Raw genomic sequence first — 129,488 nt, forward strand, 5'->3', positions numbered from 1 at the left:
TTGAAGCCTGTGCTGGTGGGTTGTACCATCTGTCCCCAGACCCTCCCCTCCCGGCCTTGCCAGGGCCTCCCTGTGGGCCTGGGCTCCACCACGAGGCCTGCGGACAGAACGGGGGGGGGGGGAAGAGCCAGCGAGCGGGCTCTGAGCTGAGGCAGCCAAGTCCCCCCCGCCCCACACACACACACCCGGAAGGCGAGGAGGTGCCCCAGGGAGCCACGGCTCCTCAGCCGGGGTCTAGAATGAACTAGAGCTGAAAGCCGAACCTGCTAACCCAGCCAACATCAGCCAGACATTTTTTGCACAAGTACGCAGCAAAGTCTGACCACACCTGCTCTCCCCGCTGAGGGAAGCAGTGCACATGGGAACCGTAGAGCGGCCTCCCCACTAAAGACAGGTTCCACGTGAGGAATGCAGCATTTCCAGGTAAGACGTCAGCACGAGCCCTCCACGCCAGCTTTTCCAACAGGACCCTATCGGCTGCAGGAACGAGAAGGGTGCGGGTAGGGATGTGGGCAGGAGAAGGGGACAGCCATGGTCAGGACAAACTTTTCCAGGGCCGAACATGGCTGTCTAAAGACCTTCGCATGAACTGATCCACTCAACAAATGCCTGCTGAGCGTCTGAGCCGGCACCGGGGTTTGGCAGTGAATGAAGAGAGTGCAGAGCCTGAGCCCCTGCCGGTGGAGCTGACCCTCTTCCGGGGGAAGGAGAGCTGACAAATAGATACGTAGATAAAATACACAGGACATCAGCCTGTGGTAAGCTTTTCAAAGGAGCGTGAGCTGGGGAGGTGGGGAGCGCCCCTGGTGAATTTGGGGGGCAGCAAGGAGGCTAGCGTGGCTCGTCCGGGCAAGCTCGCAGATGTGCAGGGCCTCATGGGTCAGGAAGAGCTTCTGGCATTTACCCCGAGAGGGCCAGGAGCTACTGAAGGTTCTGAGCGGCTGAGGGCTACGGGTTAAATATCTGAAGAAGCGTGTCCCAGGATGAGGCTCCCCTAAGTCGGTCCCCATCATGAGTATTCTTTTCCCATTTTAAGGGTTGTTGGCCAGTGGACCGAAGGAAGCCAGTCACAAAAGGCCACACACGTTGCATGACTCATTTATGTCAAGTGTCTAGAACAGGGACAGCCATAGAAACATAAAATAGATCTGGGGTTTCCTGGGGTGGGGGTTGGGGGGGGGATAAGAAGGTCGATAGCCAAAGGGTGCAAGCTTTCTTTTCCTTCCCTTGAAAAGTGTCCCCCTTTATTTCCCCTTGTTCACTATGCTAATTTGGTCCTTTATTATTCTCCAAATATGAGGGTATTTTTAGTAGTATCGAAAAATACAGGATCTTTATACATTTAAGCCTTTTCAAACATTAGTCTGATGCTGAAAATGTCTCTTTGTTGTGTCCATGGAAGAGGTTTGTTTTGGGGGTGATGAAAATATTCTAAAATTGAGTGTGTGCGTGGGGGGCACCTGGGTGGCTCAGTTGGTTAAGCATCTGACTCTTGGTTTTGGCTCAGGTAGCAATCTCACAGTTTCATGAGTTTGAGCCCCACATTGGGCTCTGCCCTGACAGCATGGAGACTGGGATTCTCTCTCTCCCTTGCTCCCTTGCTCCTCCCCCATTCACGCTGTCTCTATCTCTCTCTAAATAAATCAATAACTTAAATTTTTTTTAAAAAATTGAGTGTGGGGATGTTTACACGTATTTGTAAATATATGAGAACCCACTGAATTACACACATTAAACTGATGATATTATGGTACATGAATTATACGCCAACAAAGCCATCTTTTTAAAAGTTGGGGCACATTTTAATGATCAAAGCTGCAGAGTTAAAAATCCATGCTCCTCAGACATACTGTGACATCCACCTCTCCCTCAAATGTGGTCCTGGCCCTGAGTCAAAGTCCCAGCCTGGCCCCCTCCCAGTGGACCCAGGACAAGACTGACCAAAAGGCACTGCTCTCAATCCTGGCAGACCCCATAGGAGCAGGCAAGGGGTCTGCAAACCCCCTCCTGAGGCTCAAGGCACAGAAGAAATGATTCCGAATGACAGAATAGATTTCATGGCTGCTTTAAACTGTATCTTCCTCTTTATTGTATCCTTTTTAATTAGGCAGGCTTGGAAAATCAGGTGTCAGGAACCTGGGGGTGCTTCTGAGCTGTTCCCCAAATTACTGTGTAACTCAGAAAAGTTTAACTAGTTTAGTTAATTGCATGTGATGCTCTGAGCTCCTTGAAGGGAAGCTGGGAAGGTGCTACTTAAATCCAAAGTCTAAATTTTGTCCTTATCTGAAAGAAGCAGCTGTGAACAGTACCTGCTGTTAGACAGCTGCTGTTAGATTTAATTGTTTCTCAGCTTGTGAGTTTTCCTGTAGTGCGATTTGGTGGCAGCGCTTGTGATGTAAGTAAACATGTAACAGGATGTCAGGGGAGGTAAGAAGACGAGGTCTCATGTATTGACTGCTTCCTCAGGGCTGAACACATCCAAAATGCCTCCTCTGTCCCCTGGCCTGGTCTGGCCCCAGTGCAGCCCAGTCCTGCCCCAGGTGTCCCTACACTCTGCTCCCCTTGGCGGCCTTAACCGCCAGAGCTCAGGGCTTCAGCACCACGGCCAGCTCCAGGCTCTCCTAGTTGGGCGGGGAGGGTCCCGCCCGGCTCAGCCCAAATTTTCTTGCTCCATTCCCAATTTTTTTCCAACTCACACAATTAGAGCCTGGCCCAACCACATTCCTGTAGGCTCCTGCATGACCACCTTTCACCAGCTGACTAGACGACATGGCCAGGAGGTGCCAGAAGAACCTATGGCCTCTAGACACACACAGTTCATCCATGGACCATTTTCTTTCCTGGAGCTGAGGGTTCACCAGAGCTGGACTCCTGACAGGGAGAGCCAGCCATGCAGCAAAATTAGAGAGCGAGAATACCTCAGACAGAATTTAACACTGTATTTGATGTTTAAAAAGAAAAGGCTTCAGGGATAGCCACTTTCAGAACAAGACTTCCAAAACTCCGTTCCTCCATAAAAGCAATGAGATCATTGGCAAACATTTATTACAATTAACCTTTTCAGAACTCTGGAAGTTCACAGAACTCTAGAATTGCTTGCAACAACCTGAGAAACTCAAGACATTCAAGAAAAACAGCTAAATCTCAGAAAGAACAATGAGCTTTGAGGGCCTTTCGGCTGCCCCACTCCCATCCACCTCCTCCTCTCTGCAGTGGTCTTGAAAACTAACAGCTTCACAATCCCAGTAACCATAAACACCAGCAGCCTAACACCCACTGGAAGGGTCAGAATGGTTTTGGGACTTGCCCAAAGCCCCATCTCCTGATAACTGTCATTATTTGGCCTGTCTGGTAGCTCCCTGGAAACCCCAGAAACAAAGACAAGCAGGGCTTATCTTTATTTGACCTGACTCAAACCTTACTTCTTGGTGAACAGCTTTTTTCTTAGGATGATTGTTAAGAACAATCAGTGGCAACTGTTTAACATCACAGCTGCCTAAAGCAGCGTTACCAAAATTGAGGTGAACAACTTGAACAAAAACTTAAAAGGAAAAGCTGAGGAATGAGATGTCCACAGGAGACCTTGAAAGGCCCTCACACTCTCCTGGGAATCTGGAAATTAGAAATCATTCATAGAAAGAAATTTGGGAAACTCACAAATATGTCAAAATTAAACAGCTCACTCCTAAATCACCAATGAGTCAAAGAAGAAATCGCAAGATAAATTAGAAGATACTTTAAGATAAATGGAAATGAAAATACAACACACCAAAATGAATAAGATGTAGTGAAGCAATGCTTGGAAGGAAATTCGTAACTGTAAATACCTAATGTTAAAAAAGAAAGATCTCAAATCAGTAACCTAAACTTCCACCATAAGAAATAAGGAAAAAAAAAAAAAAAGAGCAAAACTAAACCCAAAGCAAGCAAAAGGAAGGAGATAATATTAGAGCATAAATAAGTAAAATACAGAATAGTAAAATAACATAGAAAATTAGTGAAACCAAAAGTTAGCCCCTGAAACGATCAACAAAATAAACTTTTAGTTAGACTGATCAAGAAGAAAAAAACAGAAGACTCAGATTACTAGAATTAGAAATGAAAGAGGAGACATTCCTACTGGCCTTCTAGAAATGAAAGCATTATAAGGAAACTATGAATAATTGCATGCTAAAGAGTTAAGTAACCTACATGAAATGAACAAATTCTTAAAAAGACAAACTACTAAATCTGATTCAAGAAGAAAGAAAATCTTGGGGCGCCTGGGTGGCTCAGTCGGTTAAGCCTCCAACTTGGGCTCAGGTCATGATCTCACGGTTCACGAGTTTGAGTCCCATGTAGGGCTCTGTGCTGACAGCTCGGAGCCTGGAGCCTGCTTCGGATTCTGTGCCTCCCTCTCTCTCTGCCTCTTCCTTGCCTGTGCCCTATGTCTCTTTCACTCTCAAAAATAAATAAACATTAAAAACAAATTAAAAAAGAAGAAGAAGAAGAAAGAAGATCTTAATAGATCTATAACAAGTAAAGATATTAAATTGGTAACTTTTTATAAAACTGCCCTCAGGGATGCCTGGGTGGCTTAGTCGGTTAAACATCAGACTTCAGCTCAGGTCATGATCTCACAGTTTGCAAGTTCGAGCCCCTCATTGGGCTGTCTGCTGTCAGTGCAGAGCCCGCTTTGGATCCTCTGTCCCCTTTTCTCTCTGCTCCTATCCCCACTCTCACACATGCTCTCTCTCTCTCAAAAATAAATAAACATTTAAAAAATTAAGTTAAAAACTACCCACACACATACACAAAAACAGGCAGGGGCACCTGGTGGCTCAGTCAGTTGAGCATCTAACTGTTGATTTCAGCTCATCACGATCTCACAGTTCCTGAGTTCTGGCCCCACTCTGTCAGCACAGAGCCTGTGTGGGATTCTCTCTCTCTACTCCCCCCTCCCCATCCTGTTCACACTCTCTCTATCTTAGGATAAACAAATATATTAAAAAAAAAAAAAACTAGGTCAAGATTACTACATTAAGTTTTTTATAAATGTTTATTTATTTTTGAGACAGAGTGTGTGTGTGAGTGGGGGAGGGGCAGAGAGTGAGGGGGCAGATAATCTGAAGCAGGCTCTGTGCTGATAGCAGAGAGCCCGGCACGGGGCTCAAACTCACAACTGTGAGATGATGACCTGACCCGAAGTTGGACGCTCAACCGACTGAGCCACCCATGTGCCCCTACACTAGCACATTCTATCAGACATTTAAAGAATAAGGCTCCTCTACCCAGCACCAGGCCTGATGGTCAAGAATGGAAGGTAACCGCTGCTGGGCAAGGGAGCCTTAGTTTTTATTACGGCAGCTTGCTATTTTTGTAACCTTGTGATTGAGTTGAACACAAAGTACAGTAACTGATGATGAAATATTGACGTCCACACCCTTGGACATCCCCAAGTGGGCAGAGTTTGGCTAACTGCTTCTGTTTGAAATGACGCTGTGTTTTGGCTGTGGCCCAAAGCTTTGAAGTGCTACTTGGTGCCTCCTTTCTTCCATGGAGTTCTTACCATTCAAACACGACAGACTGGGTAGAATACTAGTTAGGTTGAGTGTGGCTTGCCTCCACTCCATCATCTTTGTATGAATCCAATGAGGTTTGTTGGGTTTTGGTTTCTTAGTGGTTTTCAGCTGATGTTCAAGACCTAGACCTGTGCCCTTAATGACAGGAAATCCTACCTGAGAAGGTGCGTTTCTTTACCAGAGCTGTGTCACACCATCCTTCGGGCCCTCTGCTGGAAACGGAGCATCAAGCCCTTTGAGTTGTATCCTCTAGTGTCATAGTGGTGGAACGGTACCGTATCATACCTCTGTGAATGTAAAATATCTTGTTCCTGCTTTATGATACCCAGTAGTGACTGTGCTTTCTCAGAGCTATTTTTAATGATGTTATTCTAGAATGTTTTCTTTCCAGATGATGATGGAGAAGCTAATAAAAAAATGGTACTGGGTACCACAGCAGTAACATAACTTTGCTGTTTTCTGGGGCTTGTTTTTTTTTTTTTTTATCTTTTTTAAATCTTTTTTATTAATGGAGTGCACTGGATGTGTCTATCAATTTGTGCAGATGACCACAGAACCTGGAAACGCTGTTATTGCTGCTGATGCATAACATACTCCTACTGGTCTTTTATGAGTGTGTGTGTGTGTGTGTGTGTGTGTGTGTGTGTGTGTACCATGATGGGCTGACATTGTACAGAAATTAACAGTCATATTGGTCTAGAAATATGAAACACAAATGTGTTTTTCTATTTGTACAGGGGTAATGTGCTATATTAAATGTGTAAGGAAGGTCTTATCTACATGGGTTTGATTACAGAAACTAATCAAGTGTTCTCTGAATGATGAAAAAAAAAAAATTTAAGGAATAGTCAATCCTTTACAAACATTTCCAAGGAATAAAAGTAAATACTTCCCAACTTATTCTATGAAGTCAGTTTTACCCTGATGCCAAGCCAGGCAAAGACATCACAATCAAAGCAAACTACAGACTAATATCCCCTATGAATATATATACAAAAGTCCTCAACAAAATACTAGCACACCAAATCCAACAGTATATAAAAAATTATAGGGGTTCCTGGGTGGCTCAGTCAATTAAGCATCCAACTCTTGATTTCGACTTGGGTCATGAGTCTCACGGTTCATGGGTCAAAGCCCCATGTTGGGCTCTGCACTGACAGTGTGGAGCCTGCTTGGGATTCATTTTCTCTCTCTCTCTCTCTCTCTCTCTCTCTCTCTCTTTCCCCGACCCCCCGCTTGCTCTCTCATTCTCAAAATAAATAATAAATAAACTTAAAAAAAAAGAATTATATACCATGACCAAGTGGAGTTTATTCCAGGAATGCATGTTCAGTTCAAAATATGAACATCAATCAGTGTAAGACACTGTATAAGTAGAAAATATGCTCTTCTCAATAAATGGAGGAAAAATATTTGACTAAATTCAACACTCATTCATGACAAAAACTTTAAAACACCAGGAGTAAAACCTCCTCAGGATGACAATGGACATCTGTGAAAACTCACAGCCAAAATCACATGTAATGATGAAAGACTGCTTTCTCCCTAAGATGAGGAATTAGGACAAGGATGCCCATGCTCACCAATTCCATTCAATACTACACCAGAGATTCTACCAGAGCAGTTAGGTAAGAAAAGAAATAAAAGGCATTGATTGGCAGATGACATGATCTTGCATATTGAAAATCCTAAGGAATCCACAAAAAAAAACTACTATAGCTAAAAAGCAAAACAAAACCCTATTATCGCTAATAAACAAGTTCAGCAGAGTTGCAAGATACAAGATCAATATACAAAAACCGATTGTACACTAGCAATGAAGAATCAAAAACCAAAATTAAGGGTACAATCCATTTGTAATAGGATAGAAAAGAATAAAATAGGAATAAATTTGACAAAAGACGTGCAAGACGTATGCACTGAAGACTATGAAATATCATTGAAAGAAATCAAAGGAGACTTAAATAAATGGAAAGATATCCACGTTTATGGACCAAAAAACTTAGCATCATTAAGATGACAGTACTCCCCAAATTGATTACATATTCAACTCAATCTCTATCAAAATCCCAATTGTCTTTTTTTGCATAAATTAACAAGCTGATACTAAAATTAAATGGAAATACAAAGGACCCAGAATAGCCAAACAATATTGAAAAAGAAAAAGAAAGTTAGGGGCCTCATATTTCTCAATTTCAAAACTTATACTAGGCTACAATAAACAAAATAGTATATTTGGGCATAAGGATAGACAGATAAACCAACAGAATAGAATTGAAAGTACAGAAATAAACACATTTACAGTCAGTTGATTTTCAAAAAGGGTCCCAAGTCCATCCAATTAGAATAGTCTTTTCAATAAATGGTGCTGAGACAACTTAATATCCACATGCAAAAGGATAAAGTTAGATCCCTACCCCATACCATATACAAAACTTTACTCAATAGGGACCAAAGACCTAACTGTAAGAGCTAAAAGTATAAAACTGTAAGAAGGATCTCTCTGCCCTCCCCTGCTTGCACTCTGTCTCTCTCTCTCTGTGTCAAAAATAAATAAACATTAAAAAAATTTTAAACTATAAGTAAACTATAAGAAGGAAACATAGGTGCAAATCTTTATAACTTGAAGTATGTAATTTTTTTTAGATAGGACATCAAAAGCACAAGCAATCAAATACAAAAATTAATTGGACTTTATTAAAAACTTGTCCTTCAAAGGACACCATCCAAAAAAGTAAAAAAAAACCCAAAACCTACAGAATGAGGAAAAAGTATTTTCAGGTCATAGATCTCATAAAGGACTTGTATCCAGAATGCACAAGTCAATAATAAAATAACAACCCCATAAAAAATGGGCAAAGAATAGAAATATACATTTCTCCAAAGAAGACACACAAATGGCCAAGAATCCCATGAAAATATGTTCAACGTCACTAGTCAAAGGGAAATGCAAATCAAAACCGCAACGAGGTATCATTTGACAAAAGCCAAGGTATCATTTGACAACGAGCCACATCCACTAGGGTGGCTGTAATAAAAAAGACAGATACTAACAAGTGCTGGCAAGGATGGAGAAAAATTGGAAGTCTCCTTCATTGCTGCTGGGAATGTAAAACGGTACAACCACTTTGGAAAACAGATCGACAATTTCACAGATCAAGCTTAGAGTTCCCATGTGACCCAGTTCCACTCGTGGGTAGATACCCAAATGACGCGGAAACAAATGCACAAAATACCGTGCATGAACTTAGCAGCATTATTCGTAACAGACATAGTAGCCAAAACAGACAATGCCCACCAGCTGACGAACAGATCAACAAAATGTTGCGTATCGTACAGCGGACCATCGCTCCCCACGAAAGGAATGAAGTCCCGACACAGCTGTCACATGCGGCACAGTGACAGAAGGGGAAACACGGCACGGAAAGGGTTGCTGAACGAGGTCAGCGGATTTGTAAACAGAAGGCCCTGCACGGGGAGAGATCTTTCTACAGAACGCAACCTACCTTCCTGAGAGCTGACCCTGGAGGCGAGGTTACCCGCATGCATTCCCACTGGTGAGGTAGGTGCGCCCCCAGGTGTCCACCAGAGCATGGGGGGTGCTGCGAGGCACCTCATCACTGCACTGCCACGTGCAGGGGTTCTCAGGAGAGTTGTTCCCTGAGCAAGGACCCTCCCACATGTGGATCGGTCCCTGGACCTCTTGGCGGCTGCTTTTGGGGTTACCGCTGTTTGTTCGTCTGCGGCATGGAGGCAGAGGTCTGTGTGGAGGAGGCAGGCACACTGCATTCTGGAGCAGGGGAGACACTCAGCCAGGCCAGTGTTGGGGGGCTGGGGGAGGTGGGCGCCACGGAGACACCAAAGGAGGCACGCAGGCCAGCGAAGTCAGAAGGAGGCGTCCTCAAGGCCTGCTCTCCCAGAGTGGCGGCATGGCCTGGAGTGGCCTCAGGGGGCCCAGCTACACTAGGGACTATCTGTGGCCCTGCTCTGCCCTGGGGCACTCACAGTGGCCCGCCTCCACGGGACATTTCCGGAAGTGTCTTCCTCCCAGAAGGGGCTAGCACGACACGCCAATGTGTGGGGGCAGAGGGCGAGGAGAAGAAGGGAACCTGGTGTTTCAGCACAAATACCGAAGGCAAAATCTAGCGCAGTTCCAAAAGTCCAAAAGATCACACCACGTTGGAAACCCTTGGCTCAGCTTCAGGCGCCCCAGGAGCCACGTCCTATGACACAGTTGTAAAAAAAAAAAAAACCTCAAAAACAAAAAGCACATGACCCCTGAGAGCCCAGAAGATTCTGTGCTTGGAAGGACTGGCGAGAGGGAGGAGGGTGGCAGAGTGGCAGCACAGAGCACAGTGTGGGACCCCAGCGGGGGAATGTCACCAATATATGTCCAGCCCGGCGCAAGGGGACATGGGGATCCGCTGAGCTAGAGAGGGGCTAGTGTCTGGGCAGGAGAGAGGGGGCTGGGCGCCCTCTCCTCAGAGAAGAGGCCGGTTCTAGGCCAGGCGCAGGCAGAGACCAGGTGGGCCTGGGGCCCCTGGTCAGGCCAGAGAGCGAGGAAACTCGCAGGGGGCGTGGGGTTGGCATGGGGGGAGGGGGGAGAGAGAGGGAGGCAAGCGTCACCTGTCACCAGGAGGTGACATGTGGATTCCTCACCCCGCAGACTGGCATTTAAAGGGAACAGTCATCCTTTCTCTCGCGCTTTTCCAGGTGATGGGGAACGGCTAAGAAATGTGGGAAAGCGGTCAGCTCGGGACCTCTGATGACGCGGGTGATTCAGACAGGGCACAGTGGCGGTTATTCGTCTTGAGAAGCAGGAGTGACACCCGGCATATCAGCAACAGCCCTGCGGTGACACGCACAGATCTGTGATCTCACACCGCGCGTCACAGTCACGGGCACAGCAGTGCGGCTGCAGTTTCCTGCTCAGAGCACATCCCACAAAGAGGTGCCAGATGTTTGTCCGAAGTCAGCCACGCTGTGACTCCTAATGTCTGGCCCCCGTGCTTTACATGGAACTTTCCACTTGCAGGCAGCGCTGGAGACGGAGGATGGCGGCGGCGGGGGGGGTCCTCTGAGGAATCAACCCCCCAAACCCAAACCGTGGGCCTTCCGCATGAGCCTGCGACCCCAAACTGTCTTCCACGGGGGCCACGGGCCCCGACCACACACCCCCACATGACCCACGAGCACAGCAGGGACGCCTGAGGCGGGCCTGGATCTTGCATTATTGTAATTAACGCACAATTACTGTGAATCTCCTTGAAGAAACACACAGATCCGACACGGCCAGTGTTAGCCACTGCCACCAGTATGCCAGAAGTTTTCAAGACACTCGTTTTTCCGACTCCGTATCCGTGGGAGGCGGATTCTGTGCCACCACGTGTGACAACAAGTAGATCACAAAGGCAGGCCGAGGATCCGGCTGTCCGCAATCAGGCCAGAAGTTAAAGACATCTGCAAAAATCATAAGCCAAGAACCTGCTTCTTGTTCAATTTTCTGTCTTCGGGAACATACAGAATTTGTTGGGGTCCTTGTTGCTGTTGTCTGTTTTTCATGAGAATGTGTTATGTATGCTAACGTGAAATCAGTTTGTCGGAAGAGGCCGGAGAGCTCGCTGGCTCTCTGTCCTGGAGGTGAGTGCGCGGCGAGAAGCTGGCAGCCGGGAAGAAGCCCTCACGGCCCCCGGCCGAGCTCGGACTCCCAGACTCCAGAGCAGAGAGAAGTAAACAGCAGTATTGATCCGCCAGCCGGCCTGCGGTGCTTGGCGACAGCAGCCCGAGCCCAGACAAGTGGCTACACAGATTCTTGTAAACGTCTCTTTGCGGTGGGGAGCCTGGGGGCTCGGTCAGGTGAGCATCCGACTCTAGACTTCCGCTCAGGTCAGGATTCCAGGGCCGTGGGATCAAGCCCTGCGTTGGGCTCCGTGCTGAGCACGGAGCTTGCCTGGGACTCTCTCTCTCCCCCTCTCTGCCCCTCTCCCCTGCTGGTGCGTGTTATCTCTAGAAAATCAAAAACAACAACAAACAAAACTACCAGATCTGTCTCCAAAGGGTTGTGCCATTTCACACGCCCCTCAGCAGTGCTAGGACTTCTGGTGGCCTCATGTCAGTGCTAAACACACCATCTTCTTCTTTTTTTTTTTTTTTTTAATATTTATTTTTCAGAGAGAGCGCAAGTTGGGGAGGGGCAGAGAGAGAGGGAGACACAGAATCCGAAGCAGGCTCCAGGCTCCGAGCTGTCAGCACAGAGCCCGACACGGGGCTCGAACTCATAAACCGCGAGACCATGACCTGAGCCGAAGTCGGACACCTGACCGCCTGAGCCACCCGGGCGCCCCCCCCACCCTACCCCCAACACACCATCTCCTTAATCTTAGCCATTCTGACGAGTGTCACAGTGGGAGCTCACCGTGGTTCCTACTTTCAGTTCTCTGGTGTCTAACAACGTGGAACACTTCTTCATGTGCTTATCGGCCATTTGCAGGTCTTCTTTTGTGAGGTGTCTGCCCAAATCATTTGCCTGTTTCTTAAATGAGCTGTTTGTCTTATCATTGAGCTGTAGGAGTTCTTTACATACACTAGACTCTAGTCCTTTGACAGATATGTGTTTTACAAATATTTTCTCCCAGTCTGTGGCTGTCCTATTTCTTTTTTTTTTTTTTTAAATGTTTATTTATTTTTGAGACAAAGAGAGACACAGCATGAGCAGGGGAGGGGCAGAGAGAGAGGGAGACACAGAATCGGAAGCAGGCTCCAGGCTCTGAGCCATCAGCCCAGAGCCCGACGCGGGGCTCGAACTCACGGACCGCGAGATCGTGACCTGAGCCGAAGTCGGCCGCTTAACCGACTGAGCCACCCAGGCGCCCCTGTGGCTGTCCTATTTCTTAATGATGTCTTTTGATGAACAGAGCCTTCTAATTTTGATGAAATCCAATACTGTGTGCTTTCTAAGTCGTCTTTGCCAACCCTCAAGTCAGAAAGACATTCCCTATGTATACTTCTAAAAGGTTTCTCGTGTCAGCTTTTACATTCAGGTCTGGGACCCAACTCAGTTTAATTCGTGAGTATAGTGTGAGGTAGGGATCAAGGTTCATTACTTTCCATGTGAATATCTAGCTTCCAAACTATTTATTGAAAAGACTTTCTTTCCCCCATTAGATAGCTTTAGTGTCTTTGTTGAAGCGAATGATAGCATGAATAGGGGACTATTTTTGGACTCTCTATTCTGCCCAACTATCGATGCATTTGACTTTCTTTGCCAATATTATACTGTGTATACTGTAGTTTAAAAAATTTTTTTAACGGTTCATTTTTGAGAGACAGAGACAGAGCATGAGTGGGGAAGGGGTAGAGAGAGAGGGGGACACAGAATCTGAAGCAGGCTCCAGGCTCTGAGCTGTCAGCACAGAGCCCGACGCGGGGCTCGAACTCACGAACTGCGAGATCGTAACCTGAGCCGGAGTCGGACGCTCAACGGACTGAGCCACCCAGGCGCCCCTATACTGTAGTTGTATAGCGATACTTGAAATCTGCCAGTGTGTCTTCCAACTGTTCTTTGTCAAGCAGCTTTGGACATTCTAGGTCCTTTGAATTCCCATACAAATTTTACAACCAGTTTGTCAATCTCTCCAACAAAAGTTTGCTGGGATTATGGCTGGGATTTTTCCTTAAATCACCAGACTGATTTGGGAAGAGTTGATTTTTTTGGTAATCCTGAGTCTTCCAAAACACTGAATATGGTATACCCCTCCAATTATTCGGGTCTTCGTTAATTTACCTCACCATGTCATTTTTTTTTTAACGTGTGTGGCTCATTCATTACTAAAATAATAAAACGTTATTGCAAAAAGCTGGAAAATGGAGAAAAGTAGATATAATAAGCAGAAAAGGAAAAAGAACTCCACAGCGTCCCCCACCACTCAGGGAGCATCACTGCTGACACCTCGGTGCACTTTCTTCCGGCCCCTTTTTCATGCATAGTTCTTGTGTTTTACGGAGCTATGCTGACGGTGTGTATAAAATTGCGTACCTTCACGTTTATGACTTGAGCATGTTGTACCAAACGTGGTGCCTGGCCCATGTGCCCTCAGTCCTCTCCAAAGGTGATTCCAACACCTGTTTCTTGCATCTCGGCCCAAGGGGGGGCTCCGGCCATGGGGCCCACGTGGGTGACACATGGAGCTTCCAGAAGCACTGGGGAGTTCGTGTCACAGGAGCGACCGTCAACCACAGAGCTCGGCTGCCTGGCTCCTTTGTGGGAGAGTTTCCCTGGGCTGCTCACAGCCTCTCTGGGTTCCCACCTGGCTCCCTGCTCACTCTTCTCCCTCTCTCCCTCCCCATCTCGCACCCCAAGGGGATCCATCACCTCCGTGCCTTGAGTTGGGTTTGGCGGGAACCCTCACTGAGACACATTCCCCCATCCCGTTAGCATAATTCTTTGGAAACACCAGTTTGATTCCCTGCATGATATTCCATCCAATATATTCACTATTGTTTTCTCAACCCCTCTCTCTTTCTGGTGAGCTTTTTACTCTCACAGAAGTGCCATGAAGACCAGAGTTCTGCATGATGCGTTTTTCGTATCTGGAGTAAATTTCCGCAGGATCATTTCCCAGAACAGGAATTTCTTTAAGGCTCTGAATTCACGCTTCCAAAATGCTCTTCTGAAAGAATTAAACCAATTTAGAGTCCTTCCAGTAGGATACATCTTATCATATGCTAAGTGGCCCATATTTTCCAAGAGGAATTAGCATGTACTCTTCGTTTCTGTAGTGGGAAAACAAAATCTGCGTGATTTTTTTTTTTCCAGTTCAGGAAAAAAATTCTTCCCATTTGGGAAGAAAACAGGCACATGACTGACTTTCGTGGGGTCCTTCCACGTGTCTCGTGTGGCGAGTAGCTGTGCTTTTCTATCAAGGCGGCTGATGCGGACACCCACTCAGGGGAGCAGCAGTGCCCACAAAGACAAGTTTCTGGGCCATGAGCCGGGTCTGTCCTATATTTGGAGCGACTCAAGAACACTTCACTGAGGGCCAGGATTTGAGAACAAATTGCTTTTTCGTTTTCAAGTGTTTTTTTCATTTGGCTGAGAAAATGTAATAAGGTGAACAAGCGTGTCTAAGTCGGAAATGTGGTTTAATGAATAACAGGTTATGAAAAACGAGCCTTTTATCTTGGTATCCAAAGAATCCCACCAGCTGGAGTCTCTCGGCATTGACCTCACCCTGGAAGAGCTCGGCCCGAGGGTGTCACTTCACCTTTTGGTGGTTCCCACGGTAGAGAGCAGCGACCCCCACACAGTACTCCCCGGAACCTGGGAATCTGTCACTTTATAGGGCAAAGGGCACTCTGGAGGCGGGATTAGGTTGAAGGTGGGGAGATGTCCTGGGCAGGCTGTGTGGACTGGGTGTGACCGCAAGGTCCTTGCGAGAGGGAGGAGGAGGAGGACGTGTGGTGTGGTGGCAGGGGCCGAGGGCAGAGGGACGGAGGTGTGCCGGTGACCTGCTGGCACGGGGAAGGGGCGAGGAAGTGACTTCCTGTGGAGCCACCAGGACACCTGCCTCGTCAAAGCCTTCAAGTCAGGACTCCCGACGTCCAGAACCGTGAGGACAAATGTGCGGTCAGTCATTACAGGAGCCACAGGAAAGTAACGGTTACTTTCCACTCTTGTCTACACATCAAGGACTCTCATAAAAGTTTCTCAACAGGAAAATCTCTTACACAAACACCACTTTCTTCAAGCGTCCACCATATTAACAGATTTTTCAATCAGTCAACCAGCTTCCCCAACCCTGCAGAGCGTGCGCACAGACCGCTGGCCCAGGACGGTCCGAGCGGACTTGGTATAGCCGCGGGAAGCCGCTCCCTGGACAAGCCTGGGGACGAAGCTGAAGCTGGGGGTGGGGGTGGGGGGTGGTGCTGGATGTTTAAAACCAGCCATAAAGTCGTCATTTTTTTAAATGCTTACTTATTTTGAGAAAGAGTGTGAGAGCAGGGGAGGGGCAGAGAGAGAGAGAGAGAGAGAAGCCCACTGACAGTGCAGAGCCCGACACAGGGCTCGCTCTCACCAACTGGAAGCTCCTGGCTTGAGCTGAAATCCGGAGGCGGCCACTCAACCGACGGAGCCAGCCAGGCGCCCCAGCCACAAATTTAAGAGAAAGGTTCGCTCCACCGCATGCTGGATCGGACAAGAACCAGACGTCTTTACAAAGTTGCCCACGAGCTCACCTGCAGGTTTCCTTGCGCAGCAGGCCCGCGCGTCATGCTGGCGGGGGCCGCGTAGATGACACTTCCTCCCGAGTGTCCATCCAGACGGGCACCCCTGCCCGCTTCCCCCGGGAGGAGGAGAAAGGATGGGACACACGGTGCCCGCGGCCCCCTCGAAGGAGCTCAACGCGGCCTCGTGCCCGCGAGGTCGTGTTTGCCACAAACTTCCACTCACTGTTCCAAATTTAATTCCTTTGAGATTTCCAGTGAGCCGACATCAAGCGCCCACTGCATACAAAGTGTGGTGATCCCTATTCCTTCCAGCTCAGGGCCATTCAGGGGAGACTGGAACTCGGACACACTGCCAATCCGGTGATTTCCTTCCCGTTCTTTTCTTTTCAAAACTATGCTTTAGGGCCGGACTCTTGGTCTCTGCTCAGGTCATGTCACACCCTGTACCTGGCTACACGCTGGTGTGGAGCCTGCTCGAGATACTCTGACTCCCTCTCCCTCTGCCCCTCCCCTGCTCTCGTTCTCTCTCAAAGTAAATACACTTTTTTAAAAAAATAAAAAATAAAAAATAAGCTTTGAATTGCGATGCAGTCCTGTCCCACGTGCCCCGCCTCGGTATCCACACTGACACCCGTGAATCTGCCTCGTGTCTTTTCACTGCTGTGCAACAGTCAACACCACTACGTGACCGCTCCTGACTTCGGCCCCCGTTACACTCAGAGCTGCCCCCCCCTCCCGTGTGTGCACCTGTCCCCGCCCCGAAGTGGGACAGGCCCGCCTGTGGAGCCAGCTGAGCCTGGGCCAGGTGCCCCCTTGCCTCCCCATCTGCTTACCGCTCTCATGATGCCTCGCTCACTCGCTCGTAAACCACGGAGGCCTCTCTCGATGGTTCTCTGTGTTTCCAGAGTTCTTCCTTTTGTACCAATTCTAGCAAAAAACTGGTTTGGGTTTTTTAGGAATGGGTCTTTTGTCCGCGTTTTTTAATATATGGGTATGAAGTCATTCGTGAAGTTCTCCTGTGAGGTTTGCCCTCTAAGTAGGTCCCTTTTTTGGTTCATATCGTTTGTTCAAAACTTGGGGGCTTTTTCCCTTGGTCATTCTTGCCGAAGGATTGTCATTTTTGTTCTTGACTGGTTTTTAAAGAGTGAGGTGTTGGGGCACCTGGGTGGCTCAGTCAGTCGGTTAGGCAGCTGGCTTCAGCTCAGGTCGCGATCTCACGGTTCGTGGGTTTGAGCCCCACATCAGGCTCTGTGCTGACAGCTCGGAGCCTGGAGCCTGCTTCAGGTTCTCTCTGTCCTCTCTGTCTCTCTCTGTCCCTTCTCCGCTTGTGCCCTGTCTGTCTCAAAAATAAATAATAAACATTAAAGAGTCAGGTGTTGGTGGCACTGGTCTGTCTTACTATATTTTCTGACTTTCTGGTGCCTGGTCAGCCCCACTGGCCTCCGTGCTGCCCCTCATTCATCAGAAGATGAACAGAGCCACGGGGAGACTCAGTCAGAAAACAATTTTAATGGATATAAATTGCCCGAATGGTTTAAATGCTACAGCGAAAATGGCTTTCTGTGTTGTTGTTGTTTTTTTTTTCAAGAATGATTTAAGTTTATTTGGGGGGGCGGGGCAGAGAGAGAGGGAAACTGAGGATCTGAAGTAGGCTCTGAGCTGTCAGCACAGAGCCCGATGTGGGGCTCGAACTCACGAACTGTGAGATCATGACCTGAGCCAAAGTCGGACACTTAACTGACTGAGCCCCCCAGGCGCCCTTGAGTTTTCACTTTTTTCACATGAAATGTGTTTTATGACCCGAAAGGGGCGGATGGCCTTCCCACTCGGCACCTGCCACAGCACCCACGAACAACAGCTCACTGACAGGGCCGTGACGGGGACAAAGGCTGGTGTCTTCATCTAAAGAAAGAAAGGGGCAGTGCTGTCTGGAAGGGCCGGCCACCCCTGGAACCACAGGACCAGGACAGCACTGTGCCAGGTGACAAGACAGGCTAGGAGGGACCATCCTGCCCAGGGACAGAGCACCTTCCAAGGTGGCCCATCGTGGGGGGGACCTCCCGGAGCCCCTCAGCCAGTGTCCAGCAGGCTCAGAAGTCTTAGGAGGCCCAAGGGGCAGATCAGAGTGTGCATTTCCTTTCTGTAAGCAGAACCCCTTCTGGTGGGCGTGATCAGGACCGTTCGGGGGGCTTGGCTGTGGGGAGTAGGCAGAGGAACATGCAGGTAAGCGTGCATTTCGGGTGTAGGGAGAGGATGCGCTCAGCCCCTGAGGGCAGGGGAATCCCCCTCGAGTCGCAAAAACACCCAGAGGGGGTGGGTCACCCAAGGCCAGTCCCGACCCAGGCCGCACACCCCGGGCCGACGACAAGGGCATTAGGTTTTGAAATCGGGTCATGACATTCTACAGAGGCAAGGCTGTCTGCTTCCTCCAGAATCCAGGAAGCCCGGCCCTGGGGCCGGCCACGCAAGGGCACTGTGGCCTAGTGAGGGTGACCAGGTGCGGGTGGGGGGTGCAGGGGAAGGGCAAGGCGTCCTGCAGGCAGGGCACTTCCTTTACCTGGCTCCCTCCTTAATCCCCCCTCCTCACAGCCCCTGGCATCCTGATGGCCAAGTGCATCGGGGAGGGCCAGGTGCGCCCACAGCCCTGGGAGCCCCTCCCTCCAACAGGGCTACCCGCTCCTCTGGCCTCTGTCCAGGGCAGCGCCAAGCCGGGGGTGAGGCTGGGAAGGGGCACGAGGCAGATGGCCGGGGAGGGCCCACTGTGAGCCACGGGCGGGCAGGCTGGTGGCCCTGCTGGCCGGTTCCATGCTCCACAAGTGAGGGACCTGAACGAGATCGCAGGGAGGATGCGGCACCCGCCTAAGGGCAACAGAACCCTGGGAGACAGAAAAGTTACCACCGGATAGCACGACCACAGAGCCCGCTGTTAGGACGGCCAGCGCCGTTTGACCAAAGAGCTGGCAGCCACAGGCCCAGAAGAAAAGGGGGCGCCCCCCCCTCACACGCCGCCGCTCTGCTATCCCTGCCCCCGACTCCTTTCCGCTTAGTGAACAAGGCTCTGCAGACCACACACCCGACCCGACCGCACCTCATGAACGGTCAGGTCTCATCCATCTAGTCTGTTCTCACGGGACCAGGGCCCCAGAGGGACCACTGGGAGGCAGAGCTCACGGAGGCCACCCCTCCCACAGACTCCCCACTCGGGCCCAGCACCCCCCTCCACCCTCCCTGCCCTCCCCGTCCTCTGGGGAGGGTTAACCAGGTGCACAGGTCTGTGCCCTCTGGGGCCCCCGCTGAATCCCCCCATCGTTGCTCAGTAATCGTCTTGGGCCACCGTATTCCATGCGTCACCTTTCCTTCCCTCTAGGCCGTCAGGCACCCCCAGAGGCAGGGCCTTGGTGCCCCCACTGCCAGCCCTGGGTCTTCCTGAGCGCAGACCTTCACACGTGGGCAGTTTCCTGAGCGCGTCCTCCCACCGTAAGGCCCTCTGCCCTGAAGGGCCTGGGACACCAGTGTTCGGATGCGTGGTCTCGTGCCATCAATTCTGTGATACAGCGGGCCGTGGGTCGCAGCAGCCGCGGACGCTAAGGACAGACGCTAAGGACGGAGCGCTCACCGTGGGTGGGGACACTATAGAATGTAGTGGGTTCTTAGTGACCCCACACTGCACCCCCCTGAGCCTGAGCCTGCAGCCCCTGCACCAGGAGGCTGACCGGGGCCCCTGGGCGGGGTCTGTGACCTCTGACTGCCACCTCCAGATGATAAAGTTCTGCCCTGACCCCTGGGCCACGTGCTCTGGAGGCCTCTGGGACCCCCTCCTTGGCCTCTGGAGCGGAGGGACAGGCAGGGGGGCTGCTGGTGCAGAGCCGGTCTCTGTGTGGCCACCGGAGGGCAGGGAGAGAGTGGACAAAGGTCCAGAGACAGCAAAGCCAAGAGTCTCTGAAAGGGCACATGAGGTCACGACCTCCCAGACCGGGCAGGGAGGCCCCTCCAGTTAGAGGCTGAGCCCCACCCCAGAGGGCAAGGCATCTGCAGGGCCAAGGCGGGGGGGGGGGGGGGTAACTGGATCCCACCCTGGCCTTCCAGGCCCCATCCCAGCTCTCCAGGACCTGGATCTCTTGCCCGGCGACCCCCCAGCCCGCCTCTGGGGTCCACATCCTACGAGGGAGGGCCACCCCCGGCCCAAGGGGCTGCTTGCTGAGGGGTGAGGAGGCCAGGAGGAGGGCCAGCAGGGAACAGGGTCAGTGCTCCCCACATCACCACCTTCCAGAACCACCTCAGAGCGCCAGTTTCCAAGGTCTGACCTGGCTGGGTCTCGGCAGAAATGTGTCAGGTGGGAGGACAGAGCAGGTCTCGTTAACAGACCCTTAGCTAGTTTACGGCGCTCAGATACTGAGGGCACTCGCCCCGCCACCGAGCCGGGAGGAGCTGGGCCCCGAGGGACGTTCCGGGGCCCCAGCGGCCAGAGCAGTGGAGCCGCAGTCCCAGCAGAGGGAACAGCGGGGAGGGCGCCCTGGAGACACCCACAGGTGCAAGGAGGGCCACCCTGCTGTGTGTGCTCAAGGAGTCACCTTCACAATAACCCCTTCAAAACAATCCCCAGAGAGAAGCTATATTTCTTGCAGGTGTCATCCTCTTTGCCTCGCGGCTGAGAAAATTGGAGCCCTCTGAACGAAGAGCTGGGAGACCCCTACTCTCTAAGCCAGGTGACCACTCGGACCCTCAGTGTCCTCATCTTTGGGGCAGGGACGACGACAGCCACCGTGGTCTCCCTGTGAAGGTGCCAGAGACAAAGCGCGCACGCCCGGAAACAGTGCCCGAACGTGACACGTTGCTGTTATTACCTCCAAACTCCAATCACCTGAGAATCTCGATCACCCAGAAGGCACATCGACTGTCAGGGACAGGGCTGCACCCAGCCCACTTTGGACTCAGGACCAACAAACGGGGAGATGGACCGCCGTTAAGAAGGTGACGGCGGCTTACGTGGGTGTTCGAACACCGCTTGCCACCCAGCTGGCTAGAAACAGGCCCAGCGGTGTGGCGCCACGGAGGGAGACACCGGCTGAGACGTGAGTCATCTGCAGCTCTTGAAGGCCAACACTTCCAGAAACAGATATTCTGGGCTCCTTTGCAAAGTGCACCACGGATGGAGAGGAAAAACCCTCCGGGCCTGAGGCTCAGGAAGGGTGGGGAGGGAGCCGTAGGGATGGTGGGGATCCTGGGTGGAGGGGTGCTGCAGGGAGAAGGGGTGCAGTCCTGAGCCAGTGCCTTCCACTCAGCCACTTGGAGCCAGTTTTGTCCCGAGTCTCAGGACAGGATTGGGAAAGGGTCCCTTATGGCGAAGGATGGCATTTTTGAGGGCTCTGCGGGGCTCAGGCGGGGATGCACCCCTTGCAGGACTCTCTGAAGGCCTCCCAGCCGATGCCAGCATGTCACCCAAGGTGAAGCAGGGGGCCAAGGTCACCTGGGGGTAGACACAGAGTCAGGAGTCCCCAGGGGGCAGTGGACCCACTGGGGCCCCTTGTGGGTGGCAGATCCGGCTGGTGTCAATGGGGAACACCCGCCCCCCCAACAGCTGCGGGAGGGAGGGGACTGGCCTGTCCCCGGTGACCTGAGTGACCTCGGACGGTTGGGCACATCTCTCTGGGCTACTTCCTCGCCTGCACAAAAGACGTCAGAAACAGGAACTTGGGAGGATTCTGAGAGACCGACAGCAACACGCTGTCTGAGACCAAGGTCCTGGGTCAGGGGCGGTCACACCTGATGCTTCGGGTTGGAGGCTGAGGCCCTGGACCTCCCTCTGGGGTCCTAACAGCTTAAACCCATACAGTTAGGACAGCAAGGGTCTGCTTTCCACAAAACAAGAGTTCATTCCCCCAAAACAACCAAAGAACAGAAGAGTCCCCATGGGGTGGGGGGAGTCCACTGACCATGTGAGCCTGCTTGGGATTCTGTCTCCCTGTCTCTCTGCCCCTCTCCCCCTTGTACTCACGGACGCTCTCTCGAAAAATAAACAGGGGTGCCTGGGTGGCTCCATCGGTTAAACGTCCGACTTCGGCTCAGGTCATGATCTCGTGGTTTGTGAAATCGAGCCCTGTGTCGGGCTCTGTGCTGACAGCTTGGAGCCTGGAGCCTGTTTCAGGTTCTGTCTCCCCCCCTCTCTCTGACCCTCCCCCGTTCATGCTCTGGATCTGTCTCAAAAATAAATAAACGTTAAAAAATAAATGAATGAACGAATGAATGAATGAATGGGACCCCAGTTGGAGGGAGCATGTATGGACTTGAAGCCGGTGGGGTTCATTCACCTGCCCAGAGAGGCAGGGCTCAGACCCCCTCCAGCAAACACCCACGCTGTGCTCCTCTGTGGACCAGTGGCCGGGGGCAAAGGGGGCGGGGAGGGGGCGATGGATCAGCCCGGCCCCTACACTCACGGAGCTTGTATTCTCATCGGGACACAGACAAAACCCAGAGTTACAAACTGGTTAGTGCCATGGACATATAAAGAGGGGCTGAGATAAGCAGACCGAGCAGGGGAGCCTCCTTCAGCAGGTGCCCGAGGAAGACCACTAACCACCTGTTCAACACCCACTCTCCCTCCCCTCCCTTTTAACACAACCCCAGTATTGGCTGTGCAGCCCTAAAAATGTTCGTCAGCTCCCTCTTGCAGCAGGAGTTTGCCAATGAAATATAAATGATGGGCTGGGACTTCTAGGAAAGTTCCTTCAAGAGGGCTGCCTCCGCTGAGAAATGAGTTATTTTCCTCTCTTCCCCCCTTCATCCTCCTTGTTCCTGACTAGAATATGGTTGTGATTGCTGGAGCTCGAGTAGCCATTTTGTGACATGATGTGACCCTGAGTTTGGGAGGCCCAAGTTTAAACAGCAGGTAAGTTCTAGAGCCACGCATTCGACTTGTTTGGTTTTTTGAGAGCGAGCACAAGCAGGAGAGAGTGGGAAAGGGAGAGAAAGAATCCCAAGCCGACTCCACACTCAGAGCAGAGCCCGACTTGGGGCTCTATCCCACAACCTTGGAATTATGACCTGAATTAAAATCAAGAGTGGGCACTCGACTGAGCCACCCAGGTGCCCCTGGACTTTTGATTCTAAAACCTATATTCTTCACCCTTTGTAACCCTTTCCTCCCCAAGATACACACACACAGAGCTGAAACAAAACAGGGAGCCTTGTGGGGTTAAGTAGGGCTTCTTGCGGCGTGGAAGGCCTCCATGAGTGCAGAGAAGGTTCCTGCCCCATGAGCTCAGCCCCACACTCAGGGAGGAGACAGGCCAGATGACAGCAATTCTTGTTCTACTGACGGTCCTAAAATCAAATTCTCATTTCTTCTCTGTGACTGCAACCAGATAAAATTACACAGCGCTAGCAACTTATAAATAGAAGAAAATAAATGGGGAGAAATGAACACATTAAGCCATGAGCCACCAGGAGAAATCAGATGAGGGGATTTGCTTTGTTGGTATTTCTTTCATTCTGCCAACACCATGGCTAAAACTCTCTGTGCTCTGCACCTGCTGTGCATGGTCCCGGTGACCCCTGGTGCCTTGCACCTGCCGTGTGTGGTCCCCAGTGACCACCCCGAGCCCTGCACCTGCTGTGTGTGGACCCTGGTGACCCCTGGTGCCCTGCACCTGCCATGTGTGGTCCCCGGTGACCCCCCGAGCCCTGCACCTGCTGTGTGTAGACCCTGGTGACCCCCCCATGCCCTGCACCTGCTGTGTGTGGACCATGGTGACCCCCCTGTGCCCTGCACCTGCCGTGTGTGGTCCCCAGTGACCCCCCGTGCCCTGCACCTGCTGTGCGTGGACCGCGGTGACCCCCCGTGCCCTGCACCTGCTGTGCGTGGACCCCGGTGACCCCCCCCCAAGCCCTGCACCTGCTGTGCGTAGACCCCGGTGACCCCCCATGCCCTGCACCTGCTGTGCGTGGACCCCGGTGACCCCCCCCAAGCCCTGCACCTGCTGTGCGTGGACCCCGGTGACCCCCCGTGCCCTGCACCTGCTGCATGTGGACCCCCATGAGCCTCTGGCTCCACACCTTTCTCACATCAGCTAATTCCAAACTGAAAATGCAGAGCATCTTACTCTGGAACTTGATCTGCACTTGGGACGGTCTGCTCCGATGCTGAGTCCATAAAGTGACACATAAACCAGGAGACGCGTGGTTGCTCTGATGGTATTTGTCGGACACCACGGGGCTGCAGGTGAGGACACAGGAGGGGGCCCAGAGAGCAGCCCCCGACGCAAGCCAGGTAGCGGGACACCAGGTCCACGGCCAAGGTCAGGAAGGGGACGTGCTCCCCTCCAGCACCACTCCCCCGTCCTGCTATCGTCTCAGAGCCACGTGCCCCCCCCCCCTTTGCAAACATGCTCAAAGTCCAGTTGAAGCCAACACAAAACACTGGCAAACCAAAGGGAGGAAAGGGTTGAACACAAAAGATTTCGTGGGTCGTCTCTGCAGCTGCTAGGATTTTGGGGTGTGCGAGAGAGGCAAGGCTATGATTTCTTCAAGGTGTACCCATTTTCCAGCGGGGGGAGGAGTGGAGAGAGGAGGGGAACAGGATCTGAACCAGGTTTCGCTCTGACAGCAGAGGGCCCAGTGCGGGGCTCGAACCCACAAACCACAAGATCACGACCTGAGCCGAAGCCAGACGCTCAACCCGCTGAGCCACCCGGGCGCCCCAAGATTTTCCTTCAGGGTCGACTTCTACTCACCTGAATTCTCTGCAGACTTGTCCAGCTGGCTTAGGTCACACACACACACACACCTGTGGTCACACTGGCTCACATACACACGCTCAGACACATGTACATGCACACTCACACCAGGGGCTGGGCTCACACTGCGGGCCCTTTACGCTCCTTGGCTTATGCCGCTCAAAGATGAGCTGGAGGCAGGAGGAGAGTCAGACCGTCTGTTGTCGGCCCACTGCTCCCCTGCTTCGTCTGCGCTGCTCTCTGGCTGCCCTGGTGACGCATTCCTTCGGGGTTTGTTTCACTTTATTTTTACTTCTTCGGCGATAAAACCATGAGCCCGTGCTGACGCCGGGACAGGTATCTGAGGGCAGGCTCTAGGCCGCTCCCTGGGGCTGGGGTGACCGCAGGCCTCCCCTGCCTGCCTGTCCAGGCTGCTCCCCATGCCCGCAGGGCTGGGGTCCCGCTGGAGGGCCCCCTCTTCTGCCTCTCCCACCCCCCCAAAGCCCACGGGCCCTGCCGTATCCAGGGCGGGCTGGCCTGGGGAACCCGGGGGAACCCTGCAGGCAGGGCACGGCTGTGCGGGAGGGCCTTTCTCACTTGAACGAAAAATTTAAGGTGGTGCCAAAAACTCAGCGGTTTAGATGAATAATAACTTTATTTCAATACTTTAGTGAATCGAATAGATGTCAAAAAAAACGATAAACAAAAATAACAAAATTTTAAATAAAGGCACTGGCCTGGCTGTCTCTTCTCACTCGCCCCACCCTGGTCCTTGTCCTGGGCACCATCACCATCAATATGGGGAAACCGCATTTCGAATGGAGTCTGGGGGCCACGGGGGTGCTCGCACATCCCACTGCTCTCTTTATCGGCGCACCTGACGACAAAGGCAGCTACTGTTTTAGCTACTGCATCACCCCAGCAGAAAGAGGGAAGGTTTGGGGGGCGCCTGGATGGCTCAGTCGGTTGAGCATGTGGCTTCGGCTCAGGTCGTGACCTCGCAGTCTGTGAGTTCGAGCCCGCGTCGGGCCCTGTGCTGACAGCTCGGAGCCTGGAGCCTGCTTCTTGTTCTGTGTCTCCCTCTCTCTCTGCCCCTCCCTGGCTCATGTTCTGCCTCTCTCTCTCTCTCTCTCTCTCTCAAAAATAAATAAACATTTAAAAAAAAATTTTTTTAAGAAGGTTTTCTCTTCCCCTAGCAGCAGCCCAGCCAGTGAGAGGCAGTCACAGCCCAGCCAATGAGGGACACTCACAGCCCAGCCAGTGAGAGATAGTCGTAGCCAAGCCAGTGAGAGACTGTCCCAACACAGCCAGTGAGAGGCCACTCTGCTTCCGGCCCCCAGTTTTCTCCAGGGGACTTTGCGTTGACAACAGCCCTCACGGCCCCACTTTCCTCTGCAGAAGAGCCTCCTTGGCCTTGTTCTCCGACCGGACTAGGGTTTTGCCATGACCTGCTCGTTCTGGGTTGTGATCCCCTACTATTCCCAAAGAAACCCATCGTTGTAAGACTGGACAGTTTTGTTTTCAAGGTGAACAGCAGCTTGATCCCCGGAGCAAGGGTGGAGGATGGGCCAGGGCCCCCCCACCTCTGCAGCGGGTGAGGCCCTCCTGTCACCCGTGTGGCAGGGCCTTTCCCTGGATACTTACGGCCATTTGCTGCGGGCATCCCCCGACACGTGCACACACGCACGCGGGTGCACCCAGCAGCAGCTTCCTGGGAGCTCCCCGCTTGCCGTCACAGCGCACGGCAGCACGGGGAGAGGCCCTCACTCGGCCACAGCGGATTTCTGAATCCAGGTCAAAGCCACGGGGGCAGGAACTGGCAGAAGCCAGAGTCCCAGATGGGGTGGAGTCGACGAGACGCCCCCAACGCCAGGCCTCTGCTCTGGACAGCGCTGATCCCACGGGGGCTCCACCTCCGTGTGTGTGTGTGTGTGTGTGAGAGAGAGAGAGAGAGAGACAGTGTCTCCTCCCCGACCTGGACTGTCACCTCCACGGGCGCAGCCCTCCACACCCTGACACTGCCCACGGCTGCAGTGTGCGAACGACATTCGGGGTGTCTCCGGGAAGCTCCCACGCCGTAGGGTGGCTGTGCCCTGGCACAGGGCTGGACGAGGGCCACATGCCAGCCACGTGGCTCCTTGGGCAGCGGGGAGGGCCGGGCGGCTGGGGTCAGAACTAGGCCCCCTGAAATGGCCCAAGGCCAGGGAGGGTTTAGAGAGCACAGGGGGCCCGTGGAACCACCTACACTGGTTTGGCCACTGCAGCCGGGAGGCTGGACGACCGCGGGACAGAAGGGCTCTGCCCCTTCCTGTCCCTTTCGGCAATCAATCCTCTGCCGGGATTGACCGTGCCAGTTGATTGCCATTCCAGGCACCGTCACTGCTCCTTGCTGCTTCCAGCTCAGTCTGCCGCACTATTTATAGCAGACTATTTAAGAGACACAGATCACTATTGTAATACCGCCGTTAAGTTCAGGAGGCTAAAGGATACAACGGGCTGAAACGTTTGCTAATGGACTTCGTGTCTCTGGCGGGTTTGCAATGAAACTGCCTCCTTTCTCTTAAGTGATGAGTGTGCTCTCAAGGCCTCTCCCAAAAATGTACCTTCCTTTAAATAAACTGCTCCGCTGCATTTCCCGAAGGGCGGGCGCGACCCTCCTCCCTGCCAACCAGTGGCCAGGGGAGGCGGGCCGTCCCTCTCCCACGGCTCTAGAAAGCTTTCCCGACCTTCCCCTCGGCTCCGACCTCCCTGACTCCGTGCCCACCCGCCGACATCCCCCCCAAGCCTGGAGATCGGCCTCCATTCGGCACCAGCAGGCCGGAACAACCCACCAACATCATGCTGCCCACAGCTGCTCTGCGCCCACACGCTTCTCGCCACTTTGCTCATATTAATGTATCGAATCCTCAAACAACCTGAGGCGGGTGCCGCTGCCCATCCCTGTGCGGCAGGAGGGGAGACGGCCCGGCTCCCCGGACCCCCCAGGCCAGCCCCCCCTACCCCCACCCCGCATGACCACGTGGCAAAGCTCCTCAGGGGCCTGGCCGCTCCGGCAGCTCCCCCGCTTGGGCCTGAGCTCTGCCTCACCCTTAAGTCACTTGTAGGATGCGCCAGGGTCAGTGGAGTCACCACAGACACAAGGACGCCAAACTCGAGTGGTCTCTCCTGGCAGGGATGAGGGGGCTCCTGAGAGGAGCTTCTGAGGACTCCCGACGGGGGAGGGCCAGGAGGCAGCAAGGTGGGAGGAAGCCAGAGTCTGAGTTGGACTGTGGGGGTCCCGACCCCCGGAGGGGCCTTTGGAGAGGTACGCAGGATGGCCCTCGGGGACACCATCTTGCATGGGCCCCGAGGAGGAGGAGACTCGGGATTTGCCCACCCGCAGGAGGCGGAGGTCGGGCTCGTGCTGGCCAGGAAGGCACAAAAGGAAAAGCCTGAGCTTAGAGGTTGCCCCTGGGGAGCGAGGTGTCCTCCGGAAGGGTGGCTAGCTCATCCTGGAGACGGGAGGGGGAGAGGGAACATGGGGGCACAGGTGGGCAGCCCGCTTCCAAAAGGCCAGTGGGGCGGGGGTGGGAGAGGAAGGCCAGACCAGACACTCATGCACCCCCCCACCCAGGCCCGAGGCCCCAGGGAGCAGGGCTGGCCCCCAGGCGGCTCAGCCCCACCCCCCTCCCGTCTTTTGTTCTTGCTACTGGTTTTGGCAAACGGGCGCCCTCCCCTCTGCCCGAGGCCTGCATTTCCACACAGAAGCCAGGACCCTGTGAGACAGGTCTGGCTTTGGGGGACTCAGCTCTGCTCGTCCTCCCACTTGCGGCCACCAGCCCTTCCCTGCCCTGCCCCCTGACCTCTATGGGTCAGCAACATTAGGAACGGGTGACGCGAGGCCAAGGGGCACTGGGTGCCTCCCCATCAGGGTTCTAGGGCTGCCTGCTGGGCAAGTTTCCGTAATCCACAGCCGAGTCATCCTAAGTGTCCACGGGGCCTGATGACTGACAAGGCCGCCTGGGGCTGGCTGTGCCTCTCTGGCCCAAGACGGAAGGGCCGGGCGTCGGTGCTGGGGAGCCTCCCTCCCGCCCTCCTCCCTCGGAGGCTGGAGAAAGTGGTCTTTGGAGCCGAGCCTGTGCCCGCAGGCCCGGGGCGGTTCGGCAACCCAGGACGCTGCCTCCGGGCTCTCGTGCAAGGAGGTGCCCCCGGCACGTGCCCCATTTTTACACGGACCTCTGCTTCTCGAACCCAAACCTTTCCAGTGCAGTGGGACGTTCAGACCCTGAGAGCAACGCGAACCTATTGAGGACACCACGCGGGGCTCGCGGTGGCTCCCCACTCCCAGCCCTGGGGACAGCCACTGGACCACAGGAGCGGACAGAAGCGACTCGGCCGTGCACGCCATCCGCCTCCTGCACCCCCCATCTCACAGCACGCGTGTCCTCGTGCAGGAGCGCCTCCCTTTGTGCCTATTTTTTGTAAGCAGGGAAGAGAACGCCCTGGAGACTCCAAGGCCCAAAGGCTCCAGACACGCTCCAGGGACGACGGCCCCCACGACGGCAGGGATGAGGGAGCCGCTGCCAGATCACGCAGCCCGGGGTGCCTCGAGGGACGAGGAGCAGCGTGGGGAGACCGCGGGAGAGGGACTTCTGGCGCCAGGGCCCACAAAGGATGGCACCCATTCCAAGTGACCAGGAGTGACAGGGTGAACCCGGGCCGGCCGGGGCTCAGGAGCCACTCAAGCCGCGTGTCGGGGACACGGCTTTGAGATGCTTTCGGCTTTCGTGATGAAGTCCCTGAGCGACGCAGGAGGCACGGTGGCAGGGGCAGGGCACTGGCACACCCTCCAGGCAGGAGTCTCCTGGCCACGGGGTCTCCGCGGTGAGTCCGTACAGCGCCTCCCACAGGTCTGGCCGGGAACAGAACAGCCCCCGCCCCCGACGAAAGACCCCCCACACGGACAGGAGAGAGTGAACTTAGTGCGCGGCACGTCAGAGCGCCAGGCGTCGCACCGCGGACGCGACCGCGAGGTGTGGACAGAATCTCACGCGAGGTCGTGAAGAAAAGCAGCAGAGAAAGCACTGAGAACGTCCCGGAAGGAGGGAGGGGTGGCGGTCGGGCAACACGGTGGGCGCACCCAATGCCCCTCGGCTGTGTACTCTCGTCGCTTTCATCAGCTATCGTGTGACTTCTGCCTCAACTGAAAAAGACGACCCACATCGTGCTCGTCTCGGGGGGCCTGAGGGAGACCCCGAGAGGCTCGGGTGTTTACGGTCCCGACGGCCGGGCCCCAAGACGCCGCGCTGCCCGCCGGAGGGAGGGCGCCTTTGCTCCGGCTTCCTCGCGTTCTCAAGGAGATGCCTGAAGAGCCTCCGTCACCCCAGCCGGACACGCCACCCCGCCGGAGGCCTCAGTCCCTCCCGGCCCGCCCCCGCTCTGCCAGGGCATCCAGGCCCTTCCGCGGCGGCCGGGCGTGAGTGGGAGCCCTGTCCCGTGGGGCCCCTTTCCAGAGGTCTTACACGTCTCACCGGTTTGTGCCGACTCCAGCTGAATGTCAGCTGCCTATCACGCGTCTCCCTGGGGCTTCTGTCTGGGTGCCGGGCCGGAGCCCCGTGTACTACAGGCCCCAGGGGACCAGCAGGCGGCGCCCTCTGCGTCCCCCCCACCACATCCACCCCAACGGGAGCTGGGTGATTTTAGGGCCACCCCCGGGGAAACCCCGGGCACGGTCGGTGGCTACCGCCCGGGTCTGAGGGACGCCCAGGCCGCACATCTCCCCCTCCCGCTGGGTCATGGTGGCTGCGGGACATCGTGTCCAACGCATGCCCCCTGGGAGACGAATCCACCTCAGGCTCCCGAGCGACGGGTGGGGGGCAGACGGCACCGAGGGGAGACTCGGGGACGCCAGCAGCTCCCGTGCACGTGAAGGAGGCTCCGCTTCACTCGAAACACAGCAGGCGCCGCGTGGACCTCGCCGAGGCCCGCCCTCGTGTCACCAGCACGGCGTCCCGGCAGGGCAGCAGCCAGGTCCGCCGTCCTGGAGGCTCCGGGGCATCCGCACTCTGGGAGGGGACGAGGCAGACGCCGGGCAAGGGGACAGCGAGTGTCACAGAAGAGAGGGCAGGCCACGTCCACCACGGCAGACCGTCCGTGTGCTGCCGTGAGAGGTGGGGCCAACTGGCCACCACCTGCCACCGAGACCGTCGGGCGGGCACGCGCAGGGTGGCCGGCCATCCTGCACACACACGTGCACACTTGCACACGCACACACTCATGCCACACAGATACACACACACACACCACACACACACACACACCACACGTGGCTTTTTAAACATATCATCTCTGGGGCACCTGAGTGGCTCAGTCGGTTAAGTGTCCGACTTCAGCTCGGGTCACGATCTCACGGTTCCTGAGTTCGAGCCCTGCGTCGGGCTCTGTGCTGACTGCTCGGAGCCTGGAGCCTAGAGGGCAAACCGTCCAGCTCAGAGCCGGCAGCCGGGCCCCCTTGACACACCGCGGCCTCTTCGCGCCCGTCAGCAGCCATCAGGCATCGACACTGTCACACGCCCGGACCGCCACTCGTCCCTGCTGCTCCGGCCACATCTGCACTCTCCCAGTCTGTTTACTGGAATGACAAGGTCAGTCCACAGACGGAGGCTGGCGGGGGACTTCCCACCACCCCGTTCCCTTCTTACAGTTTCTCTGCCGAACCAGGTTGCCTGTCCTGGGGCGGTTCCCCAGACTGAAGGACGCTGCGCCCCCACCGTGTCGGGTGACATGTCCTTCTGTCCCCAGTGTCTGTGAACCGGTATCAGCTCCACGGGCTCAATCCAGCTCAGACTCTCCTTCTGTCCTCCTTTCCCGGTGGGAGGTCCTCAGAGGCCGGGGGGTGTTCTCCCACCGGAGGCTCATTCACCTGCTGGTTTCCCGGTTCTGGGAGATGACACCCACTGGTCTTCGTCCCCTGGACCCAATTCAGTCAGGGTCGCACGACGGACTCACTTTTTCTCTACAGAAACTCACCCCTCGAGTCCGGACCACCCCTGGCAGGGATGGGTCTGGGAGCATCTGGACGGGAAGGGCAGGGTCAGCGTGGGGCTCTCACCCCTCAGCCATTTTCCAAAGAATGAACGGGGTCCCCAGCACCGCCCACCGGCCCACAGTCCCGTGCTTCCTCACCGCGTCACAAGACACGCACGCCCGACCACATCGCTCCGCCGCAGCCTGTGTCCCCACGACGCTCCTCACCGCGTGCCGAGTGTCGGCAAGAATCCGCGCAGCGGGACCCCACGTGGCACTAACGCCACACTCCGGGCCAAGCATCCACGTGGGACCTGATCACGGGCGTGCGTGACAAAAACGCTGGGGACAGAGCACACGGTGGGGAGCAGCCCACCCGGAGAGGGCTCGCGCTCACGTTCGCCCCGCCTCTTCCCTCCTATCCTGACCTGACGTGGAGCTGGGTCCCGGTGACATTTCCTCTCCTGCCTCCTTCGCTCCGGGACACAGGGCCACGGGGGCGCTTTAGAACGGGGCAGACCCACCCCCTCTTCTGCCCGGCGCACACGGACGCTGCCCAGTGTTCCCAAATACGATGCTGAGCGGAGTCACAGATGGGGGCTCCACCCCGGGAGTCCCCACGGCACAGCCGAGGCGAACCCCCGACGGGTGCGGCCGGCTTCGCGGCCCTTGCGGGCACCCGCGCCCAGGCTGACGTCCTGCCGTTGCCAGCCCAAATTCCCTAACGATTTTACGGAGGGGCCCCGCGGATAGGGCGGCCGGTCCTGCCTCTGGGGCCCCCACCCTGTTCCAGACACGGGCACAAAGACACCACCACACGCCTTGAACGTTCTCACCGAGGTCGCAGCTCGACCGCACGGCCGGTGACCGGCTGCAGGGAGGGCTGGGGGGACCCCGTCCGGACGGCGCAACCCAACCTCGGGACGGGCCTGGCTCTATGGCCCAGCCGCGCGAGCCCACGACCCCGCTGCCCTGTGCTGCCCTCCTGCCTCTCCTCCACCTTGCGGGGGCAGCGCCATCGGCCACCTGGAGAACCCCAGCCTCAGGCTCGGCGTCCTAGAGCCGCATCGATGACTGACGGACCTGCTGCGGGCACGCGTGGGGGCCGTGGGGGCGCCACAGCTCACAGGGAGGGCAGGGCCCTCCCACGGCATCCGGAACTGGACAGGGGTGTGGGGGCTCCGGTCCCAACCCGAAGCCGGCCTCCGGCAGACCGCAGGACTCCTCAGGGGCCCCAGGGAACGCCAGCCTCCAGAGCCTTCACAGACACATAAAGGCGCCTGTGCGGACCAGGCCTACGTGAGTCCTGGGGCTGGAGCCTCTCAGTGCGGCGCGGACGGACACGAGTCACGCTTCTGCTGGATGCCACCCACCTCGCCACTCCATCTTGTCAGCTCACCCTGGGACACGGGAAAGACCTTGCTTCCTGCTCCGACACCCCAGGTCTGGGAGACCAGAGTGGACGACCTGCATCGCCCTACCCAGCGGCCCCCATTTGCCAGGTCGCAGCCCTAAAAGCTCTTGGGGGGGGGCGGGCAGCAACACAGAGCCTCTCAGCAATGGCGGGCACGGCGAGTGCCACCACCTGGTTAAAGGACACCAGTCACACAGGGGTGGGCAAGAAAAGGGAACTGACCGGTGGTTGAGCTCCCCTGAGGCAACACCACTTCCAGAAGCCCCAGAGGCGAGGGCCAGTGAGCCCCTCTCCCGTTTAAGCCGGCCTGAGTCTGAGTTCAGTTAGTGAAGGTCCCAAATCAAAACATCCCCGCTTTTGAAACTCAAGCACGTCATCGATTCACATGAAGGCAGAACTTACTACGATAATTAGAAGCTGGAAAGAAAGCAGTGACCGTCTGGACGTGTGGCTGGGAAGCAAGGGAACAGCTGCCTCGCCTCCCCTCCCAGAAGCCCCCGCACACGACACAAACTCAGGGAGCCCCAAAGCCCAGGGCCCGACCCGTCCAACTCTGAAACAGCTTCGTGCCAGGGAAGGATCTGGGAGAGAGGGTGCAGGGTCAGCGTGAACGAGGCACCGCTTAGGCACAAAGCAGAGGCTCCGACGGGAGATGTCAGGGCGGGGCTGATCAGGGCACTGGGAGCTGAGAGACGTGGAGCCTGGCCCGGTGGGCAGGGCGCCCCGGGAAGGGAAGAAGGGAGCCGCGGTTGTGCAGGGACCAGGCCTCCAGAGAGACAAGGGATGATGGGATGGGGACCATGACTTCACGTCCGGGAGACCCAGAGCCTTCAGGGAAACGGGATGTTCTGTTCTCCAACAGGAGGGCCGTCAGGAGCGTGCCCAACCAGGCTCCGGGGCAAGGCCGAGGCCACTCAAACGCCATGAAGGAAACGGGGCCCTGGGGTGTGCCGGAGGGGTCACCCGACAGCCCAGGAGCCCACGGGGCGGGTGAGGACAGGACGGCACCGGTGCCCGGGGAGCACAGCAGCCCCGCCGCGGGCCCCTGGGAGTGGCCTGGCCCTCTAGCCTAGGAGACAGGATCCAGTCCCCAGAAAGCTGAGCTCAAAGTCCGTAACGGGAAAGGAGCCAGCCCAGAAGCTGACCCACCATGCCACAGGAGAGGACAGGGCCAGCCACGGGCCCTCGGTCACATGCTCGTCCCCCGTGCCCAACACAGGCCCGGGCCCCGCTGGTCACGAGCCCGCACCGCTTCCTGACAGGCTGGTGCCCTCAAGCCTGGTCAACCCTGTCCCTGGCCTCAGGGTGCTCCCGGGGGAAGCGGGGGAAGGGGCGTGCAGGGTGAGAGTATACAGGGAGACACCTACGGTGAGGCAGGGAGCCAGGCTGCGGATTGAGGTGGGGTGATGAGGTGACCCGGAACGCCGCCCCCCCCCGCCCCGCCACACTGCCGGGCCCCACAACCCCCGGACCCTGGCCGGGGAAATGAGCAGCACTGCCGAGCGAGGCAGAGCACTTTGGACATCCAGGGAGCTTGGGGCCAATCTCTGGCTCTGTCAATCGTAACGGCCCCACCCCCACATTTCAGTGTTTCCTAACCCTTTCGCTCTTTGGCAAACCTCCCAGAGCAGGGAATTTTCCAAGGGCAGGAAAGGGACGGGGCCAAGCTCTGAAGTGTGAGGCTCAGGAGAAAGAAAGCCTGGACACAGGGACTGCGGCGGCAGGATTCTCAGTCAGCCCCGAGAGGCCCACCCCCGGGCCCAGCGTGGGGGGCCTGTCCTAATCAGGTCAGCTGGAACGCAGAGGAGTGGCCGCAGGCCTCCGAGGTGAGAGTCTGTCCTGCTGGCCAGGGAGCTGCGGACGGCCTCAGAGGCTCAGACTGATCCGGGCAGACGGCCAGCAAGAAAACCGGGACCTCGGACCTCCAGCCGCACAGACCTGAATTCTGCCAACAACCGGTGAGCTGGAAAGGGGACCCCGAGCCTCTCATGTCACGGCAGCCCCGCTCCAACCTCACCTTCGGCCTGAGACCCCGAGCAGGAGCCCGCCAGGCCTCACGCTGGCCCCCGACCTCAGCACTGTCTCCAGCCCCTGCGTCCGCAGCGAACTGCTGGCCGTCACCGGTACCTCACACGGGACCACGTGAACATTCAGGCAGAAAAGGAGAGAGGAGAGGGGAGGGGAGAAACAAGAGGGTGACCGCAGAGGGGGGCAGCGAGCCGGGCTGCCGGGGGCACGGGCCGGCCGAGGGTCCAGGGTCCCGCCAGGGAGCACCAACGTCTGCGGACGACCCAACGTCAAGAGTCAGAATTCCAAAGGGAGGCGCGGGAACGGGGGTGAGACGCGTGCCGACGGGTATCCGCCGCGCCCAGGGGCCAGGCCGCGTGGCAGACCCAGAAGCGGCACTGCCACCCGGGGCCCCCGGCTCCACTGGCCGCGGGTCGCTGAGCCCGCACGTCCCTCTCCTCCCGTCCTCCGCGCGGCCTGGCCGGCACACCGCCGCCAGGCGCGCAGATGAGTGCCCGGGAAGGCCGTGGCAACGCACTGGCAAGCCCCGAGGTCAGGGTCGACACCCGCCCCGGCCTGGGAAAGGCCTGGGAAAGGCCTAACGTCTGTCTGCCTGGGACTCCAACCACGCTCTTGGGTTTCCAGAAACGTGGCGCTGGCGGCAGCAGGGACACCCCCACGGAGCCCTCAGAGACCACCGACCCCACCCCACGTGCGGACGAGGTCACGGAGGCTACAGCGGTTAGGGACCCACGCGAGGAGGGACCAGACACCTCTCCGTCTGCCCACCTCAGAGGGGCACCCGCCGCGTGGGCCCAAGCACCCGCCGCCCCCCACCCCCTAAACCCGCCTCTCACTGGCCCTCAGGGCCACACTCCTCTGCCTGTACTCTCCAACCCCACGAATCCAGAGGCTTCCAAGAGGTGGGCAGAGCTGCAGGCCCTGGGGCCACGAGCCCGCTGCCAAGTGGGTGGGGCTGCCTGCCCGCCCTCACATACGCCTTCAAGGTCTGTAGCGCCAGCCAAGAGGGCCCGGGCAGCTTCTTCCCGGGGCGTATTTCCCAACCATGGGTAGCGAGGAGTCTGAAGGGTCCAGAACAGGGACGAGCGTGCAGTATGGTGGCCTGGAGCTCTGCCAGCTGCTCCGGGCCAACCCCTGGAAGGAGAGGTCTGGGCTCCCGAGGCCCCTCAGAAAGGAAGCCCCCGCGTCGGCCTCACCGGTGGGGCCGGCCACGCTGGGGTAAGATGCCCTCTGAGCCAGCTACGTGGACACCAGCCACCTAAGAGCAGAGCCAGGACCCCAGGGCCTGTGTCCATCCTGGGGCCTGGAGGACAAGGTGGGCTGCTGGGCCGACCGGAAAGAGCGAGGGCCCACGCAGCCCATCCCCATCAGACAGACCCAGGGTTCAGCCCACCCACCCAGGGCACGGGGGCGAGCGCCAGGAGGCCCGTGACTGCAGGGAACCATCCCTGAGAGGCACCTTCAGGGCTCCATTCAAAGAAAAGAACAAGTTGGGGGCTTTGGCCACTGGCCATAAGGGGAGGTGGGGCAGCACCCCCGATGACCTGGCTGGAGGGACTAGGGACTAGACGAGCCCATCTGAGGGCCACGGGCGCCCCCAGAGGCCAGTGGCGGGACAGCACCCGCTCCCCGTGGCGGGTCCCAAAAAGGATGGGATGGGATGACATGGGGAAGGGGACATCCCCAGGGGCCGCCAGAGGGGGCTAGACTACCCTCCCTACACCTCTACCCTGCCCCTCACCCACATCAGGACAGAGAGCTCCATGCAAACAAGGCTACTCCATGGAGGATGCCAGCATGGGGGCCGACACTGGTGGGGTGCGGGGACAGGTTCCTTCAGACAGAATTTCCAGGTCTTCTTCACTTAGGGAGGGACGGAGGGAGGGTGTCGGACAGGGTAAGGGCAGGTAAATGCACGGAGGGAGACAGATGAAGAGGGCAGATGGCTGGTAGGTAGGTGGAAGGGACAGGTAGGTATGTAGGTAGCTCAGGAGGTGGACAGAGACGCGAGCGAGCATGTGCCTTTGCACGTGGTGCTGAAGTAGAGCCGTCTTCGGTGCAACCCCACGGCGGACAAGCCTGGCTGATCACCAGCTCAAAGCAAAAGAACCCACGGGAAAGGGACGTGCGGTGACACTGGACTGAAAAGGGAAGTCAAGACTCCCGGGCACAGCTGCTACGGGGAGACCAGGCACCGCCTGACACAGCTCCCTCCAGCCAAATCCGGTTTGGGAAAGAAAATCAGCCCAATTTACCAGCTGAGCGGCCCCTTTCAACAGTCTCCAAGCCCGCCCACTGCTGGGGTCAGCTGGTTGGCACGGCTTTTCACAGTAGAGAGGGCGTCTGGGGAGACGTCCCCATCTGAGACTTAACTGATCCTCACAGGGTTCTGGCTGGGACCTGGAGCCTCTCCTTCCCCCACACTGGCTGGGGGTGAGCAGCACACAGGCCCCCCCCAGGACCCTCCTTTTTCTTCTACAGAGTACAGGCCACAGGACGGGACCTCCCCTGCATCCGCCCCTCCACCCCACTAAGTCCACAACCACCTGGAGTCTGGGTCCTCTATCTAAGCCCTGCTGCCCATGTGGGGAACTTCTGGGCTGGGGATGAGGAGACTGTCCTTTGCTGCCGGGCCCTAGCGATTAAGAGGCTATTTTTATAAGGCGGTGTGTGTAAAGGCCGGAGCTACCCAAGACATCGGCCAGAAGGCGTCCCAACCTAGGGCTGCCGGCAGGACTGTCCCCAAATTCTCCCCCTATCCCACTACCAACGGGACAGGTGCAAAACTGTCACGCCCCTGCTTGAACGTCCTTGGCTGGTCACGCCCCTGCTTGAACGTTCAGCACACAGGACCCCCTCACCTGCCCGCCCCTCATCCCAAACCAAACCCCCTCCTTTGCAGCCCTGGTGTCTCTTTGCCCTGGGTGAAAGCTGTCCCCTGCTTTGCCACCCAACCCGCCTGGTCCTCATTACAAAAGCGAAGCAGTGGGCCTGACCCCTTGCTGGTTGTGGCTAAAACGGGAGTTCTCGGTCACGGTAGTGACCGATGAGCAGTTAACTCAGAGGCGGCCCTGGCTGACCCGAGCCCTCCCTTCCGGTTGATTCAAGGCCAGGCCTGCCTTGCCAAGCAAGGCGAGGCAGGGACGAGACTTATCTCCGGGGTCGGTGAGCCGAGACCCCACGCCACAGGGGCAGCCCACGTGCCCCGGACCAAAGCTCGAGTCCCACCTACTTGTACTGCTGACACAGAGGAGGCAAAGGGTCCCGAGATGCCCCTACCGGACCACTGACCCCCCAGAGCTACTGTGTAAGCACCCAGGAGAGAATTCCTCAGGTCGCCTCAGACACAAGCTGTATGTGTTCCAGACCTCTTAGTGGTTCGACAAAACCATAAATTCATTTATTAGCCTTGTGAGCAATAACCCATCACCACGTCTTGGCGGGGACTCCTGCTGGTCCAGAAGCCTCACACAGGCTTTCTCCAAGTTAAGAGGCCCCCCACTATGGAGTTTCTTTGGGGGGATGGGTACAATGTCCCATGCCGGCCCGTGGTGACAGAGGCAGGCCGCTGTGGATACATGAAGAACCCCCAGACAGGACACTTTAAGCAGAACTGAACACTGCGTGAGGTACATCTCAGTGACGTGGTGGCAGAACGAAAGATGAAGGGACTCCAGTAGGCCCTCGTCCACACCAGCTCCTCCCGAGCCGGGCAGGGTTGTACCGTCAATCGAGTCAGTGCTCTGTGGAGAAGCGGCCAGTCCCAGGGCTGAGGATTCTTACTGTGACAAAGGTGAGGGGTGGTGGGGGCTCCTTATGGGGAGCAGAAGCCAGCCTGAAGTCTCCCACTGGCCCAAATGGGACATGCTATTAAAATAAGTGGCAGGAACAGATTACAACCCACAAGATAAAACAGGAAACCATGAGCCACCGATGTAAGTCAATCAGCGAGTAAATGAAGTTTGGCGAGAAACTCCGTCTTGGGGCTGCGGAGGCCCTTGCCACACACACCGTTAACAACCAAGGGAACGGGCCACATTCACAAGCAGGTGCCTCCGCACCAGGGCAGGTGGAAAGCGGAGGCCCGGGCAGGACACGGGGAGAACGAGCATTGTTTCTGATTCCTGCCGAGAGGGGTGACCCCAGTCTAGACGCGAGGGACCACCAGTCACCCGCAGTGGGGACGACGTACAGAATCGCCAGCCTGAGATCCACCCGACATCCAGGTCCTGGATGGTACGCAAGGGCGGAGGACCTGGTCTCGTTCAGAGGAAGCTGAAGAGAAGCGAGAATCAGACGCGGGTGACTCCAGATGGGGTCTCGTGGCTGCAGAGGGCATCGCTGAACAGACCGGAGGCTTAGATGGCACAGAGGGGCCCATGCTAACTCTGACTCGATGACTGTGCTGTGGTTAAGAGAATGCTGGTTGCAGAAAATGCACCTGAAGGGTTCCGGGTGATACACATCAAGTCAGCACACAACCCTCAAGCGGTTTGGGTGAAAAATGCTCCTCGCATTTGTGACTCCTCTGTAAGTTTCAGGCTGTCTTGGAAAAAACAGCAATATAATCCCCAGCCCGGCCACGTTACCCCCATTTCACAGATAGGTCAGTGAAGGCTCAGAGTGACTGTCTCCTGGCCAACAGCACACACGTGGATGGCTGAGCCAGTCAGGTCCGAGCGGGACCAGGCAGGGGCAGGGGTGAGACGGTCCGGAGTGCACCCCCGCACAGGGGCCAGGCGGGTTCTCTGCAGCCGCAAGGCACCCTCAAGGCCGTCAGTCCGCTCTGATCAGCCGTGGCGCCGTGGCGCCAAGGGCACGCCACAGGCTCACAGGTCAAGTGGCACCGGGGGGCGCCCGCCTAAAGCTGTGCCCCGTCCAGAGGTGGGCGCATCAGGAGGTGTGGCGACTGTGAGAAGCCTGGCGGATCTTCACGCAGGTCAAGGAGTCACCTACCGCCCGGCCCAGCAATTCCGTCCCTGGGTACACACCGAAGAGTGACAGTGGGTCCCCGCAGAAGCTCGTGCGTGTCTACAGCGGCACTAGCGGTCACAAGCGCCCCGCGCACAAACGGTAAACGGAAATGCGGCGGAGGCACCCTCCACTTCGCTTTTACGAAACACCTAGGTCACTACCAGTTCTTGCTGATCAGACGCAATGTGAAGATTTCTGCGTGGAGGGAAAAAAAAGACAAAAAGCGGGAAGAGCGGCCAGCACTGGTTCCGCAGCGAGCTGTAACAGAGGCGGCGCGAACCCCAGCAGCGGGCGCGGCCCCGCCAACCTCCTTCCCGGGACCCGCGTCAGCCTCCAGCCGCCACAGCTCTGAGCTGTGTCCGTGAGCACCTGGGCTCGATCACGACCGATTTTGGGTCTCCGTTAGCAAAGTAAGTCCCGGGGAGCAGAATCACAAGAGATTTGGGGTCTGGAGACGCCCAAAAAACTTTCCACGTAAATTAACGGTAACCGTTTTGCTTTATGCCGTTTCGGCTTAAGAAAGGTCTCACAGGAACACTGTGCTTTCGGACAGCAGGTGACACTTGGGCGTCCACACGGTAGAACATTACTCGGCCACACAGGGAATGAAGCCCTGACCCAGGCGACGTGGGACAACACGGATGCACACAGAAAACATCCGCACCAAAAAGCCGCACACAGAAGGCCCACACGGGATGAGTCCATCTACATGGAAAGTCCAGAACACGCAGACAGAAAATGGGCGCGGGCTGGCCAGGGGCTGGGGTGGCGGTGGGGGCCGCGAGAGGGCCAGTTCAAGGACACTGGTTTCTTTGACAAAAGCTGGAATGCGGATGCTTACGTAACTCTGACCCACGGAGCCCTACGCTCAATGGAGGTGACTTATAATGCCTGTGAGTTACAGCTCAGTAAAGTGATTCTAGAAAAAGAATACACAAGTAATAAACACAACGTCCTCTTCTGGACACAGGCTCTCCTGGGGGCACTGGGTGGCGATCACCTTCCGTTTCCTCTTGAGGTTGCCCTGTTTGGCCCAAGGAGAGCCCGTCCTGACAGGGAGGGGCGCTGGCAGATGCAGGAGCGACCACAAGCCGCCCACAGCTGGCCAGCGCGCCAACGGTCACATCGTCCGCACGACGCGGTTGGTAAGGGAAGGACCACAGCGTGGTCGGAGAACCGCCTGGAAACAGCACTGAGGAAGCCACAGATCCTCTGGTTTGAGGGCTACGATCTGGTCGGATTTTCGTTTCTTCAGAAATTCCTCGTGTGGCTGTTTCCTTACCTCTTGACCAAAGAAATTTCGGCCGAGACAACAGAGCACAGGCCGTCCCCGCCACACACACAAAACGGCACCAACGGCTGGGGAAGAAACAAGGCCTCAGCAACGTCCGCCTGGCCCCTGCCTGGGCCCGAGCTCTGGGTGGGATGTGCTGCTTTTCCAAGTCACTTTGCACAGCAGGAACCGTGCCCTCCAGGGTCCAGGGGCCCGCCCCGTCGGCCCCTGGCTCTGCCCACCCAGCTGAACTGACTGAACGGGGCCACCAGGGGCCACCTGCCCCCGCGTGCAGCAGGCTTGAGGAACCGGGGTTCGGTGAGAGACCGTGCGGTCCTCTTGCTGGGCTCACCCACACACCTCAGCTCAGCAGTGACCCGGCGGGCCGACCCAGACGGTGCCCACCTGTCACTTACGCAGCCCTGAGCCCGGAGGCCACCAGGGACCCACGTGGCACTGACTCACACCTGCGGTCCTCCTAATCCGCATTCTTGGGCCAGGGGGGCTTCTCACAGCACCCTGGTTCCGGTCAGGGTCCCGGTCACGTCCCGGCAACACACGACTGCCTCAGACCCTCCAGGATGAGCAGCAGGGCCGACGCTGAATTTAAAGGCGCTGAAGGGAGACGGGGGCACCACGGGTCCACCCACAAGTCAGGCTGAGGGATGAGCAGAGCCAACCTCCCTGCCTCGGACACACCAACCAAGCAGTAGTTGGCTGTGTGTCAGCCCGGCTGCTGTCAGCTCCAAACACAAGTTTACGAAGAGGTCGTCCCGAAAACCACAATTAACGCTCGGTGTCCTCTCCCAAATTTCGAGACGTGTGTGAACTTTTTCTCCGCAAAATGGGTACGAGATACAAACACTACTGGGAACAAGCACCTAGCAGTTTTCCCCACTGGAACTCTTCCTGCACGAACGCACCAGAAGCGGGACTCTGCTGGAAACAACTGCACAGCATTTTATTCATGGACGCCCCGGGGTGTGGCGGGTCACTGGCCCAGGGAGAGGGTCTGCAGGACAGTTTCACGTCTCGGAGGTTCCTGACCAAGGTCAGCACGGCGCCAGCACTTTCTGGGGCCTGGGGCACGGCCACCGAGCAAGGGGCCCGAGCCTCTGCCGACACAGCAGGTCAGGAGCCGCTGCCATCGGGACACGGTCTTAGGAGCGGGGCCCTGCGGCCCCGATCCCCCGCTCACCTCAGCACAAGACGGAGGGGCCGCAGGGAAGGGCCTCCCCGCATGTGCGGGGCCTGCCAGGGTCACTTCCCGCTCCGTGGCGGCTGCCGCCTCCTCATCCGTAGGTCCTGGCAATCGGTCACCTTCGCTCTGGCCCCCGCCCGAGGCTGCCGTCGCCGCCGCCTCTTCCGAGCCCCTCTCCCAGCAGGGCCCCCGGGCTGCTCCTGGGGCCCGGGGCGCTCAGCCCCCGAGCCCTGCCGCCTCGCCATCCTCTCAGCTCCGGAGCTCAGGTCTGGGCACGAGTCCTCCTCGCCGCCTTTCCCTACAACAGCAAGGCCACGTGAACGAGGCGCCGGGGCCTGGTTGCCTCGCTTCCACCCGGACCAAAGACGCTGCCGGCTCCGGGGCCGCACGCGGGACACACAAAGGGAGCCCACACAGAAGCACCGACGGGCTCAGGAGCGTCCCAGCAGCGTGGAGGTCAAGTGCCACAGCCATCGGGCACCCGCGAGGCTATTTATGGTGGCTCCCGGCCGGGCAGGCGGACCGGAAGCAGACCTTCAGGAAAGCCAGCAGACAGACTCAGGAGAGAGGAGGTGGCCACAAACGTGCGACCTGAGGGGTGAGGAGGCCCGGAATGCAGGATGGGGCAGACTGGGTCCGGGGTCCAGCCTAGCAGCGCTGCACGAGCTGGGCCACTGACTGCAGCAAGGGCCCGGGCATAAGCCAACACGGGGGGAGGTGGCCTGGGCACGGGCAGAAGCAGTGGCGACCCAGGACACCCTTCAAAGGGTAGATGCCAGGACCTGAGACGGTTAGCACCGTGGGTGAACACCAAGGTTAGCACCAAGGCACGAATCCTACCTGCCTTGTTCTGTAACCCAGATTTGGGCAAACGCTTCTTCGTCTTCCTCTCCCGCCTGTCTTCCTGCAGGTTCCTGCAGGCTTTTTCCGGAACGTCATCCTCAGGGAAGAGCCCTAGGGACCAAGGCAGGTGATCAGGAGGCAAAAGGCAGGTTGTGATGCTGTCGGTGCGCGTTCAGGACTGCAAACCACCATGCAGGGTCCACCTCCAGGCGCCGCGAGCAGGAAGACCGTGTTCATGCCCCCACAGCCACGACCGGCTCGAAGCCGCGCCAGCAGGAAGTGGGGGGGGGGGGTGTCCTGCAGCACTGATGGTGGGTCGTGACCCATGCCCTAAAAACCTCATGCTGAAAGGGAGCCAAGACCGCCCTCCGGGCCAATGGCGATGTTCTCTACGCTGACGGGGGCAGCGCCTGTGACACCCAGACGTACGCAACACGCACGCACGTGCGTGAATTTTACCTAAAAATACCACACTTCAGCTCACGGTGCGCACAAAGTAGTTGGGGTTACGGTGTGACGGAGGAAAAGGGAGACATGTGACACAGCAGGGACAGTAAATACCGATGGCAGAACTGGACACCCTCCCGACGTCGCTGTGTTTAAAAGTTCTCACAGCGAAATAGGGGACATGCCCGTCTCCAGTCATAAGCCGAGAAAACACCTTTCAGAAGAAGCCTCATTACCAGCCCCCCCAGCCACGCACTGAGAAGTGCTACCGTCTGCCACACAGCGTGCCAGCAGCAGGGCAGGCCTGAGAACTCACTAGAAATGCAGGTTCTCGGGCTGCCGTGCCCGGGGGGCCAGCAGAGCGTCACAAGCCCCCGGGGCTCTAGCACACGTGCAGGGCTGACAGCCACAGCATTGGGCTAGGGCGAGCGCAGAACCCCTCGGGCCCCCTCTTCCCCAGAGCCCCGCCTCCGCAGACCAGTCAAGTCATGAGGGTGACCACGCGAGCCAGTGTACGCCCAGGAGAAAGGCCGGGGTCCCGGCGCGAGATGCTCACCTTCAGCGAGGTCCTGCAACCTGCAAGGAAAGACAGGCACTCAGCACGGCCACAGCCACTGCCCGAGGGCGGAGGCCGCACCCGTCTCTGCACCGGGCTGCCCGCGATGAAGCCCCCCACCCGTGCTCTGAGGTCGGGACGGAGGGAAGGCGCCAGGCCAAAGGAGCGAGGGCAACGCCAAGGACAGAGGGAAGGGCAACTTACTTCCGGATCACTTTGTAGAGGCGCTTCCTGTTCTGGGAAGGGGTGTCCTGCTGACTGGCCGCCGCGAACAGTCTGCTGGCCACAGCCTCATAGTCAAACTGTTGCCCAAAAAGAGACACCAGTCACCTCCCAGCTGCTCTGGGAGCGGAAACCGAGCAGAGAGAGCACGCAGACCACATGCAGACTCTCCGATGGGGTCACAAGGACGGGTCCTGATGACGTCCTCCCGAGTCCCCTCCGCTAACACCACGTACAAGGCATGAGGCAGTGAGCAGGACCCCAGCGCTGCTGACAATGTAAAGGGCCCACCCAGGCCAGCCTCTCTGTGACCCCCCCCCCCCCCCCCCCGCCGCGCCCCGGGCAGCCACATCAAGATGAGCAGGAAACACTCGTTCAACTCTGACAGATGCTACTTAGGCCATACACCTAATTCCTACTCCTTTAACAAGCAGTCAACGTTTGAAAAGTTAGTAGGAAGTGTACGTTTCCAATGGGCCTGAAGTCACAGGTCCTGTTTGCCGGGTTCTGACCCCGAGCGCAACACAAAAGGTGACCCGTCGGCAGTGCTATCTCATGGGTCTAGTGCTCCAAGAGGCGAACAGGGAGCACACCGCTTGCACGGACTCCGTGACTCGGCACGTGAGGGGCTGGAGCGCCCGCCTTCCTGGCGAGCAGAGGCGGAGCCAGGCCCCGAACACAGGCCACCCACCTGGAGGACGGGGCCCATGCTGTCCTCGCCATCTCCTGCTGGCTCCTCGCTCGTGTCAGGTGCGGCCCCGTGGAGAGAGCCTAGAACAAAAGGGCCCCCGTGAACAGGTGCATATACCCAGCGTGCAGAGGACCCCAACACAAACACCTGGGAACCTGGAGCCCCGTGCACCAGGGCCCAAGACCTGGGCAGAGGTAGGTGCAGGCTGGGGTGGGGGCTCACACCGAGGGGTAAGGTGCCACTGCAGGCCTGGAAATGAAAGCAACGTCCCAAAGGCGGAGGGGCCTGAGCAGCCCTCAGAGCGAAACTAAGAATTAGGAGCGGGCGCTTACATAGCCAACGCAGCGTCAGAAGTTCCGGAGACAAAGAAGAGGGGTGCTAGATCTCACCACGGGAGAGCCCCCGATCAAGGGGCTGCAGAGACAGTGTTCAGATCGCTCGGGGCTATGATGTCACGGCCCACCTGCAGCATGGTTCTGGACAACAGGCAGGCACGCAGGACAGAGAAGGGGGACGGCAGGGCCACAGGCAGGCTCAGGGGGCCCTCCAGGAGACTACTAAACCTGCCTGTGTCGGGGCGACTCGGCTACAGAGGAAAAGGATGGGCAAGATACACAAGATGGCCGGATAAAACGCTGGGGGCACAAACACAGACGCCAGGAAAGCTCCACTGGGGGCGTGAAGAGCTGGCAGGGGGGGAAATTAACCCTTGAATCCACGGGGTCAAATGACCTTCCATAAGGGCTCTAGAACCACTCACTGGGGAAGGACAGGCTCTTCAACAGACGGTGCTGGGAAAACTGGACATCCATGTGCAAGGGAACGAAGCTAGGTCTTGACCTAGCACCATAAACAAAAATCAGCTTGAAGCAGGTGAAAGACCTACGTGTAAGAACTCAAACAGCGTAACTGTGAGAAGTAAATAAAGCAAGGCCCTCACGAGACTGGACGCAGCGAGGACTTCTCAGGTGTGGCCCAGAAGACACAGGGAACAGGGCAATTGAATTTTATGAGGATGAAAACTTCCGTGCACCCAAAGCCGCTACCCAGAGGGCAGTGCACAGAGGGAGAAGATATCTGCGAATCACAAACCCGACAAGGCGTGAGTGTCCAAAACACACAGGGAGCCCCTAACACTCAGCGGCACAGGGCACCCTCCCCTGCCCAAAGGACTAGGGCAGACCCATCTCCGGGAAGACGCACAGACGCCCACCAAGTGCATAAGGGTGTTCACATCCCCGATCATCGGGGACACACAGACCAAAACCACAGCGAGACACCCCCTCACACCCACGGGGATGCTCCCGCCAACAAAACAGGACATGGGGCCCCTTGTGCGCCGTTGGCAGGAATGCAAGAGGTGCAGCTGCTGTGGAAACAGCATGGAGGGGGTCCTCAAAAAATTTTTAAAAACAGTTACGTATGATCCCACAATCCCACTTCAGGGCATTTGCCCCCACGAACTGAAAGCAGGGACTCCGAGCAAACCCTGTTCACCCATGTTCACTGCAGAGTCCTTCACAGTAGCTACAATGTGCAAGCAACCCAAGGGTCCCTCGATGGGTGACTGGACACCCATAACGTGGTCTATGCACGGTGGTGCACTATTCAACCTTAAGAGAAAAAACAAGGAAAGAAACTGACATGTGCTCGAGGACGTGATGCTGAGTGAAATCAGCCGGCCACAAAACGACAAATCCCGTGGGATGCACTTATATGAGGTCCCAGAGCAGTCAGCGTCACGGAGACAGAGAATGGATGGTGGGCGCCATTGGCTGGGGAGGGAGCGATTGAGGGGAGGGGGTCAGTGTTTAACGGGGACAGAGTTTCAGTATGGAAAGATGGAAAGTTCCAGAAAGATGGTGGGGACAGCTGCACAACAGTGTGAACACGCTTACCACCACCGAACTGAACACTTAACAATGGTTAATGTAGTAAGCTTCACATAACGCATATTTTCGCACAAAAAGAGTCAGAGGCGGGCAGAGTCCTAAAGCTGGCGGTAGACGCACGCCTGCAGCCACAGGCCACGACCGAGGCCACAGGCCACTGAGATCAACTGACGTCCCACGAGGACCCACATGAACATCGAGACGGTGAACAGACCCCACAGCCCTTCCCCGGGACATCCCCCGTGGCAGGTTTCCCCGTGGTACGCTCTATCCACTCACTCACCCACCCTGGCTCGTGGGCACCTCGTCTGTGCCAGGTGCCGCTCCCGGCACTGGGGACGCAGCTGTGATCAACAACACTCGCCGTCCTGGGGGAGCCCACGTCCGGTGGGGAGAAAGGGCCACAAATGACAAACGTGATTTATCTAAGTGATTTATCCCAGAAAATGAGATGTGTTGGGGGGAAACCCAGTGAGCGAGCCAAGGCAAGGGCTGGGAGGCTGTTTCAACAGGGTGGTCCGGGTGGGCCCAGTGATGGAGGGCTGGGACTGGAGAGAAAGGGTGAGCGGGGAGGAACCGTAAGTCAGAAAGGAGCCAGGGAGTCAGGATCGCATCCTGGGAAAGGGAGGCTGGAGAGGAAAAACACACGTGCTTGTTTCTGGAAGTCAACCCGGCTGCTGAGCCACGGATAAAAGCTGGGGGTAAGCTCAGGAACAAGGGGACCAGGCCAGAGGTGAACGCGGGGACCCCGGCAGGCACCGAAGCTTGCCGGGCCAGGACGGGTGCCGGCACACCAGATGTGCTGTGACCCTCACCTCTCCGTGGCTCCTTGGACGGCACGTCCTCCTCCCGCTCGTCCTCCGACGTCCCCTCCTCCTCCTCTGCTGCCTCCAACTCATTCATAAGGTCCTCGATGGCAAACGGGGCCTGCTCCACGATCGTTTCAAAGACGCCCCGAGTGATGTTATGCAACACCAGGGAGCTGAGGGGCAGCCGCACAGGAGCAGGCCAGTTAGGTCGCGCCCATCCATCCAGCCCCGCCCACGGCAGCCGCCCTCCAGTGACCCTGTCATGCACCCGGACGGGACTCAGCCTCTCTTCCCGGAGGTGGGCATCCGGGGAACTCAGCGAGAAAGAACCGGCCGGAGGAAGCCCTGCCACTTACTCCTTAGTCTGAGCGGCGATCGTGCAGAAGGGCTCGATGAACTTGAGGTTCTGGTCCGCCGTCAGCTACGGGAAGAGACAGGCGTGGCCTGAGGCCCTCGTGCCTGCGCACAGGTGAGGGGCTCGGCCGCCACCCTCGGCCCGCCGCCCTCACCTCCGCGGCGCCCACTTTGCTCAGCTCCTCCAGGAAGATCTCAAGGAAGTGGCTCTTGACCCCGCTGGGGGCCTGGCTGTCAGGGTGCAGGATCTCTGTCGTCAGCAGCTCCAGCAGCCGTTCCGCCTGCCTGAGGAGGGAGACGGGCAGGTACAGCAGGCGGCCACAGCCGGCCACGAGCCGGTGAGGTCCCTCTACCTGAAGCGGAACTCGGACGGGGCACGGTGACAGGCAAGCGCCCATCCTCCCAACGTGCCGCTTTCCGCCGGTGCCTATCTGGTGACCCGGGCAGGTCTGTTCCAGCACAAAGGACTTGTCATTACAGATGTGGGACCACTGTCGGCACCAGCACACGTGGCAAGACAACCTCAGCTACGAGGGCCTTCCCTTCCAACACCATGCCGGGGGCCTGGAGTGACAAGAGGCCGCACCACCACGTCTCGCACGGCTCTGTCCTCGCGGGGAAGGAACGCCAGGACAGGGCAAAGAAAGGAGGGGAGGCCAGCGAGGGGGAAGAGCCGCTTCCCCGGTTCCACTGCATGGAGTACGTGGCCCGGGCAGACCACGTCTGCCCTCCCCTAGCATGCTGGTTTCAGTGGTCTGAGGCCTGGGGCTCCAAGGTCAGAGAGCCCTGGCGACCAGCCTTTGATGGTCCCGATGCATTGAGGTGCAGAGTAACGTAGTGTTCCCTTCACCTGAATCGTAAAACGCGCCTTCTCTAACGAGCTCCGCGGCTGAAGCGGACGCTTGGCCGCACGGGGACTCGCTGGCTAGGAAAGGATGCTGTCTGCGGCTCAGCCTGGGGACCCCTCCTCCCAGGCCAGGGCCAGTAACGAACGTTGCCAGGCAACCGGCGCCATCCGGCTGCTCGAGAACGGGGACAGGCTGCAAGGACAGCCGGGGCGGACAACACTGGTGACCCCAGGCCGATGGGAGGCTCCCAGCTTCTTCAAGAGGACCTCTGCATTCCATTCCCCACAACGAGGCTGGAACTACTCTCGCAGTGATAAACCGAAGAGTTAACAGAAATAAGACGTCCCTTTAACATGCCCCTCTGCTCAGGCACCAGCCACCTATGGGGACTGAAATCCTGAGTCCCGTCCGGTGGGCGCCTGACCCCGGGCACCGCCCCCCCCCCGGAAGTAAAGGATGAAAATCACTCACAAGCAGAGGCACCCTTGCCCTAAACATGAAGTCACTCATAATCAGGGAATACGGTCCGCTCCTGCTGATCCACGTTTATTTGGGAAAACGCGGGCCAGAGGCAAGGACGTCCCCTCGCTCTCCAGAAGATGCACCGCCTGGGCTGGGACACATGCCTGGTGCAGCAGCTAGGCCAGTGGCACTGGTTTTAGGGTCCGCAGGCTTGAAATGAGCACTTTAGCATACTTACGATTCTTAATCACGAAACCACTCACAATGTGTTGTTTCCGACCCTCCCCGCTCCCCAGACCTTGCAGCAGAACACGGGACGCAGGGGGCGCCTTTGATGCATCGTCAGTGAAATAAAAAAGCGCTCTGCAAACGTGGTGTTTGCTCCACGCCCCTCTGTGCCCCGCACACAGAACACCGCAGAACCTTAAAGGTCGTTACCTGTTGCTGTTCAGCATCTTAAATGTGTTCTGAGTTCCTACACGGGGAAGTGTCACTCTCACGATGAGAAAAAAGTGTAAAGAAACAGAGTTTTAATTTTAAAAGCTTTAAAATGGCAGCTCAGAAACCCATCTGGAGCCGCAGACCTCGGCCTGCCTCCTGAAGGTGTAGACAGTGGTGCCATACCTGGGAGGCACGGCCCAGGTGGCCTTGCCGGGCGTGGTCCCGGGGGGCCCAGGAGGGTGGAGGAGGGCTGGGGCTCGGCACAGCCCCCCAGCCCGGAGCCCGGGGGAGCCCAAGGCCGGCCACAGACCGAGGGGGCCTCTTAATGTGGGGGACGCGGACTTCCCCCATCACAAGCACCACTGTCAAAAGTGACAAGTCTGAATGAATCAAAACTTTCTGTGACTGGAAGCAAATACCACTGACAACAGAGCCAACTATGCCACCCCATATGAAAACAAAACAAAAAACAAAAACCACCACCTTGGCTGTGCGTTAACTATGTTGAGAAATGACACTACGTTATTTACAATGAGAGAACTCGACTGGGATTCAGAGTAAGAACTCACCATCAAGGCTGAAAACGTTCACTTCTGAGGACACAAGAACCAACTACGATGTTACAAATGCCTTCCTATGAAGCACCACTGGGTCACCCTTTCACGGGAAGACTGACGTCTCTTTATGACAAAGAGCTAAAGAAGAGGCACGTGACCCAACCCCCAGGGAAGGAACGTGGGCTCGCCCGTGAGAAGCACAGCGGCTCTCAGGATGCACCATGAATACCAACCTTTCTTCCCACCCCTGCATCTTCAGGGCCTTCAAGGACTCGTTCAGGACCATCCGCATGAGCTGTGGCATGAACAGAGACCCCCGTTAGTGGGAGCAAGGCCCCGACTTCCCAGAATCCCCTCCACCCTGGTCGTCTCCGTGGCCCAGAGCGCACAGCAGGCCCCCCAGAGCTGCCGGTGGACAGGACACCGAGCTTCAGGACCCTGAGTCCAGAGGATACGCCGCTGCCCCCAGGCTGGGATGTTCCCACCTTCCAAGAGCACCCGGAATTCTAGCTCACAGTGGACACATCCGGGGGCACCGGCAGCACCATCAACAAAAGCCAAACGGAAGTGTCCTCGTTTCAGGGGTGGGAGCAGAGAACCAAGCGTGGGTCCCCCCTGGGGAGGCAGAGCGCTTTGGGAAAACCAGGTCTGAAACGGAGAACGGCCCCTCTGCCCCCCCCCCCCCCCCCCGAGGGCTGCCGTCCCGACAGAATGGAAGCATTCGCTCGCTCTCTCGCCTTCACATCAGGTCCCGGCTTCCCCCCACAACTCCCCGCTTCCCGCTGCAACAGCCTTTCCACCCGGTTTCCCCACCGTCCAGAGGCCGAGCAGCAAGCCCGCAGAGGGATCCGGCAGTGGTAAAGGGACAGAGGGTGCACAGGGCACAGCTGGCAGCCAGAAGACCCGTGCCTAGGAACACGGGGGGCTCATGTGACATCACTCCTGGGGCCGGCGGCGCCACCGAGGGGGCTGGCCTCTACAGGGGGCTGTGCTGCTGGGCGCGCTCACACAGGCCCCCACCAAGCAACAGAAGCCATCCTTCCAAGGTCGCGGCAACTGCATCTCAGGGAACGGGGAGCTGACTCACACAGAAGCTCCTCTGTCTTGTAAACCTGCACCTTGTGCACGTGCACAGCTCGGGTCCTGGCCCCACCCCGACTGCCCTAGCGTCCACCCTCCTTCCTTCTTGGGCTCCGGGCCTTGCCCACTAGCTGGTCCTCACCCTGGCGTCTGAGATACACAGTGTCCACGCAGCCCTGGGCCGAGTCTGAGCCGGCAGCCGATCCCGAGTAACTACAGCCCCACGGGGCCGTCCTCAGTGAGGCCCAGCCAGTGCCCTACTGGGTTCCCACTGGGTCCCCTGCTCTCAGACGGCAACACTGCCCCAAGTCCCAGCGAATACCACTGTAGTGACGAGACTGCGGTTCAAATGGGGGGGGAGGGGAGTGGACGGCAAGACCCTGAGTGCGTAAAACTCCACCTGTCCTGCATTTCTGAGAGCAGACAAGTAACCGAAGTTCGCAGGAATGCAGCACAGAAAAGAAAAAGCGGATTCTGCACACAACTATCACATGAATCGTCCTCACGCAGAGGAAAACATCACAGGCTGGAGCCCACCGTGGACCCGAGGTCTGTGTCTCGGGCACGAACCCGACGGAGGCTTGCTGGCTCACAGGGCCACGGCCTCTCCAGCAGGGATGCGATGGCTGCACCACCGACTCTCCCCAGACGGGTGACTCTGACACCCCTGCCTGAGACCGAAGCCCGTGCGTTACGTTCTGAACCGTCTGCACGCTCACCGACCCTGAGATGGGGCAGACGCTGTGCAATCGCGGGCCCGTGCTCCCCTCGAGGCCCATTGGACTCACGGGTCACAGTCCTCAGGGCCATCGCGCTGCCCAGGCAGGGCAGGAAAGGCTCAGAGGCCACATCTCTCGGTGCCGTGCCCCCAGCTCTCCCCCACCTGCCCTCATGCCCACGGCCGCCGGCACGGCGGGGCCCAGAGAAGAACGCAGAGCCTCCTCACCATGTAGAACTTATCCAGGCGCAGTCTGTCAATGCCCGTCCACTCGCGGTTCATGGTTTGCCAGAATGTTTGAAGGAACAGGTGCTCTGAAGGAGAAAGGCCAGAAGAGAATCACAGGGGAACACGGATGCCGCTTTGCAAGGTGGGGTGAGACAGTGTGGAGAAACCCGGTCAGGACGCCACGCGCAACCAACCGCTGGGGTCCTTGCCCCAGGCCGCGGAGCTCAGAAGCGGTGTTAGGAAGCGGGCCTAGAAATGGGACCAGGAGGGACCTCAGAAAGCAAGCGCCCAGCTACAACCTCAAACCGCAGCCACGTTCTCTGAAGAACAGGCACAGCAAGCTGGCAAAGCCGGCAGCAGAGAAGCGGCTCCAGCCAGTCCCCCGCCCCCTCCCCGACACCCACGCCCGGCCCCCACATCCCCTAACCCGCTCAGGCACAGAAGCCCACCAATGGCGGGAAGTCGCACACAGTGCTACGAGCTGTGTCCCCCAAATTCACGTCGAACCCTAACCCCAGGACCTCGGAATAACTTTATCTGAAGATCGGGTCTTTAAAGAGGGAATGAAGGTAAAACGAGGGGAGCGATGGGGGCCCTAAGCCAATCTGATTTGTGCCTTTGTAAGAAGAGATCAGGACACAGACACACAGAGGGACGAGCAGGTGAGGACACGGGGAGAGGACGGTGTCTGCACGCCCAGGAGCAAGGCCTCCAGGAACCAGCCCTGCCCACGCCTTGACCCTGGGACACACGTGGGGCCTCCCTGATCTCCTGTGACAAGTTTCTCCTACAGCAAAGCTTGGTCAGGCGCTTCAATAACAGACAAGCCCAAGTCCAACTCGTACAACTATCACCAGGCGAGTCTTTCTACTTGGCCTTCTGCAGGCTCTCAGAGAGAACAAGTTAGAAAACACAGACCTCCGCTGTCTGCTCAGATGTAGTTACCTCGACTACCTGTGCACCCCTAACTGCACTACTCCACCCACGTAAGTGTAACTGAACTAAACCCGCCCGGTCCTCACCAGCAACGGCCACACTATCTACAGGGTGACACCGGGCCACCCTGGCTGTGGCCCACCTGAACACCGTGGGGAGGTCGAAACTGCCGGTGCCCGGCCCCAACGCCAGAGCCACATTCATCTGGACCGGGGTCTAGACGTCAAGATTCGTAAAGATGCCCCAGTGATCACAGCGGGCAGGCAGCAGGGTTGAGAACCACGCATCTTGGGCAGGACAAGCACAGAAGCGCTGGGGAAACACTGAGGGAACACCCCACCTATCAGGTGACTCAGCCAAGCAATTCGGCAACCCTGCGCTAGGTCTCCATTTCTAGGTCTCCGTTTTTATTTTAAAATGTAAGATACCGGCCCTTTAGACTCCAGCTGGGTCCACGGTGGATAAACAGGTTAATACCGTCAGACACCTAGAGCAGGGTTTTGCAGTTAAGCACCAGCAGACGCCAGGAAGAACGGGGCCTCCCTTTTCTCTAGGTCTCAGGACGCAAGCCTCCCACGTCCCGTAGCCAACGTTCTGCCCTTACCCCAGGGCTTCCCCAGGGCAGGGATACTCACGTGCCTCTGTGGTCTGAAAAGCATGGATGAGCTGGGAAATGGTCCTCCCTAGTTCCTCCTGCGTGGTAAACAGTAAAAACCGCTCTCAGACCCTGAAGAAACGTGGTCTTACAACAAGAGGCATCAGCAGAGAGGGGAGCCTGGGTGGCTCAGTAGGTTAAACATCCGACTTCGGCTCAGGTCATGATCTCGCGGTTCGTGAGTTCAAGCCCCACGTCAGGCTCTGTGCTGACGGCTCGGAGCCTAGAGCCTGCTTCTGATTCTGTGTCTCCCTCTCTCTCTCTGCCCCTCCCCCATTCATGTTCTGTCTCAAAAATAAATAAACGCTAAAAAAATTTTAATATAAAAGGATGTTTATTACAATATTGGTTTTTTTCGGTTTTTTGTCTATTCACTTGTTATTTTTCAATTTACATCCACATTAGTTAGCATATAGTGCAACAATGATTTCAGGAGTAGCTTCCTTAATGCCCCTTACCCATTTAGCCCATCGCCCCTCCCACAGCCCCCCCAGTAACCCTGTCTGTTCTCTGTATTTAAGAGTCTCTTCTGTTTTGTCCCCCTCCCTGTTTTTTTTATATTATTTTTGTTTCCCTTTCTTTATGTTCACCTGTTTTGTCCCTTAAAGTCCTCATACGAGTGAAGTTATATACTTGTCTTTCTCTGACTAATTTCACTTAGCATAATACCCTTCAGGTCCTTCCACGTAGTTGCAAATATCAAGATTTCATTCTTTTTGATTGCCGAGTAATACTCCATTGTGTATATATATATATATATATATATATATATATATTATATATGGTAGACATTTGGGCTCTTTTAGACTTTGGCTATTGTTGACAGCACTGCTATAAACATGGGGGTGCATGTGCCCCTTTGAAACAGCACACCTGTATCCCTTGGATAAATACCTAGTAGTGCAATTGCTGGGTCGTAGGGTAGTTCCATTTTTCATTAAAAAAAAACCCAAAAAACAGTTTTTTGTTTTTTTAGCAAAAAAATAAAAAATACAGCATCGAAGCTGTGAAAGTGCACCCAGTGTCTGAGGCTACCTTAAATGCCCATCTGTCCTCCCACTGGCACGGCTACTCCGGCTTCTCCTGCTACCGCCTCATACGCTCACCTGGAGGAGGGCCTTGTCCTGCATCCACATGCAGTAAAACAGTCCTTTCCAAACCTTCAGCAGCTCGTCATGAGTGAAACCACCTGCACCAGAAACAGCAACACTCGAGGTAAACCAAGATTTTAGTGCCAGGAACAAAGCCAGAGAAATGCGACTGCCCGAATTACATCAAAGCCTCTCACTGTCAAGGTGCCTGGCCCTCTCCTCCGGCGCCATCCTCCCAACTCAGAACCCGCTGGGACTGGGCCTAGACCCCCAGGTAACAGCCATTTCATTCATCCAATAAACAAGAATCTACAAGTATCCATATTCCATTTCTGGGCTCTCAACACTGCATGCGTCTGTCATAATGCATTCAGCTCTGCACTTGGGATTTGTGCATTTTTGTGTTAAGCTTCAAATTTTAAATGAAAAAGTTAATTCATTCAAACTAGGAAGGGAGCTACAGAAAAGCACTTGAAATATTTACAGGGGTCCTAGAAATGTGCCCGGCACTCCGTTCCTGAAGCAATGGTTCTCAGACTTTAGCACTAGGAATGGAATCACTTGGAAGGTTTCTGACTCCTTAGGGCTGGAATGGGACTCAATAATTTGCATTTCTAACAGGTGCCCGGGTGACGCGGAAGCTGCTGAGAGGGGCCACACTTTCAGAACCAGCGTTGGAGAGATCAGTTCACAAGAAGCACGTCCTCCGCCCCGGCAGAGGCCACACTGCACCTAACTCAGACCACAACCCAGTGACTACACAAAGAGAAAACTACCAACGGCAACAAATGCCGCCCTGAGGGAAAAATGCCGAGTGCCCGAACACCGGGTAGCAGAGATATCAGGACACACGGTCTGAGGACGGCGCCGATTCCCAGGGGGAGGGAGGTCTGAGCTGGGAAAAGGAGGTAAGGGCTGGAGAGGGGGGAAGGGGTCCACGAAGAGGGACACGTGGTCACCACCACAACCAGGAGGAGCCGCGAGGGGCCGGAGAGGGGAGGGGCGCAGGGCGAGAGCTCGCCGGGCAGGACAGGGGGGCCTGCACCACACGGAGGCCGCGCCGGCCCGGCCACGTGGAGGTCCCGCGTGGTTCCGACGTCCCACCCGGCCCCGCGCCTCCGCAGGCCTCCGGCCGCCCCGCGACCCCCGCCGCGGTCCCACCCCCGCAGGGCGCCCACGCCCCGCCAGCCCACGCCAACCTGCGGCCCGCTGAGTCCTGGCGACGATGTATTTCCGGAGCCTCTTCACCGCCCGGTCCCGGGTCACCTGCTCGTTCCCGGCCAGGCGCTGGGCCAGCTGGATCTCGGGGGGGAGCGGCACGCGCGGGCCCATGGCGAACGCCCCGACCCTCGGGCGCCGGCGACCACTTCGCTTCGCCGGGGCGCGCGCGCGCGTGACGTCACAGGACCGCGCCGGCCTCTCTGGGGCGTGCGCGTGACGTCATCGGCCCCGCCCGTCTCTCTCGGCGCGAGCGAGTGACGCCTCCCGGCCGCGCCGGCGTCTCTGGGGGCGCGAGCTCCCGCCGCCTAGCGGCCGGTCCGGGATGCCGCTTCGCTGGTTCTGCGGGTGGCCGTTCACCCTGGACACTCGGGGTTAAAGAGAGACCATTATGGGGCGCCTGGGTGGCTCGGTCGGGTCAGTGTCAGGAGTCTTCATCTAGGCTCAGGTCGTGATCTCACCGTGGGTGAGGTCGAGCCCTGCGTGGGGCGCCTTGCTGGCAGTGTGGAGTCGGCTTGCAGTTCTTTGCCTTTCCCTCTTTTCTCTCTCTCTTTCTCTCTCTGCCCCTCCCCTGCTTGCGCATGCGTGGGCTCTGTCTCCCTCTCTAAATAAATAAATAACTTTAAAAAAAAAAAAGAGGAAGAGGTCGTTAAGGGTGTGCCCGTCTTTTGGGGGGCTGTAGTTCACCCTGTAAGGGTTAAATTGTAGTGTAGGGCTAACGCTTGGCTTGAAAAATAACAGCTTGCTGTTGACACTGAAGGTTAAGCGGTAACAGCCTTGCAACACTGAAGGTTAAGCGATAACAGCCTCGCTTTGCTCTTGTAAACTAGCTTCATACTCTTGTAAATTAGGCCTCACCAATTAAGGAAACAAAAGTTCAAAGAAAAGAGCATCAGAGACAGGGTCAACGAGATCCACTGGTTGCAACTTAGAGGCAGAAAGTCTAAAATAAATACCTCATTAGGCAACTGTTTTTAACTCATCTGACAACTGTTTCTGACTCATCTGGAAACTTTCTTTGTTCTGTTCCCAGGTGATGATAAAACGATGTAATAAACTTTGTTGTGACTGTCACTGGTGCCCGTAGCATTCTGTTTCAGGAGTCGTATGGATGCAACAACCCCGCCAGTGGGCGTAGGATGCCAGAGAGCAAACACAGGAGTGGTCGAATTGGAGGCAGACCCCGTGAAGCCCCCCCATGAACGGTTGATGCAGGCGAAGGTCATCCGAAAATGCAACAACAGAGGGAAAAAGATGTCACTGGGAGGGGAGGTGTCAGCCGCACCCCAAGTGTCTGGCACCACTGGGGCACCGTGTACCAGTGTTGCCGAAGGGTCTATCACAGCCAGTAACTCAGAGAAGGAAGGGGAGCCCTGGCGCTGCCCGGTCAACTGCTCCCTCCCAGGAATCAAGGAGCCTGCACAAGTGGAAACACAGCTCAGGGCCGGGTTTGTCGAACAAACGTGGATAAACATCTTGCAAGAGAACGTTGTCGAACAAACGTGGATAAACATCTTGCAAGAGAAGCCAAGCACTCAAGAGAGGAGGGTTTGGAAAAGAGAAAGGTAGAAATTTACTCTGGGTGCCGGCAACCAGGGGAAGCAACAGGCTCGAGCTTCGCCAACCCACCTCTCCACTGCTGGCAAGATGGACACCCAGAGTTTTCTCGAGAGAGGTTCAGGGGGTACGTGCAAGAGAGCAGGCAGAGAGTGCATAATCACGGGTGGGGTTCGGTATGTGCTCAGCCCCTGGTCATGGGCAGGGAAGGGGACGTGGTGCATGCGGTCCTCTATAGGCATTCTGTTGCTATCAGGGCTTTTCTGGTCAGGCGTTAACGATGGTTTGGTCATTGTCAATGTCTCAAGATAGTGTAATAAGAAATAACCGTTGGCCACTACAGTTGAGCAAGAGGGCTCGCTAACACCAGCATCACTTGCCGCGCAGTCTAGCCTAAACCTTGCCCAGCCTTTAGGTCTGCACCCCTGCTTTCAGGACACAGAGGAAGGCCACCCACAGTGCACGAGAAAACAATCAGGAGCCCGGGTCTGGGACAGTTTGCAGGCAGCTGCCCTGATCTCTTCACAAAGTTAATGTCATAAACAAGGAATGAATGAATGAATATATAAAGGATGGGGGAATGAAACATGCAAATCTTGATTGGATCCTGGTTCAAAGAAAAAGTTAAAAGGTCATTTGGGAAACAATTGGGAAAGCGTGCATACAGACTAGATGTTAGATTATAGTACAGAATAATTGTTTGTTTTTCCAGGTGTGACTGATGTTTATGTAGAATGGGGTTCAGCAGGTTTTTTCTCTTTTTTTTTAATGTTTATTTATTTTTGAGAGAGAGACAGAGAGTGAGTGGGGGAGGGGCAGAGAGAGAGGGAGACACAGAATCCGAAGCAGGCTCCAGTTTCTGAGCTGTCAGCACAGAGCCTGATGCCGGGCTTAAACCCACAGACCATGAGATCATGACCTGAGCCAAAGTCAGATGCTTAACCGACTGAGTCACCCAGGCGCCCCATCAGCAGCTTTTTTCTTTAAAGGGCTATGTGTCCAGGGACCCCAAGACTACCCCCAGGTTCCCTGATTTGCTAGGAGGATTCATGGCTATGACTTATTATGGCAAAAGGATATAAAGCAAAATCAGCACAGGGAAAAGACTTGTGAAGTGAGTCAAGGAGGAAGCTTCCAGAAACTTTTCTCAGTGGGGTCACACAGAAGTCACTTAATTCCCCAGCAAAGAGCTGTGACACACATGGGAGATGTCATCTACCAGGGAGCTGGTCAGAGATCAGCACCCAAGGCTTTTACCAGGGGCTAATCACATGGGAACCCTCTGCCTGGCTTGTACCAAAATTCCGACTCCCAGAGGGAAAGCAAGTGTTCAGCGTAAGCCTGTGAAAATTAGCAAAGGGAAACCTCACTCAAATGGAGTCGTGAAGCTAGAAAGGGGATCGCTACCACTCAACTCCGATTACAGGAACAGCTGTCAGTTACAGACCCGAGAGGAGAAGATGTGCTTGCATATCTCCCACCAGGAATTGGCCACCTGTGCGATTCAGCTAATGAGAAATCACCATCACCATGAACTCAGGCTTTTCTCCAATGGACTTTTGTTCAGAACAGCCCCTTCCCATTTCCTCCTTCTTCCCCATGAAATAAAGTTTCTCTCCTCTGTTGGACTAGCGTGTGGGGTTTTTAGTAGCTTGCTTGTTCCCAGTTGTAATTCTCTGCCATTCCTGAATAAACCCATTTTAGCTGGTAACATAATGGTTTTATTTTTAAGGTCAATGAGCCCATCGTTGATGCAAATGGTTTTGGCCCCATGAGGCACTCTCATCACATGGTGGTAGGAACCCTCTTGACATCCACGTTCCCAGACAGCAGCCAACCGTATGAGCAGGAGGTTCTAAGGAAAGCAGTCAGGACTTAAGTCAACTCTTTTCTACACAGTTGTAAGATGGTAAATATTTTCAGAATTATGGGCCAGACAACTGCTACTGTGGTGCAAAAGCAGCCATAGGCGACATGTAAATGATGAGCATGGCTGTGTTCCAATAAAACTTTATTTTCAAAACCAGGTGATACGTGGGGTGCCTGGCTGGCTCAGTCAGTGGAGCGTGCGACTCTTGATCTTGGGGTTGTGAGTTTGAGCCCCACGTTGGGCATAGAGCTTACTTAAAATAAAAAAAAAAAAAAAACAGGTGGTGTGATGGATTTGGGCCATGAACCATAGTGAAGTGTCGCGATATCTGGAAGTTAATTCAATAAATAAATAAGCATGCATAGTACATAAACAAACGTGGCAAAATGTTAACAAAGGCTGACATTGGCAAAGGAGGGGTCAGGAGTACAGGTGTGTGGTGCTGTATTTTTCCAACCGTCTCTATTTTTGGATATTTCCATGAAAAAAGTTGGGAAATATTTTAGAAACTGGCTTTAGAATCAGAATGTGCTTTTCCACCCGCTGTTTAGGTCCCATTGATAAACAGTGACGCAATGAACAAGACAAGGTTGGTCAATGAAGTCGCACATCCATGCACTATCCAGACAGAAGGCAGGAGACAGCCAAAACCTGAAGAAAAGGACAATTTTTAAAGAAAAATTTTAGCATTCAACTTGGAAAGACAGAGGGAGACAGAGCACGAGCAGGGGAGGGGCAGAGAGAGAGAGAGGGAGACACAGAATCCGACAGAATCTGAGCTGTCAGCACAGAGCCTGACGCGGGGCTCGAATCCATGAACCATGAGATCATGACGTGAACTGAAGCCAGATGCTCAACCGACTGAGCCACCCAGGCACCCCAAAAAGAACAATCTTAATAAACACATAGTGTATTTGTGAGGCGAAATTTCACCAACATCGTGCAATGAAGTGCACCAATGTATAATTTTAAAATAGGCTTTACCATATATACAGCTAGTAGATGCTGGCATCTAATGAAAGGTTTGCATCAGTGTACCAGTGTACCAAAAAAATAAATGTGCTCTGTCCTAATTGCAAAATTATCCCTCTTTAGGAAACTTTTCAGTTTGCTGTGCATTGCAGGCAAGAACTAGCAATGGATACTTAAAATTAGAGGCAAAGTATGATAGGGACCATGATATTTGCATGATCTCATAGGTACTTGGTGGTTACAATAGGAAAGTGGTAACTTTATTCAGGATGGAAGTCAACATCACCAGCGATGAAACACACAGATACCAGGTACCTTTCCTAAGAGGCACTGAAAGGGCACAGCATCACTTTGGTGGTGATGAGAGAAGAACCCTCTAAGGGCCTGATTTACGAGGGGGGACCAGTTTAGATTTCTCAGTCAGCACGACTGTAGGAAAAGTGTGTTTGGACCCAGAGCCTGATTTACAGCCCGCTGCCCCTGCACCGGGTGCCTGCTCTGGGAATGACTACGCTAGAGGAAGACCATCTCGTCCTTGACATACCGATCAACTTTCCTGCTCCCCACGTTCCTTTACGACAAAACCCGTGACTCCTGCCTACACGCGGCTCTACGATCTCCCGAGCTTTCACAGGATGTCAAAAAAGTATACAAATGTGGGGGCTCCTGGGGGGCTCCATCGGTTAAGCCTCCAACTCTTGATTTCGGCCCAGATCGTGATCTCACAGTTTGTGAGATCGAGCCCCACATCAGGCTCTGTGCTGACAGTGCACAGCCTGCTTGGGATTCTCTCTCTCCCTCTCTCTGTCTCTCTCCCTCTCCCTCTCTCTCTCTGCCCTACCCTCCCTCAGGTGCTCTCGCTCTCTCAGGATAAACATTTTAAAAAAGCATATAATTCTGGTAAAAACTGCTCATTCTCCAGAGCACTTCCTTCCCTGTGAAGACCGTGTTTTCCGGACAGCTGTCCTAACCCTGGTTCAAAGAAAACTCTCTTTCTTTCTTTTAGAGATTCTAACGTTTTGTTTGTCTTGTACCCACAGTGGTATTCCTGCTCAAAATGCATAACCTCAACCTGATCATGAGGAAACGTCTGCCAGGCCCCAATGAGGATCAGTCCTCAAAAAAGGGCATCTATACTCTAAAAGTATCAGGGCCCTGGGGCGCCTGGGTGGCTCAGTCAGTTGAGCGTCCGACTTCCGCACAGGTCATGATCTCACAGCTCGTGACTTTGAGCCCGCATCGGGCTCTGTGCTGACAGCTCGGAACCTGGCTCCTGCTTCGGATTCTGTGTCTCCCTCTCTCTCTGCCCGTCCCCCACTCGTGCTCTGTCTCTCTCAAAATAAATCAACATTTAAAAAAATTTTTTTAAAGGAAAAAGTATCAAGGTCCTGAAAGACAAAGGTCTAAGGGCTGAGTGCCCCCCCCCCCGCCATGTAGGAGGAACTTGGATCAGAAAGATAACTTCATGGGGACAATGGTGAATGAGTCAATTCTGTGGGTCAGCTTGTTTGCTGTAAACCAACAGTTATTTCCTGCTTCTGATAACTGCTATTTCTGCTTAGGTACAGTGCCAACACTTAGGGAAACTGCATGCGGGGTTTACAGAAACTATACAGTTTATGGACCCTAAAATTATTTCAGTGTAAAAAAGTTTTAAATATTAGAAAAAGAAAAAAAAGAAAGCCTGATGGGAATTCAGGGAACAAATGTTTTCCAGCTTCCATACACAGTACCGCATGAGGTCTGCCCGCAAAGGCAGAGCCCCGTCTGTCTATCTGCCCACACCCAGCACAGGGTCAGGTGGTGACAGTGTGTAAGAAGAGCTGTGAACACCTCACTGGGTACAAATTAGCAACAGGAGTGTGCTTGTGTGTTCCACAAATAATGAGGACCATTACATTGCCATACAATATCACGTGGACCCACTTCTCATCCTTGTCCCGCTTGTGTTTTGTTTTCTAGAACATAGAAAAACCAGTGTTCGTGGATCGTGTGTGTTTTCCTAAGTCTTGGTCTTTCAACTCCAAGCTCAACTTGATGGAAACAGACAGGCCCTGGAGCGTGTGTGCGACATCTGTGAAGCGTGGTCGTGCATCTGTGCTAGTGTAAGGGTTAAATTGTACTGTAGGGCTAACGCTTAGCTTCAAAGGTAACAACTTTGTTCTGACGCTGAAGGTCAAAAGATAACAACCTTGCTTTTACTCTTGTAAATCATACTTCATACTCTTGTGAATCAGGCTTTACCAATGAAGGAAACAGAACCTCAAAAAAGAGCATCAGAGACAAGGGCGAGGAGATCCACTGGTTGCAACTTAGCGGCAGAAAGTCTAAAATAATCACCTCATTCGATAACTGTTTCTGACTCATCTGGCAACTGTTTCTAACTCATCTGGGAACTGTTTCTCTGTTCTGTTCCCAGGTTATGATAAAACGATGCGATCGGCTTTAAAAACTCTGTACCCCGGCTATTCGAGCCACACTCTTATCCAGAGTGTTGGTCCCGATCGGTCGGCCACACTCTTATCCAGAGTGTTGGTCCCGATCGGTCGGCCTTGCCTCTCATTGTCATAAACTTTGTTGCAACTGTCACTGGTGCCCGTAGCATTCTGTTTCAGGAGTCGCGTGGATGCAACATTTGGTGCGTTGGCCGGGAAAGTTAAAGGTCTGAAACAGGGCCCTTTCCTCGGATTGTTCCGCCAGAAAGTTAAAGGTCTGAAACAGGGCCCTTTCTGCAGATTGCTCCGCCGACCCCTGGGAAGAAGCTCGGGATTGGGAGAGGTAAGGAATTCTTGGGGCGCGCCATTTGAATGACTCAGGAGGGTCTGCTGGACACGGCTATAGACCCAGAGTCAGGGATCCTACCGGGACGCCGGTGGACCCCATTTGGTTTGGTTTTTGTCAAGAAGGATCCTATTTTCAGGTGGCTGCCACGGCCTACTGGCCTTGAGATCTCAAACTTGTGTTTTCTCCGTGTCTTAATTGTCTTCTTCCTGTTGACTGTCTGTGCGTCCTTGTTAATTTTGCCTATCTTTGTCATGGGTCAAAATCAGAGTACCCCCACCCCTCTGAGTCTATACTAACCCATTTCCAGGACTATAGGAGAGCTGCCCCAGTTTTCGGCCTCCACGTTAAGAAGCCAGTCCTTCGAACTCTCTGCGAAGTAGAAAGGACGAGCTTTCAGGTGGAATGGCTTCCACAGGGGACCTTTGACCTTACTTTGGTATATAAGGTTCATGATATTGTCTTTTCTAGACACAAAGACCAAATCCCATACATTGGGGCATGGAGAACCCTCATTGAAAAACCTCCAGATTGGTTAAAACTTCTCCTTCCTCTTCCCCCTTGCCTCCCTAAAGTTCAGGCTTTTAGTACTCAAAGGCAGCCCATCTGGAGCTCAGAATAAGAATCTTGATGGGACTAAGCGGCTGCCCCCTCTGCACTCTTGCCCAGAAACCTTGGCAATGATCCCGTCCCTCTGCTCTGATCTTACAGACATTCCCTTACAGGACCCTGATATCAGCATGTTTTCAGACGGCAGTAATTTTGTGTTTCAAGGGCAAAAGGATGCCAGCGCTGCAGTGGTGACAGACCATGAAGTTTTATGGCCACAGACCCTTCCCCCAGAAACTTCAGCCCAGCACACAGAGCTCATCGCACTAACGAAAGCCCTAAAACTTGGAAGAAACGAGTCAAAAGTGCCTTGGAGCTACCAATCTTGACAGAGCCCTTGCTTCCACCGGAGCTCAGTTACACTCCTAAAGATTTGCAGTGAATTTCCAGAAAAGGGGGAAGTAAGATGCCGGGACAAAAGTGGTTTCAGGATCCTGAAGGTAAGATACTCTTCCCCGTGGCACTCGGGTGACGGGAGTGCTGGAGAAAAGAGAGACGCTCTCCTGCTCCAGGAGCCTGTAAATCCGGGACCATTTCAGACCTGAACCCACAAAATCCTTGGAGGAAGACAACGGCTTTCTTTGTTGAATTGGATGAATGCTGTGAATGGAACATCCCTGCCCATCTGCCGAGCTTTTCATGACTCTAGGACACAGGTGGCTCAAATGGACAATCCAATCCCACAGAGTTAAACCTGTGTTCGGTTTGGGGTTATGGGTTGCCCTCAGTTCCCAGGGCAGCAGAGGCACTGTCTGTCTGTGCCCCGTCTCCTTCCTCCACCCCTTTGTCACCAAGAAGCAAGGAAAGAAAATCTCTGTGAAGGTTGTAATGCTTCTAAGACTGTTGATGAGATGTGTGACTGTTTAAAGTAGATAAAGCTTGTGATTCCCACCCTCCTGTGACATCAACACGCAGCCGCTGGTGATGAGGGAAGGAAGGAATCCAAGTTCACGTACAGGCTGGGTTGCATAGGTCGCTGGAGGGAATGCCCACGTTGTGCCCAGGCCAGCCCAGTGTGGCTGCGTGTTCAGAGCTGCACGCCTGTGGCTGGCTGACGGTGGGCGTCTTAACTCCACTGCTAGGCACCATCACCTACTCCCCATGGCTGTCCGTGCCTCTACGCCAAGCCACCGAGGGCACTTTGTCTCGGGAGAGAAGGAGACGCTAAGCCTGGCAGGAGAAGTGTGTAATTTAGAGAAGGAACCAGAAAGTAGGAGACAGGTGTGTTGAAAGTAGAAAAAGAAAGGTGGTGGGCAAGAAAAGTGGCGGGATGGAGGCCGGGTCTAATGTACCGGTGCTGGGAAATCTTAAGTGGGCTGGGCTTCCAGCTCTAGGTAAGAACCAGGAAGGCTGGATAACTGAAGGTGCCATGGCTGGTGCTTAAATTTTCTGGGTTTATATAATGGTAAGTGTGGGAGACTCATGGGGGACTTTATAAATGTGGACACAGGGACCAAGAACAAAAACTGGCTCAGAGTTTATTCTCTTGGTCCCCCTGGCTCATATCACTGCTCACCACCGTAGCTGGGCCACTGCTATTGTTATTTCTCGGGTTAACTATTGGCCCGTGCATTATCAATCGATTAGTACCGTTGTCAAAAGGTGAATTAATAAAATAAAAATTATGATTAGGTCCAACTATGTCCCCTTAGTTCCTAATGATGAATCAAGGGATTGATTCACTGACAAGAAAAGGGGGAAATGTAAGGGTTAAATTGTACTGTAGGGCTAACGCTTAGCTTCAAAGATAACAACTTTGTTCTGACACTGAAGGTCAAAAGATAACAACCTTGCTTTTACTCTTGTAAATCATACTTCATACTCTTGTGAATCAGGCTTTACCAATGAAAGAAACCGAACCTCAAAAAAGAGCATCAGAGACAAGGGCGAGGAGATCCACTGGTTGCAACTTAGCGGCAGAAAGTCTAAAATAATCACCTCATTCGATAACTGTTTCTGACTCATCTGGCAACTGTTTCTAACTCATCTGGGAACTGTTTCTCTGTTCTGTTTCCAGATAATGATAAAACGATGCGATCGGCTTTAAAAACTCTGTACCCCGGCTGTTCGAGGCCACACTCTTATCAAGAGTGTTGGTCCCGATCGGTCGGCCTTGCCTCTCATTGTCATAAACTTTGTTGCAACTGTCACTGGTGCCCGTAGCATTCTGTTTCAGGAGTCGTGTGGATGCAACACTAGGAAGCGTGTGCATGACGTGCAGGGAAGGTGAATCAGTTCCCCGGGGGCCGCCAGAACGAGGCGCCATAAGCTGGAGGCCAGAAGTCTGAAATCCGGGGGTCGGCAGGGCCATGGCCTCCTGGAAGACTCCAGAGGAGGATCCTTCCTGCCTCTCCCAGGCTCCTGGCCGTGGCTTGTCGCTGTACTGCTGCAAGCCCCGCCTTCCGCATCGTGTGGCCCCTCCCCTGTGCAGCTGTTTCTCCCCCTTGCTGTTCCTCCATCTGTCTCTCTGTGTCTTCTTGTTTTCTTACAAGGACAGTCACTGGATGTAGGGCCCAACCTCCCTGATCCACTAGGAATCTCTCTTAACTAACGACATCTGGGAAGACCCTATCTCCAAATTAACATCACACTGCCAGTTTCCGGTGCACGTGACTTTCAGGGAGCTGCTAGCCATCTCACCACAAAAGGGGCAAAGAAGATAAGAGAAATAATAGTCACTGCCATCTAAAGGCCGACTAGTAGGCGCCTAAGACTTTATGCACACCCTTCGTAAACCTTAAAGCAATGCTTCTAGGGAGGCGTGATTTTTGCCATGTTACTTGCGAGCAAATTGGCTCGCAAGTTATCCTTCAGCCCAGAGCCCGTAAGAGACAAGGCAAAGGATACGTCCAGGCTGGCCCGTGGTGCCCAGCCTGTGAGAGTCTCGCATCCTAGCTGGGACTGCTCCACAGGTGATCCGTGTGTGTGCCCTCCAGGGGACCCACATCCTCAGGAGGGCTGGTGTGGCTCTGTTGCTGCCACCTTGAAATTCTTCATATGTTTTTATGTTTATTTTTGAGAGACAGAGCGAGAGCGCACAGGGGAGGGGCAGAGAGAGGGGGAGACACAGAATCCGAAGCGGGCTCCAGGCTCTGAGCTGTCAGCACAGAGCCCGATGCCGGGCTCGAACTCACCAACTGTGAGATCATGACCCGAGCTGAAGTCAGATGCTTAACTGACTAAGCCACCCAGGCACCCCAAATTCTTCATATTTTCTGAACAAGGGGCCCAAAGATTCACTTTGCTCTGGGCCTGGCCAGTTAGACAGCGAACTGGCTCTAGATACTGTCACAGCCCAGCCCCCTCCTCCCAGACCCCACCCCCCTCACCGGAGCCCCGCGCCTGCTGCCCACAGACCTTCTCTCCGGACTCAAACTCATTCACCCCTGTTTCATACATATGCATCTTCCTCCTGTGTATGCTCTCAATTTTTTGTTATAGAAAATTAGGGAAATAAGGTTAGAGGAAGGAGCCAGACATAGTCTCATGATCTAAAGGAACAGCTTTGCACACATCTGCTTATTCTTTTCTGTGCATGAGACTTTTGTTAATTACATATTAATTAATTAATAAAACTTGCTAATTATGTTAACTACACTCTATTGACAGTTTTGAAACTGCTTCTCAATAACATACCTAGCATTTTTCCCCGTGGCATTGGTACGTTCTCCAGAATATGCAGTATTCCAAAACAAAACAATTCGTTTTTTCTAAAAACAAAATTTGTTTAAATAAAACTTTGGGGGGTGCCTGGGTGGCTCAGTCGGTTAAGCGTCTGACTTCGGCTCAGGTGATGATCTCACGGTCCGTGAGTTCGAGCCCCACGTCAGGCTCTGTGCCGACCGCCCAGAGCCTGGAGCCCGTTTCAGATTCTGTGTCTCCCTCTCTCTGACCCTCCCCCGTTCATGCTCTGTCTCTCTCTGTCTCAAAAATAAATAAAGGTTAAAAAAATTTTTTTTAAATAAAACTTTGGAAAAATACAGAAAATCACAGAGAACTAAGTTATTAAATACTTGTATCCCACCCTCCGAGATGGCTACTGTTCACGGCTCAGAGAACATCCGTCAATCCCACGGCGCCCGGGCGCCACTGAGCCGCCGGGAACCGGGGTTGCCAGGGAGAAGCCTGGGACTGGTGCTTCAGCAATCAGCCGGTGGAGCCCAGAGCAGGGAAGTGGGGCCATGCCTTTCTAGAAGCGCTTCCTCCCACCTGCCCAGCCTCTTGCTATAGATGGCGGCTAGACGTTGCATTGCTTCTAAATTCTAGGAGGGAGATTTTTCTAAATTTTCTGTCTGTCCAGGAATTTTCCTTAATTCCTGGCATTGAGTTCTCCAACTCTGGTTTTATTTTTTTTTTTAATTTACAGAAGTGTATGAAAATGGGTTATTTATTTATTGCTTCCTATGTGACAGGTATGAAGGTGAGGAACAGATCATTGCTGCCTGTCTGCCTGCCGGGGATCCCACTAGAGACACAGGCGGTTAGTGAGAGGAGAGCCTCTCACGTGCCCAGGGCAGGTGCACCGGACGTACCCCCCACCTGGGTCCCGGCCTTCCCTCTGATTCTGCTGACGCTTCTCCACTTAGGAAACCCTCTGCCTGCATTCGCTTACAGCAAGGCCTTCTAAGATTGTATATCTGTTCCCTCCCTGGACGCGTCTCAATTTCCTGCAGCTCTCCCTCCATCCCTCCAGAGGGGCTGGGGGCTGGCTCCCTTCAAGGAGCTTGGAAGTAAAGCCACAGTCCACTCAGTTTGCAGCGTCCCCAGGTGGCCAGGCCTGTGATGGGAGGCAGGACAGTGCTGCACCTGTTTTTGGGTTTACCTTCGCTATTATTTCCCTTGCTGGCAAATTTGAACTGGTAGCTGGTAAATGCTTAGTTGAGTAAATGCTACATCTTTCCTTTTCTTTCTGTGATTTCTTTCTTCCTTCTTTCTTTCTTTTTTCTTTCTTTCTCTCTTCTTTCTTTCTTTCTTTCTTCCTCTCTTTCTTAGGATTTCTTGGGCTAGAATTTAATTAGCAGTGGATTCTGACGACAAATTTTTGCATGAGGGAACACAAGCAACTGATTAGCTCCAGAAACAGGCGTGTGGATCACCTGCCTGAGAACACAAAGAGGAAGGCAAAGGAGCTGTGTCTTGCTGAGGAAGAAGGAACCGTGAGACGCTGAGAAAAGAACACTTTGGCTTCCTTACGCTGGGAAAGTCAGAAACCTCACAGGCGAGGCTTCACAGATTTCAAGCTGAAGTGATGTCCAAGGCCCTGGAGTGGCTCCAGGACCCTGGGTGAGGAGACCTGCTACTTGGTCTTTTTCTCTGGCTCCAGCAAGAAGGGCACCCGGGGCATCAAGGAATGAGAGATAAATGTCAGCATTTTCCAGGGCCTTTCGATAGAAAAAGTTATGCTAATTATGGGAGAGATTTAAGCTAGTGTACTAATTACAGACAGTAATAGTAAGAACACTATCAACTCGCCCTGGGGCTGAAAACATTTTATACTTATTAACTCATTTAGAACTTTATAAAACTCAAAACCCTTGGAGATTGGTCACGAGTATTATTCCCACAGACGGGACAGAGCTGTCAGGAGTTAGTCCTATGCCATCCAGCATAGGAGGGGAGAAGGGGGAGGAGGGGGAGGAGGGGAGGAGGGTGAGGAGGAAAGCCCACTGAGCTGCAGGATAGGAAAAGGCAGGAGAACCGTTTTCCATTTTTATGGAGTCAAATCTGACTCATCATACATTCATGCAATTATGAATGAATTGTCAGATCTCCCCTTCCTCTCCCCTTACCGTTCAACCACACCTGACCTTTCACCTTTCCTGAAGTTACAAACCAGGTTCTGCCCCTGGCAGGTATCACAAAGGCTTGTCTCCCCCACACACCTGCTTCCAGCCACTCCCGCTGGGGCTCTGTGTTGGGCCTACAAGCAGGCAAGGCTGGGCCTGGTCCTGCACAGTCAGCACCCAGTGATGGGAGAGGCCTGTGTCCACTGAGGGTTGGGCCAGAGGGCTGGAGGGCCTGGACTTTTCTAAGAGACCAATCCTGTCCAGTCAGCTCCTAGTATGGCCCCCACCCCTGCCCCAAATAGAGTGTGGGACCCCTCCCTTCCCTGGGTGCTTGAATCTGCCCAATCTGAACCCAAATCCTGCCACAGCCTAGCCCTTTCCTAACGCCCTCAATCTGACCACCCCCCCCCCCCCGCCCCCAGCCTGAAGCCCTGGCAGCCGTCTCCTCCTCATCCTGGGATGGCTTTGTGCCTCCTCTGCTCACACACACACACACACACACACACACACACACACACGAGTGCTCCATTGTGCCTCTGGGTCACAGGCTGGTGACCTCCAGAGTGGCCGGCACAAGTGGGGTGCTGGGCCAGGCCTTGCAGATGAGGGGTGCAGGATAGTTGACTGCACAGGGGCCTGAGGCCGGGCAGGGTCTGATCTTGGACTCCGGGATGCCCCGGCAGCCTCCTGCCCCGGTCCCCAGCTCCTGCAGGTCCTGGCTGGGTACGAGCTTCTCTCCCCTCTGCCCTTCCGCAGCTGTCATCTCAGGTCCAGGTAACCACCTGCCTGTGACCCGCTCCCCGCACCCGCCCCCCTCCAACGCTGCGTCCTGCCCTGTACAGGGCAGACTCCACACAGTCCCCTACAGAGCCCACCCCAACCCCATGTGGGACCTGCCCCCAACTGCTCCCTGCAGGATAGCCCCCACCCCAACCTGACCGGCCAGAGGAGGACGACACCACACCCACATGGCGGGCAGTGGGGGACCCAGGATGTCGCCCGCGAGACGCGCGCCCTAGGGGCAGGTAGGCGACCGGCCGAGCCCCGCCCTCGCCCCCGCCCCCCGCCCCTCCAGCACCGCCCCTGTCCCCGGCCCTAGGCCCCGCCCCGCCCCACACAGCACCGCCCCCTGCCCCGCCCCCGCACGCCCCTAGCGTCACGTGACCGTCGCCTGCTTTAAGCGGAGCGGGCGCCTCGGGTCGGGGTTCCGCTCTGGCCGCAGCTCCTCCGCCCGCCGCCAGGATGATGTGCGGGGGGTCCTCCGCCACGCAGCCCGCCACGGCCGAGATCCAGGCCATCGCCGACCAGGTAGGAGGGAGCGGGTGGGGCTCCGGAAGGCGCTCCCGGCTGCGAGGCCTGCGGGTGCGAGCCTGCCCCTGGGGTCCCCGGGGCCCCGCCTCGGTTTCTCCTCTGCGGCCGCAGGCAGGTGGTAGGAGGGTGCGCCGAGCGGGCCGGTCGGGGCCAGAGCGGGCGGAAGCACCCGAACGGCTCCTTCGGCGCCCCTCCCCTGCCGCCAGCCCGCTGCCCCCCGGCCGCCCCACCGCCCGACCGCAGTGCAGGCTGGTGACTCAGCCCCACGAGACCCGTGAAATGAGGAATTCGCAGGGACTGCTGTGCGAGCCCCGCCTGGGCCGCGGCCCCCGGCCCTGCCCCCGCAGCCCCTCCTCGCCGGGACCGGAGGGTCCTCTCCGGTCAGGGGAGGTGGAGCGGGCGTGAGGTCATTTGCTCCTGAATTTGGTGTGAAAGTGACCTGTGGCGGAGGTGTTGCTGCTGGCAGGCACCGAGGCGGCCAGCCGGTCTGCTGGAGGTGTCTAAGAGGACAGGGGCAGGGGGAATCCCCACCTCTGCACCCGGTGCTGCCTCCTTTCTGGAGCACTCTGGGGCACGCAAAGGGAGCATCTGTGACTGACCCCGGGTCAGAAGACTTTCTGCGCCGGCCCCCGCCCCGTGAGCAGCGCCACCAGCCCTGGGCGCTTGGGCCTTGGGCCTCTGTGCCCCCTTGGCTGCAGCCCAGCCCGTCTTTCTCCCCAGTCAGTCCTGGGACCGATGAGCTCCCACTCTGTAGGGAGGGGCCGGGCCTGGCAGTCGAGGCTGCCGCGTTACCTGTTCTGCCACCTGGCGCCTGGGTTTTCTTTCCATTCTTTGCCAGCGGCCTGGGGCTTTCGGCCCCTCCTGAAGCAGACAGAGAGAGGTGAGTCCCTCCCAAAGCCCTGGGCCGTGGTGGGGGTGTCACTCACCCCCCAGAACCACCCCTCCCCCCGCCTTTCGCAAACTGTCAGCAGAGTCCATTCCCTGCAGACCTAGCGTGGCGTTTTGCACAAAGAAGGGGGCTCCTGTATCTGAGTATTTAGACACAGGTAAGCCCCACCCCGGAGAAAGGCATTTGGCGCAATGAGCACCGTGAGTTGCACAGGTAAGATAAGGATCAACTTCTGCCCAAAAGCTCTACGTCTTTTTTTTTTTTTTTAACGTTTGTTTATTTTTGAGAGAAAGAGACAGAGCATGAGGGGGAGAGGGACCGAGAGCCAGGGAGTTACAGAATCCAAAGCAGGCTCCAGGCTCCAAGCTGTCAGCACGGAGCCCGACGCGGGGCTCGAACTCACGGACCGCGAGATCATGACCTGAGCTGAAGTCGGACGCTCCACAGAAGGCTCTACATCTTAAGACACAGTAGGGGCACCTGGGTGACTTCCGACCTCAGCTCAGGTCACGATCTCGCTGTTGGAGAGCTTGAGCCCCGCATCGGACTCACTGTCAGCTCAGAGCCGGCTTTGGAGCCTCTGCCCCCTCCCCCCGCCCCTTCCCCACTCACTCTCTCTCTCTCTCTCTCTCTCAGAAATGAATAAACATTTAAACATTTAAAAATAAAATAAACCTGCAGTCAAGTGCATTTTACCTGCGAAGCCCTGTGCCTGCCGCCTCCGGTGTCTGGGGACATATTTGGAGGCTGTAATGCCCTCTGGAGAGGAGTAGCAAAGACAGTCATGACCTCTCTAGAATAGAAGGGGAAATTTAAATCTATGACTGAACTTAGTTTAAAATTTTGAATTTTAAGAGGCAATAATCATATACAGCCTCTTCGTCAAACTGTTCGGCTGTGAACTGGAAAGGAAAACGGGGCGTCAACTCGTATATAGCGTCATGATGGAAATTTTAAAATCACCCATGCCTAGAACACGAAGGGCCAACGACTTGCCCAAGCACTGTCGCGGGAGTCGGTAGATTTAAGGAGCTTTCTGCCCTCTGTCGGTAGAACTGACCGTGTAATGCCCCTCTCCGCTCTCAAGAACGCTCTTGCTGGAGAAGATCTGGAACGGGCCGGTGCAGGAATCCCGTTTGTAACTGTCCCCTCCCCTAGGTGAAGCCCCAGCTGGAGGAGCAGGAGAATAAGAAGTACACTATCTTTAAGGCGGTGGAGTTCAGGAGCCAGGTGGTCGCAGGGACGAACTACTTCATCAAGGTGAGGGTCAGCCTTGGGGGGGGGGGGGGTGTTGGGGGGCAGGGCCCCGCCCCTATCCGGGACCCTCCTCACGCAGGCTGGTCCAGCAGGGGCACTTGGGGTCAGAGGTCCTCCGGCCTGCCCCTCACTGGCCTCTCTCCTCTCTGTCCGTCTCCAGGTTCAAGTCGATGATGACGAGTTTGTGCACATTCGAGTGTTTCAGAGTCTCCCGCACGAAAACAAACCCTTGGCCTTGTCCAGCTATCAGACCCACAAAGCCAGGCACGACGAACTGGCGTATTTCTAGTTCCCGCTCTGAGCATGGCCCGTCCGTGTGGTTCTGTCCTCTGTGGACACGTCTGGGGTCATAAACGGGTGCCATTTCTTCACTGGGGGTGGGGGCGGGGTGTCGCGCAGCTCTTCTGACTTGCGTTGGGAGAGACAAAGTCAACCCAACCAGCGATCTTAATTGCTTTCAAAGAGCGCTTATATTCTCTTTTCAATACATATTTTTAAGTCTTGGCAAATTTATTCCTTCGTTTTGGATTCTTTTGGCTTCGTCGGAAACCACAGTCCCGTATGGAAGCGTCAGGAAGCGTGAGAGTGGCGTGCTAATATGGTGGTTTGACGGCCACGTGACCGCTGTGCCACGTGGCGCCCCTCCTGGGTCACGTACTGGCCTGAGCTGGCCGGATGCCTCTTCTACCTACAGAGCTGCCCCCCGGGGGAGTCGCTCAAGGTCCCCGCAAGTGGACGGTATACCCAGGACTCCAGGAGCCTGTGCTGCAACCACAGCTCCCCACGCTCGGCTTCCACCGTGTCCTGTCTCCAGGCCTTAGTCTCCCCCATAAAATAAAAGGCTTTGGGCAAATCTGATTCTAGAGCATTAGCTCTGGATGTACTTAGACGCACTCACACACCACCCTCACACCCCAGTAGAAATACACACGCGTGTGCAGAGGACGCCATAGGTGTACGTGTACGTGTAGAATAGTTGTGAGGCCTCGCTGAGCACCATCCGCCTGGAAGCTTTCTTGAACTTAGCCTCTGAGCATCTGGGCAGCGGCACATCTCCGGTGTTCGACACAGGGTCCCCGCCATGAGCGAAGGCAGTGCAGTGGTTTGCCCTGTGTCTGTTTTGCAAATAAAGAGCACGCGCATCGTTGCAAGAGTAGGGGCTGAGACGTCTGTGTGGTTCAGGTCATGGCAGAAAACCGTCCCCGAGGGTTCAAGTTGGTCTCAAATCACCACACCACTCTGCATCGGCGGCGTGTGGCGCTTGGTGCCGGGTCGGCAGCGCAAGGCGCGGGCTGTCCAGATCGCGAGGGAAGGAAGAGCACACCAGGGTCGCAGGGTGAGCAGGCAGGTTGAAAGCGGCAAGAAGAGGGGCGCCCGGGGGGCTCAGTCGGTTGGGCGTCCGACTTCGGCTCAGGTCGTGATCTCACGGTTCGTGGGTTCGAGCCCCGCGTCGGGCTCTGCACTGACCGCTCAGAGCCTGGAGCCTGCTTCTGATTCTGTGTCTCCCTCTCTTTCTGCCCCTCCCTCTGCTCTCAAAAATAAATAAACATTAAAAAAAAAAATTTAAGTGGCAAGAAGAACACCTTAATGCCAGCTGTGTGTGTCCCAATCTCTGTTCTTGAACTAGAAGAATGAAGAGCTTTCCCGACAGGCTCTTGTCCTTGGTAGTGAAGCAATTTGGGGTTGAAATGAAGACCTAACAGAGAGAGAGGAGAGAGAACCCCAAGCAGGCTCCACAGTGTCAGCACAGAGCCCGATGCGGAGCTCAATCCCATGAACCTTGAGATCACGACCTGATCGAAAAATCGAGAGTCTTGAGGCTTAACCAGCTGAGCCACCCAGGTGCCCCTCCCCCCACTTGTAAGAGCTATTGATACATTAGCAATGTACATTAGCAATATTTTCTCCAAGTTGTAATTTGTTTTGAGTCCTAGATTAAAAGCCTGTCTCCAGACCCAGACTGTAGAGAAACTCACCCGTTCCTCTAGAATTTTAATTTTTTAAATTTTTTCGTATGGATTTTGAGAAAAATAGCAAGTGGGGAGGGGCAGAGAGAGAGAGAACCCCAAGCAGGCCCCAGTGTGGGGCTCGAACTCCACGAACCATGAGATCATGATCTGGGCTGAAGTCAAGAGTCGGACGCCGTCTGAGCCACCCAGGCGCCCCTAGAATTCTAGTTTTTTTTTCAGCCCTTGTATGCTGGAGCCACGGCCCTGCTTTTGCAAGGTCAGAAAATGTGCATTAATGCCATTTCCGGGCAGCTCCGTTAGGGCCTCCGAGGCACCCCACCTGGTAATGATGGATTAGTGACACCAACGATTGTGTCCAATGCACAAGTGACATCAGTTATCTGTTCCTCTATCTCTAGGCCAACGTGCGTCTGCTCCCTTGTGAGTCGGCTGGCTGGATCTGTGCCGGCACCGGGTTCCGGGAGCACTCCGAGACCGGGTGCTGCGGGGTGTGCTCCGAGCTGGGGAGGCTCTGCCGGGGCAGAAGCAGGGCGTGCACGGCGCACTGACCTGTTCAGCCCGAGTGGGGGCGCGGGGTCAGGCCTTGGGAAGAGCGACATTCGCCGAGAATCCCGGGACATTCGCCGAGAATCCCGGGCGGAGGAGAGGAGCCTCAGCTGAGGGCAGCGGGGAAAGGTGCCCCCCTGCTGGCCCGGGGAGAGGGTGCTTGGTCCCACCCGGGGAGCGCGAGGACTGGGGTCTGACTCCCGGCGGTGGGACCGGTCCCTGTAGCAGCCTTCTGGGTCCTGGAGAAACACAACACTCGGGGGTGAGTGGAAGAGGAGCGCTTAGCAAGGGCCCCCCTCCCCCGCTCCTGTATGCGCACTCGCTCGCTCTCTCGCTCTCAAAAAAAAAGCGGGGCAAAGGATGAAAAATTCTATAGTGAAATGGGCAAAGACCTGAACAGCCACGACAACCTGTAACACGTCCACACAATGAGAAGAGCAGAGCGAAACCACGTCGGGTGCCGGTCTCTGTCCTGCCCCACAGGCAAACGTCCGGACCTGCTAACCCCACTGCGGGCCGGGACCGGGAATGCAAACAGGTACAAGCCCTTCGCAGACACCCGGGTGACCTCTCGGGACTACACGGCACGCGCCCTTCCCGCCGGCGCTCCCCCGCACGTTGGTCTGTGAGCCCGGATTACTGGTGCGGATGTTTCGGTCATTCACTTCCCCGACCTGGCCACGGGCACGGAGTCCCCAGTGGCTGGCACCGGGCAGGCAGTCGACAAAGTGACCCGATAACGCAGGAGGCTGTAATTCTTCTCTAACTCGGGGCTTTCTCGGCTCACCTCTGCGGGGCCTGGGACTGGGCCCCCCTCGCCCGTCCGTCCCGACCCGCCCTGGCCTCTGCCGTAGCGGCTCTGCTCCAGCGTCCAACCCAGTGGGGCCCACACCCGCCCCAGGCCAGGCAGCACACCTCAAAAACCCAGGGGTGCCCGCCCCTGTGGGGTGAACTTCGACCAATTGGAGAAGACTGGAGAGATGCCCCGCTTGACCACCTGGCCAGCTAGGTCACACGCTGCCATGCATCTTCTCCCCCCTCTCCCTGCCTTGTCCCTTTTTCTGTTCTTACCCGCCCCTTGGGAGGGCACCCCCTCCCCCGTACCGCTTAGTGCAAGGGTGGGGCCCGGGCTCCCTTCCAGGAACGCAGCCTGAGGGAGCCCCCGGCCGGTGTGGTCTCCAGGGTGGGGCCTGCACCTGAGGCCGGGCTTCCCGCCCTCCCCAGGGGACGTCTGCGGCAGGAACCCTCCTGATGGTTGAGGTTCAAGGCCGTGCGTGTCCTCTGCTGGACATCTCATGCGGAGCGTCAGAGAGGGAAAGGTGACCGTGTCGGGACTCACCGGGCTTCATCCCCATCCCCATCACAGGAGGCAGTGGGTTGAATAATGTCCCCCCGGGATATCCCTGGCCCAGTGTCCGGAGCCTGTGGATGTTATCTCACAGGGCAAGGGGACTTGTCAGATGTGATTAAGCTAAGGGTCTGGAGCTGGAGAGGTGATCCCGGACTGTCTGGGGCCCCAATGTCATCCCGGGGTCCTCAGAAGAAGAGGCAGGGGTCGGGGTCAGACTGAAGCCACACCACGGCTGTGAAGTCATGAGGGCCCCTCTAAAGCCTGGAAGAGGCTGGGCACATTCTCCCTGGAACCTTCCAGAGGACCCAGCCCCGCCCACCTATTTGTACAAGTCTGATCTCCAGAGTCGCTTTAAGCCACTGCATTTGTGGAAGTGTGCCACAGCAGCCACAAAGGGTCGTCCACCAGGAGGGCCTTGCGGGCCAGCTAAGGGGCACAGGAGTCAGCAGGGGGGTGGAGAGGCAGAGTTCAAGGTGTTCCAGACATGAAGCAGATCCCTCTCCCACCCTTCTCCTGCTTTTCCTTCCAGGGCAAGGGGCCTGGCATTCTGGAGACTGCCTGGGGAGCTACTCACAAAGGTGTGGGTGAATCACTGTGGGAACACAGTACCTGCCCGGCCTGTAGGACCGGCTGTCACCACCCAGGAGTGAAGGGATTGAGACCCAGGAGCAGTGACATCCATCAGGGATGAGGCTGGTCCTCGGACTCTAGCGGGGCTGGGGGCGGGGCCTGAGAAAGGGAACCCACCCTCCTGGGATCCCTGCCCGCAGGAGGAGCTTAGAGGCCAGCCCCCAGGGCACAGAACAGAGTGGGTGGGACAAGGGGACCTGGGCCACCGTGGGTGGGTTGGGCAAGCTCTTTCCCTTAAGACATACGTGTTTACGGCCTCAGCTCCCATGCTTTTCAGCTCCCACGCTGGGCTGGCTGGCTGGTGGCAGGGGCTTCGGGTACCAGGGGATAATTAACGGGGGGTTCCTGAGGCGGGAGGAATCATTGCACTTCAACACCATGGCCAGAAAAAGATTTATTTACGGGTAATCATAAGTCAGTAGGACCAGCACACAGACACGGCCTCTACAGCGCTGACAGGGACTTTACAAACACGTGCACAGGACGGAGGGCTGGAGACCCCAGCACTGGAGAAACCACCCCCTGGCCCTCCCCCGCAGCCGGGCCCCAGGGGCAACGTGCTCCGACCCGAGGGGGTCACATGGCCTCCACAGTCTGAGTTAGTTTCCAGGAAGGCCCAGGCCAGCCCCGCTGGGCTCTGAGTCAGCACCTCAACCCTCCTGTCCGCCCAGTCGTGCGGTCATTGGCTGGAATCCCAACTAAAATTCGACATCAGAAAGTATGCAGCTATAAAGCCGAAAGCACTCAAAACACCATCCACACACTCTTCACCTTGGAGCCTACACGTTGTACGTTAGGAATTCACTTTCAGTTCCCCAAACGGGAACATCTGTGCTACCCGTCAGGACAACAGGCCCACACGCTTTGCGGGGTGCACCCAGGCACCTTTCGCTCCCCACCTGTGCTCTCTGGGATGTCCTGAAGGCCGCTGCCAAGCCCGCCAATTCTCCCTTTCTGCCCCTCTCCCCCGCCCCGCCGCCCTCACCCCCTCATGCCGGGAGCCGAGTCCTGCACGAGAAACGAAATGTAGTGGCTCTCTGAAGCCAGAGGCCCTGTCCCACGGCTCGGAACGGTGTGGGGTGGGGTGCGCCCCGCTCCCTCCCCAGACCGCCGGGCTCCGCGGAGCAGACGGAGGGTGCTAGGCCCTCCTCACCGTCAGCCCCATTCTGCTGCACCCTCGCCATCCGGCTCCCCAGGACACCTGCAGGGCAATGAGGGACGGCCGGGACAGGGAGTGGTCAGGGGCTTCAGGAGGTCTCTTCCCACCAGAATGGGCTTCCGGAGGCAGAAGGTGGAAACTTGCCCACCGTGGTGTGGGGGCTGCCCCACCCAGGGCTCATCTGCAGCCAGGGTTCAGCGACCGAACCAAGTGGCCTGCCCCGAGCACAGGGCTCGGCTCTGCTGGGACAGCGGGAAAGCTTCTAGAACAGCTGTTTACTCTGCCAGAATTTAAAGAGAAAATTCTAGGAAGAACTTTCCATTCATACAAAGCTTGGAAATATTCTCGAAGTCAGAACTAAAGTTAACTCGTTAAACTCCGTCTTAAGCAAAGGAACGTGTGGTGGGTGGTGTCTGTGAGCACGACCTCTTAAGACAGGCAGGAATGTGGTTTGTAAGACCCTGTGCTTTGGTCAGAGTCTCCCCTCAGTAAGACAGGAAACGTCCTGCACCGAGAATCACCTGCAGAAGTCCACGGGGAGACTCATGCACCGGAAGCCCGGGATTTTAGGAACCTGGCCACCATGGGGCAGCACTGAGGCCAGCCTGGGACACAGACCCCGAGGCCCAGTGCCTGTGTCACTAGCACTAGAGCCCCGGGCACTACGCCACAGGGTGGCGACGAGTGCAAGCTCCGGGCTGGGGTCTGCCCCGCCCCCTGCCGGCAGAGGGTAGAAGTGCAGGGCTGGATTCTGCAACCTGGGCGGGGGGGGGGGGGGGCGGTGAGGGGGGGTGGAGGGGGCTCTAAACAAGCACTCAAGGTTCTTGACACTTTTCACCCTCAAAGGCCCCCCTGACCACCCGACCGCCCCTGCCACAAAGCGACTGCAGCACACACACACACACACACACACACACACACACACACACGCAACACCAGCTCCCTGGCCACATGTGTGCACTTGGGTCACTGTGCTTTGAGGGTCCAGCCTGACCAGCACCCTCGGGGCAGAAATGAAGTGGGAGGTCTCCTGGGCTCCCAGAGCTGCCCTCCCAGGGATGGGGGTCCTTCTGAGTGCCCACCCGGCGCAGGCATCTAACGTGTTCCCTCTGAGCACACGGGACCCGGCTCTGAAGGAAGTCCTAATGTAAACAGTTCACGGAGTGACGGGATGAGAGAAATCACCTGCAGCCGGTCGGCAGGAGCTGGTGTGGAACGAACACGGGTGGGCTTGGTGGCCACACCCCTCTGGGGGCAGAGTGGCGTCTGGGGGCCCCGCGGCTCCCATGAGACTCAGACAGCCAGGACCCCACTCACAGCATCCTGGCCTGCACACTCGCCCCTCTGCCCACTCAAACTTCCTTCCCCGCCTTCCGGCCCAGGCAGGTGCTAGGGTGGGGGGTTCCTACAGAAACCCTGTCCCATGGGGACATGTGCACGGAGACCCCAGCAACCTGCTGGGGGGCAGAGAAGGAAGACAGAGATTCTGGTTATCCTGGTGCCGGAATCCAGAGTGCTCACAGGTGCCTGTGATTCAGGCAGACGCAGCCCCGACGCCCTGGGGCAGGTGGTCCCATCGAAGGGCAGGAGGGATAAAGGAGGGGGCGTGCTCACAGCGCAGGTCCAACAGCTAGAACGCTGTCACCTCCTTTACCGTACATTTCAACTAGCAGTGAACGTGAGGTCCAGCAAGGAGGGAATGGCAGTCAGGAGTGGCCTCGGGACACCCAGTGAGGCCAGGGCCCCGCCCGCCTGGCCCTGCCCCACCTGCCTGCTCCCCAGAGGCAAGGATTGACCCTTCGGGGGCTCCATCACACAGCATTACTTTCCTGGACGATGAAGGTGGGGAGGAGGGGGATTCTGCATCGACACGGGGACTCAGGCATCATGTTGCTGGCGGGGCGCCCTGGCCTCCGTTCTGAACACGAAAAGCACGCCAAACCAGGCTCAGTCCATTGTAAAGTTAGACGACATTTACAAAATTGGTTCCGACAAGGTCAAGAACAGCACAACAAAGCGTCATTTTTACCATCGCTGACATACGTTAAAGAATAACGCAGATTACCACGATGACCTTAGCAAGACTTGGCAATGATCTGAAAATGGTTTTAAAAAAAGAGTAGTTTGTAATTCATCTTTAAGGCCTACAGAAGCTTTGAAAAACCATATTGAAATCTGTCCTCTGGTAATAAGCAGGCGACTTAGGACTGATACACTTCTCATTTTAAAATATATAATTATTACTCTGCATGTTACTAAACTATGGAAAGTAAAAACAAAGATTTACTCTAATTTGGACCCAACCTATGTAAAAAAAAAAAAAGGAAGGAAGAAAAAACCTATGCTAGTGACCACGGCTGACCTCTGGGTGGGAAATTCTAAGCACAGACCAGCCAGGGCCCGCGTGTCTATGCAGGACCACGCCCAGGATAGCAGTGGGCTCAGCAGCAGCGCATGGTCAGCGCAGCTCGCCGGGAGAAGCTGCTGTGGTTCCTGCGGGAGCCCCGCGCCCTGCAGGGGCTCTTGGGATGCCGGGGTCCCGCTGCTGGGGGCAGAGGACTCAAGACCCCACCACTCCCAGCGGTCGGGGCTTCTCGGTCGGAGGAACTTGAGATGAGAACGTCCGAGATCCAGCCAGAAAGCTCACAGTTTCACGGGAAGTTTAGGGGCGGAATAACTATCGTTCTATGTACAGTTGGGGGAAGTAAAAGCATCAAGTGTAACACGAAGCCTGAGCCCCTGAAATAAAACTTAAAGAACAGAGGGTCAGCGTCTGCAGTGTTCCCAAGGCCATGGTACACACAGAGTAAGCCCCTACGCCCCACACGGTATCCTCACGGAGGGTTTTCCACCATCTCGTCGCAGAGAGCTACCATGGCCCGTGCACGGGCTGCCCGGTGCTAACGCACGAGAGCGGACACTCAGGACGTGGACAGACTGGGAAGAAAGAAGAGCGGGCGGAACGGCACGGACGCTGGTATTTCTGTTTCGGGGAGTTTGCAACAGAGTGAACACCGCCCTGCCCAGGAGGTGGCAGTGGATCCTGGGGACACTGGCCCTGCTGCAGAGGAGAGCGCGGGCTGCAGGAGAGGACCCGCCTGTGGGACGGGGAGGGGCCCCCCCCACTCTGCAGGCTCTGTCCCCTCCCGGCCGCAGGCTCCTGGGGGAGGCGGACCTCTGCTCTCCCCAGGGCGGCGCGGAGAGGGGCACCCTCGCTTGCAGCCACGCCTGGGGGTGCCCCGGGCAGTAGACGCCCGGCCTGGTGTCGCAGCCCGAGGCGTCTGAGAGCTGCGAGCCCGGCGCTCTGCCCCGGCCCCTCCCCTGATCTGCCAACACCCTCTCCTCGGAGAAGGGGCTCAAGCTGCGGCTGCCTTTCAGGGGGCCTCGCGCACCCCGGCTTCCGGTGGCACGGAAGGCAGGACTGAGCGGGCAGGGGCGAGCGCACAGGGTGACTGGCTCGTGGGGTTAAATATGCCAATGGTATCCACGGCCCTCTACCCGTCTCTGCACGACCACGTGGCACGAGGCATCTGTCGCCAGCCAAGGGTGGCAAGCGCGCAGACGTAACCCGGCGTGCCACAGACCAGGTGAGGTTTCCGGCAGGAACACAACGGGCCAGTCTCGCCACGGGCTGTTCCAGCCTCGGGAGCCCTTCCTCATCCCCCGTGCGCGTCCGGGCCAGCTGGTCTCGACCTGTTCCCGCAGTGACGCAGTCCCCGGCGACCTACCCCACAGCTAGGCCACAAACGAGACTTCTCAAGCAGGAACAAAGGGGGGCGGGTCACAACGACAACAGAGGCATTTGGCAGGATTCGCCCAGACGCGGATGGTTAAAACCCAACTCTTTCTCAGGGACGCACAGACTCCAGGACTTTCCCCAGCCCTCGCCCGCCAGGGATGGGACGCCGCCGGGGGGCCCACGGGAGCGGGGTTCCCGGGAGGCCCAGGAGCCCTGGGGGACAGGGAGCTGGGTTCCCAGAATTACAGATTTCTGTGATCGCTTTGTGACTTTTAAAAAGCAGGACCAGCACGTTTTCACAATTAAGACCGGTTGAGGCTGGACACTCACGAAAGAAAAAAATATCAAGTTTCGGTCACGGCTCTAAGGCAGATGCTACATTTTCACAGGGACGACGATGGAGACACCGACACGCTGTGCGTTAGGAGGTGGCACGCGGGCCCTCACAGCACCGCGGCCTGGACCACGATCTCCGGGTTCTCGATGTCCTTCTTGCTCTGGACCATCCTCAGCTCCAGCTGTGCCGGGCTGGGCTTCAGTCCTCCCCCTGCCTGGGCTGCAAGACAAAGCGTGGGTGACAGGGACAGACCAGAAGGCACTCCAGTTTCGTGCCCCCTTCCCTCGCCTGAGCCCTGACGGTCCGTGTCCCCTCTGGGGCTCCCGTGTGGGGCACGAGCTCCGCAGGCTAGCAGAGGCGGAGGGAGCCTCGGGACCCCGCTGTCGGCTCCCTCCCTCCTGCCTCCCCCCTCCGCTCTCATTGCCGTCTCCTCCCCGCTCTGCTCTCAGTGCAGTCCCCCTGCCCCCTCCGCTGGTGGGCTCGGGGGCCCAGCCAGGAGGTACCTTTTGCACATGCGATGGTCCGCTGCAGAACGTGATGCATGGCCGACAAGGTCTTCTCACAGGCCACCTGCAGGGCGGGAGACGCACACACGTGGTCTGTGCTGCCCGGGGCCCGGATGGGATTCTCCGTTCACCCAGACCCTGCCTCCGCCCTGAGACAGCAGGGCACTGGCTTTACCGTCACATGCTCCCCACCAACCTTCCCTGGAGGGCTGAGCAGATGCCTGCGTACTAAAACTAACCACCTTCCTCCAGACCGTGCCCTCTAGGGGAGGGCTGGGCTCTAGCACTCGTCGGTACTGTGTGCCGTGCAGTAGCTTAATAGGTGTTTCTGGAAGGAATTAGTTATAAAGAGTCTTCATCAAAAATGACTCCTACCCCAAAGTTGGCCAAGGTCACTGCTTACTGGCACCTCAAAGTCAAAGACCCGGGGCTTAGCAGGAGCCGGGGAAGCGAGTGGAACCCCCTCCCGCCCGACCTGGGGATGTGTCGAACCCAGTTTGGCCTCAGGTGGCCCAGCAGCAAGGTCTCCACTGCGCACCAGATGGCCAAGGCGCCCTGTACCAGATGAAGATCCCATGGCTGCCAACGGCAACAGCAGGTCTGTGCTCCCCCTGGTCCCTGGGGGGCGGGGGGGGGGGGCAGGCAAGGACACAGCAGGTCTGTGCTCCCCCTGGTCCCTGGGTGGGGGGGGCAGGCAAGAGGGGCAGGGCTTCGGTCCAGCCCTGCGTCTCACAGACAAGCTAACTGATGGGATGGGAGGGGCGTGCCAGCCTGCAGCGGGTAGAGGCAGCTTTAGGGGCATCCACTTCCAGATCCCCACCTGGGGCTCCTCCTTCCCTCGGTGGACCCAGCACAGACGGGGGCGTGGTTCCTCTCTAACCACCCTGCACGTTCTAGAGACGGCAGGCAGGCCCTGACGGCCACCAAGTAAGTGGAGAAGGAAATAACAGAGGGGCCGGGGACAGCCTCGTGCACAGCTGTCCACTTGCGTGGTTCCAACAATGCTGAAGGAGGCCACGGCACGATCTGACGTCACGAAGGAATTTTCCCGCACGCCGTGCAGAATGCAGCCATCACTCCTGAGCTTAACCACGGGGGCACGTGGGCCCCTGCCACCCCACACCCCCATTGACAGAACCGGTAGCAACGGATCCGCTCGCCTAGCAGAGCCCGCACACAATGGCTTTATCTCCGTACAAACGCACCTGTGGACGTTTACACACAAAGCAAGGGATGGGGGAGGGACGGACAGACGCGCAGACAGTGTCTGACAAGAGCTGAGCCTCTCTGCAAGTCTGACTTCGGAGCCCCGTCCCTCACGCCCCCGAGGGGGCTCCCAGCCTCTGAGTCTCTCGACTCACCAGGGTGATGACGTCTTAGGACCAACTTTCACCGGGCTGCTCTCTGGGAGATGTTCCTAGTTCCGGACCTACCGAGGCTGCGGTAACCCCTCCCAGGCTCCGCCTTCCCGGGGCTCACACCTGCTCCGCGGCCTGACAGGCCGACTCCAGCATGTGGTATACGGGTGGCCTGTTTGAGCCCCCGCAGAACCCAGATGGTCCCCGATGGGGGCAGGGAGGGGGGCGCGTCCTGCTGACCTTGAGATTGTTGGGGTGCTTGTGCGTCCATGCCAGGAGCATGGCGGCAAAGAGGTCCCCGGTGCCCACGAAGACCGCGTCGACCTTGTACATCTCCATCCGGATGCGTTCCGTCACCACAGAGCCATCGGGGTTCCCTGGAGGAGAGCACAGCCGATGGGCCCCGAGACCCCGGGCCAGCAGAGAACGAGCCCCTCGTCTGGGAACCGGCCTGCCCTCCTCCCCGCTCCTCCCCCGCATGGTGGCAGGGAGGGCTGGTGTCGCCTGTCACAAGGGAGGGAGTAGACGCCAGAACCCCTAGCAGGATGGCCCGGGGGAGAGAAGAACCGCACAGCTGGGCGTGAGGGACCAGCACGTGTGACCGGGTGCGGAGGGAGCCCCAGTCCGGCCCAGTAACAAGGGCACCGACAGCCGTGGGGGCCGTGAGCTTAATGAAATGGTATGGGAGCGCACAGGGGCATGTGCGGGGCTACACGGGTGTGCACGGGTGTGCACAGGGGCACATGGGTATGCATGTACGAGGGTACGTAGGTGTGCAAGTAGGTGTGTGCATGGGTGTGCACAGGGGCATGCTCTCCCGAAGACACAGAGGGAGTGGTGAGAGAGCTCCGTGCTCTCTGGGGCAGCGGGTGTGACCCCAGCCTCCTGTGTCATTTCAGCACCCCGCAGAAAACACCAACCCAGGCGGTATTTACGTGAACCGACAGTCGACAGGTGAGGCCGCACAGGCACCCCCGGCTCTGTGGGAGGGGACGGTGTGGACGCCTGGTTCCCCAAGCCCCGGGCCGTAGCCGGGCCATCCACGTGACCCGAGCCTGTACGACAGACGCTCTCCTCGAGCCGACGGCACGTCATGGGTGTGGAGAGCTTGCCACTCGGTGACCGCGGGGAGGCCTCCCACACCTCGACTCACAGAACCCTCTCTCGGTTTTTGTTCTCAGTGTGTTTAGGGGGTGACGGGAGTTCAGGACACCGACCGCCTGCTGAGCGAGGCCCGAATTCTCTTCCCTACGGAGCCTCAAGCCAGGGAGGCCTCCAGGAACCCGCGGCGAAGAGGCAGGAGGGAGCCAGGGTCGCGGGACTTACGGATCCTCTGGCTCCCCAGCGCGATCAGGTAGTCGCTGCCCCTCGGGGAGGGCAGGTCAGAGCTGGTGATGACCACCGTGTCGGGGCCCATGGCGTGCAGCACGTCCATCACCTGCCGGAGCACAGGACTGCGTCAGCCACGCCGCGGCCCCCTGCGCCAGGGCTCCCAGCAGCCCGAGCAGCCGGGTCCGACCGGCAGGAGGACGCCCTTCTACGGGGTCTGACTTGACGGAGTGGACACCAGAGGCCGAGAACACGAGGAATGGCGCCCGGGTCCCGCCTGCCCCCCGCCAGCCCGGGCGTGCCGAGTGGCAGCTTAGGGCCACCACCCCGATTCCCTCCCACGAGCACACCTGCCGGGCCCCACACTCTTCCTGTGCCCACATTCCAGAGGAGGGCGTCAAGCAGGCCCCAGACTGGCTGTCCTTTCTCATCTGGCTCCAGGGCGGCAAAACCAGGCCCACCATCAGGCTGTCACGTCCTGTCCACTCTGGGAAGCCACTTGTTCCCTCACTTGTTCATTCAATGAAGCTCTCCCGCTGTGTGCCCAGCAACACGCTGGTGGCTGGAGGCTCCCTGGCCTCCCACGACACACACGTTGGGACCAAATACCCGCTGGGCAAACGGGGGGCTCGGGAGAGCACCAGCTACACCGGAGAGGGGTGCTCCTCTCGCCTCCATGGGGGCAACGCCAGCTAAGCCCCTCGGGCCTCCCGCCCCTCACGGCTCACTGTGGGAAGCTGGGAAGGCTCTCGTATGGACCCCGAAGCGTGCGTAGGCGTTCAGAGCGTCTGATCTTGGCCCAGTGTGGATCCCGAGTCAGGCTCCCTGGCCCAGGAGAAGCCTCCCAAGTCCCAGCACGTGGCTACGTCCCCCCCTCGTCAGCCCGGGGCCTGCGGGCTGGGGAGAAGACAGGCCAGGGGGTCATGTGACGAGGAACAAGCTTTCTGCAAGTGGCTTTTCCTTTCCTCCTTGTACAAGGGCCTCAGAGCTGGGTTGGTGACCATGTCGGCAGGCACCCTCCGCTCCAGAGTCTGGGGCAGGCTGCGGGAAACGTGTCCCTGCCACACGCGTGGAGCGTGTCTCCTACCCGCCCCCCCCCCCCCGCACGGGGCACCACACAGGCACACACCGGCAATGCCCTGCAGTCCTCGGAGCACACGGGCGCACAGCAGAGGAGGGTCACCTGTGACCCCAGACCACCTGCTCTCCTGTCCCGGTGTCACCTGACTCTGAGGCCCCCGGGTACTGTGCCAGCTCAGAGCGAGACCCTCAGAGCAGAGAGGAGGGCACCCGTCTCCCCTTGCCACAGTGAGCCCTCTGCACATTGGGAAACAGAGGCCCCACAGCCCCTCGGGCCCGGGTGTGGCCAGGTCTAGACCTGGCGCTCGGATTTGTCTCCTGGATGACGGAGAGAGCGTGCGCGCCTGATGAGGCCCCGCCATGACGGGGCGAGGGCCCTGGTGTGCGGGACCCGGGTCTGCTGCTGGGACACGTGGCCCAGGACTCCACGTGAGAGGTTAAACGACAGGCAGGCAACAAGTTCGACAGGGGAAAGTCGAAGAGCTTTGGAGAGGAAACCTTGCCTACCTCACTTCCGGCCGCCCCTCCCGTCAGCGGGCCCTGTGGCTTCCAGACGTGCCCAGCCAACCCCCAAAGGTGTGAGCCAGCTCCTGGCCATAAATCTCTTCATGCACGCATGCACGCACACAGGCGTTTGCACACGTGTGCCCAGACACACACAGCACCCCACATACGGGCACACGCACGCTCCCTCTCACTGGTGTCGGACGGACCTGACGGGCGGTTTCTGATCCCTGCTTCTCTGACCTGCATGGGCTGGGGTGGTGGCGAGCGTGTCTGGAGGGCTGGCCCCTGCTGCCCGTGGAGGCCGGCCCCTGCCTCTCCGCAGACACACAGGTCACGGGTGCGCGGGAGAGCCGCACCCGGCAAGCTGGATTCATGGTACCTGGCACACAGCAAGCGCTCACTAAATGCCGTGACCGCCACGGGCTGAACTGTGTCCCCCCGAGACAGACGCTGGAACCCTAAGCCCAGAACCTCCGAGCGTTTCTGATTTCCTCGTAAGGAAACACGGTCCGTGCAGATTCGAGCCGAGATGAGGTCACTAGCGTGCGCCTGGGTCCTATCTGCCTGGCGCCCTTAGCAAGAAAGACGAGGACACAGACACACACCGCGGGGGCCCCTTGAAGACACAGGCAAAGGCTGGTGACGGGTCTACAAACCCAGGGGCGCCAAGGATGGCCAGTGGCTGCCAGAAGCTGGGAGGCTGGCAAGCAATGGGTGCCTCCCTGCAGGTTTTGGGCCGAAGACAGTCCCACCGACACCCCGATCTTGGCCTTCCGGCCCCCAGAACCGGACGGAACGCACTTGTGTTGTTGTCAGCCACCCACCCGGTCTGTGGCACTTTGTCACGGACGCCCCGGGAAGCTCCCACGGGGACAGCCGCTGTGCGCAGAGCAGGCGGGGGGTTAAGCGGACCCAGACAAGCACTGTAGCTGCAGCTGCCCGACCCAGTGGCTAAGACAGAATCTACAACACGTCCCTCAGGCCCCACCGGGCGGCTGGCTGGGAGCCGGGGTGCTGACCACCTGGGGTGCCCATTTCCCCTCCCCGAGGGCATGTGGCTGTCCCCTCCCCACCACGAGCGGTGCACCTGTCCCGCGCCAGGCCTCGGAAGGTCTCCTTACCGCTAACGCTTCTTCTTGACTGTGGATCTTTCTGCCGCTCAGTAACCTGGAAGACAGATGAAGTGCGGGTGAGACCTTGCTTCTCTGGGTCCTGCTGGAAACATCCCCAAAGCTCCGGTGGCTCCGGTGACCCCCTCCCATCCCCACAGGAACTAACTCAGTGTCTGCTGGCCCCGTGATGCCCCCAAGGACCAGTCAGGGGTAACATTTAATAGCAGCAAGGGACAGCAGCACACAGCCCCACTTAGTGGCCAGTGAGGGTGACCGACATCCACGTGGGTTTTGGAGCTCCAGATGGCCGCCTGCGTCAGGTGGCGTGGGATCCCCATCCCATGGCCGGTGTCACCCACGTATGCCCTCAGCCCCTCCCCTTTCTGTCCCCAAAGGTTTGTGCTGCTCGGGAAAACGGCTGGGGGTCAGCACGACCACAGGAAGTCAGGGTGAAAATAACCACCCCCACCGTCATCGGGCCAGGCCACCGGGTTGGCCCCCCACTCAGAATGGCCTGCCCCCCACCCCCTGAGGCAGGACTTCGGGAGGAGGGCCTCAGTGGCCTGACCGGCTCCGGAACAGCCCTCCCCATGGGGAGATCTGAAAGCTTCCGTGGCTGCAAGTTACTTACTCAGCCTCGAACTGGTTGGGGGTTATGATGTCTGCTACCGGCACAACCTTCTCTTTGTAAACTGGAAGGAGGTCCTCTGGAACGTACTAGAGGGCGACAGGGACACAGGCTGACGCGTACAGCAGAGGAAATGAGGCCAGGGAGCGTTTGCTGAGAGCCCCGCGGTCCAGGCTGGAGACCCGGAGCCCCGCCGTGAGCCCCACCGCGGGTACGAGACGCCGGTGCCCTGCGGCCAGGCCGGCACGCGCTCACCCGAAGGCCCCGGGGTCCTGGGGTAGGGCCGGGGCCAGCGCCCTCCGTGCCCCACACGCCAAGCTCCCCTGCTGGCCACGGGGTGACTCCTACCAGCGGACTGACGGCACCCCGCCCTACACTAGTCAGGGGCGGTAAGCTACGGCCCGTCTGCTAAGACACGGCTAAGGGGGAAACGGGAAAGAAGGAACACTTGTGACACACAGAAACTACAGGAAATTCAAATTTCAGGGTCCATGTGTAGAATTTTATCAGGAAACAGCCATGTCTGTCTGTCTGCAAACTGTGACTACTTTTTTTCTTGAGATTTTATTTTTAAGTCATCTCTGCACCCAGCGTGGGGCTCGAACACACAACCCTGAGATCGAGAGTCGCAGGCTCCACCAGGAGCCTGAACCAGGAGACGTACGGCCCCAAACGTCTACTCCCTGGCCCTTTACAGAAAACCTCGTCTGCCGACCCTGCTTCCCGGCAAGGATGATGTGCACCCCCAGAGCGGTGTCTCGCCCAGAGAGACGTGTACACTTGGATTAACGTGCCTGAAATCACTAACCATGGAGCCTTCGCCGTTCCATTTGTCGCCCATCACGGGGTCGCACACTGCGGAGGCAGAAAGGGCATCTGTTAGCACAGGGTGAGGCTCCCGAGAGGAGGACGCTTAACGTTTGTTTCTGTTGTTAAATTTCGCGTGTGCGACTGATCCTCGTTTCCTGGATTCCACGTTTGTGGTCCGAGGCCAACTACTCTGATCGATTTCTCACAATCGTTTGTTTGCGCCTTTCTCGAGAGTGTGGCACAGAACAGCATCCCCTTTCCCTCCGGCCCCCACACAAGCACGTTCCCTTCCCGCGACGGTCCACATGCCGTGTGGGACCTGCCGTGAGGCCAGCTGAGGGTGGGGACCGGCGCGGACACCTGGGAGGCCCACGCCTCAGGGAAGGCCCCCGAGTCTGCGCGGCTGAGGCAGCAAGGACGCACCGATACGGCAGGGGCCCCCGAACCCAGCTACCGTTCACGACGGGGGGACCCACACGTCAGGACACTGGGGTTCCCGCCAGGAAGGAAGAAGTGTCACATGCGGTCGGACCCCGCAGAGGCCTGAATGTGCACGTGTGAGTCCCAGAGGGGAAAGAGTAACCGAAGCGTCCCACGTGTTGTCTTGCCCGGAGAGGCCTCTGTGTGGGACACGCTCAGGGCTGGCGCTGCAGCCCCGGGGGGTGGGACGGACAGGCCCGGCGTGCGCCTCAGCTCTGTCCCAGCTGGGTGTCCACCATCACCCCACCCCCACCCCTCACTGGCCAGGCGCCGCCCACGACATGCACATCCACCCCATCCTCTCAGGGGTCAAGTGTGGCCACCCAGCCCCCCACACACACACACTGCACACACGGGCACACGTGGACACGGATGACAGCACGTATATAACCCGCTTCTCTGCCAGGGTCACCGTGAGGACGTTCTGAACCCTTCCCAGAGCTCTGAGCTTTCGGACCGGGAGAGGCGGGACATGAAGGAGGGGCGTCCGGGAGGAAGGAGGTCGAGCCCCCGCTCCCCGGGTCAACCCCACCGGACAAGGTGGCGCCCCAGCGTGCACGCGGGAGAGCCCGGCACCTACCGTACACGAGCCCCGAGTTCTGCCGCTTCAGCTCCCGCACGATGTCCACCACCGAGGCCAGGAAGGACTTGTCTCTCGTGTAGCCTGTGGGGGGGGACGCACGGGCCACCCTCATCAGAAGGCTCCCATCCTGGCCGCGGCCCAAGGAGAAAAAGCGCCACCAAAACCACCTGCTGCAGGGGCGCCCGGGGGGCTCGGTCGGCTCAGTGTCCGACTCCTGATCTCAGCTCAGGTCGTGACCTCGCCGTCGTGGGATCCAGCCCCACGTGAGGCTCCGCACGGAGCAGAGAGCCTGCTTGGGATCGATTCTCTCTCTGCCCCTCCCTTGCTCACAAGCAAGCGCACGCTCTGTCTCAAAATAAATAAACTTAAAAAACAAACGAAAAAAACCCCATTCTGCTCTTGAGAAGGGCAGGAAGTTCTCAGATCCTGTGACCAGGGTTAAGACAAAGTGTCCTCAATATCTATAGTCCCTGAGGGGACACTATGCATTTCCCAAAAGTAAAGTCAAGTTTTATTTTTTTTAGAATCTTTTTTTTTTTTTTTTGAGAAAGAGTGCATACGCACACACGAGTGGGGCAGAGAGAGAGACAGAGAGAATCCCACACTCAGTATGGAGCCCGATGTGGGGTCTCAATCCCACAAACATGAGATCATGACCTGAGCCAAAATCAAGAGTCAGATGCTCAACTGACTGAGCCACCCAGGCGCCCCATCAAGTTTTAAAGGAAGGGAAAAAGCCATGAGTGATAGGTGTACAAAGAATATTTTCTTTTGTCTTTTCCATTTTATTTAGAAAAATCGTTTTTAATGTTTATTTTTGAGAAAGACATAGTGTGAGCGGGCGAGGGGCAGAGAGAGAGGGAGACACGGAATCCGAAGCAGGCTCCAGGTTCCGAGCTGTCAGCACAGAGCCGAGCCCGACGCGGGGCTCGAACTCACGAACCGTGAGATCACGACCTGAGTCGAAGTCAGATGCTCAACCGAATGAGCCACCCGGACGCCTCTTTTCCGTTTTCAATAATAAGTACATTCACTTCTAACTACGTACATAAATGCAAATACATATTTTTAACGTTAAGGTGACTCACGAACCAATGCGCCAAGTGGCAGCAAGTTGCTTGCCTGGGTGTTTTCGCTGCCAACCCCCCGCGTATCCTCCGGCCCTACACGGGTCCCAGAACTCCAATACAGCTCATCTGAGACAGCACCATGGGCCCCGGGCATCCAAGGCCACGCGACTGGGGCACGGCCGTCATCAGGGCACCACCAAGTTCTCGGCGGCACAGCCTATCTGTCCTCGAAGGAGGCAGGGGCCGGGGTGGAGCCCGGGGGCGGGGGGGCGGGGGGGTCCCTCCCCAAGCCCAAGCCCCACCGGATCGAGGCCCACGGGTCCAGCACCCAGCTCCCCCGGACACTTACCCGTGAGCACATAGTCATATTTATTCACGCTGTTCAGCTTCAGGCCTTCGTACAGCTCCTGGAGTTCATTGGAGTTCAGCACTTGACCTTTCCAGTGTGGGTAGCCTGGGGGGGGAGAGCAGGACAGTCGGGGCCTCGACACCAGGGCACACGCGTGAAACACGGCCTTCCCCGACGGCCGGCCGCGGCCCAGACACGCACTCGCTCACCGGCCCTCGATGGTGCCGTGCTTTGGTGGGTCCCCTGGACACCGTGCACCTCAAAGCCCCCCCGCAAACACCGCCGGCTCTCGTGCTGCCCGGCTCCAGGCCCCCTCCCGCTGCCAGCCCCTCCGGAGTCAACCCAACGCAGCGAGGCCGGTCAGCTCTCCACGCTGGCCCGAGCAGCCTGTGTCGAGCGGACACGCAGACACGGCGCACGGCTGCGCACCTTCTCCCGGGGGCGCCCCCGCCCCGGGCCACGGCGGCTGGCTCCGCCAGCCTCCCCCGTGCGCGTTTCCCCCATCCAGGCCGCGTCACGTCCTGCCGATCCAGCCCTACAAGACTGAGGCGGCCACCAAGGCCAGCCCCAGGTCAAGGCGTGACCAAGAGCCAAACGTGAACTAGGAGGAGGCTCCGACGCGGGCTCTCGGCCCTAACGGGTGCCCCGGGTGAAGTGCTCGCCCCAGGCTCGTCAGCAGGCAGGACTGCCGGCCTCCTAGGGGACCGTCGCGCCATGCGGGAGGACCCCTGCCCACCGTGGACCCCCTGACGCTGACCCATGAAAACATGGTCCTGGCGGCTCTGGACTGTGTTCCTGGTGCCCGGCTTCTCCCCACGGGCCTTTACCCTGGGCTGTGTTAGCTCTTTGTGCTGAGTCCTGGGAGGTCCCCTGACACACGGGGTCCATCCCTAAGCCCTAGGAATGAGCCTCCGACCCCTTGGGCTCCAAGGCATCCCTCCCCCAAAGCACACCCACCTTTTGTGGGTCACCTCCACGCTTCCCATCCCCAGGGGTGTCTCTGACGTCAGCAGCACCCACACCCCAGGCGGCTTGTCTGAAATGCAGATTCTCAGGCCCTGCCCAGCCCGTGAGTCACAGTGTTTGGGGGCGGGCCCGGCACTCAGTTTCAGCAAGGCCTCAGGAGGTTCTTACGCACACACGCATCTGAGGGGCACAGACCCAGGGCAGGGGGTCCACAAACGAGGGCCCGTGGGCCAAGTCTGGCCCGCTGCACGCCTCTGCACAGCCAGGTTTCACATTTTTATTTTTATTTTTTTTAATTTTTTTTTTAACGTTTATTCATTTTTGAGACAGAGAGAGACAGAGCATGAACGGGGGAAGGTCAGAGAGAGAGGGAGACACAGAATCGGAAGCAGGCTCCAGGCTCTGAGCCATCAGCCCAGAGCCCGACGCGGGGCTCGAACTCACAGACCGCGAGATCACGACCCGAGCCGAAGTCGGACGCCCAACCGACTGAGCCACCCAGGCGCCCCGGTTTTGCATTTTTAAATGGTTGGGGCAAAGAGAGGAGGGACACGTTATGACCTGTGAAAATTGCATGAAATCCCATTTTCCGTGTCCACGAAGGAAGCTGAAGTTTTGCCGAAGCTCAGCCGCGCCCAGCCCTGCACATGGGGTCCCTCGCGGCTCTCACGCTACGAGGACGCCGAGGCTGCAGAGCCTCCATTATTCACTATCTGCCCGTAACAGGGTAAGTGTGCCAGCCCTGCTCACCCAGGACGGGGGGTCTGTGGCCTCCATGTTAAGAGTCATCTCTGAGTCGAACCATAACGAGCTCTGTTGAAGAAAAACAGGCCCGAAATGGGGTGTCTTCCATTAACGCCCCACGTCAGTACACCAAGACCTAATACCTCACTGCACCTTCCACACTGGAGTGGAGCCTTTAGCCGGCCAGCATGGAATTTCCTGGCCAATATTGGGAAACTTACCGATGGACCCATTCCGTTCCCCTCGGAAGGGCAACCTTACCTAAACCCAAGGCATTCGCTGCTGATAAATTCCTCTCTCTCTTTTTTTAATGCTCTCTGTCTTTAAAAACCTTTTTTTCTCCTTCAGCTTGGCAGAGCCCCCTCTACTTTCCAGACGGGATGCCGCCCAATTCACGAGTCATTTAACAAAACCAAGTAGGCCTTCCAGTTTACTCAGTTGAATTTCGTTTTTTTAACAGATCCCGCATCACACCCACCAGGACGGTCAGGATGAAAAAAGCAGACGCATCAGACGACACGTGCTGATGAGCATGCGAAGAAAGGGGAGCCCTCCCACCCCGCTGGCAGGGACAGGACGGCGCAGCCACCGTGGAAAACAGACTGGTGGCCGTTCACGTGGTCAGAGTTACCCTCCGATCGAGCGATTGTGCCTTTGGGGGTATCTATCCGGGAAAAACGGGAAAATGGTCCCCAGATGTACGTGCAGACGGACGCTCACAGCCTCAACCTTCGTGACAGCCACGACTCACAAACCCGCGTCCATCAGTGAACGGACACACGAGCGAGGCGTGGTGTATCCCTACGCCAGCCTTAAAGTGGGGCACGGACACCTGTCGCTGCACGGACGAGCCTGGAGAACACGAACAGTCACCTACCCCAGGGTTCCGCGTGTAGGAGACCTCCAGAAGGGGCACACCCACAGACAGAAAGTGGGACAGCGGCCCAGCCGCCAGGAGGAGGGGGCAAGGGTGAGGGACAGGTATGGCTCCCGCTGGAGCAGAGCAAACCTCTGGGAGTGTGCTTGTATTCAGCGAGCGATACACGTAAATAGGTGACCTGATTCCACGGCACGTAAATACCGGACAGAGACGTTATTTAAGAAAGGAAGAGCTTTCTGGGGCCGCCTGGGCGGCTCAGTCGGTTAAGCATCCAACTCTTTAGTTTGGCTCGGTCGTGATCCCAGGGTCGACGGGATCAAGCCCTGCACTGGGCTCCCAGCTGAACGTGCAGCCTGCTTGGGATTCTCTCTCTGCCCCTCCCCTGCTCACTCACACGCTCTCTCTTGCTCAAAAAAAAAAAAAAAAAAAGAAAGAAAAAAAAGAGAGAGAGAAAGAGAAACACTTTGAAAAGAGGTGAAAACAAAAAACGAAAAACACCCCAAGTACTTCCGGGTACAAAGCCGAGGACTGAACCCACGACAGCCCCGTGTGTCCAAGTACGGGGTGTTCCGAGTCACTCCCAGGCCCCGGGGGTCCCCTCGCCAGGCAGGCGCCGCACGGCGTCTGGAGGCTGGGGCGGGGGCCCTGCCACGGACCACAGGAGGTGCAGCCCCCCCATCCCTCTCCTGGCCCGACCACACCGCGCAGCGGCGTGGGCTCCCAGCACTCCAGGGTCTGGCCTCCACCTGCCCCTCAGTCTTGGACCCCTCGGGATGGGCAGTCCGCCAGCACCTGAAGAGTTGTATGGGGGCCCAGAAGGCAGCCACTGGCCACGGAGGCCCCAGAAGCCCCCTCCCCTCCGCCGGGGTCTGGGCAAAGGGCGGAAGTTTCTGAGCCAGGTCTGTGCTTATGTTGAACTAATGCTGCTTATGTCACAATGCTACGTGCAGCAAGAAATTCAATTCCAACGTTCAGTGTCCAAGGCGGTTGGCTCGTTTACTTAAACAAACAAACAAAAGGGAAGGTGGTTACAATGGCCAATAAAGCACGTGGGATTCAGGGAAGTTCACTGAGTCGACTTAAATGTTTTGGAGGCTTCTCCAAATCCACAGGACCCAGAATGGTCAGCAAAGCCGCAACGGAAGGGCTGTCCATAAGAACCCCAGGCTCCTTCCGAATCCTGAACGTCATTTTTCCCCTCGATATGTGACTCATGATACCCCACCCCTTCCAAGAAAAGCCACACCAGGAGAATTGCAGGCAACCTTTCCTAAGAGCGTGGGCTGAGGCCCAGGCGCCCACCCGCATACCCTGCCGGCGCACTGCCAGGCTGCTTCTGGGACGTTCCGTACTCCTGAGCTTCCATCCGGGTTCAGAGTAACTTCAGAAGAGGCGACACCGTGATGTTTCCAGGAAGGGAGTGGCCTCGTTCCCCGGCTGCGACGGCACTGTGGGATCACAGGACAGGCCCTCCCCCCTCATGGAGCCAGGGAAGTGGGGAGTGGGTTCAGGAAGCCTTTCTGAGGGCCGCGACCCTCACGTGCCCTTGAATCGGCGATTCTGCTTCAAGGCCTCTGTGCACAAGTCCTTGGGGTCCCCTCTGTGCTGACACAGACGACACACGGGCCCCCGAGGCGTGGGTTCGTAACAGAGAAAATCAGGATCTACCTACGCACCCACAAGCGGCACGCGCACACGCGGGGCCCTGCTCGCGGCCCGCGGCGTCACGTCACCGGAAGGGGGCAGGGCCCCGAAGCAGGTGCCAGGATCCCAACCTCGTCTCAGAGGAGACCGAGGGGCTGAGCGGCTACACCAGCCCGCCCCAGGTCCCGGGTGGCTCGGCTGCACGCAGCCGGGCCGAGGTTCTAATGGTGTCCACGCCCGGACAGGCCAACCCAGCCCCTCCGACCCTCACGTGCTGGGCGGCCCCTCCGGCTCCAGCTCCCAACCATCAGATGAGGGGTGGGGGCCCCGGATCTCTGAAGGCCACGTCTCATGCCCGCACGCCCTCTGCGGCGACTGCTGGGGCCGACGCCTTACCTGTGTGGTTTGAAAACTGGACGGAGTTCAACGCGTCAATCTCGAATCCCAAAACCTGCAAGACAGAGAAGGCCCAGGTGTGAGAGAGCCCGGACCCCGGGGGCGGGCGGCAGTGCCTCCCTGAGTGGGGCTCCACGCCCACACTTTGGTGCCGCGCGTGTCTGGTGAGGGGCTTCGTCTGGAAGTATGTCGGCAGCAAGCAGCCCGGAGAGCCGAGCCTCTGAGCCGCTGCCCACCCGTGGGAACTCACTTCTGGAAATCCCGCCAAGCAAAAATGCTTGAAAGTGCGCGGCGACAAGGCGTCCGTCCGTTCAGACGCTGAAAGAGAGCGGTGAGGCCGTGCCGGTTTCCAGAACGTGGGTCTGAAGCCCCGACCCCTCTGGGGAGGCAGGGCCTAGGGGCTCCCCACCGGACGGCACAGCAGGCCGGCCCCTCCCCCCGAGCCTCCACTGAAGTATCAGCCCCGCCCGCTCGCTGCAAGCGGGGAGCCCACCGCAGAGCCACGCTGGCCTGGGGTCGTGTGGCCACCCTGTGGCCGCGACACGGTTTCGTCGCGCACCTCTCAGCACAGAGAGTCCCAGGTGCCACTGAGCCAGGGACCAAGTTTATAAAGAACAGGAGCTCCTTTTTCAATGAAGGGGAAGAAAGCTTCTACCTAAAATAGCCCAGGGGCGCCTGGGTGGCTCAGTCGGTTAGGTGTCGGGACTCTTGATTTTGGCTCAGGTCATGAGTCAGGCTCTGGGATTAGGCAAGATAAACAAACGTTAAAAAGAAATTAAAAATGAAATCAGATGGCCGAGGTCTACACCAGCCGGCGTGGACAGCTGTTTGCCTGTGGAACAGCAAATCCCAGGGGGATCTTTCCTTCCACTCATCTTTCTCGTTTTTCCTCATGTAACAGGTAGGCGAGATTCACTCAGGCAACATGACCTACAGAACACGGCAGAGCCCTCCGGAGACGAGCCACATTCTCGGCGGGGCCCTGCCCACGCCCCTTGGAGGTCAGAGGTGGCAGGCATCGGGACACTTCCCTGCCCATCCCTCAGCCTTCGTGTCCTCCCCTGACCCTGGGTCCCTGCCAGGCCCCACGGGCCACCTCCACCTGTCCTTCCGGGCTGGCCCTGGCCGGCATCACCCCAGGCAGCGCAGGCCCACGGCCCTGCTACGTGGTGCTCGCCGTCTCTCGGAGCATCCTCGGGGTGGCTCTGCACAGCCGGCCGCCTGAGGAAACCCGCCCGGGGCCGCACAGAGGCCTCTGGCGCTCGGGGGGAGGGTACAGCCAGAACCGCCACCCGCCCCGCAAGGTGAGGCCCGAACGCCCCGAAGCAAGCCAAAGCCAAGTCGGTGTGAACAGCATGCCAGGGCCCGGCCAAGTCCTGTGGGGTGTTAACATCCCACAGACCACAGACGTCTGGCTCTTGGAGTCCCACTGACCTTTGGACCCTCTCCCTCCGCAGCCCCCGGAAAATGACAAAGAACAAAGGAGCTTTTTATGGCCCTGGTCCACAAGGCCGGGAAGAGGGCCCCAGTGGGTGAGACTCGGACGAACTTTGGGGACACAGAAACAGATACGCCACAGGGCACGGGGACACTAAAACCTCAGTTCCCACAGAGGGGCTGGGCCAGTGCCCCGTGGAATGTGGCTGAGGAGGAGGCAGCGAAAGGGATGGGGGGATGGAAGGCGAGGGGCGGGTGGGCAGGTGAGAGACAGAGGACAGGGACTGAGAGCAATGAGCACACAGTCCCCGGCCGTCCCTCTGTGTCCTACTCACCCGAACACCACTGACCACCCTTCAAGTCTCCCCTGCACGCTCAGAGATAGGCAGAAGTATGTGTGGGGGTCAGGAGTGGCTGCCTCCAGCAGCTGGGGGGGGGAGTGGGCACTGCTCACCCTTGCCATGGCCCACCGGTGGCCTTCCCTCTGTGACGGTTCACTGTGCTATATACACTTAAGATTGACATCTAACAAGTCTCTCCAAAATAATTAAGCGGGTATTGCCCAAACTCAAAGAAATAAAATAAAAATCGCCACTCTTATTAAACCCAACAGTTAAAACGGGCCCTTTGCAAGTCTGCCTGCCAGATGCACGGCCTCCTGTTCCCAGATCCAGCTTGCGCGGCTTCAAATCCCTTAGAATTCTAATCAAGGCTCAAGAAACAGACTTGAAGCGGCCATGACACAAATCTGGAAACCCCTGCCAAAATATCCTGCTCCATTGCTTCCGGATGTATAGATAATTAATCCTTTGAAGCTGGCAAACTGATCCGGGAACGAAGTCCCTACTTGGTGCTTCTGAATGATAGTGAGCTCAGCCGCAGGCTGCCTGCTCCTCAAAGGCGGCAGTCGATGCGGCTTATTCCTCGGTGCACGTGCCGTGTGCAGGGCACGCACGACCGCGGGCGCTCCACTGTGCAGGCGCGGGCTGCCGCCCAGCCAGGGGACACCGAGGAGGCTCTGCCCTCACGCCCTCCACGGCCCCCCTCCTGGGGCACAGAGCACCTGCTGCCCCTCCCCACCCCCCCACTGCTTGGGACCCAGTACCCCGCACCCCTCCCAGTTCCTTGCTGGCCCACAGCTGCTAAGGCAGGTGCCGGGGAGGGGGGAGGGGGGTGGTCCGCAGGTTCCTCCTCAAGGGCGTGGCTCCGACCCAGGATTTCGGAAAGCAGGAAGCCTTTGCAAACCAACCTTGCCTAAGCCAAAACAGCAGCAGAAAGCGGGCGCTCCCCTGCTTCCCACAGGTTCACGCTGCTCCACTCTGCAAGGAACTGCGTTAGTACGGTAACTGTTTTCTCGCAACAGCAAAACTCCTCTCCGGTTTCCTCCGTTAGCACAAACGGGTACTAGCGAAAGTCTTGAGTAAAAGCGAAGTGGCTAACGTGAGCTTCTGGAAAGCAGGGGACACCGGTACCTGGGTAACACCGAATGAATTCTCTGTAGAAATAACTGCTCTGGCCCCCATTTCTGGACTGGACCCCGCTGGTCACACCTCGCCTCCCCCCTACCCCCCGCCGAGGGAGCCGGACACACGCTGACCCTTGGTCTGGGACTCAGTGCAGTGTTCAGGACGCACATCGTGGGCAGCTGGGTTCTCCCCAGCCACGCTCACCTCCCGCTCAGCATGTGGCACACGTCCAAATTCCCATCCCTTGACAGGCCGTGCACAAGTCACATTACCTGGGAAGAAACCCTCGAGTTGCACGGACACGACCTCCCCGTACCGGGCTAACTTCCGGGACAGTACCGGTGGTCTGTGTATTCTTGTGGGTGACAATCATGTCGTTCTACAGTGAACCTTGGAGCCCACGGGGCCCCAGAAGCCCTCGCTCACCCTGCGCCACCGTGTCCGAGTGCGGGTGGCTCCCGGGAGGGGGTCTCTCTCCCACGGTCACCGTCTTGTGGCACAAGGGATCCTACCCAGCCGAGTCCACTCTTGTTACAGGCGTGCGTTAGAAGCAGGTGTCTGGGCTGAGCTCCGAAAGGGGGGCCGGCACCCTGAATGAGGGAAGGACTCAGCAGCAATGCGGTTGTGCAAGACCGTCTCGCACGGAGCCACTGCAGCTGTTACTAAAACACGCTTACGTAGGAAAACCAGAGCCACCAGCCAGCCTGGCCTCACCACCCCCCGGGGACTTCCCTACATTCTACCTTCAGCAACGCTCCCTACCGATGGCTCTGGCAGAATCCCACATAACGGAGGCCACGGCGTGCGCACCTCTTCCACCCACGCTGGAAGTGTGCGGTCACCACGGAAACGGGCACACACAGGAACCGGCCTCCCCCGCCCCCGGGTCGCTTTTGCAACATCTACCGGCACGGCTGCAGCACACGGTGAAAGACGCAAAAGACACCGTGACAACAAGAGGGAGAAAGGACGCTCAGCCCAGGGAGGACGGCTGAAGCGAGGCCTCGCCACGGGAGGGGGGACCACCACCTCCACCGACTCTCACCGGCACGCACAGGGACAGAGTCCCCTCTCCCCAGCCCCGCCAGGCTGGCGGCCACCGGCCTCCGGTGTGCCCGCATCTCCGCGGACAGCCCCGTGCAGGCGTGTTTGGCCGTCCTCACTACCACCCCCGCGACTCTCCGTTGTCCCCACCCCCCGGCCCCCAGACATACCCACGAAACCCCAACCTATGGGGGCCTGCCCCTGCCCACGGAATGAGGTCGGGACCCCCGGGCTGCGTGTCCCAACATTCCACCAATTCCACATTGTGGCCACAGAGCTGCTGACCACTTTCTGACCCCCCCAAAACCTCTGAAACCTCTATGCCTGCGAGCAAATCTCCTGAATGCAGAACATCAGGACCTTGTTGCAAACCTTGTCTTCTCGGCCTCTGCCGCGGCGCCGGGACTCGGCGGGGTTTCTGGGCCCTGGGACTCCCCCCACCAACCGTGAGCCCCTAGGACGCGCCCACCACCCTGTGCACCTCTGAATGGAGGCTGGTGCGGCCAAAGCCCGGCCCCGGGCTACATGAGGAGAGCCACACCCATTTCAGAAAACACGAGGAGCCTTGGCAAGAAGTCCCACGACAAAGCACGCCCCTCTCCCCAGCGAGCCCCTGCCCCTCCACGCGGCTGCGGAGGAAAACGCGGCTGCTCGATGACCACGGAAGCACAACCAAGCCCAGGCGACAAGAGTCTCAGGATGGAGAGGACCGCTGAGGTTCACGGCCAGCCCAAACCGGAGGCGCTTCTGACAAGGTCCCAGCATCGGACGCACTGCCGGTGGGAGCGGCCGCTCGACCTGCCGGGGGACGGGGGGTGCAGACGTGTGCATGGCGTACAGGAAGCACCCCACCTCCTGCCAAGAGAAGGGCGGTCAAAACGAGCCCAGGTGGGAGGGGCAGCTTGGAGATGGCTCCCGCTTTCCGTGCCTCTCTGCGCGGTCTGTGCGCTCAGTGTGCGGGATGGGGGAGGGGTGGTGCACACGACACCTGCGGTGACTATGGCGGGAGGGGGCTTTCAAACACTTAGTCATAGCCATCCAGCCGCCAAGAACGAGCGAGGACAGCAGGGACGCCGGCACGCACTCCAGTTCGGTGGTCTGACTCCCACGGCTGTCATCTCCCGCCCCACGCAGACCTGTGGCCTTTCCCGAAGGAGGGAGGAGGGGCCTTGGGCGGGTGACGCATGTTCTCCGAGGCCAGATCCCCCTCACTGCTGCAATCATCACCCACTCTGCTGACAGCCAGCAAGACACGGTCGTTAACTCAGCAGCTGGGCGGGCAGCCCGCCCTCGCGGGGAACAGCAGGAGAGGGGAAGCTCTGGAACATTCCAGCGCAGCTCCCCCACCCTGTCTGGACCACCCGGGCTCCTCTGCGGGAGAGGCTCGTGTTGGGCAGGGAGGGGTCACAGTCGCCAAGAACCCTCACTATGGCTTGTTCTGCAAGACCGTGAGTTGCTTCCACAGGAAATCAGGATTAGGAAAGAGGACGCAAGATGTCAAGGGACTGCTGGCATCCTCGGGGCTCGGTGCCCAGTGTCCTGCCCACCGCCTATGACCGGTCAGCTCTACCCACGTCCCCTGTTCCCTGACCTCCAACGGGAACCTCTGCTGGAAACAGCCCCGCATCCCCGAAGGAGCCTGTAGCTCGCTTTTGGTCCCAAGGCCACCTCGGCCCGTGCGTGTGCACCCCTGCCTCAGCCGTCACCACCCTGGACCCCAGCGACCCTGGCCCTGCTCCCGGGACAGCCTACTCCCCAACTTCCAGGCTCGAAGTGCTCAGTGGCAGGACCCTGGCTCCCTGCCAGGCCCCGCCCAGGGGCCATACAGTAGCAAGGGGGCTGGGATGCACTGCAGAGCCCTAGGAGAAGGGGGTCTCAGCCCAAGACCCGGCAGCACCTGGATATGCACGGGGAACAGGGCACTGCCCCCCTCGGCCCTGCAGGATTCTACCGGGGCCCCACACCGGCTTCCTCTCTCCTTGACAAACTCCATTTGTTCTGTTCCTTGGTGTCACTCTTCCAGGTCACTCTGTGAGCAGAACTGGCTGGTTCTACATCAAAAGCTCCACGCAGGCATATGCAGCAGGGGACGACCAAGCCCATGAGCCACAAGGCCAACGGCTCCCGCGTCACGTAAGCGCCCTGCTCACAGACGCACCCTCGCCCTTCCAGAGAGCACGGTGCCACCCCAGGCCCCCGGGGGGAGCACTTAAACAGAAGAGAGGGCCCCACTCGGAGCACGGCAACAACACGCAACACCCGTACACGCACGCACGCACACAGTGAGCAAAAGGTCAGCGAACAGGACCCAGCAAGCTCTTGCTTTCTCCATGACAGGCACAGAGGCACGACAGAGGGGGCGCCTCCGTGGCTCGGTGGGTTAAGCGTCCGACTTCGGCTCAGGTCATGATTTTGTGGTTTGTGAGTTCGAGCCCCGCGTTAGGCTCTGTGCTGATGGCTCAAAAAGCCTGGATGGAACCTGCTTCGGATTCCGTGTCTCCCTCTCTCTCTGCCCCTCCCATCCTCATGTGCATGCTCTGTCTTAAAAATAAACGCTAAAAAAATTTTTTAAAAGGGGCACCTGGGTGGCTCAGTCAGTTAAGTGTCTGACTCTTACTTTTGACTCAAGTCTTAATCTCACAGTTTGTGGGTTCAAGCCCCGTGTCAGGCACAGAGCTTGCTTGGGATTCTGTCTTCCTTTCTCTCTCTGCCCCTCTCCTGCTCACTCCCTCTGTCTCTCTCTCTCTCACTCAATAAATAAACATTAAAAAAAACTAAAAAGAAAAAAACAACAGAAACCCCAGTCCCAACCAAAAAAGAGAGTTAGGAAATCAAGAAATTAAGCAATTCTGGACCTTCCTGGGGAAAGAGCTAAAACACCACCTACGTCCCAGGACTGGAACACAAGCTGGATCAGACCGGGGACTTCCAGAGGCCGGGAAAACGGGAATCATCTCAAATGGAGGAAGGGAAGAGAGGAGACGTGTGTGTCCCGGAGCATGAGGGAAAGTTCGGAAGAGGCTCAGAAGGGTTCCAAACCCTGCGCACCACACGGACTTGAACCTCCAAGGACTTGAACGTCCACACCGGGCAGGAGGGGCGGGCACTCTTTGAGGCCAGGTCTCTTGTGCTGTTTGCCCACATATGTGTCTCCAGGAGAGACGTTAAGGCAAAGGCCACGTCTTTTAAAGGGCAGGGTGACATTCTTCCGGTATCTTCCAAATGCAGTTATGCTGCAGAAGGGCCCTTTCTATCCCAGGACTACTAAGGAAAAAGAGTAAAGCACTTCCTCTGAAGGCAGCCACCTTGAGGCCCCAGGGGTTCTTAAAGATGGGAGGCTGGATCGAAAGGACCCCCCGCCACTCCCACCCCCGCCCCCTCACGCATCTCTAGGAGATCCTGACGCATCCGGGGCCCCGCAGCCCTGCGGCTTAGCGCTGGGCATACCATCCCTCTGCCCCAGCCCACGTCGCTCGGCAGGTAGGGGTCTCAATCCACGTTCCAGGCCAGCGGCCTCTCGATGCACCCGCTGCCCACCCACTGCCCTCCTCCTGAGGGATGTCCGAGCCAGTCCACGGTGGCAAACGCGTCCCTGCACAAAAGAGTACGATCTCCACCGGCCGCCAGACACATCCCAGGTCTGCTTCTGCACCGACGGGCCCGGAGAGTCAAAGAACGAGGCTGCTTTCTGCGGCAGGCCCCGCAGGCAGCCATCTCCCCAGGATCTGCCAGGACCCCCAGGGCCCTGCCGTCCCGGCTCAGCAGCGACACGGTGTTTAAACGGGTTCTGAGCGAAGGCCCAAGTCACATACTCTAAGCTGCTGGAATTCAGGAATCTCACGTCTCCCTGCCACCGGGACCCTTCGGGGCCGCACCTCTCCACGGTGACCCTCCGGTGCTACTCCCCCTCCCAGGACAGAGGTCACATGTGTCTGATGCAAGCTCCTCTCCGGGAGCCTGAAGAGGGCACGCGGCCCCGCCGACACCTTGACATCAGCTTCTGGCCCCCAGCACCGCAAGGGAGTAAATCTCTGTGGTTTCAACCCCCCGGCTTGCAGCACGAGGGAGAGCGACCCCAGGACAGGCACACGCCACCCTAAGCCTCGGGACCTGCTGGACCTTCAACACAGCGGCACGGAAGCGGGCTGCGGGGCTGCCTGGGGGATCCCAGGGTCCCCCCTCCCCCAGGGGGTGACGCAGACGCGGGGGGAGTCGCTGCCGAACGGACACGCGCACACACAGACGCCGTGGGGCTGGAAGCGACTGGACCTCCCAGCTTGGGGGAATTTTAAGTTTCCAACTTCCAAAAGGAGGCGACCCCAGCAGCGTCTGGTGCGTGAGGCGGCCAGCGGCAGGCTGCACACCGTCTCTCGTCACCACATCCTTCCCTTCGCTTTCCCACCCCTAGAACGGAAGGTCAGAGCAGCGGGAAGGCCCAGCCCCGCCCAGGGAGGCACCCCAGGCGCGCCCCTGGCCTGCATGACCTTGACCTGGCGGCCCTCCCTCCGTGGATGGGGTCACGGAGTCCACGAGCCTGCCCTCGCTCCCCTCACTCTGCAAACATGGGGTCACCCCGCCTGACGCTCGACCTCCTCTGCGGCTGGTCACTAAAACGTACTTGGGACTCTGGCCTGGAAGCAAATCCAAAACCAGGGCCGGGTTCTGCCCCTTTCTCTCCCGTGCGACGCTTTCCTCTGCCTGGGGAAGGCGGCTGCAAGCGCGGGGCTCTGCGGACCCGGCAAAAAGCAGGCTGCGAACCGTGGCCCCTGACGCCCGGGGTTCGCAGGCTGGCGCCACCCTCGCCCCGGAGCGGCGGGAGCTCCCCGGGGACGCGCCCTCGCCATGCCAGCACCACGGGCCGAGCTCCGTCCGGGGGGTGCCCCCGGGAGCCCTGGCCCCATCTGACTGCCAAGAGGATTGCCCTCGCTTTGCTCGTGAGGGTTGGAGAGGCTCCACAGGCAGGGCCCAGTCCCTGAGCCTGAAGTCCAGGACAAAGGGACACCGCCGTCAGTCCCCACCGGGGTTTCTCCAGTCTCTCCAAACCCGTGGGGTCCAGCCAGAGTCCACCTTCTGCCACCCTCTGCGAGTTCTCCTCCCGTGAGAATAGCCGGGCGCTGTGTGACCCACCGCACCGGACTCTAGCTGTACGGCGTCGGCCAGAATTGAGCATCTACACCCCGTCCCCCCGCCCCGACTAAGCACAGCTCTGGGCGTTGCGGGACGCGTCCCCTCGGAGTCCCTGCTGGAATCTGCAAGTGTGTGGCTTCACGGCTATCGCAGGCTCTGCCCAACCCCGCCCGTGCTGTGCCAAGGCTGGTCCGGGGTCAGTCAGCAGGCCGTCCCACCCCTCCGTGCCCCAGCGGGGCGCAGAGGTGGGGGGTGGGAGGGCTGCAAGATGCCAGCGTGGGGCGCTGTGGACCACCCTGCAGGATTAACAGATTGATCCTACCAGAGCTAAGCAGTCCAGCCTTGGCAAGTGTTTGCAGGCTGATAAGGAATCTAGACTCTCATCAAGGAAGCACTAAGTAGCTGCGGGAAGAAAGTGCCCCACGGACTAAGAAATTTCCGGAAATTAATTGTTCTTGTTACGAGCTGAGTTGTGTTCCCGAAATTCCTCTGCTGAAACCCTGGCCCCCAGCACCTCAGAATGTGACTGTATTTAGAGACAGCATCTTTAAAGAGGTAATTAAGGTAAAATGAGGTCAGTAGGGTGGCCATGATGCAACCTGACCGGTGTCCTCATGAGGAAAGATCAGGACACAGACACGCACAGGGGGACCAAGTGAAGGTAGCCACCTACACGCCACGGAGAGACAGACATCTCAGGAGGACACGGCCTTGCTGACGCCTCGATCTTGGACTTCCAGAACCAAGAGAGAACAAACTATCGTCTACACAGCCTGATCTGCAGTACTTTGTTATGGCTGCCTGAAATCACACCGATACTGCCGTGTTTGGGGTCCAGCTTGGGGGGGAGCATGTTTGGAGGACCCCCACCCCTGGTTTTCTCCCCTCCATTCCCTGAGACTGCATCTTATTTCTGTAATTAGGAAGAAGGTGATTAAGGCCAAAAAAACATACACAAGTAAGTACCTGAGGCCCCAGCCCACACCCACTGCTGGCAGAGGTCCCAGCCTCTACGAGATGCCCCAGGCACACTACCAGGCCATCTGGCCCTGCTCTCCTCGCCGGTCTTCCTGTACGGTGGGGGAGAACACAGCACCCCTGGGCACTGCTGGCCCACCTCATTCAGCAGCCTCTAAGACAGACCCCATTCACGCACCCCATCTCCCCTAAAACAACCTGGGAAGCAGGCATCGTGACTGTTCTACAGACAAAGGAACTGAGCTCAGTGTGGAAGGTGGCCTCTTCAAGTTCAGGGACCTAACAAATATCCCCTGCCTTCAGAGACACCCTCCCGCCAGGCTTTTCCTGGGCCTCACAACCCCAGAAGGAAGTGCCAGGGTGAGTCAAATCAGAGGCAGAGCCTCCGACCCCCAGCACACAGGTGAAGGATGCTGGGCACTGGGGAAAGCCCAGGTTAGAATCGCAGTTCTGACCTTCAGAACCACTTCCCCGGGTGGGTGGTCTAGCCCCATCCCTAGAGTCCCCGGTGTGGAAGTTGAGAGCACATGCCTGGAAGGGAAGGACATCACTGTAGGACCCAGGTGAGCCGAGGAGGGGAACGGGTGCCCAGTGCAGGGAGAAAGGAGGAGTGTAGACAGACACGGAGGAGGGACTGGGCACAGGACACAAGGAAGCCAGCGGGGGGCCGCACACCTCTGCCAAGGACAAAGCTCCCACGGCTGCGTGGCTAAGAAGGGGTGTCCCTCCTGGGACAGCAGGCTGAAGTTGTTCTTGAGCCCTTCCTGCTTCTGATTGCCAGGTGTGCCCCTGCACCTTTCTCCCAAGCACAGTGCCACCCCCAGCGGCCCTGCCCACATAATCCACCTACATGTAACCAAGCTTCCCCTTCCCCAGAGAGCTAGGAGCAGGCAACCCACGGGCCATACCTGCTTCTTGCTGGGGGGTGTGGGGGTGTGTGTGTGTGCAGGCCAGGGACAACGGGCCAAAGGTGGGCAGTCCAGGGGAGCCATGACCTTGTCATGACCACCCAGCCCTCCTGTTGGGCAGACAAGGGAAGGAAGCGACCATCACCGGTGCTGCCTCCAGCCTGGCATGAGAGCCCACGCCACCCGGGCCTCCTTCTGCACCTGCAAGAGCCACCCAGCCATAACCTTGCGGCTGGAATAGGAAGCAGTGGGTGCCCGGCCAGTGAGGCCCCAACAAGGACAGGAGCGGGAGGTCTGTCATTAAGTAAAGACTACAGTACTTGAAAAGCAGCTTCTAAAGCCAAAAAGGCAGGCGCCTGAGTCGCTCTCTGGGCTTTTCTTCAACAACACCTGCAGGTAGGCCACCTCTGCCCTGTCCACCTCTCTGGCCACCACCTCCCCCAAGAACCAGCCGCAAGCTGGGACCCAACCCGGCCGGCAGAAGCCAGGGTCCGCGAGCTCGCTCCTCCTCCTGGCAGGTGGACGCGCCAAACACCTGCCTTCCCTCCCTCGCCCTGCGCCCCCCCCCCCCCCCCCCCCCCCCCCCCCCCCCCCCGGCCAGGGTCCGGAGGCCCCGCGCCGCATTCTCCCGCCTCCAGGGAGTCGCCGGCCCCCCGCAGCAGGCAGGGGTGCGGGTGGCGAGTGCGCCACAGCCTGCGCGCGGGGGCCTGGCCCTCGGCTGGCGCGCGCCCAGCGCAGCCCCCCTCCCCCCCCCCCCCAGCCCGGTGCTTCCGCCCCCGCAGAACGCGGGCCCGGCGGCCGAGCCAAGGTCACGGAGCCCGCACGCCCGGCGCGGGGACCCCCGGCCGGTTACGTAAGCCGCGCCGGCTGGCGGCGCGTACCTGCAGCGGGAACGTGGCCGCCCGGTTGCCCACGTAGCCGCGGACGACGTGGCTCTGGATGGAGAGCACCCGGCACTCCTCCTCCATGCCGGGCCTGCCGCGGCGGCGCGGGGCCGGGCGGGCGTCCGCGTGTGCGCCGCTCGCTGGGCTCCGCTCGGCTCCGCTCGGCGCAGGCGCTCGGCTCGCGCGCCAGGCCGCCTCCCTGTGACCTCAGCGCGGCCGGCAACCGCGGGTCCCGCTCGGCGCGGGGGTGGGCGGGGGCGGGGCTTCCGCGCAGCCCCGCCCACCGGGCCGCCCGCGCGGGGACCGGGACAGCGGGAGCCGCGCCCCGCCGGGCCCGGGGGGGCGGCGTCACGGCGGCTCCCGGCGCGTGGGCGGGCGCAGCCACCCTGCGAGACGCCGGGGTAGGTCTTTCCGGTCCGGCGGGCGAGGGCGCTGCCGTGTCGCCCCTTCAGGGCACGAGGTCCGCGGGCCTCGCCTCTGACCTCCGGGCCGCACACCCCGGCGCGCTGCCGGACCCGAGCGCTGGCGACAAGGACAGCCGGCGCCGCGACAGTGCGCGAGGGGCGGGGGTCCCCGGGGCCTCGCCCCCGTATAGCCCGCTCACCGCTCCAGGGGCGTCAGGCCGGGCCCGGGGCCACCCCTCCGGCCACCGTGCTGGCCGGTGCCGCGACGCACTAGCCCCGAGCCCGCCCTGCTCGCCGGGGGGCGCCGGTCCAGGGGACGCGGAGCGGGCCGTCGTGCCGCCACCCCGCAGAGGCGGGGGGTGGGGGGGGGCGGGGGCCACATCTCCGCGGTGTCTTGAGACCCTTGGGGACCCCAAGGCGCCCCGTCCCGGGACACGTGGCCAATCCTGCAGCAGGGTGCCCCTGGCCGACCCCGTGGTCCTTGTCCATCCAGTACCTCCACCCATTATCCACGTTCAGAGCCCGCAGCAAGCACGAGTGGCCCCCCACACACCCCCAACAGTCAGGACCCTGCCCTTCACCTCCTACTGCCACTGCCACCAGGCTGAGGGCACTCCCTGGGCTCCCCCACACTGTCCCTGCGCTGTCTCTGGGGCTTCAGACTTCCAGACTGGGTGATCTGGGTCCCTTGTGGTGACCCAAGGCTGCATGTGCTTAAACCTCTGCAGCCTGGGGAGAAGGCCGGTGGAGTGGCCACGGGTGCTGGGGCAGTGAGGAAGGGGGCAGTGCCTTAGCTGTCCACACTGTCCAGACTGTCCAGACTGTCAAGAGGAAACCTGTCGTAATTAAAACCAGTGGCAGGAATAAGAACAGCTATTTATTGAGCAGTTACTATGTGCCAAGTCTATTTCACACATTAACGTTTAAACTCCACAGCACCGTATATGAGAGAGGTTCATCCGGTTTTACCGATAGGGAAACAGGAAGAGAAACTGAATGCCACAGAATTAGTGGCAGCTATTGCTGGCAGAGAGCCCTGCGGGCCTGCAGCGACCAGCAGGCTAGCCGTCGCCCTCACTACCTTTTCTCTCTCCTACAATGTGAGGTCAGCTGCCCTTGGCTCTTGGGAGGGCCTGATGAATCTCTCTCTGCAGCCGATCTTACCCCCTCCCCACCTTGATCCTTCATTCACTGTCCCTCTTTTTCTGGGCAAACCTGTAAGCCCCCTCCCCCATTCTTCGTCCCCACCCCCTCCTACCTTCAGCCCAGGTAAATCCAGAGCACTAAGAGGGGAAGAGGCTGATAGGCCTCTGGGACTTCAGGCTCTGGTACCCTCTTCCTTGACAGAGGGCCCAGGTAGAGGTCAAAAGCCTGGGAATGACATTTTGGTGAATCGACTTTTCGTTGAGCTTCGGAAAGTTCTAGGTTCCTCACTCCCAGTGCCCATGGTTCTCAAACTAGTCACCGGAGAGTCACCTGGAGAACCTGGTAACCTGGCCAAGGCCCAGCCCGGTCCCACTTCACCGAGCCTGGGCCCCAGGGCAGCCTTTCAACTCTACAGCTGCAACCGGGGCCTCTCAGATTAGGCAGATAAGTGAATTTGGTATTTTGGGAGCCCCGTTGGTTGCCGCTAATGATCAGTCCACAAACCTCTTTCCCGATGACTCGGAAAGTGAAGACCTTCGGAAACCACCAGTCTGTGGGAAAGATACCCCAATCCTGGCCAGCCAAGTGATGATGGGCCGTCTCACCTCTGTGTCTGGTCGGGCAGGGGTGCAGAGCCCCTCAGGACCCCTTCCACCCACTCCTGTGCCCCTTCGGGGCAGACCTGCCCTCCCCGGGACAGGAAGCTGTCCCAAGCTCTTAGCTGATTGGGAAGAGGCAGCGGACTGCAGGGCCCCTGCTTGGGAGGAGGGCTGGAGCCGCGAGTGGGTGGGGTCCAGGAGGTTCCAAGAAGGTCGTCTACCAAGAAAGAACCCGAGAACTGAGAGACTTCTCTCATAGTCTGAGCTCGGTTTCCAAAAAGAGCACTTGAGTTACTCCTGCTCTCTGAGCAGCTGGTGCTAATATGCGTCCGGGAAGGACACGAAGCCTTGGAAAATGACCACGATTTTGGTGACCATGGGTCAGTGGTTGTTGTTGTTGTTGTTGTTTTTACATTTATTTATTTTGAGAGAGGCAGAGACAGCGTGAGCAGGGGAGGGGCAGGGAGGGAGAGGGAGAGAAAGAGAGAGAGGGTCCGCACTGTCAGCACAGACCCTGACGTGGGGCTCGAACTCACAAAACTTGCAGATTGTGACCTGAGCTGAAACTGAGAGTTGGACGCTTTACCTACTGAGCCACTCAGGTTCTCTGATGGGTAATTTTTTTTTTTAAAAAAGCTTTCCATTTGGACGCAGTGATGGGTAAACCCTGTAAGCACATCTTTTTTTTTTTTAACATTTATTTATTGTTGAGAGACAGAGACAGAGCATGAGCAGGGAGAGGGGCAGAGAGAGAGGGAGACACGGAATTCGAAGCGGGGCTCCAGGCTCCGAGCTGTCAGCACAGAGCCCGACACAGGGCTCGAACCCACGAACAGCAAGATCATGACCTGAGCCGAAGTCGGACGCTTAACCGACTGAGAAACCCAGGCGCCCCAAGCACATCTTCACCTAAACCCTGGTGGCATTTGAAATGCCCAAATCCAGAGTGCACACGCAGAGGGAGCCTGGGCAGAGGCTCATCCAGTAAGGGGTGTTAGGAGTCGTGTTCTTTGACGAAACGGTGGTGCTCGGGTCTGTGGAGGCCCACAGGTTTGGATGGGCGCCTGTCCCCCAACAGCCGGCACAGCCCAGCGCCTAACACCTTTGAAGGAGGACTTTGGCCACAGCCATTCCTGCCTCGGTCTGTACTTTCTGATTATGCCCTCGTTTCCAGCTCATCTTTTAACTCAGGCGAAGCGCCCCCTGGTGGGAGCCCCAACTACCCCCTCAGGCAACACGCACCGCCCGGAGCCGGGGAGACCCCGCGTGATTGACCCCAAGACAGTGATGGACCTGACCTTCGCTGCCCACCTGCACGGACCTACCACCTGTGCCCCACTTTTCCTGACCCCAAACCCAAGTATTTCCCGCACTTTGGGGACAGTCTTTGAAGCATCCACCGTCTTCCCCTGTGTCCCCCCCCTACCCGCCACGCCAGAGGGATGCTGTGACCTGGCCTGGGAAAAGGCTGGCTGATCCCACCTTCCACTGGAGGCGAACTTGACATACGGGCTGCCTGATCCGGGTTGAACTGTGTTCTCCCCGCAATTCACATGTCACAGTCCTAACCCCCGGTACCTGAAAATGTGACCTTATTTAGAAACAGGGCGTTTTGCAGATGTAATCAAGTTAAAATGAAGTCGTCAGGGTGGGCCCTAAGTCCAACGTGGCTGGTGTCCTTAGGAAGAGAGGAAGACGAGACGGGGAGATGATGGCCACATGGAAGCCACGGCCAGAGGCATGGAACAGACGCTCCTTCACAGCCCCCGGAAGGAGCCAGCCCCGGGGACACCTTGATCTTGGGCCTCTCGCTTCCACAGCCGGAAGAGAATCACTTTTGTCTGGTGAAGCCGCCTGGTCCGTGGCTCCCGGTTACGGCCGCACCCACTACCCGCGTCCGAGTTCCAGCTTCGCTTGGGCGTGCCACCTGCTAGCCATCAAGCTTGCCCCTCGTGGTCCAAGGTGACCGGCATTGGTCCCGAAGAAGCTGACCATCCTGAAAGCACAGGCTGGCTGGGCTCAGCTGACATCGCGTGTCGCAGATTTTCCGAGGCCTTTCCAGTTTCAAATGTTCCGTCACCAGAGACGGCGAATACGGATGTTAGTCCCAGAAAAAGTCATCGCTGTCCCCAGGTTTCCCCGGCCAGAGTGCTGTCTCTGATGTTGGCGACAAGGGATGTCGGTCTCCAGAGACTTAACCACTGTTACAGACACACTTGTATCCGCCCCCCTTCCATATTCCTATGTTGAAGCCCTACCCCTTCAAAGTCATGGCTTTTGGATTGGGGCCCTTGAGAGGTAATTAAAGTTAAACAGGATCGCGGGGGTCATAAGAGGCAGGGCCTGATCTGATAGGATTAGGATCCTTATGATGAAATTTGGAAGTTTTGGGTTGGTGAGCAAACGGCTAAGAAAATTCTCGAGACGTTTTTGGTGCAAAAAGGTGATTTTATTGCAGCACCGGGACAGGGCCCGTGGGCAGAAAGAGCTGCACTGGGCTTGTGAGGAGAGACTGATGATATACTTACAAGTTAGTGGGGGGTTAGGGATGGCATAAGTCTCTAAGGAATTTGGAAGCAAGGCTTTTAGGACCTTGAGGGGCTCGTGACTGTTAAGATAAAGTTATTTTTAATCTTTATTTTTCCTAATTTTGTTTAATGTTTATTTATTTTTGAGAAAGAGAGAGAGAGAGCGAGAGAGCACCAGCAGGGGAGAGACAGAGAGAGAGGGAGACAGAATCCAAAGCAGGCTCCCCGCTGTCAGTGCAAAGCCCAGCACAGGGCTTGAACCCACAAACTGTGAGATCGTGACCTGGGCTGAAGTCGGACGCTCAACCGCTCAACTGCTCAACTGACTGAGCCCCCCCAGGCGCTCCTATGTTGAGTCTTAAACAAAACATAAACATAAAGGCTCTAAGGCAGCCATGAGTTGCTCGAGGAAGGTCACACTCTGCGTGTTTCCGGTGTCTATCAGCGGGCTGTGAGCTGTCAGTAGATTTAAGTGACATTTCTCTAGCTTTGTTTCCCTCATCACATAGAAGAAGGAACAGCAGAGAGCCGGCTCTCTGTGCGTGAAGCGCCGAGGACAGGAACGAGAGCACGCGCTGAGCGGGGGCATCAGAGCAAGTCCAAGTGGAATCTTCGACTTGGAACGTCCAGAACCGTGAGAAAATAAAGGTGGGTGGTTTAAGCCGCCCAGCCTGTGGTGTTTTGTGGCGGCCTGAGCGGGCATCCTTTTTTTTGCCTTACAAATCATGCATTTCTTCACGGCCCTGACGCTATTTTCAAAATGCACTGCCTCGAAGACTGTAACTGCGGGCCAGGAAGGCGCACACGAGGTGTGTCTGTCCCAACGCCGGCTTTATTCGGTCACAAAGCGAAGTTAGTCATGCTTATAAAGCAGGTTCAGGATTCCAGACTCAGTGATCTTTTACCACGTGGTCAGATGTGTCCTCTTACGCGGCAGACAGAGCAGAACCGAGGACAGGCGCCCCAACACGCAAGATAACAGAGCGGTTAGGAAGTTAACGAACTGAACTCGAAGTCAGTCTGCGGACCTGGGGTTGAGATAAGGCCTCTGTCTGTCGGGTCCGGGTCAGCGCTCGGCACTCGGCGCTCACTGCTCAAACAGCGGAGGGTCTCTGTTTCTTTTGGAGATGAACCGTGTGACTCTTGATCTCGGGGCGGTGAGTTCGAGCCCCATGTTGGGCGTAGAGATTACTTGAAAAAAAAAAAAAAAAAACAACAACCAGGCAATAACTGAACCTGAAGCTTGGATTACAGGTTGTTTTTTATTTGAACAGATTATCTTTTTTGCTTCCCTCTGGGGAATAGCCAAGGTTTTTTGGAACCTTTTGAGCGCTTTGGCTCAGTGACTCCAGGAGCACTAGAGAACGCCCTAGATTCTTTCCTGACCTGTTCCAGGTGTGGTTTTCTATTTCTTAATCCTCGAACACGCTCGTCTGGTTTGAAGCTGACCCTGCAGTCTCCAGGTCAATGAGCTGGTCACTATGACAACCTCCGGGCTGGGCTGTCCTTGATCCCCCAGTCTCCACCTGAAACAGCTCCACACCATCTGGAGAGTTTTCTCCCGAGAGTCCAGAAGAATGTGTGATAAGTGTCGTCTTAAACCCAGGGTGGGGCGATCTCTGCTCAAGGTTCCCACCTGAGAAATAACCTTGAGCCTCATTGTCTCTTCCTGACCAGACTCTATTGGAAATGTTTCTTCTTTCTCCTTAGTAATACTTTAATTCAGAAAAGACTCAAAATCTGGGCCAACGGCCAGGAAATCAGACCCTCAAGGGGCCTGTTGGGGCAAATCATTCACAGAGAAAGAACAGAGGGAAAGTGAGGGGATTCACTCTCGTACTGGGAGCTCCATGCCTGGGAGTGGCTGGGTTTTCATCCCATCTAATGGGAAGCCATTGGCTGACCTGGATGGCGTGGGGTTCCCTTCACGGCAGCTGCTCTTCCTTACTGTGCCCCACAGAGATTCGCAAACATCCCTCGGGGGCCTCCAGCTGTAAGAGAAGCTCATGTCGCAGAGAACTTGGGGGGATGACGACCATTACAAGGAAGAAAATGAAGCCGCTCGCAGTCCCACGGTCTTGGGGGTGTATGGCTTTCTCGTCTTCTCTCCGGGCACGTTGGTGTGCTTTTACACGAACGTGGCAAGTGCTCAAGAAACACAACAATGTTAGGGGCGCCTGGGGGGCTCCGTCGGCTAAGCGTCCGACTTCAGCTCAGGTCGTGATCTCACAGTTCGTGAGTTCAAGCCCCGCGTCGGGCTCTGTGCTGACAGCTCGGAGTCTGGACCTGCTTCGGACTCTGTGTCTCCCTCTCTCTCTGCCCTTCCCCCACTCGTGTTCTGTCTCTGTCTCTCAAAAATGAAGAAAAACACTCAAAAAAATTAAGAAACATACCGACATTATGCTCTGTAGACAAAGATTGGGATTGTAGTTGATTATGTATATTCGTATATTTTTCTACCTCCCACACGTCGTCTGATGTTCTCAGTGGCCTTTGATGCCTACGTGACTTGCATCGCGTGAACTTACAAAAATTTAATGAATCCTCTTATTAAATAGTCAGGTTGTGCCCAGTCTTTCACTGTTGTAAATAATTCACTGGCCTTGCTTGTAAGTGAATCTTTGTGTGCATTTCTGATTACTTTCTTAGCATAACTTCCTTGAAGTGGAAAGGCAGGTAAAAGAGTGGTTTGCATCTTTTGATTCTTAGTATATGGACGTATTGTCAAATTACACTTGAGGAATGTGTGTAATGTACATTCCTGTCAGCCCTCAATGATGATTTCAGCTCAGCTTTGTCAGGATTAGGTATCTGTATTTTTAAAGGCTCCTTGAAAATTGGCAAGCCAAAAACACAGGAGGCGTTTTTAGGTACGAGTTTGTACAATTTCTCCCTAGAGTTTTATGGAAGATCAAAAGTGCAAATAAAAGGGCTTAATCTAATTGTGGAAGCTGAATTTTTAACGTTTGTTTTTTAACTTTATTTATTTGTTCTTTGGCAGGGCGGGTGGGGGGGGGTGGGGAGTCCCAAGCAGGCTCAGCGCTGTCAGCATAGAGCATGACGTGGGGCTTGATCCCATGAACCGTGAGATCATGACCTGAGCTGAAATCAAGAGTCCGTGCCTGAGCCACCTGGGCGCCCCGTGGAAGCTGGAGTTTTAGAGGCAGAGGATCTTCCGTTTGCTCCCGAAACCACACAAAGAAGGCTGACCTGGACCGGGTCGTGCATCGTCAGAAGCCACCAGTGCACACATCTCAGCGCCTGCGGTCCTCACTATGCCCGAGGTCCCCTCCGCTCACCAGCGCCTCATCTGGAGAAGAGGAAGGTCAGGTCCTGCACAGTTCTCGTGGAAATCACCCCTGGCCATAAACGTGGGGCATTCGATATATGCTGGGAGTGAATCAAACCCGCTTTCCCACCAGACTGGAACTCCATTAACACGGGGAACAGGGCTGTCCTGTGCCCCAACATCTTCACTGTGCTGATTGGTGGTAGTCAAATAAATGTTGGGTGGAGGGAGGTGGGGGGAGGGTTGGACGGGAGGTTGGGTGCATGTGTGCGTGTTGAGAACAGTCAGTTTCCCAAACACTTAAACGTGGAACTACCATATGATCTGGTAATCCCACTTCTGGAGAGACGCCCAAAACAACTGAAAGCAAAAGAATTCCCAGATACCACGCACCCACGTTCGCAGCAGCGCTCGCTCACAAGAGCCAAAGAACCAAGTATCCATCGAGGCAGGAACGGATCAGCAAAACGTGGCACGTGCTTGTTGAAAAGAAAACCGCAGGTCCGAAATGGCATCACGCAGACTGAGCTCCCAAACCGGGGCTTCGGCTCTAACCTCACCGCAGGCGCAACTTCCCCCAGAAATGTGGTCCATCGATCAGCACCAACGAGCCGATCGCTCGGGCCCTCTCCCTCCTCCGGAGAAAGATGAGGTCAAGTGCGTGATAAGGCCCCTCGCCTCTCCCCGCACAGGAAACTGGCTTTGCCCGGAAAAATTCTTTCGCGGATAACCTTCTATCCCACCCTCCTTCCGTAAAAACCGTCCGATTTGTACACCTCCTTGGAGCACCCCCTCTGCTTGCCAGATGGCTGTGTTGCCCGATCCGTGAATCGGTTAATAATTAGATTTTTAAATTGATTGGTTGAATGTTTGTTATTTAACAATGCGGTGTCTCCCCGATCGCGTGGGGGGCCCCAAATGTGGCATGATGATCCCTATGCCGCCTGGTTTGCCCAGGTGGTGAAAGAACTCACCCGCGGCAGCACAGAGGAGGTAGAGGTTTATAGAATGCATGGCCAGGGACTGGGGGGGCAGGGCAGCGGAGAAGGGACTGTCTGCATGGAGGCAGTGGGTGGGGGCTGTCTTTAAAGGGGGAAGGGTAGGGGCATGGGGACAAATGGAATCTTCCCTTTCTTGGTACCTGTGTCTGGATGAAAGTAGCCCATTGGTCAGTTAGGGCCTCTGGGTATTTTGAGGCGGGTCGCCCGATGGGCCTGTAAGTGGTAGTGTAGGGCTAACCTGTAGCCTTGAGAAATAACAGCTTTGTTTTGACACTGTAGGTTAGGAGATAACAGCCTTGTCCTATCAATCAAGGGAACAAAGGTTCAAGGAAAATCAACTGGATTAGCGTTTGACTGGATTGGGGCAAGGGCACGTCTGAACTGTTTCTACCCCCATCTGGGAACTATCTCTTTGTTCTGTTCCCAGGTGATGATAAGACGACCTGGTCGGCTATAAAAACTCTGTACCCCGGCTGTTCGAGGCTGCACTCTGATCAAGAGTGTCGGTCCCGATCAGTCGGCCTTGCCTCTCATTGTGATAAACTTTGCTGGGACTGTCACTGGTGCCCGTAGCATTCTGTTCAGGAGTCGTGTGAATGCAACAGGCCTGGGTGTCGAGGTGGCCGTGGTCACTGGGGGCCCTTTCGCCTTGCTCTACTGCCATTGTTCAAGCCTGTGGCCTAGAAGCAGCCTCTACGAGCAATACATACAACACACTATTGTTCGGCCTCAAAAAGTAAGAACATTCTGACACCGGCCGTACCGCGGATGAGCCTTGAGCACACGGTGCTCACTGATAGGACCCGGACACAAAAGACGATACTGTGCGAGTCCGCTTACACGAGGAGGCGCCGAGACGGAAGGCAGGACGGTGGGCGCCAGGGCTGGGGGAGGGGCTGGGGGGGTCTGTGTATCGTGGGGACAGAGTTCCTGTTCCGGGAGATGGAGAGTCCAGGAGACGGAGGGAGGGGTTGGCTGCACAACCGAGTGAATGGACTCAACGCCACCGGCCTGTCCACGTAAAATGGTCAAGAAGGTAAAAGCACGTTTCGTATGTTTTACCGCAGGCTTGGGGTAAGATCCAGTGTAATGAAAGCAAGTTCCCTATTCTCCCAGAGCCCCCGTATCAGATTTAGCATAATAAGCCCAAGTGATGGACCAAGGGCTGAAAAGCATCCCTTTAGGACAAAACACAAAACCGGGGCTGTGGCTGGGGGTTCTGGTTCATTCCGGACGCTGCTGGAGGGCTGTTGCTGGCACAAGCAGAGACTGGGCCTGTGGGCGGCCAGGGTGGGTTGGGGACTGGGGCCGAGAGCCTTCCTGTCAGGGAGGGGCCTGTCCCTGGAGGTCCCCAGGGCGAGGGTGGCCTGGTGCTCGGTCTGTGCATAGTAGTATCTGCTCCCCTTGGGCAGACAGTCCCCAGAGGGTCCTTCTCAGCCATGCGTCCCAGCAGGCGAAGTAACTGGTCCATGTGCCTTCTGTTCCCCTGGGGTGTGGCCACAGGGGTGAGAAGACACAGACCCTGTCGCTGTGCCGTGTCCATCGAGGGCACACAGAGCCTCCTTCCCTCCTTTCTCCCACCCCCCACCCCCACCCCATTTCCGGCCCTTCACTAGCCTTTCTGCTTTCTTCCTCTGCTGTGTCCTGCCTTCTGCTGTCCGACATGGGGCAGGGACAGCAACCTGTGTGGGTGTCCTCCCTGGCAGGCGTGCTCCCGGACGGCAGACGTAATCAAATACAAATGAAAAGCACTGAGAGGTGTACTGGTGGCCAACATATCTGTGACCAGGACTCCCAGGCTCGGCCGGACACTGCCGGGGGTGAGCCAGGAGCTTGGAGACGGAGCCTGGGGGCCCCTTACCTTACCTCTGGACGACGGTCAGGCGGAACAGGCACTCAGCCAGTGAGGACCTGCCCTTGAGAGCAGGCTGAACCAGCGAGAGAGATGACTTCTCTGCCCCAAAGAACACCGATACTGGTCACAAAAAAGTCCCAGAGGGTAGGAGTCCATTTGTGCGAAAGGTCCAGAAAAGGCGGACCCTCGGAGAAAGGAGGTAGGGGAGTGGTTGCAAGGGTGGGGGGTGGGGGTAAAGGGGAAGGAATGGGGAGGGATGGGGGGTGATTTGGGGGGTAAAAGGAAAATGTTCTAGAATTAGGTTATTGTTAGAGATGTGCAGTGCTGTGAATGGACAGAAAATCACTGAGTCGTACACGTTCAAATGGGTGACCTCTAGGGTGTATCAGATATATTCCAATTAAGCTGTTTTAAAAGTTAAAGAAATAAGGGCGCCTGCGTGGCTCAGTAGGTTAAGCGTCCGACTTCGGCTCAGGTCACGATCTCGTGGTTCGTGGCTTTGAGCCCCATGTCAGGCTCTGTGCTGACAGCTCAGGGCCTGGAGCCTGCTTCGGATTCTGTGTCTCCCTCTCTCTCTGCCTCTCCCCTACTCACACCGTGTTCCTCTCTCTCTCCCAAACATAAACATTAAAAAAAAAAAAAAAAAAGTTAAAGAAATAAAAAGACATTCAAAGCAAACAAAAGGGAAAAAGAAAGCAGTTCTTCAAGGTGAAGTTGAGACTTAGGGGCGCCTGGGTGGCTCAGTCGGTGAAGCGTCTGACTCTGGATTTCGGCTCAGGTCATGATCTCACAGTTCGTGAGTTCGAGCCCCACACCGGGCTCTGTGCTGACAGCTGACAGCGTGGAGCCTGCTTGGAGCCCAGACGCCATCACTTCCACCCTCGTGGGGAAAATAAGCAGACTGACAGTCTGTAGCTTTCCTTAGACCTGTCAGAGCACTGAGGTCCTGAGTAGACCGCCACCCCCAAATCTGGAGGGAAGGAAGGGAACACAGAGTCACCGCTGAGGTTGGCTCACCCCGGGGCGGAAGCTCCCGGAACCAGGAACCATAGGAACGGTTAAACTGTAGGTGACAGCCTGGTGGAGGCTGAGTGTGGACCAACTTGAGGGTCCAAACTCTTGTGGGGCGGGGGCCCTTGGAGGGCTCACCTCCAGGAGCCCAGCTGTAAAGACCAGAGAGAGTCCGCCGTGCTTGGCAAAGTAGGAAGGGAGGCAATGGGTTTGAAATGCCCTGAGCGGCCTCGTCGCGGGCCTGGGGCGGGGGAGGGGGAGGGGCGGGTCACCTACCAGAGCCTGTGTGAGTCTGAGCAGGCTCCTCAGCTCCCGTCTCGGGGAGGGGGAACAGGCTAAGTAAGGACCGCTTCTGAGTGTCGCTGCCGAGGGGCGTCTTTGAACATTTCTCGCGAGGCTGGTCTCCCGGCAGCGAATGCTGTCAGGCCTTGTCAGCGAGAGTCTTTATATCTCCTTCCATTTGCAGGGAAACGTCACGGGCATGGGACGGGACCCTAGGTGGGGGCTCACGTCTCTCTTCTCCTTCACCTGGTGACCTTTGCTCCTCTCCAGGTAAGGTGGCTTTTCTTTTCCTCTGACCTCTTTCAAGATCTTCTCTTTGTCTCTGATTTTCTGCAGTTTCAATATAATATGCTTATGAGTAGATTTTTTTTTTTTTTTGTATTTATTTTTCTCGGTGTTTCCTTAGCTTCCTGGACTTGTGGTTTGGCGTCTGTCATTCATTTTGGAAAGTTATCTGCTATTATGACTTCAAATATTTCTTCCGTCCCCGTCTCTCTCTTCCTTCTCCTCTGGGGATCCCATCGTGTGTGCCACACCCTCGTAATTGTCTTATAGCTCCTGGATCATCTGTTCACTTTTTCTTCCCCCATTTTTTTTCTCTCTGCATTTCAGTAGGGAAGTTTCTTTCTTTCTTTCTTTCTTTCTTTCTTTCTTTCTTTCTTTCATGTTTTTATTTATTTTTGGAGGAGACAGAGACAGAGCATGAGGGTGGGAGGGGCAGAGAGAGAGGGAGACACAGAATCCAAAACAGGCTCCAGGCTCCGAGCTGTCAGCACCGAGACTGACACAGGGTTCGAACCCACGAGACGTGTGATCATGACCCGAGCCGAAAGCAGGAGTTGGGCTTTTAACCCACTGAGCCTCCAGGTGCCCCTGAGCATCTGACTCTTGATTTCGGCTCAGGTCATGATCTCAAGGTTGTGGGATCAGGCCTCACATCGGGCTTTGCTCTGACAGCCCAGAGCCTGCTTGGGATTCTCTCTCTCCTGTCTGTCCTTCCCGTGCTTCTGTCTGTCTGTCTCTCTCTCTCTCTCTCAAAATAAATAAATAAACTGGAAAAAAAAGGAAAAAAAAAGCTAAACATAGTCTTAGCATTCAACCCAGCAATCACACTCCTGGATATTTACCCAGTGAGTTGAAAAACTTATGTCCAGGGGCGCCTGGGAGGCTCAGTCGCTTGAGTGTCCAACTTCAGCTCAGGTCATGATCTCACTGTTTGTGAGTTCGAGCCCCATGGCTGGCTCTGCGTTGAGAGCCTGGAGCCTGCTTGTGGTTCTCCCTCTCCCTCTCTCTCTGCCCCTTCCCCGCTCACTCTCGCTCTCTCTCAAAAATAAATAAACTTTTTTTTTTTTTTTCAAAACACAGAGAGACACAGAGGAAACATAACTGCATGTCGCTAGGTGAAAGAAGGCAACGTGAAGCATCCCACCCGCGTGACCTTCTGGAAAGGGTCACACTACAGACACAGTCAAAGGAAAACCAGCGGTTGCCACAGGGCGGAGGGGAGGCAGGGAGGGATGAGTAGGGAGAGCACAGAGGGTCTTTAGGGCAGTGAAACTGTATGAGGCTGTACGATGGGTGCGTGCCATCACACGTTTGTCCCAACCCATGGAGTCCACACCACCAAGCGGGAACCTAATATAAACTGTGGACGTCAGTTAGGGATAATGAAGTAATGCTCATCCATTCATTGGAACAAATGTGCCCCATGCACTGGAGATGCTCAAAGAAGGGGAACTGTGTGGGGGGAGGGGTACAGGAGAACTCTAAATCTGTACCATCTGCTCAATTGTTCTGGAAACCGAAGACTATCCTAAAAAATAAGATCTGTGAATTTATTCTTTTATTTTTTTTTTAAATTTCTTAAATGTTTATTAGTTTTGAGACAGACAGAGACAGAATGCGAACGGGTTAGGGGCAGAGGGAGAGGGAGAGGGAGACACAGAATCCGAAGCGGGCTCCAGGCTCCGAGCCGTCAGCACGGAGCCCGACTCGGGGCTCGAACTCACCAGCCGTGAGATCACGACCTGAGCCGAAGTCGGACGCTCAACCGACTGAGCCCCCCAGGCGCCCCTGTGAATTTATTCTTTAAAAAAAAAAGGGCATAGTGTGTGCGTGTGGTTAAAGCTCTGGGTGGTAAAGGATAGAGGGAGCAGGGCTGAAAGGGTTACTTGAAGAGATAGTAGGCAAGACTCTCCCCCCAAGGACGCCAATCCACCGACTGAAGAAACACAGTGGCCCCTGAGCAGGACAGAGTCAAGGAAAGCCACCCCCAGGTTCGTCCTCAGAAACCAGCTGGGACTCATGCCACCACATGCTGTCCCGAAGGAACGCGCTCCAGCGACATGTGCGAACAGCGGCGCCCGGCTGGGTGGGCCCGGCTCGGGGTACGTCTGCCCTGTGCCCAGTGTCGCGTGCCCGAGGGTGAGGGCGCCCTCGTGGCTTGCGCTTGGGCCAGGCTTCCCACCAGCAAAGCACAAGATGGTCCCACGCAGAACTCGCCCCGCGCACTTTCACGTGGGTGAAATCCCGTCACCGATGACCTTAGCCCAGAACCTACGTGTGTTTCACATCTAAACACCGTGACGGACTGAAGCCTGTCCTCCCAAACCCATAGGTTGGAGCCCTGTCCCCCCTAGTGTGCTGTGACAGGACCAAGGAAGTGGTTAGGGTTGAATGAGGCCGTAAAGGTGGCCCTGATCCGATGGGGTCGGTGTCCTTATTATGACAGGAGACGCCGGGAGCTCATTCTGTCCCTCCCCCCACCCGGCGAGGGGGCAGCCATCCGCAAACCAGGGAGATGGCCCTCACCAAGACGCCAACCGTGCCCGCACCCGGATCCCCAACTTCCAGCTCCGGAGCAGCCGGGAATAGTCTGTCGTCTCAGCCCCCGTCTGCGGTGTTTTGTCAGGGCCGCCCGAGTGACCGACTGGGGCACAGAGAAGTGTTTGTGTGGCTTTAATGTGACTTTGCAGGGGTGCGAGTGCCACGCAAATTGACAGATCATACTTTGTTTCGTGCTGACCTTTCCCTGGAGCCGGTCACCGGTCGGTGGGACCGCGTTTCCAAGGGCAACGCCCGCTGGCTTCTGAGTGGTTCAGTACAGGCCTGCGTGTCTGTGTCCAGTCACGGTTTCTGGCTCTGGGTGGCCAGCCCGCGCCCGATCCCGCGCCTGCCTGGCGGAGCGCGGGCCCGAGCCAGCCGCTCTCATCGGGAACGTCTCTGTCCTTTGTACGGTAATCGGGGCCGCACGGCAAGTTGTGGCTGTAGCAGGTTGTGGGTCCACTTCCTGCCCGGGGGGAGGCATTCTGCATGTTGCTCGGGGCTGGGGTCCGGCAGGAGGCGGCGTGTCCCAGCGTGGCATCACCCCGCCGGCGGCAGGGGCTGACACCCAGGCCCCTGAGAGGCCGGCCTCCGAGCCTGACTCCAGCCTCCTTCAGCGGGTCTGTGCTCACAGGGAGCAGAGACCCGCCCGGGCTCGAGAGCAGCCCCACCTCTGACGGACTCAGCGGCCTTTCTCTGCTTGTTGCCTCGCGTGCGGCAGTGCCCGTGACCCCGAGGCCGTGACCCGGCACCACAGGCCGGGCGGCCTCGTTCTCCCGGCGCCGGAGGCCGGGTGCCCAAGATCAAGGTGTGGGCAGGGCTGGCTCCCTCTGAGGCCCCGGAGGGGACTCCGCTCCAGCCTCTGGTGGCCGCTGGCGTCCTCACTGTTCCTCGGCTTGTGGCTGCCTCTCCCGATCTGTCTCCGCCTCCTGCGTGTCTGTGTCCACATTTCCCCTCTTTGTGAGGACACGTGCTGTGTTGGTTTAGCGCCCACCCTCATGACCCCATCTTAAGTCGACTAAATCTACAAAGCCCCTTCTCTTCTTTTTTTTTTTTTTTAACGTTTTTTAATATTTATTTTGGAGAGACAGAGAGTGACAGAGCATGAGCAGGGGGAAAGGCAGAGAGAGGGAGACCCAGAATCTGAAGCAGGCTCCAGGCTCCGAGCTGTCATCGCAGAGCCTGATGCGGGGCTTGAACCCACGAACCATGAGATCATGACCTGAGCCGAAGTCAGAGGCTTAACCGACCGTGCCACCCAGGCTCCCCCGGACTTCCCTTATGTCTTGAGGTGCCTGTGGTCCTGGACCCCGAGCAGCCCGTGGCCTTTCAGGCCTGCATTACGGTGCTGGCACTTCCCAGGGACTGCCCCCAGGAGAGAGACCCGGGGCTCCTTCAGCGGGTGAGCGTGGCAGTGTGGGGAGCGGGTGGGCTCTCTGTGGTGGGCGGCTCAGGGTGGGCCCCCTCCCAGCCTCGCCAACCCCCCAGCAGGGTCACTACGGAACAGTCTGACCCGGTGTCCTGGCCTGGTTCTGGCAGGCTCTGCGGGCTCAGAAAGCAGATGGACGCCCCGTCACCTTTCTGCATTCATGTTGTTTTCAAATAACACTTTGGTTTGGCTTATGTTTCCTGTACAGGAAAGTGATATTTAGTTGGGGCGTTGGTGAAATCGTAACGATAACGTGCATTCGTGGCTTCTGTCCACTGGCCGTGCACTCCCACCACGTGTCTGCTGCCTGATGGGCTAACCCAGGGCTTACTGACCTCTCGGGGCCCAGCGACAAAAGTCGGGGACGGTCTGTGCTCGAGGCGGGACCCGGGAGATGGCACCTGTCGGCCCTGGCTGTGCGCCCACGGGGCCTGGCTCAGCAGGCTGCCCGTGCTGGGCCCTGCCGCACCACCCCGGCACTCACGGACGCTCCAGTCCACCCGGGGGGCTGCAGGGCCAAGGTCGGACACACTCCTCAAAAGATGCACTCTCACGAGAAAAATTAGGGGAGATGTTCCAGAACGAGAGAGACTAAGGCACGGTAAGCAAATGGGAGTGGCCGACCACCTCCTGGTTAGAAAAAACGTGTCGGCAAGAACTCGGGGACATTTGGGCAGGACCTCGTGGGAGGCGTGGCTGCGGTGACCAGGTTCCAGGGGAAGAACGTCACTCTTTGGCAAAGCAGGCTGGAGCGTTTGGGGATAAAACGTCACGTTGCCCATATTTTACTTGGAGCGGCTTCAAACAGAAAACATGAACAAAACACACAGCAAATGTTCACACGGTCCAGCCCAGAGGGCGGCTCTCCGAAGGCTGAAAGGAAGCCGGGGGCCGCGGGTCTGGGGCGAAGCTTCTCGGGCTTGACCTTGTGGAGGCAGGGCAAAGGAAGAGCCCTTGGATGTTGTGGTTTTCCAGCTGGATTCAGTTCGGTCCTGCCGGTGTTTGCTGAGCGCCGGTCTGCACCAAGGGCCCCGGCTAAGGGCTGCGGGGCTTTGGACCTGGGGTTCTGCCACGTGTGCGGGAACAAATCCCCCAGCCCAGGCGAGACGCGGCTGGTTCAGCGGGTCTGGGTGGGACCTGAGATCGTGTGTTCCCGACCAGTGGGTGTGGAGCCCTGTCGCTGGCCGGCGTCCGGGCCGCGAGGGGGCAAACCCACAGCCCCGGGGGGCCCGTGCCTGCGTAGGGCCTGATGCCTCCGTGGCTCCTGAAAGCCCGTGAGCAGGGACCCACAGGAGGACGTGCCTTCTGGAAGCTGTCAGGCGTGGACGCAGCTACATGTGAAGCGCAGAGCCTGGCAGGAGAGAAGGTGCCTGGGGTGGGGGTGGGAGGAGCTCCCACACCCCAGGGCTGGAGACGGGACTTTGCTCTGCGTCACAGAGTCCTGCCGCGTGAGCCCTGGGAGCATCCCCGTGGCACCACGCCGGCCCTCCTCCAGCCTCTGGCTCCTCCGCGGGCCCCTCCGCTGCCCTGCTCTTGGAGTCGCGCTTCCTCCCTGGGAGAGGTCAGCCCACCCACCGAGGGCTTCCCCACGCTGCCGGCCGTCACAGCCTCCCTCCCGCTGTCCTTACCCAGCCGCTGTGGACTTCATCGAATAAATGCTTCTCAACTTGTTGTAAGCCCTTTGATCAATCTCCGGAGACCCTGAATGGTTGTTGTTGCTAATTCTGACCAGTTATCCCATGTCTTTCCTGGGGAGAGGTGTCCCTGGGCAATTCACACTACCATTCCGGAAGTCCTGCCTCCTTACCATTCTTAGACTTCCCTGAACAGGCACCTGCCTCAGGGCCTTGGTATGTGCCACTCCTTCTGCCTCAGGGCCTTGGTATGTGCTGCCCCTTCTGCTCACAGTACCTTCTCCAGGTACCTAACACATGGCTCGCTTTTCACGCTCCCCCAGCCTCTGTTCAAATGCCACCTTCTTGTCAACAGTCCTCGCCAGCAGTCAGGTAAATTAAGGAAAAAAACCACATACAAATGAAAATGCTGATTCAATTTCAAATTCTTTCCAACAGTCAATACGAGGAGCACTCCTTCTAGACTGTCTATACTTCTTTGCTGAGTTCGGTAGACACTTAAAAAGGCTTATGCGGTGTGAAGCCTGACACTGATCTGTCCAAAACCGGCCAGATGCGTGGGGTGGGGGATCCTCGCTCACAGGACAGCACCAGACCCTGATGTGTTCCCTGCTCTCCTCCTCCCCAGACAGATCTGATCCCCACCTGAGCCGTCACACGTGTCCCCGGTGCGTCTTCCCCACTGGTCAGCGCCACCAGGGCACGGATTCCGCGGGCTGTAGCCCCTGCAGCATAGACAACAGAGCAGGCACAGCTGAGCGGAGCAATGGCCAAGAACGAATGGTGTTCGTATGCGGGGCGAAAATAGTGGTTTTGGAACCTGCCTCCTAAGGACGGTGGCTCCTGTCGTGGCATCGGCTTTCTGCTGCACCCCACGTGAGCTCAGGAAAAGCAGGGACCGCACAGACCCCGTCATGGCAGCATGGGACAGCAGGTACCCACAGGGAGCTCGGAGCCTGGGCGCGGAAACCGTGAGGAAGCCCGTGACAGACCACTCTGAAAAGCGATGTTTCAAGCACGACTTCGGGTCTGTGGTGGATGAGTGATGGGAACCGGTTCGCTCCCCGATGCCGGCAGCATCTTAGGACAGGGAGGGCGGGGCGAGGCCCTGGGTGCAGGGAGAACTGGGCACACAGTCAGGCCTGGGTGTCCTTAGAGCTCCTCTGGGAGTTTGCATTTGGAACAGGGAATATTCAAACTTCCACAAGGTTTCGAATGGAAGCCCCAGTTGATACTCGAGCTACATTTGAGGCCAGCAAGAGCCTGAAACCTGACCGCCCACTATCAGAGAAGTGGATGAAGGGACGCGTGTGTGGTGGTGAGACCTGGGGTGAGGTCAGGACTGTGGATGGCAGGGAGAGGCTTTCTGGTATTCTGGTCGTTTTCTGGTCTGAGTGACCCTCTGTGGACTTGTTGGGGCTCAGGCCACATGCAGCTGGGAAATCTGCTCGGGAACAGGTGCAGACGAGAGCGAGTGCAGTGTGGAGCAGAGGCGTCAGGCCTAGCAGTGGGGTCTCTGCTTCAATCATCCAGGAGACCCCAGAGCAACGGCTCGCCGGTTCCGGGCGGTGGACGCGTGGAGAGGCAGGTGCCTGGAGAGGCTTGTTGTCGGGCGCCCAGGGCTGATGTCAGCATCCCGCGACCCGTTACACTTGTTCCCCGAGACGTGTGTTTTCACGCACACGGACAGCCCACATCAAGTACAGACCCGAGTGCAAAGACAGGTTGTGTTTATTGGCCTTGGCTTTGACGTGACAGACGCGCTCTGCAGACGTGAGTACAAATGGACTGGAAACAGACGGATCGTGCCAGCAGAGTCAGGTAAATTCAGAGAAGACACACAGATCAAAAGACGGGTTCTGTTTCAAGTTCTTTCCAACACTAACAACCGCTTCCAGGAGTCCTTGACCCTTCTTTGTGCTTTCGGGTAAACAGGAGTTGCAAAGGACGATACGTTTATAAAGCGTAAAACCAAATTGTACAAAACCAACCAGACGA

At 57.2% G+C, this 129,488-nt stretch overlaps 3 protein-coding genes across 3 annotated transcripts; 1 reads left to right on the forward strand and 2 right to left on the reverse strand.

Moving 5' to 3' along the window:
* Nucleotides 1-38,319: 38,319 nt before the first annotated feature.
* On the reverse strand, nt 38,320-56,913 carry RRP1 (ribosomal RNA processing 1). Its single transcript, XM_042955752.1, has 13 exons — nt 56,421-56,913; nt 55,237-55,319; nt 54,111-54,168; nt 52,540-52,625; nt 50,747-50,808; nt 48,361-48,490; nt 48,208-48,272; nt 47,858-48,024; nt 45,151-45,230; nt 44,442-44,539; nt 44,238-44,257; nt 43,232-43,345; nt 38,320-42,689 (listed from the first exon to the last, which is right to left on the reverse strand). The coding sequence occupies exons 1-13, from the start codon at nt 56,551-56,553 to the stop codon at nt 42,451-42,453; spliced, it is 1,335 nt and encodes a 444-aa protein (XP_042811686.1). The 5' UTR covers nt 56,554-56,913; the 3' UTR covers nt 38,320-42,450.
* Nucleotides 56,914-71,179: 14,266 nt separating this feature from the next.
* Nucleotides 71,180-73,984, forward strand: CSTB (cystatin B). The gene is made up of 3 exons (XM_042956091.1): nt 71,180-71,322; nt 73,373-73,474; nt 73,632-73,984. Exons 1-3 carry the CDS (start codon nt 71,257-71,259, stop codon nt 73,758-73,760), a joined length of 297 nt encoding a protein of 98 aa, XP_042812025.1. The 5' UTR covers nt 71,180-71,256; the 3' UTR covers nt 73,761-73,984.
* Nucleotides 73,985-79,907: 5,923 nt separating this feature from the next.
* PDXK (pyridoxal kinase) lies at nt 79,908-109,677 on the reverse strand. The gene is made up of 11 exons (XM_042955260.1): nt 109,487-109,677; nt 97,646-97,700; nt 93,016-93,120; nt 91,594-91,677; nt 90,532-90,578; nt 89,727-89,812; nt 89,105-89,150; nt 86,394-86,505; nt 85,308-85,444; nt 83,707-83,773; nt 79,908-83,422 (listed from the first exon to the last, which is right to left on the reverse strand). The coding sequence occupies exons 1-11, from the start codon at nt 109,571-109,573 to the stop codon at nt 83,310-83,312; spliced, it is 939 nt and encodes a 312-aa protein (XP_042811194.1). The 5' UTR covers nt 109,574-109,677; the 3' UTR covers nt 79,908-83,309.
* Nucleotides 109,678-129,488: the final 19,811 nt, after the last annotated feature.

The sequence above is a fragment of the Panthera leo genome, chromosome C2 (assembly GCF_018350215.1).
Source record: "Panthera leo isolate Ple1 chromosome C2, P.leo_Ple1_pat1.1, whole genome shotgun sequence".
In the NCBI taxonomy this organism is placed as follows: Eukaryota; Metazoa; Chordata; class Mammalia; order Carnivora; family Felidae; genus Panthera; species Panthera leo.

Coding starts and splice junctions, on each gene's coding strand:
- RRP1 (XM_042955752.1), bottom strand. CDS start 56,553: ATGGGCCCGCGCGTGCCGCTCCCCCCCGAGATCCAGCTGGCCCAGCGC. Junction 54,169..55,236: donor AGGACAAGGCCCTCCTCCAG/GTGAGCGTATGA, acceptor TTTACCACGCAG/GAGGAACTAGGGAGGACCAT. Junction 48,491..50,746: donor ATGCAGGGGTGGGAAGAAAG/GTTGGTATTCAT, acceptor CTCCCTCCTCAG/GCAGGCGGAACGGCTGCTGG.
- CSTB (XM_042956091.1), top strand. CDS start 71,257: ATGATGTGCGGGGGGTCCTCCGCCACGCAGCCCGCCACGGCCGAGATC. Junction 71,323..73,372: donor TCCAGGCCATCGCCGACCAG/GTAGGAGGGAGC, acceptor CCCCTCCCCTAG/GTGAAGCCCCAGCTGGAGGA. Junction 73,475..73,631: donor GGACGAACTACTTCATCAAG/GTGAGGGTCAGC, acceptor GTCCGTCTCCAG/GTTCAAGTCGATGATGACGA.
- PDXK (XM_042955260.1), bottom strand. CDS start 109,573: ATGGAGGAGGAGTGCCGGGTGCTCTCCATCCAGAGCCACGTCGTCCGC. Junction 91,678..93,015: donor ATATGACTATGTGCTCACGG/GTAAGTGTCCGG, acceptor CCCCCCCCACAG/GCTACACGAGAGACAAGTCC. Junction 89,151..89,726: donor CCCAACCAGTTCGAGGCTGA/GTAAGTAACTTG, acceptor TCTGTCTTCCAG/GTTACTGAGCGGCAGAAAGA.